This window comes from Hesperophylax consimilis, chromosome 1 (genome assembly GCF_061612785.1).
Source record: "Hesperophylax consimilis isolate HC1 chromosome 1, BYU_Hcon_1.0, whole genome shotgun sequence".
In the NCBI taxonomy this organism is placed as follows: domain Eukaryota; kingdom Metazoa; phylum Arthropoda; class Insecta; order Trichoptera; family Limnephilidae; genus Hesperophylax; species Hesperophylax consimilis.
Window position 1 is genome coordinate 32,371,778 of NC_142836.1, and position 144,179 is coordinate 32,515,956.

At 34.5% G+C, this 144,179-nt stretch overlaps 3 protein-coding genes across 6 annotated transcripts; 1 reads left to right on the forward strand and 2 right to left on the reverse strand.

The window, feature by feature from the left end:
- The first annotated feature begins 4,237 nt into the window (after positions 1-4,237).
- ArgRS (arginine--tRNA ligase-like protein) lies at positions 4,238-6,518 on the forward strand. The gene has a single exon (XM_089637941.1). The coding sequence runs from the start codon at positions 4,353-4,355 to the stop codon at positions 6,354-6,356; it is 2,004 nt and encodes a 667-aa protein (XP_089494067.1). The 5' UTR covers positions 4,238-4,352; the 3' UTR covers positions 6,357-6,518.
- A 1,899-nt stretch (positions 6,519-8,417) lies between these two features.
- Positions 8,418-36,621, reverse strand: LOC149426673 (monocyte to macrophage differentiation factor). 2 transcript variants are annotated; one of them, XM_089632775.1, is made up of 5 exons: positions 36,592-36,621; positions 29,408-29,538; positions 18,858-19,048; positions 17,567-17,819; positions 8,418-14,560 (listed from the first exon to the last, which is right to left on the reverse strand). In XM_089632775.1, exons 2-5 carry the CDS (start codon positions 29,534-29,536, stop codon positions 14,336-14,338), a joined length of 798 nt encoding a protein of 265 aa, XP_089488901.1. In that variant the 5' UTR covers positions 29,537-29,538; positions 36,592-36,621; the 3' UTR covers positions 8,418-14,335. The 2 variants fall into 2 exon arrangements, with proteins under 2 accessions (XP_089488901.1, XP_089488895.1); XM_089632769.1 differs by lacking the exon at positions 36,592-36,621 and adding an exon at positions 29,624-29,809.
- Positions 36,622-39,328: 2,707 nt separating this feature from the next.
- LOC149426674 (ATPase family AAA domain-containing protein 2B-like) lies at positions 39,329-86,985 on the reverse strand. 3 transcript variants are annotated; one of them, XM_089632802.1, is made up of 26 exons: positions 86,851-86,985; positions 83,730-83,814; positions 83,347-83,431; positions 83,085-83,242; positions 81,883-82,058; positions 74,932-75,203; positions 73,505-73,680; positions 72,638-72,757; positions 69,522-69,608; positions 69,126-69,210; positions 68,935-69,025; positions 66,921-67,199; positions 66,547-66,683; positions 64,931-65,142; positions 62,306-62,412; positions 61,590-61,774; positions 60,201-60,378; positions 58,568-58,765; positions 58,107-58,266; positions 56,253-56,419; positions 54,155-54,303; positions 50,188-50,375; positions 48,813-49,009; positions 46,955-47,220; positions 46,759-46,859; positions 39,329-45,216 (listed from the first exon to the last, which is right to left on the reverse strand). In XM_089632802.1, the coding sequence occupies exons 3-26, from the start codon at positions 83,403-83,405 to the stop codon at positions 44,999-45,001; spliced, it is 3,966 nt and encodes a 1,321-aa protein (XP_089488928.1). In that variant the 5' UTR covers positions 83,406-83,431; positions 83,730-83,814; positions 86,851-86,985; the 3' UTR covers positions 39,329-44,998. The 3 variants fall into 3 exon arrangements, with proteins under 3 accessions (XP_089488928.1, XP_089488919.1, XP_089488912.1); XM_089632793.1 differs by having other exon boundaries at positions 48,819-49,009; positions 86,497-86,984; XM_089632786.1 differs by having other exon boundaries at positions 86,497-86,984.
- Positions 86,986-144,179: the final 57,194 nt, after the last annotated feature.

A 144,179-nucleotide genomic window follows, 5' to 3' on the forward strand; every position in this document is an offset into this window, starting at 1 on the left:
TACGTACAAAAATCTCCAGTGCTCAACACATTTTATCGTCAATATCTTGGCGCTCCAGTTGTAATGTTTTATAATTTTATTTTTTAAGTAATAGTCAGTAAGTGGATAAACATATTTATATAAAATAGTGGGCCCGGGCATACATTGTTTTGCAACAGACATCATTTTATGGAGACTGCCTTTTAATCTGTTGACGCTGTTGTCGGATATTTTATGCATTTGACGTATCATTTGATGTCCATCATTTCAGCAGTTTGTGATTATTGTTCAGCACGATAGAAAACAAGTAAAAATGCGACCGGTACCGTTTTACACTCTTAAAACTGCCTTGAAGTAGGTATGTTTTTCACAGTTTGACAGATTTCCGTACGAATGCGATCCATAGAAAACACTTGCGATGTAAATTGTTCATTTTTGTAAGAAATAAATGAGTTATAAATGAGGTAAATAAAGATTGATTCTTAATGAATTTTAATTTATTGGACTATGCGATTTGGTGAACAGTATGTTTTGTCAATCCGTCTTTTGCCAATGTGAATACATAAAGCTTACACAATTTAAAAATGAATAACGACAATTTTTATTCAAATGTACGGATTTTTGGATGATAAAGCTGAAAATCGTTAAAAAAAGTACATATTTAAATCTCAACATCTGGGACATCGGGTCCGAAACTATTTTATGTTTCAAGCTGGAACCATGCTGGAACCAACCATACACATTTACAAAATTTCATTGGAATCCGTTGGACGGTTTCGGAGATTAGCGTGTACGAACACAGTGATACGTGATTTTTATATATCAAGAAGATTAAAAATGAATTAAAACACAAACGTTTTAATTTTATTCTGAGGTAAAATAAAATAAACAAACTTTATTTTACTACAACGACGTGGTGCGTGTAGTGTGCTGACGAAATTATTTGCTATCGGGTGAAATTACCCGTTTGCCTCGGCGCCGCGGCGGTCTAATAAATTATTATCTTTACGCACTTTTGTTTGTATAGAGTTTTCTATATTTAGAGTCTCTGGCTCTTAAAGCCCAGCTACACTACTCGCGAAGTTGATCGAAGTTGACCTAATACGATAGTGTGGGCACGAACTTCGCTTCGCTTCGGGCATCTTCGCTTCGCTTGGCCCGACTTCCGATTGTTGTCGGTAAATGCGCCCGAGTCAAAGGACTCGAAGTTCGAACACGAAGTGTCTGCCCACACTACTCGGTTCACTTCAGTTCGCTTCGAGACGTCGTGTTTGGTGGTTGTGCGTGCGCAGAGTCATAGTGACTATACGTAATAAAATATGGCTTCTACACTGTGGTCACAGGACCTAATTTTTTTGTTCCTAGAAACACTCCAATCCGAGGCGGTTATTTGGGACCCAATTGAAAGGGACCATAAAGATAACTAACTAACCATCACGCCGTTTCCCCGCAGGGGTAGGCAGAGAGGACGGACCGCCAAACAACTCGGTCTTGGCACACACTCCTTGCCTCATTCACATTCATACATCGTCTCATACATACTCTTCTATTATTCTGACTCTTGACATGGCCCGACTCGAGTATCTGATTCACTTGATCGTGCCATGTCTTCCTCGGGCGTCCCCGACTTCTGCTACCATTCACATTTGCATCATATATCCTCCTTTTTTATTTTTTTTTATAGTGAATACCTCACAAGAGTCCCAACTGCTCCCGTCTGGAGCCAGTGAGACTATGGCATCCCCAATTGGGGGATGTTGTGAGGCTGAAGGTAAGTGGGGAAGGGAAAGAGGAAGGTGGGGAAGTACCTGGCTATTCAGATCTAGTCACTAAACACGGCTAAAGCCATTTGGAGCAACGTTTCAATTCTGAATGGCGGTCTTACACCAGGGCGATACTGGTAGTATCTTCCACTCTGGAACGTGCCGCAAATATACTATATATTATTTTAATTAATTAATTGTGAAATAACACAAATTAATCAAATAAAATTTATTTGCGCACGCCGGGTTCGAACCCGCGACCTTCGGAATGGTAGTCCAATGCGTTACCACTGGACTATGCCGGCCGTCACACTCCTATCTTCGCTCATTCGCTCTACATGCCCAAACCATCTAAGCGTCCCTTTCTTAATCTTACTCATTACGCTTACATCAGCCTTGCACTCTTTGCGGATCTCCACATTCCTCACACGATCAAACATGGTTTTACCACACATACGCCTTTGAGGTGATTTTTCACAAAAACGGCGCTTTACAAATTATCCAATTATTATTATTATTATTATTATACGCCTCAATGATCTCATTTCAACAGCATTTAATCTACTTTCATCCTTTATTTGCCACTTGAACGTCCATGTTGCCTAGTGCACGGACTCCGAGAGACTGAGCCATAAATGAACCACTCACTAGATCAATATCTTCGGGTTTTTAGTACTGAGCCCATGGGTCCTAATGTTTGCCATAGATAAAAGTCTGTAACTGAAAAATATACGTCACTACTACACATACTCACCATCGACTAGGATAGAAACTATAAAAAAGGCGTAACCATAGACAATATAATTCTCATTCGGAGCCAACCCATTGGCTAGCCTAAAATCGGCCAATGACAGCGGCCTATAAACATGCATGAAGTTCGTATTGGAATGTGGAAAATATACGTCACAAGTCACCCATAGAGATTACCGTGTCTTTTTTTCTGACCCACCTTTTTCTCGGAGTTTGGACTGAGCTACTCGCGAAGTTGCACGAGTGTGTGGGCACGCACTTCGGACTTCGGCTAACTTCGTCGAGGACTTCGTCGAAGCGCCGAAGCGAGTAGTGTAGCTGGGCTTATAGAGTAATAATAATATATTATTACTCTAAGCTAGAGTCTCTGGCTCATAGAGTAATAATAATATATTATTACTCTAAGCTCTGGCTCTGTGACTCTCTGCAAGTAGTGATGGGCAGGATCGAAACATCAAAAGAATCGAGTGATCCGCTCCGGGCGCTGACTTGCCAATGAGCCAAGGCGCTGATAATAACCCAACACAGCGCTAGGTGCCATTTGGCTGGCCCCGAATAAACCTTACTATTTTAAAGCTGGCTGTTTGTTGCAAGGAACATAGATAAAAGTAATTCACCTTTAGTTTTAAAGATACTCCAGTTTTTTGCATGCCTACGGTCTTAGTCGGTCACATAATACTAGGAAGATTTCCTGAAACAAGCGACAATGGGCTATAAATAGCCCTGCAGGTATATCCAAGGGGTTAGGCGCATATCTTAATTTACGTCTTCGTAAAGATTCTTCTCTCGATGAAGCTCGAAGAGCAATCTTCACGCGTACATAATCAGCTGTATTTGATTCTAGAGACAAGAACAACGTTTATAATAATACGTAAATTGGACGATCGTAGTAGCTTGTGGTTTGTTAAAGTTAATTATACAATTACAGATAATAAGTATCATTCAAATCAATATTAATAAAACTTGATTACTACAAGAAACAACTATTTATGTCGGGGAAATGGTAATAATGGCATTAAAGTTCAACTTTTCTCAAACAATGTTAAGTTTGAAAGTTAAGAAATACGCATAAGCGGAATTCGGCAAATTTTCTAAATACTTATCGGGTGAAATACATAAAGGGTTGCCGTATCATCAACATTATTATACCATAACTACTATCATGTTAAATAATATAAGCCTATCTAAGCGTTGACCTAAAAAGCCCTTGTAAGAGCATTAGTGCATGAATGGCATTGAAACCGAATTCAGGGTGAGGGGAAATTTCCTGGTATGACTAACTTTTGAACTGATTTGTATGCAAAGTGGTGCATACTGCATAATACTATTATTATTACATGTTTGTGTTGTTAACGCAGTTATAATTACTCTTTTGGGTTATTTGATGAGTTGAGGAATGGGATACGTCATTAAAAAAATTAATAAGTTTGGGCATTTTTCATACATCTTTTCCCCCACTTCAAAATTCACATTGTTCTTGAATTGCTCCATCCAGTGCATGATTATATTAGCTCATTCTTTTTTGTTCCTACCTATTTCCATGCGCAATTTAGTATTAAAACTCGTCTACTATAAATGGAGCGGGATTGAGGTTGCTAAAAAAAATTTCCCCAGGGTGGAGAGATAAATTCTGAGTAAAAAGTTTTTTTCACTATTTTTTATGAATATTCTATATGGAACCGATTCCTCAGTGAATTCCAGTGAAAGCAAAGGAGCCGGTTTCAAGTAACCGGGATGGGAATGTCGACCATCTCTAATGAACTGTCATCTGTCAATAACACGCAACGGCAAACGAGAAAAGTTTCACGTTTTGAGTTTGCACACGTTTTAGTTTTGTACCATATTTATTAAAACTTTGACATGTCGGAAAAATCTATTGAAAACATTATGTCCAGCACCGAAAAAATGGAATTGGAAGCAAAAAGAATAGAAACTGAGTTTAATTTACTGAAGAGTGTAGAAGGTGATTCTAACCTGAACGACCCTCTGGTGGACAAGCTGACTGCTGAGAATATTAAACTGAAACATCGCTTGTCGGTGCTGCAGAATGCCTGCTCAGTGGAGTCCAAAAAAAGTAAGAAAGGTGAATCTGATTCTAGCGCGCCACCAAGTATTATGGGAGAGTTGGAAACTGTATTTCTAAAAGCAATTCGTAATGCTTACCCCGAATTACCAGATGCGCCGGTTGTTATATCGTTATCATCAAGTAACATGAAATTTGGCGATTATCAGTGTAATTCCGCAATGCCCATTTCCCAATTGCTGAAGGCGAAGGGAGGTAAAGCCAACCCTAGAGAAATAGCTGAAAAAATTGTGAAATGTGTGCCATCTTCTCCACTAATTGAAACGATGGATATTGCCGGAGCAGGATTCATTAATATCCATCTGAATCGTATATATGCGAGGGCTATTCTAAGTCAAATATTGAAAGAGGGGGTTTTACCACCTGCCAGTTTATCCCCAAAACAGAGAATTGTTGTTGATTTCTCTTCACCCAATATTGCTAAGGAAATGCATGTGGGTCATTTGCGTTCGACTATCATCGGGGAGAGTGTTTGCCGACTTCTGGAGTTTCTGGGACACGATGTGCTGCGAATCAACCACTTGGGAGATTGGGGCACCCAGTTCGGAATGCTCATAGCTCATTTGCAGGATATGTTTCCAGATTATAAAGCTCAATCCCCTCCCATAGCTGACTTGCAAATGTTTTATAGAGAGTCCAAGAAGTTGTTCGATGAAGATCCCGAATTTAAGAAACGAGCATATTCGTGCGTTGTAGAACTCCAAGCTTTGAATCCAGACTATGTCAAGGCATGGAAACAGATTTGTGATGTGTCCCTCGTGGAATTCCAAAAAGTTTACGATCGCTTACAAGTTTCAATTATTCCTCGAGGCGAATCATATTATCAGAGTCGAATGGAAGCTGTCGTCAAAGATCTAAAGGAGAAAAATTTGCTAGAAGAAGATGAAGGGCGGTGGATCATGTGGGGAGATGAAAAGATTCCCTTCACCATCATCAAGTCAGACGGAGGCTTCACCTATGACACCTCCGACATGGCATGCATCAAACAGCGAATCCAAGAAGAGAAGGGAGAAAGGCTCATCTATATAACTGATCTAGGACAAGCTACCCACTTCCAAATTCTTGTACAATGCGCTAAGAAAGCAGGTTACATTCAAGGTCAACAAGTTGACCACATTGGATTCGGACAGGTGTTGGGGGAAGATCGCAAGAAGTTTAAGACCCGCTCGGGTGAAACTATTAAACTTGTGAAGTTATTGGATGAGGGATTAAAACGGTCGTTGGATAAGTTGGTTGAGAAGGAAAGAGACAAGCACTTGACTCCGGAGGAACTGAAGCTGGCCCAGGAGGCTGTAGCCTATGGATGTATTAAATACGCTGATCTTTCTCACAACAGGACTAATGACTATGTGTTTTCCTTTGATAAAATGCTAGAAGACAAAGGCAACACCGCTGTATACCTTCTGTACGCCTACACCAGGATCAAGTCCATTGCTCGAAACGCCCTTCTGAGCGAGGAGCAGTTGGAGAAAGGGAGGAAAGAGTTGAAGCCATCATTGGAACACGAAAAGGAATGGAAGTTGGGCAAAGTTTTAATTCGTTTTGCAGAAACGATTCTTAAAATGGAAAAAGATTTATGTATCCATTCATTATGCGAATATTTATATGAAATCGCTTCAACATTTACCGAGTTCTACGATGTTTGCTATTGCGTGGAGAAAGATCAAACTGGAAAGATTATTAAAATTGATTTGGAGAGGGTTTTGCTCTGCGAAGTTACAGCACTAGTTATGGCTCGGTGCTTTGATATTCTTGGCCTAACTCCGGTATCGAAAATGTGAAAACATCTTCCCCATACGTATTTCTGCCAATGCAACAGTATTTTTAATGAGTGGACTTTATTGTGTGCAAACATTTCACATGATTGAATCATCCCTAAAATATTTCATGTTACTTTTGTAAAATTGATGCGGTAGAAAATAAAATTTTCCAGATACATATTGCATTATAACATTTCTTTATTTTTCTTTGGTTTAAAAACTTTTATATTTTTGAATTAAAAACAAGGAAGGCATGGTTCTACTGCTGGGAGCCTCTTTGAAACCTCTTACTTACTACGGAGCCGTCAACGGAATGACCATCCCTTAGTAATTTACATTATTTATCATAATAATGATAACCTAATATTTATAAGACAAGGTTTTGTGCATGGCATAAAGGATAACAAATAATTATAAGCAATAATTAGTCGCCTGAAATATCAATACAAATTGAAAATGTCTCCCGAGTAAAAATAAATGCCGTCAACGGGAATTGAACCAGCACCTTCTGATGTCCAGTCAGGTGCTCTGAACCACTGAGCTATGTCGGCTTATTTCCAACCCGCAAAATAATTCAATATGTACTAGTACCTCAATCAACAATTACTGCTTATCATATTTTTTTCACCTGTAAACAACCAACGAAAGGCTTTGTTAGTGCTAAATTTCCCACTAGATGGAGTCTAGACATTATATCTACATTTGTTGGTGAAATATTTTGACTTGTCAAATAATAAGCAGTAATTGTTAATTGAGGTCTAGTACATATTGAATTATTTGACGGGTTGGAAATAAGCCGACATAGCTCAGTGGTTCATAGCATCTGACCGGACATCCGAAGGTACGGGTTCAATTCCTGCTGGCGGCATTTATTTTTACTCGGGAGATATTTTCAGTTTGTATTGATATTTCAGGCGACAAATTATTGCTTATAATTAACTGTAGGTATAATAACATCTAAGTATGTACCTCTGAGAATGTGAAAGCGATAACCTTGGCCCAATATTCTAATCATTTATAATTTATCTCTTCATGTAGTGTTTCCTTGGTAGGTACACTAGATTTATTTTAATTAATTCCATGAGATGATCGTGCATTTATCTATTAAAATATTCCATATATGCAAATATAGTACCCACTGTCTCGATAATCCAACGCTCGATTATGCAACAACTACTATTATCCAAGACAGAAAACAAAAAGTTTAAAGGTTATTTATTAGATTCATAATATTATATTTGAATTTTTCCCATGTAGAATTAAAAAGTATATTTGTATTTCATTCCAGAGTGAAAGATCATTCACTTTTCATAATCTAAAGCGTCACGGCATTTCCCGATATGAGGATGCCATAGTCCTAACTGATTGGCTCTAACAACGCATCTCTAAGCCTGCTGTCCCACAGTCAGGAAGGAATCGACATAAAATGAGTGCTGTAAGAAACTGCCCAGAAAAGTAAAGTTCGCTTAAAGTAAGGTAACGGTTTGCAGCACAGCCATTGTGGAACTTTTCTGCATGGGGTCTATCGGTTTGTGTCGTTTCCTTACCCTAACCGACCCATGGGACGACTGGCTAAAAAACAAGAGAATACACCTATTCGTCCTCTTAAAGGTTGTGTGTAGTAAACTTTGCATGTCCTTCTGTAGATGGTTTGGGCATCTAGAGCAAATGATGCGAATGTGAATGCTAGAAGAAGTCGGGGACGCCTGAGGAAGACATCGCACAGAGTGTGTGCAAAGACCGAGTTAGCGTAAATTACAATGCGGAATTAGCATAATGGTTAGTAATTTTGTAACTGAAACGAAAAAAGGAATTCATTTCTAAGATACTAGTAATGTGTAGATTTTAAAACAACATGTACAATTTTTTAAAGTACGTTCTAAATGAAATGGCAAATACAATGTCAGGCTGAGTATGACAGATAGGTACGATTGGCTGTTTCAATCTAATAGTCAAAAGGTATTGTCAGTGGCGACACTGGTTTCCATTCAAAGCTACATGAAAGGCATTTCTAGCGTGTATTATCTATCCAGTGGGGAGTATAACAGAAAGACTTCTTATAATCATAATAAAAATAGCAAATAATTTTTGGAACTGGTAATTTATTCGGCTATTCTAGTAGAACAAACATTGTTTGAGAATTTTACTTGTGATTAGTAGATTTGTAGGTACGGTACATTCATATATTTCTTTAAAGGCTGTTACAGACGATGGACATAATACGGAAATATACATCAGTGTGGCCTCTCTCACGATATCGCTCGCTATAAAACCCCTTACAGTCGTCACAGATGAGTAATACAGGGTGTTAAGGGATGTACTTGACTTATTTTAACCAGTCACGACCTGTCATTATTTGGAGTAAAAAATGTATATGTCGTTTACTAGGCTGAGAGTGACCAGTGATGACATGTCGAAATTTTTTTTTTTTGATAAAAAAATAAAACATCAAAAGTCACCGGATTCCAAAATTTCATTTTTACTCCAAATAATGTCAGGAATCACTGGTTAAAGTAAGTCAGGTACGACTCTTTTGCCAACCCGTGTAGCATATACCTGTGTGGGCGTGGCCTGGATTATATTCCTTGATCTGCTAGCCGAGAGAATGTTATAACTTATCTTTTCAGCTTCTCCGTGCCTCTCTCTCCCCCTCAGTACATATATTGATTCGTTTAAATTCTGTGTGGTAGTGTGAACATTGAATCTACATATATTGGATGTACACGCCCACTTATATTTACGTATTATATTCGCCGTGTGTAACTACCTTAATAAAGTAACTTAGTCTTCTATAGTAAGAACTTTACATTCTGAAATTACTTCAAATAAGACCAGTTGATGTTACAATTAATACAAATAAACAATTTTGCTAGCAAAATCACATTTAGGGGATATGTATTTCACGACCTGTGAGTAAACAGTTATTCAACAGTAATCTCAATGGTAAAAACAGGCATTCACTTGATGGGTGGTTTATTTATGCTTGATGGGTAGCATTACTCAGCAGTTGTGTATTAGATTACATAATCGCTAATCAACAAGTAGCACTAGTCAATGAGTAGTGCTAATCGACAGTTTACTCAGAGGTGGTGAAATACCCTGAGCAGGTACACTATTACTTATTAACAACATTGTATTGGATTTTGAATCTAGTGGAAAGTCAGGTTTTGGTTCCATGATAACCCAACAAAATGACAATTCAACACACTTTTATAAAGTGATATAAAGTAATTAGAACCTATGTAAAAGAATTAATTTTTTTTATTTAATATTTGAAAAAATATTTTTTTACATAGATAAGTATACAGGATATAAACAAGATATAAAATGATAGAAATTAAAGTAGCCTTTCCTCACCAAAAAGAGACAATGCTCTTGTGTTCGGTGAGGGAATTCTAGTTCAATTATATATATGTTAGTATTAAGGTAAATAAATTATTAAGAAACAACACAACATTTAAACAATATAACCTATAAACTTATTTAACCTAATTTTTGTTTCATCACTTTTCATGACTATACCACTTTTTAATGGTGTGTTGAATTGTCAATGTATTGAGATAACCGATTATGATACATTATCATGCAAGTTCAATTAGTGAATCAATTATTGAATTTTTAATATTGATATGAAGATGAGGAACATAAATTTTTCTTCAAATTAATTTAATAAAAATTATACATACAGAATAATATAAAGTAAAATAATTGGTAAAGATATAGATTTAATAAGTGTTAGATCACTAGGGTTACAAGTCTTTCATTTACAAAGTCTTCATTTTACACCCATCTATATAACGAAAATAATATATTTCTTTGTTTAAACTTCATGTTGTATTGAAAAGTGGAAAATAACAAACACTACCAACAAATGGGAAAATGAATAAGTTGGTAAGAATGGCGGTTAACCCTTTTAGACCTGAATTAAAACTGGCAGTGGTACAACATATTTGATGCTTGATGACAATTGATAGCATTATTTAAAAAAAAATTGTGTTTTTTTCCATAGTTTACGAGTTATTGCTATCATTTGTAAGAAAATTAGGTCTAAGAGGGCATGTTTCACAGAAAATGACAAAACTGTATACCAAAAATACAACATTTTATAAAAAAATACTTTTAAAACTTGCATTAAAAAAAAAACAGTTTAGTCGGGTCACGTCAAGAGTCAGAATAATAGAAGAGTATGTATGAATGTGAATGAGGCAAGGGGTGTGTGCTAAGAACGAGTTATTTGGCGGTCTCTGCCTACCCCTGCGGCAACGGTGTGATGGTTAGTTAGTTCAGTTGAGATTTAACATAAAAATCAGTTTCAAAATATAAAAATGGCTGCCGCCTGAACTAGTAGCTGATAAACCAATTTTATAAATTGGGGGCATAGACAATAATACCACCAATTGGAAAATGAAAACTGCCAATTTTTATTTGCTATAGATAGTCACGATTTTTTTTTAAATCTATGTATTTTCAAATATACACATGGTCTGAAAGGGTTAAAATATTTTATTTCAATGTTTATTTTGAAGAATTTATATTGCTTGCTAGAAAAAGCACTGAACACAAATTTTTGCTCAAGCATGGGATAACAACATAATTACATAATATTATCAATTACCTAGGCAATGTTTAAATCGTTGCATCGCTACAAATCTCTTAAGTTCCTAAACAGTTAATATTTTAGGTTTTATAAAGAAATGCATGAAGATTGCAGAACCTTATGTTTATTTGTGATGTTGTATCAAGTACTTATATAAGAATTGTACTTGATACAACATCACAAATAAACATAAGGTTCTGCAATCTTTAAGTTATTTGTGATGTTGTATCAAGTACTGATATGACTACATAAATACTATTTACTGACATTTTTTCGAGATGGTTGTATTTTTTGTTCGTATTACATGATCTACTTTATGTAAATTCTCTTTTTTTAATGCGCACACTTTTTTTTTTTGCCTAAGTATTTTATGATTATGTATATATTTTAATTCACGTCCCAGAGTGAAGCTCGCTAGAAGTCCAAGAGTGAGTGTTGCCACCGTTGTAAATAATATATCAAAACAGAACATTTTATAAATAATCTGTTCTCTATACACCCTCATGTGATTTTGTCCTTGATGCTAAATATAGTGGAACATAATGAAGATCTACATTGCGTCTAAGCCGGTGGAGGAATCGTTGGCAAAAATTTGCAGAATTTCAATTTACGACATTTGAGTTTAGTCGTTAATATCTTTAAATTTTATGTGATTAATTTGTGTTATTTCACAATTTATTAATTTTAAATAATATTGTAGTATGTTTGTGGTACGTTCCAGTGTGGAAGATACTCTCAGTATCGCCCTGGTGTAAGACCACGATTCAGAATTGAAACATTGCTTGAAATGACTTTTGCCGTTTTTGGTGACCAGATCTGAATAGCCAGATACTTCCCATCCCCACTACCTTCAGCCTCACAACATACCCCGATTGGGGATGCCATAGTCTCACTGGCTCTAGACAGTTGGGACTCTTGTGCGGTTTCAAATAAAAAAAACTTCTCGAGTGCCGCCATTTCCAAATAGAACAATAAAAAAAAACATTTCTCTAAGCTGTTCTGTGGAAACTACTTTATATGGTAAGAAGGTACAATTTATAAGAACATCATTTTACAAAAAAAGAAAAATTATATTACAAAAATAGAATCAGCGGGCGGCGGTGAAAATTTTGTGTCGCACACCATGAATTAAGTATTTAGCATCAAGTACCAATCACCTGGCATATGGTAATGTTATTATTAATTTAAATAAATTATCTGATATCATCTAAACTTCCGATGTTGGTTTGAGTTTAAAAAATTATGTGATGTCATCTAAACATCCGATGTTGGTTTGAGTTTAAAAAATTATATGATATCATCTAAACTTCCGATGTTGGTTTGAGTTTAAAAAATTATGTGATGTCGTCTAAACATCCGATGTTGGTTTGAGTTTAAAAAATTATATGATATCATCTAAACTTCTGATGTTGGTTTGAGTTTAAAAAAAAACCAAAAATGATTTGGCACTATAAATACGGGTTTTCTTCTATAGGAGGAATAGCCTAGGAAATTTTATTTCTTTTTTTGTAGGATAGAGATGAGTGGCTTTTTAAATTAAAAAAAAAGAGACACCATTAGGTACTATTATGACATAGGCCCCCTAGGAAAACTATTTTCCCCAGGGCCTCCTGTGTGGAGCTACTGTAAAAACAATTAAAAAAAAAAAATTTTACTTTACAACTGAATAAAATGATTACTCTGTATCTGTGTATGGGAATTGAATCTACTTTGTCATATAAAACATGCATCTAATGACATGAGTCCAAAAATCTTGAAATTCCCTTAATAACGTGCTACATTCATATAATGAATTCTATCACATTTTAATGTGATAAACTTGAAAAGGTTCTGTAATAATACGGGTAAAAAAAACAACATTTTACGAAAGTACTTTAGGTCATGGAAAACATAAAAAATAATTTTAAATTACATAGGTATGTATATCATTTACAAAAATTGCATTGAAAGATTTCTTTCTTTCTAGTAAAGAGGTGAATATGTAGTTTAAAAATGACTTAATACATTATAGAAAAATACCACAGGATCTAGAATATTACACATAGAAATTAAATTATAATAAAGGACATCAATTGACAGATAATTGGAGAAATTTCATAATAATAATAATATCTCATTAATAGTCAAACATTCATATTATTGGTTGAATAATATCATATACATACTTATAAATACAATTAAAACTAAAAAATAATTTTACACACTCTAATTTCCTAAAACTGAAATGTTGAGTATTATTATTTCTTCTGCACAACAATAAATATTAATGGTTTGTATGATACATTTAACTTTTACAAGCAGAAAATACTACAATTTGATATATTTGATTTTATTACAAAAATAATAATTATGCAAGGTATGTATAAAAAATAGCTACTAAATTTAATTGTCATTGTCATTGAAATTTCCAAATACATTACACAAATTAAGTCTCAACGCAATTACTGTCTACCCTGGACATTCTTCATACATCATGATTGTGTCCAAAGTCATATGTCCAACCACATCAGTTCTAATTAAATCCAATCGCCTATAACATAGAATAAAGAATAACACGAGAAGTGCCCTGTGGGTGTGTTTTGTTATCCAAATATATACCCAATTTGGGCCTATATTTCGATACAAAACTGTGTTTCACCATGATTACGAAATTCAAAGGGAATGGCGTTATACATACGTTATACATACAGACCGATGCACAATGGTCTAGAACCAAAAGGTACTAAGTCAGTGGCACATTTGTTTCTATTCAAATTTATGCAGAAGGTACTTCTAGTTTTCTTTATTCTATACCTATAAAACATTCATGGGATCGAATTTAACATAATGAAAAAAGAGAGGGTTCAGGATCGCAGGGGTTTATCTCCTGCTAATTTTGCAAAAAAGATAGTCCCCCATGATCCTAAGCCCTCAAAAATAACTTATAATTAAAATTGAAGTGCTGATTAATTCAGACTGTGCTTTGGGTGGAGAGCTCCGTAACACTAAACTATTAAACATAATTTGAACTAATATTTGAAAATTAGATTAATATTTATTTAAGACTGGGATCAGAGGTGACCCATCCACCGAAAATTAATTGTTTCCGAATAAAAGATTTAAATTACAAAAATCAATCGGGGAATCACAACAAAAATTGCTCGAGTGAGAATGCTTTGGGTTTAAGCTCACAGTTAATAACACTTCTAAAATTAATACTTGAATGAAAATAAAGTTCTATAAATTATATTACAAAACGAAATGGTGAATATAAATATAGAGGATGATGACAGATGAGTAAAATGATACACAAGTATTTAATTAAACTATTTACAAAAGATCTAAAATTCCCTTAAATGACCCCAACAAGAGGTTCAAATCATAAGATGGTTAGCAATAATATCATTTAGAGATTACTGGTGGTTTAGAGCATTAGTTCAAGAGGAGCCATATTGTCATCCATTATCTCTTGGCTGGCTGGATAAAGGTTGTTGAGTATGGCCATGTAATGCACCGTGGCCGCTATGGCCACAAACACGTGCCAGATGGCGTGCGCCAGGGGAATTACTCCGTCGGACTTGAAGAAAAACACCCCGATTATGTAAAACAGCCCGCCCAGCTTCAATTCCCCCATGCCTGCAAACTCGTGCTGAAATATTAAACACATTATCTGTAATAACTGTCATTTACACATCATTCAATGCAACTGTAGAAAATTATAATGCACAATCAATTTTATTATAATGTGTGTCAGAGGTTAAGATGATTAGGTATCATTCTGCATAAATAACCCAACTAACGATGTTAAAGAACTATGATATTCAATGCATCTTTGAGTACATACATTTGATATGTTTTAATTTCACCTTATCAATGCAGGAAGTTTCAATTGAGGGACATCACTGTACACATTTATTTTAATGATATTCATTAAGAAAATTACAGTATAAATAATATGAGTGCTAAAGATATTTAAGTCATGGAATAAGAATTTCAACCATGTTTATATTATAATCGACAGTGAGTGGAGAGTGAACAAAATAAATATCCTTTAAATTAATAACGTCGCCAAATGAGCAATCACGTTTTCAGCAATAGGAAACTAGAGTAAAAAATCTTATGCCTTAAAAAATATATACTCATGTAGATCAACAAACACTGATTCTGAATATTTAAGTTTTTTTTATGTTAATATATGCAGAGTTGATAAATCGTCATTTAAAAACTGATCAAAACTGAACGCCTTGCGATTGGTATACCGGTTGTTACACCGCTACCTCACGGGTCGGTCGGCCGCTTGAAAAGAATTCATGTTTTTTTGGAAATCTTGCTAAATATTTAAATAGGGATTTGTTGATTTCATTCTGAACGGAGTGGGGTTGACCTTACTGTTAACCGACAAAACCGACGTCAGATTTCGATTATTTTGAAATCGTTTATGAAATTGACAGTGGTAAAAAAATTTCTTCTATTTAAGTTAGAAGATGAAAATTCATAATTTTTATTTATTTTAAATTGACTGGAATTCCTTGTTGCAAAAGACGACAACCACAAGCACAAATTGGTAATTTAGGTTTTGTCATAAATTGCCTGGAGCATACAGTCTATGGGTTGTAAGCTGTGGATGTCTCAAGAAAAGAAGAAGAAAAACAAATACTTATGGAAAAAGTGGTAATGTTCTTGGGTTTTCTTGGGTTAGGCAAAGCTTTGTATAATCTATGAAATTCACATTGCTGAAAGTATATCATAGATATCTTTACCAAATCCATCCCATCGTAATGTAATAATACCTGTAGGTATATTATACACGGTGTCCGGAAACTAGCGGTACAAACGGTAAATTGATGAATCTACCTCACATAGATAACTCAAATTAATTAAAAAAATTTCAATCTGAGTATGAATTTTTAATGTTTTCATCTATTTTCTGCAAATAGAGGGTTAAAAAAAAACCTTTGGAGCCAGTTCTATGCTATTTACAACTGATGTAACTCCATAGCGACTGAATCTATTTAATTTGACCACAAAGGATTCCATCTTTGGACTCGATTTACTCAAGAACGAAAGCTCAAAACAGAAAAATTATGCCACAAAATCGACTCCAAATGTGATTTAGATTAACCGCTTTCCCCGCTTGTATCATGAGTTTCCGGACACTGTGAATATCAAATTTCATATTATGAAAAATATTTATACAATTGAGAGATATTACATTTATGTACAACTATTTTTGAGGTGACAATAAAAACTATTGTGTCAATGCAGTCGAACTGTTAAGATCTCAGTTATCTATATATTACACACGCTCTTGTAACAATTGAAGTGGGATTTTTTGACATTTCCAGATAAGCAATGATTACGATTTTAGTAAACAAACGAAAGGTTATTGATGATAAAGATAAATCTTGAAAACATTCTCTATCATAATGAAATTAAAATTTTGTCAAAGTTTAACATTTATACAATAATTCTGAATTAACATATTATAAAATATGGATCATATTTGGGATAGCGGCATACCAGGCACTCTGTTGAAAATTGAATACTTGCAATATCAGGTGAATTATTATTATTACCCAATATCAGGTAAATTGAATTTATATAAAGAAGATGCATTGTTTCATATGCGTTATAATATGAACTAGTTCCTTTAAGTGGCCTGTTTTAAGGGGAACAAATCCGTTTCTAAACAATGGGTACATTTTTTTTCCAGAAGAACAAATATAATTTGTTTACTGTTGGCATAGTGGGCTATTATAGTCTGAACAATGAAACTGCTCCGCAAAAAGCTTTAAATAATAGAAACAAAGGTAGAAATGGAAGCATACTGACTGTCACTGAGCTATGACCAAACTCCATGGAGTATCAAGGCAGCGGAGTTAATAGAAGTTAAAGGTGAAAACACAGATACATACAGTAATTAACCACGGGGTTATTCTGAGAGTTTGTCGTAGAGTTACTTTAAATGATCTGTAAAAATGACACTACATATAATATTCCCAGTTGACATTAATTTTCTAATGGATTTATTGTTTTTTTAAGTATCCCAAAATGTAACATTAATTTTGAAAACAAATGAAAGTATCTTTCAGATTTTAGTATTGTAAACGAACATACACAAAATTAAAAATATAAATTTTTTTATTTTAAACAATGAAATTTTTATTATTATTGTTTTTTCTTGTAAATGTAAAAATAAATAATAAAATATTCACAAACTTCGATAAATCTTTGGCAAACACGCAAGCGATGACTTTTTGTAAAATATTACAATTATTTGCATAGATTATATATTTATATAGTGCCTATGGTAAACTTTATTATGAAAATGCACAGCGTGGTTGCCGCTTTCTAACACTGCTTAAATCATATTTATCACAGTAAAACAAAAGGAGATAGGATAACTTTTATGAGTCCATCTCAGTTTGTGCCGTTAAGTACACAAAAATACTCTACTGCTATCGATGTATCGTGTACTAAAAGGCACAAAAATACCCAAGTTGTTAACAAAATCCGCCTGCATCTGAACTATTTATCACAAATTAACAATACATTTCATAATTCATACTGGTTCGCGGCTCATCTCCCTTGTTTCTATTATCTGAGACACAACATACAAAATAATAAGTCATAAGTAACAATGCATAATACTTACATCTGACATAATGATTGCAATCGAAGGGCCGATGCCTGTGATGAGATAAAATATAGTCTCAAGTCTTTTGAATCTTTCATGGAACATTTGTTGGTATGCTATGCCCAGCGTCGCCAGCAGCCAGATTATCCATCGCATTTCTTCCAGCAGCGATCCTTTGGGGGAGCCAATGGTCAGCCAGGGGAAGTAAGAACCCGCGATGAACACGTAAATCATTGCCCGATCGCAGCGATGGAGCACGTGCCTCATGTGGCTGAAAAATAGATATGCACTGTCTTGTTGAAAGTAAACGTTGTCCAGATCAATACCATCCAATTCCGGCCATAAAAAATCATTAATCATCTCTCGATAGCGCAATCTATTCACCGTAACTGTTGCTCCAGCCTCATTTTCGAAAAAGTAAGGTCCAATGACTCCGCCGGACCTTAAACCGCACCAAACAGTCACACGTTGAGGATAGAGAGGCTTTTCAACAATAACTTTTGGGTTTTCCGAGCCCCAGATGCGACAATTTTGCTTGTTGACGAAGCCACCGAGGTGGAAATGGGCCTCATCACTCAAGATGATTTGCATTTGATTCAATCAAGTGAATTTTAATAATTTCAATGCGTTGTTGAAGCGTGTATCGTTCCATTTTTATTAATGGCGTAGTTTCTACTTGTCAAATGTCAAAAAATGACAGCTTCAAAAGTAACATTTACCGAAATAGCGGGCTATTCAAAATAACACCTCTTATTAGAAAACCCTGTATTATCTTTGGAATGCCAGAATGAAGGACAAACCAGAGATTAAGTGCAATTTTAAGTAAATGCAATGAATCCATTTGTAAAACATCTCTCAAGGAGATTATATGTATTACCTTGGCCCTGTACTCAAGAAGTTAATTTTATTTTCAGTTATTTCAAAAGTACAAATAAAATAACATTATGTGGAATACATATTCATATCTTGTTCTAGAGTGGAAGATACTCTCAGCGTTGCGAAACCACCATTCAGAATCGAAACCTTTCTTGAAATGGCTTTAGCTATGTTCAATGCAAAGGTCTGAATAGCCCTTCCAACCTTCCTTTTACCGTTTCCCACAGAACAGCGTCATAAAATTCCTCAAACGGGGATGACAGATTTTCACTGGTCAATAGATCTCATAAGCGACTGCCACGGCAACTTGACAATTAGTTTTTTTTCATCACTTCATGACTTTATTATCACTTTTAAAAAGGGTTCTGTTTTGTCATGGAACCGACAGTCACGTAGATAAGGTTAATTAATGCAGTGAAAGATGTAAGCTGACCAGTTGCTCCGGCAGTAGAAGACGGAGTGGAAGGTGGTGGAGACGGCAAACAGCATGCTGAGTGCGGCGCCATACACGCCGGCTGCCATGATCTGCGAGAAGCTCCCGCTGCGGCGGAGCAGCTCACACGCCGCCAGCACGCTGGGCATCATGCACACCCCGTGCGTCACCATGTTGGCTATATGCTCGATCTGCGTACACCAACACTAAACATTATTATTACAACTCGCTATATCTACGTAATAAGTTTTTATTTCACTAATTTATATACAAGTACATCCGTGAGGAACAACAAATGTTTCGTTTCAAAAGGCTTCGCTGGGGAGGAAACTTAACAAGAATGGAAGAAACTAACCACCAAAAAGGCTTCGCTTTAACTTAATTAATGCGGCTGTCACATATGTGATCCATTCGGAGCTATTATCATGTGCGGATATCACTTACGTGATTCATAAAATTTCACTAAAACACAAACTGTGTCAAAATGTGGCTTGTGGTGGGATAGATTAAATTGAAACGGCCAGTGTTGTGAAGGTTAATAAACCTTTAAGACAGTGGAGTGGTGGGAAGGCTAAGATTGTGTGTTTATGCATTACCTATATATGAGAGAGTATACGTACTACCCATTCCTGTATCCATCTTTGTTCTTAACCTTTCCTCATCTGTGGTGTGTATTTACTACACATTGCTTCTAACTTTAATAACTCTATAAATATAATAAATTCTCGGTTCAGATTTTAGGTATTCCTCCGTTATACATTTATGCACTGAATTAAAAAATAATATTTTACATAGTTTTCAAATTCAATTAAAAATCGGGAACAAATACACCAATACAATCAACGATGTGACACTGCTATGCGAAGAGTGTGCGAGGAAATGACACGCTGTTGATGTCCCGCTTTAGTTTGCTATGCGGGAACATGAGAAATCCACACGCCCGCAGTTGTATTTTGATTTAGACCATCGATAACAACGACCGCATAGCTGTGTGTGTGCTGTCCAGCGCCTGTTGTGCCAGCCGGCCGCTAGTCGGTCGCGGACCGTCATTAGATGTGGACCCCTCGCACGTTTTTTTAGCATTTGCCGATGGTTTTTTTATGTTTTCAGCAATTAAATTACAATTATTATCACTTTTGATAAAAAATATAATAAACATAAGCGATTAGTTATGAATATTCATATTTTTCCAATATTAAATTGCTTATTTAGAGATGTGTATTGACAACACAGCACCGGAACGCGTGGATTTTTTTAGCACAGTAAGGGAAAAGTTAACAGGAATGCTCGATTTTGACGAAAAATATTTTAAGTAAACATTTTTTTAAAACTAATCTCTGGAACTATACTCAATCCACTTATATTTAAAGAGGTTAACTCATATGTGCCTAACAAGTATACTCGTGGGAGATCCCATGCACTTTTTTATACTCCGAAAGCGAGAATTTCTGCCTATCAGAACTCGCTGATCAATGCTACTCAACTGCTTAACGATTCTGCATTGACCATCGACATTTTTAACATCACTTATACACAGGTAGGCAACTATCTTTTGACGCATGTCACAAAATAGTAAAACTGCCTCCATGACCTTTAATTGCATGTATGTCAAATTTGTAATCTTCTCTGTAATATAATGGTGCATAGCCCCTTTACGGACAAATAAATATTGGATGGTGTGGAAGCAAACACCCCAGCCAGCCTTAATTAAGGCCTTTAAATTTTTATATACGCACTAGTGGAAACCCGTGAAAAATCACAGAATGTTATAATTGTAGGATTTGTGAAGATTTTTTTTTTATGTTACACCTTACAAGTGCGCCTCCGTCTATACAGTATAAAGCATTGTGAGAGAGGTTAAGGTAGGGATTTATTAATCTGGGTCTTGAAGAGGCCTGGATTATATGAAGGAGGAAAAACAGGTGCTGGTAGCTCATTCCACATATGAGCCGTCGGACACAAAAACGAGTCGAAGATGCGGAAAGTTCTCACGAAACCAATATCAACTGTGAACGGGTGTTCCGCTCGTATACGTAAAGTTTCACGCACTTGCATCGGGGATCAATGCTGATGGCTCCATTAAAATACCTGTAGAACAGACTTAGCATGCCCACGTTGCGTCTGTGAATTAGAGATGGCAATCAGTCTATTAACAATGGATTGTCAATCAGACGGACCGCCCTCCTTTGCACAGAATCAAGTATTGTGGGGCTCCAGCCCAGAGGTGGCTCCCAAATTCAGTTATTGGGCGTACTTGTGATTTGCATAGCATTAGCTGCTGGTAATTATTGAAGAATCTGCGAGACGCCCGAGTACTTGAGCCGGCCTGATATACCTACTTATTTCAAGCATTTCAATGGAATATTTATTTAGGAGAGTCCTTCCATCAAACTTGAAAGTATTTATAAAATATTTGCCTAAGGATTATTGCCTATCAAAAACAAATATTGTCAATTTTCTTAATAATAATTTTTTGCTGACAAATAATTAGAGAGACAGCCAGAATTACCTCTTGAACGACCACTGTTAGAAAATTTGGTAAAATTTCGATCGCGCTGGCCTCGCTTATTATGAATATTTTTTAGATAAAACCTTTAGATTCACCTTAATTACTGTACGACACAACTTTTAACCTTCGGGGAGGTGGAAAATATTGCAATAAAAATTTCAATTACGTAAAATTAAAATTAGCTTTCGTATTGTGAAACGAGACCGTCCATTTTCAAACTTTACTGTCAAACGTCATTTTGTTTTGTTGGTATTTCTGTTACTATGGGGCGAAACGAACGGCTAGAAGTGGCTAGAAACATAATCGCGCGGGCGTTTTTTTTAATATTAAAAAATTCCGTCAAATTAGTATTTACCTAATATGCATGCATTGTGTGCGTTGTGATTGAATTTTATTAGCTGGATTTTATTTTTTTACGTTCAAATTTTATTTAAGTAAACTATTTCTGCGATGTTGAGCGGCTACGCTAAGTTTTTGTAACATGGTTTATGATGAAAAAGAAAATGCCCCTTTATACCGCCTGCTCGCGTCAATGCAAGAAAAACATCCCAGTTTTCAATTAGTTTAGCGGCTACGCTAGGTTTGTGTAACATGGTTTTTGAGATATATATATATATATATCTATATAAAATATATATCTATATATATATATAAAACTACAACAAACCTAGCGTAGCCGCTAAACTATTTTAAAACTGGGATGTTTTTCTTGCCTTGACGCGAGCAGGCGGTATAAAAGGGACACTTTTTTTGAATCACAAACCATGTTACACAAACCTAGCGTAGCCGCTAAACTAATTGAAAACTGGGATGTTTTTCTTGCCTTGACGCGAGCAGGCGCTATAAAAGGGGCACTTTTTTTTGTATTACAAACTTAGCGTAGCCGCTCAACATCGCAGATATAGTTTACTTAAATAAAATTTGAACGTAAAAAAATAAAATCCAGCTAATAAATTTCAATCACAACGCACATAATGCATGCATATTAGGTAAATACTAATTTGACGGAATTTTTTAACATTAAAAAAACGCCCGCGCGATTGTCTCTAGCTACTTCTAGCCGTTCGTTTTGTCCTATAGTAACAGAAATACCAACAAAACAAAATGACATTTGACAATAAACAAATAAAAGTTTGAAAATGGACGGTCTCGTTTCACAAAACGAAAGCTGATTTTAGTTTTACGTAATTGAAATTTTTATTGCAACATTTTCCACCTCCCCGAAGGTTAAAAGTTTTGTCGTACAGTAATTAAGGTGAATCTAAAGGTTTTATCTAAAAAATATTCATAATAAGCGAGGCCAGCGCGATCGAAATTTTACCGAAAATTTAAAAGTCATTACAGATTCAGATTGAGATCAGTCAATTGTTAACAAATTTTCTTAATAATAATTTTTTGCTGACAAATAATTAGAGAGACAACCAGAATTATCTCTTGAACGACCACTGTTAGAAAATTTAAAAGTCATTACAGATTCAGATAGAGATCAGTCAATTGTTAACAAATTTTCTTAATAATAATTTTTTGCTGACAAATAATTAGAGAGACAACCAGAATTATCTCTTGAACGACCACTGTTAGAAAATTTAAAAGTCATTACAGATTCAGATTGAGATCAGTCAATTTTTAACAGATTTAGATCTGTCTAACATAACAAAAGAAATACACATTTCAAATAAAGAATTATTAATTAATAATTTTGGTACCTACTTTATCGCTTATCTGATATGATTTATATTCATCAGTTCAAATGTTTAAAATTAAAAGTTCATTGAACTTGAATAATTTTACGTATTACGTAGGATTATAATTTCAAATCACGCATACACTTATGCAATGACATTAGAATTCTAAGCGCCCGAAGACACTGGACTATGGCATCCCCATATGTATGTTGTGAGGCTGAAGGGAAAGATATGGGGAAGAAGATGGTCGAGAAGTATCCTTGGTATTTAAATCTGGTCACCAGATATGGCTAAAACTATTTCAAGCAATGTTTCGATTCTGAATATTTCACCAGGGCGACACTGAAAGTATGTTACGACGGTATCTTTATGATAGCCTCCATGGTCGAGGGGTAAGCCTCTCGACTAGCAAGGCGAAGGTCACGGGTTCGAATCCCGGCGGGTGCAAGTAAATTAAATTTGATTAATGTGTTATTTCACAATCTATTCATTCAGAATATAATTCGACGGTAAACACTACCTTTGGACAAAGACACCATAAATACCACGCTATTAAAGCATTCAACAGTCTTCCACTTGAAACAAAAATTGAGGAAAATAAAAATAAATTCAAACACAAAATAAAAAAAATGGATTAAAGAACAAAAAGACAATATTACCAAAATTCTATAACATAAAAGAATAAAACATATACACGCAACACAAAAAAATATATAAAACACGCAACACGCACAAACACATAAATCATTATAAATGCCGATTTACATTCTCTTTTAATATTTTTCTTTTAGTGTGATAATTATATTTTAATTTTTAATCTTTATTTTTAGTTTAAATTTATCTTTATTTCAATGTTGTTTTTCTTTCTTTTTTTTTAAATGTATAAATTCTTACATTATAAAATGGGGGCCTCAGCACGGGTAAACAACCCAGTGAGGCCAAGATTACTGAATTAAAATATGAAATATTGTAAAATAATGTATCAACAATAAAAAATAAAAATAAAAAGAATCGCCCTAGTGTAAGACCACTATTCAGAATTGAAACGTTGCTTGAAATGGCTTCAGCTGTGTTTGGTGACCAGATCTGAATAGTCAGGTACTCCCACAATAATAATAATAATAATAATAATTGGATAATTTGTATAGCGCCGTTTTTGTGAAAAATCACCTCAAGGGCGCTGTACAATTTATTTCCTTGGATCTACATTTGTTATTTAGACCAACTGTGCCAGCACGAGGTTCGTCATCCGTTCAGGCATGTGTTTGCCGCCAATATAGCGCTGACATGCGTCTGCTGCCAATAAATAGCGCTGACACAACATCCTCACATAGACAACAAACCTTGGCAGCACGCACCGCTGTAACGCTCGACGAAGACAGAAGATGGAGACTCTGCTGCAAGAATAGAATAGGTAGCGAAGGAACTGTACCAGCTGCTGCAGCGAGAGAGACTACCCCGTCCACCAACTGTGCCAGCACGAGGCTCGTCATCCGTTCAGGCATGTGTCCGCCGCTAATATAGCGCTGAAATGTGTCTGCTGCCAATAAAGAGCGCCGACACAACATCCTCACATAGATAACAGACCTTGGCAGCACCGCTGTGCAAAATCACCTCATCCTAGTCTACCTTAGTCACTCCAGTCACCCCCCAGCCATTCATGCCACCTAGTGAATCCTCTCGACCCTTTCAGACTCCTTCCTAGCTCCAATACCTAAATAAAATCCAGCAAAAAAAAAAAAAAAAAAAAAAATACAATTCTTTCTATTGTCGTGATCCGACGATTCACACCTCTGTCTCAGACCCTTAGGGCTCGCTTATCGCAGGCTATAAGTAAAATCTTGAACCAAAGTCAAAGTGAAGTTTATGTGTGTCATCTGTAACAAAATACATAAACAAAAACAGAAAATAAAAACAAAAACAAAAACTTTAAACAAAATATGTCTTATCTGTCCTCCAGGCGACATCCTCGGTTGGAGAGGTTCCGTAAATCCCGACACCACTTGACACTTGAGGGGTCAGGTATAAAATCTTCGACTGCATTGAGAGTCTAATAATACTGTTCTAGCTTCACTTTCAAAATATAATCGGTTTAAAATGCTATAATAATTGCAAATTCCGGCTAAACGGTAGAAGTTACGCGCATTTCGTGAAATAAGAAGGTAAGCACTATATAAAACACGGATGCTGAACATTTTTCAACGATCTCTTAACAAGGGAAACCTTCTGAAAGGATTAAACAAACCGGAGCGGTTAAAACACGTCCGCTCTCTGTGCAAAACTGGTATCTTCCTCTTCACCATCTCCTTCCTCTCTCCACTACCTTTCAGCCTTACAAAATACCTCAGATGAGGATGCCATAGTCTCATATTTATTTTGTGGATGTTCAGGCATAAATATTTAATTTTTTTTCGATCATTTTATAAATAACTTAATTTGCCACATTATACAATAAAATCATAACCGAAAATGGTTCGTAAGTAGGAGATTTTGAACTTTAAAGCAGTTTTCATAGGCCTTATACATTATTTTTTCTGGGCTTATAAAAAGACTTATCTCAAAAATACTCGATTTATTTTAGGCCAAGATGTATTCTACTCGCAGTATTTAATCAAAGCATCTGAAACATTTCTAGGCGATCAAATTTTCAAACCAAAAACACATGATTTTGCATTACTACGTATAGCATCGCCTTAAATTGTATATCAATCATGATATTACCTGTTTTGATTAATACAAATATAAACATACATATTATCATACTTTCGTTATTGAAGTGAAAGTTCTTATTAAGGACACAACCACTTGTGTTAACAGTGTTTTATGTTTTTTATATTTTTTTCATTCAAAAGGCTATAAAAGATAAACGGCGGGATGTTTAAAACATCAAGCATACGCATTGGAAAGCTAGATTTGTTTTATTAATATACTAATTTTAATTAACAACACCAGATAATAATATTATGTACAAATCCACACTCTCTCTATTGCTTCTTATTTGCATTTGAGAATTTTTGGGCAGTTATGGTTTAAGATTTTCCAAAATATTTGTCAGAATGTTTTGTTCCGTACCTCACTGCCATATACATCAGGGTTGGTATCAGCAGTCCATTGTGGACTGCTAGCCTCGCTTATTTAGACAACTTTTTATTAGCATATTAGAGAGGCAAGGAACTGGCAGAGGAAGAATGAAAGTAGACGGAATGCTGTATAAATCAGATTACTGAGGCATACGTATGGACATCCGGAAAGAATGCACTGCTGAAGAAAGTGCAGCGAACAAGATAAAAAACAGTGAACAAGGTTTGAACATGTGGAGCGGATGCACGGAAAAGTGTGAGGAGTATATAGACACAAGGAAGATACGGCATACCCAAGTAAATCAAATTCTTGAGTCTGGTTGTGACAAGAGTTAGAATAATAGAAGAGTATGTAAGAGACGAAAGAAGCAAGGAATGTGTGTCGAGACAGAGTTGTGAGGCGAACTGCAGAAATGGCATAATGGTTTGTTAGTTTTCATTTTTGTTCAAAGCACAGTGAGGGTAATGAGTTTGAAACAATGAATCCTATCTCTGATAACAGGTGAGTTCGTTCTTTGTCTTGATAAGTTGATTTCAATAATGACAATGATTTTATAAACTAATTTTATTATTAATTAATTAATTATATTTTATTATAGTAACTAATAGGATTCTTTGTGGTGGTTGCACTGAGTGAATTTTTATCAATATGTACTGAATGTAAATGTTATCAGGACTCAAAAAAATGTGTTTTGATATCAGTGCAAATGGAGCGAACAAAATAAAATGTTGAGATGAAAATTGATGTAAACCCTGAATAAAAAGGTTCTGCAAAAAAATGTACTTAAATATTTTTAGCTTGTCTTTTTATTTAATAGTTAGCAGAGGAATTAAACTTATTTCTACTCATTTCACAACATTCTTGTGTTCAACAGCTCAACTATGGAATGATTTATCACCCCCTGTGTTTCCTCCCTCCCATACTTCTTCATTTCTTTAAAACGACCCTCCTTACGGCATCCCCAAAGATGATTTAGGCCCTCATTCCTCAGTTGCCATTTAAGGTTATGTCCAGTATTGTACGTACATTATTACAGTAATTAAATAAAATAATTATTTCTAAGACCACTTGAGCGATTTTTGGCAAATTATTTATTATATGTTTTGAGCGATCGCTTGTCCTAATGTACTAAATTTATAGAACCTAAAAATATGGGATAGGCAGCGAAATCTATGTGGATTCATTGGCTTTAAACCGCAGTAAGCAGTTCGTATGTTTATGTATTAATTAAATAGTATGGTAAATGTACATATATACAACTAATCGCTCAAGTGGATAATAATGTCACATTTAAAGATGCACAAATCACAGTGAAACAAGTGTAAAATAGCTACCCACCGTTTATAATCATAGTAATATACACCAAATTGTTCAATTTGTGGATGAAATATTTTGAATACAATATTTAATTAAATAATAATTACAGGAAAATTTTAAAAAGGACATTCATTAAAAAAGGAAACATTGGAATCTATTCATGAATTTCATTGTATATTAAACCGCATTAGCGAGTTCAGACGTTCAATTTTAGTTGATCAACTCTCTTTTGAATGGTACTTGAAAGCATATTGACAAGTGTGAACCTTTCTTGGTTTACAAAGTTAATCAAGTTTTTTCAAACAATTTTTGTTGTTCAATAAAAGTTGATCAACTAAAACTGAAAGGTCAGATTGCGGCGTGCGACAATACAGTAATCTGCCTGATAACTACATTGTAATTATCAGCAAGCTTTATTATCCATCATCAATCATTACTAATCTTTGCCATCAACAGTTGCTCATATAAAGGCGGATACTGTGATTTAAGTGTATCACAGTATATTAATTACTTTAATCCTATATTTGACATTATGAACACCTGCAATCTACAAATAAATACTAATTAACTATGATTTTGATAAAAGTAAGCTAATATTTTGAATCTGATACTGGAAGAACAAGTACCTACCAGTGGCGGTCCGTGACTTCTCAGTGTTGTAAGATTAAAAAATACAACATTAATGATGATGTTGTCGGGGATTTTTTTTTTTTTAAATTTCAATTTTTTCTAGGGAAATGGATCCCCAAACCGAAAAAAATTCATACAATTTTTTTTTAAATTTATAATGATAATAAAAATGCATAAATATTTTCAGCTACAACATCATTTTCAACTTTCGTCGTCCCACTGGCTTGGTAACGGTACGAAATCAACAAAAACCGGAGACCTGTGCAGAAAAATCCCACAATGGCTGCTCTGCAAACCGTAGTCTACTTTTCTGCGCACGGTCTCCAGTTTTTGTCGATTTTGTACCGTTACCAAGCCAGTGGGACGACTGGCTTAGGAAAACACACAGAAAACACACAAAAAACCTACAGCTCACAGAAAAGTCACAAACCGCCACTGGTAATCTACAAACCTTTGTTCTTTATCTTTAAAATCGAGAGAATGTATTTAAATGATTAAACAGATTTCAATGTCACTATTTATTCAATTTGAACATATTTGTATAGTGCCCTTGAGGTGATTTTGCACAAAAACACCTCAAGATTTTATACAAATCATCCAAATATTATCACTATAAGATTGTTGATGAAGTAAATTTATCGTCTATACATCTGTTGGCTGGCAATATTTTGAATCAAAGTTGTTTGAAAAAATGATTAGATTTGTCTGCCAAAGATAAAAATGCCGTCTAGCAAGTAAAATGGATAAAGCAGATTATCTATGTCAACTGGTTGGCGATGTTATAAAACAAAAACACATGTTAAAAAGGATATTATTCTGTAAACAAAGTAAGAACGTTTGATGAGTAATATGTTACTGATTGGTGATTCCCTGGCGAATTATGAATCAAAGCAATGTGCTAAACAGGATTATTCAGCCAATAAGTAATAATGACAAGTCCTTATATCTGTTGGTTGTTTTCTAATCTAGTTATTATAATAGTCACCCACTTATGGAACAACCAAATTACCTGCTTGACTTGGCAAGTAGGTCAGGAATCCTTGACAATATCATAATTATTGTTGTTCAACAGTGATTAACATCGTCTATAATTATTATTGTATGCGGAAAAATTACGAAAAAAAATCTACAAATAGTTGATAACAGGATGATTATGAAATATTTTTTTTTAATGAAAATAGATCATTAAAATAGATAAGTTATATAAAATGGCACGTATTTATAATTACGTAGTGAGCAGCATTATTTTCAAGGTAAAAATGTACCGATTTAAAAATAAATACATACAGAATGTAAATATAATTATTGGATAATGAGTAGGTACTCGCCTCGGTAGGAACATACGCCTGGTTATGGGACGGTTTGCTGTTCATCAGCCTGACGTCCTTCAGCTGGTCCCAGGAGATGCGGTACCTCATTAGCATTCGGCATTTTTCAATTTTCGATTCCAATCTCATACCTACAAAAATATGTAACTTTCTATTCAAGTGGAATATGACAAACTGGGACAGGATTAAGGTAGAAAGTACGTAATATAATATTACAGATATCTGCACGCTGGTTGCGCCAGTCAATCCGGTTCATTAATTGAGTTAAAGAGAAACCATACAATTAAATCTAGCCGAGCTTTGAACGATTACGCACGCTCTGCAGAAAGATGATTTGACACTAGAATTTGACACTTCGCGATTTTCACTAGCTTTTCTTCCGTGCCCAACGCGACCGTTGCGGACGCACAACGCACTGGCAAGCTTAGCTTATATGGCGAGCGAACTCCGCGAACGTCAAACAGACGAACAAATTAGCCAACGGCTGTGGCTCGCCAACCAACATTAAACGGATGTCTTACCTACGTCACTAATTAAAGAGTAGAGCGGGGATAACAATGCTGTAGTTCTTGTAAGACAATGTTTCAACGATTATCAAAAATCGAGATTATTTTTGCCCTTTATACTAACCCAACTCAATCTTATTTTCCAACGTCATAATCTGATAAATATACGCCTAGAAACTAATTATACACAAACAAATCTTTATATAATTATTATCGATCCTCTGTATCAACGGTATCGTGGAGGGAAGTAAGACTTCATAATTAGGTAATTTACAGTTTTAATCTAGCTTGGAAATGTTTAAATGAGGTAATATTCACTGCTTTTGTTGTTTTAATAACAAAGTAATACACAGAGTAAGGATAGACAGAGCCATAAATATACCACTCTGACAGCTCTGCTAGGCCAGTGCAATTAGCGCAAAAAGGAGGTCGCGATCGTAATTATTCCGGTAGTCCCAATTTTTTTATATGTTTTAAAAACTGATCCCCTGATGTAAAATCTGAGTTTCCGACCTTGGCACACCTGTGTTCGCGCCGCCATTTTGAAAAAACCGGCCGAAATCGCGCCAAAATCTAGTTTTTCCCGAATATCTCATTTCCAATGCAAATTTCGGCTAGTAAGTATTTTAACAAATATAATAGAACATAAAATTACCTACAATTTTTGTGTGAACAATTTTCTTCTATCTCTAATAGGTACCGAGGTAGAAAGTCATAAAGGAGCGTATATTTAAAAAAAAAAAAACAAGTTTTTTGCGCGACTAGTTTGATTTTTCGTAAACACCTCGTTTCCAGTGGAATTTTTTATTGATACCAATTAGGTAAAGCATAAAATTTCCAAAAAGATGTGCAATTTTTATGTTTATATAGTTTTTTTACCGATATAAAGTATGAACAAATTTAGGTAGGTACGCACAGAAAATCTATCACGTTATTAGATTTTTGTTTCCATTTTTAAATACATACATCTACAAATTTACTAGAGGGCACATCGGTATGGTGGGGGCTACCCCCCCCTTCTTCTCCTCCCCCTATTTCCCTTCAGTTGCCGCGTGTCACGTCTTGAGCCTGGAGCGGAGCTTGGAGTATTTCATCTGCTGATGTCATTCATGGGATGCATCAGGTATATCATGGCTGGAAGCGGTTTGATAGAGCTATTAGCAACCATTTATGCATAAAATAACATTGATAAAATCCTTTCAGGTCATGCATACTCAAGGGCTGTTAGAGGTAATATGTTGGTACGCCGAGCTTTAGCGTGCTTGATGTTTAACACCGTTCAGTTTGGTGATGAAGAACGTAAAGCTATGGAGCACATACTTTCAAATCAAGATAAGAATGTGGTAATCAATGCTCAGGACAATCTGGATTTTCAGGCAGTTCGATCTAAACTGATAGATATAATGAAAAATTTAAAAGAAAAACGTCCTACTTCCCAGGGTTCAGTACTTTGAGATGACTGCACTAATTGAGCTGTATATTGAAGTAGAACGTACTGAAAATTGGGAGCTCCATCTTGCAACGGTCCAAAAAATGATACCTTTCTTTCACGCAGACGCTCACTTCAACTACGCCAAAAGTGCACATCTGTATCTTCAAGATATGTTGACATTGAAATAGAAGATGGATTCAATCGAGTATGAAAGATTAACAAAAGATGGCTACTTTACGATTAGACGGTCTTATAAATTTTGGTCAGCGATTTGGTCTGACATGACCATCGAACACTGATGAGATCAATGAAAACATCTGGAGGTTTGATCAAGGACGGGGAATCACAGACAGTTCTATCCTTCGTTGGACTGCTGGATTCGTTTATCTGCATAACATTTGTGAGGGTATCGAGTCATTCTGTGAGATTGAATCAGGAACGTCAGAGCAACATGTAGAGATGGCCTACAAGTATTAAGAGGGATGATCAAGACGTTCAACCTCTCATTGATTGGTTTGCTTGCCATGAACCATTTCCTAAAACAAACGTGATTATGTCTATTAGCAGTGGCACGATTGGGATAGCAAAGTCACTTGTCACATGGATGAAAAGATGGGGAAATTTGCTATATCTAAAGTTATCAACCAGAACTTTGGAAACCTACACTTAAAACGTAATGATGCGATAGTTTCTCTTGCGGCGGTGACCAGCAGTGTCAAAAATCAGGGTATGACTATGGCAATAGATTTATTAATGCTATTCCATCGTATGTGTATTGCTAAAAAAGTCTGAAAGTGAATTTAAAGAATATTTCCAATTTGAACTCTCTCCTGTCCCATTGTTTCTTTTCTCAGAGGAAGGCATGGCTCTACCAAATAATACATAACTGGGAAGCAGTAAAATACACGTAATTGATGGACAATATTTACTGCACAAAGTTGTATGGGGTTGTGCTCAACCTTTTTCAGTGATTTGAGAATGCTGTAGAAGCCTTCGTTGATGACGATGACGAGGAATATGATGACCTAGTCGCCACAAATTTGGGTGATGAGACAGATAAAGAAGCTATTCAGGGCCAGGAGTAAGAAACTATAGTCAAGGTCTCGTACTTCTGTCTAATCTGATCTACCATTAATTTTCGATTTTTGATCGCGAATCGCTAATTGCACTGGACTATGAGGGCTAGGGGAACAAACCAAGTGGCGCAGAGTAGGGAGAGTGGCATGGGCTTGCCCCCTCAGGGATTTGTCAATAAAGGAATCTGACAGTATACAGGCACCTCATATTGTAATATCACCATTTATTTAGTGCGTGAAAATAAACACTGCTTACGAATTACTAGCTCTTTTAACAATGGCTGGTTCCGTATAAAACTTAACTACATATCCCAAATCGGGTAAAGAAAAGTTCGGACTTGTTTCCAAAATGTAATATTTTGTTTGTTATATATTTTACCCGCTGCACTCAATTTTAGCGTCGTCACGCCAGGCGATTTGTTCAAGAACGAACATTCAGATCCTGCGCAGAAAAGTCCCACAATGGACTGCGTTGCAAACCGTCACCTTACTTTAGCGAACTTGACTTTTCTGCGCAGGGTCTGGTTATTTTAATGTGTGCTCTTCGGCGTTCATCGTACAACTGATCATAGATTACTTGAACCCTCATGATGCCAAAATATGGACATGTGGTTTGTCTCCAACTCGCCTAAATGATACCCGGTTTTCATGTTAGGGCAGGTCTTCCTCTTCTAAAGTCAGTGGATCCATATCAAGAAGTAAGGGTTTGAATTGAAATATCTAAAACCACCCATCTAGGTTAAAATAAAGACAATTTTCTGTCCCCGTGACCTAACTAAATTTGAATCAGAATGGTTTGTGGTTATTGCGTTATCTCTTCTTGTACGGAACAGAACCTGTACACTGAAGCAACACTTTGAAATGTTGATTTATAGGCGCATCCTCAAAATTCCTTCGAAATTGATATTTATTATCAGTCTATACTCATCTCCACTGTATTTAGATTTTGTCTCTTTATATATTGTTCCTATCATATATATACTTACTTATAGCATAATGATTCTATTTTTCTTATAATTAGTGTAACTCTCTCACGAAGCACAAGAACCAGTTTCTTCATTGGTGAGATTGCGAACATAAATATATTTTGTAATGTAAATATATTTTTTTATGTACTCATATTATATCCTGTACCTCACTTTATATAAACATATTAAAAAAAAAAAAAAAAAAAATCCGATAGCGTGACTAAAATGCAGAGGTTCATCATCGAATGGCCAAATTTGCAAAGTTGTACTAGGTTTAAAAATAATAACATTCAAATAGCTAGGAAATATCGTGACTAGCAAACAAATACAAGATTGCCCAACTGATAAACCGGGAGAAGACTGATGAAAGACATAGTAGAGGAAGACACCGAACCTCGTGGATTCGAACTTTCGATTCGAGTAACTAGTATGAGCGCAGTTCCGCTCAACCGTAACGGGCTGCATGGTGAACAGAGATGTGCAAAATGGGTACCCAAAACCATTTGAAATGCAAAATGGAAATGGGTCAAAACTTTTCCATTTGAAAATGCAAAATGCAAAATAGTTTTTAGAAAAGCATTTCAAATGCAAAATGCAAAATACCTATTTTCAAAATGCATTGAAAATGCAAAATGGTTTCTCCGGTCAAACAATCAAAATAATTATAGAATTTTCAAACAATTTTGTCATTTAATAATGGACATCACTGTAGAACAAACATATTACATGATGGTAAATCCAAAAACACCACGACTACAGATTATGAAACCACAAAAAATTTGCGCGGGACTAATGTTGTCAACGTAAAAACTTAGAAACTGCTATTTAACATTTAATATTACAGCGTCATGGCCCCATGTTCAGTATTTGAATCAGTATTTTTTTGTAATGGTATCACTCAATTGCCAGGGCTCCTACCAGGGAGCAACTTGACAAATGGAAATTATCTCTCATAGCGAGGTTGAGGACCGGCTGATATTTGGGGCTTATGAAAAACAGATGAGTGGAGATAGTAGGAAGAATGTTGCAAAAAAGCATTTAAAATGGAAAATGCATTGAAAAAAGCATTTAAAATGCATAATGCAAAATGGTTTTTAGAAAAGCATTTTTTTTTTATTTTTTTTTTTTATTTATTCTTTAATATATTTGTTAAACAATGGTATAGTATATTGTCCTCCACGCTAGGAGTTCACCTGTGTTGTGGAATACGCATTTTGCATTTTGCATTTCCATTTGAAATGGATTTATTTGAAATAAAGCACATCTCTGATGGTGAAGATTGCCCCGATGATAGCCAACTTGTGATAGGAGAGGGCACCAGAAGAAGAATGTATCCTAATTAATCTCTAACGTTCAAAATAACTTTTGTGGCGAGTATAAAATATAAAAGGATTTACAGACAATTAATCAATAAGAAAACTCACTGACGGGGCAGTGAAATCCTAGTTTTGTTAATTTTAAGGATCCTCGGTTAGAGAATGTTGCTGAAGAGGGAAGGAGATAAAGAAGGGATAGTGAAGATGAGATTACCTAATTGTTGGGAAGCACTGAGAGCGCAATTTATTTATTAGTGCTCTCCAAATCGAGGATCTTCTTTGCCGCAGAGTTAGTCAAGATATGAGTTATCGAAATCTTTCCGAGTGATAAAATATGAAGTCAATTAACCTTTGCGATAACACACATAAAAACATGCTTTGTTTATTGTAAATAAATAATTTATCACAAGTCATTTATCCTTCGCAAATTGTTTACCACAAAATATCCGATCTCACTCTTAGGAAACTTTTTTGCGAGTTCAATTGCATTTTTTTTGTTGTTGCATAAATACATAATGATATGGAAGTATTTTTTTGTAAACTTACCTATTTTTGAAGTGAAACTTCTTTACGCGCGTCATGCAATTTCGAGGACCGGAGTAAAACCGACTCATGACCGAAACGAAAATGCGGGTACCCCCACCACCGATTAAAGTTCATTTGATCTAGTCAAAGTTTTGAAGTAACATATAAATGCTTCTTAGCTCATCCCGACAACTGGCGTTGGTGGTGTAATGGTCAGCATAGTTGCCTTCCAAGCAGTTGATCCGAGTTCGATTCTCGGCCATCGCACATTATTTTTTTGTTTTTAACGCCTTTTTCATTCAATATCTTATTTTTTAGTAGGTCAGAACATTTTTTAAAAGAAAATAATATTGCAAAATAATAAAAACACTTATCTCACTGTGATAAAACATTACTCCGCTAGAGCGCGCTTTGCGTTATTGTGTTGGATTAAAATTATTATCTAATCCGTATATTATGATAATTGTATTACATTTATTTAATTAATTTATTTATTTTGATAATATGTAATAATTTACAGAAAAAAAAATTAAAACTATCTCCCTCTGATAAAATATCCGTTCGCTAGAGCGCACTACGCGATCTTGTGTGGGATTCTATTTCTATACATTGTACATTATTTTTAAAAATATATTATATTTTGGGTGTGATGTAGGTAACATTATAAAACATAACAAGCTCTCATATTTTCAGAACCTACATAATATAATCAATTTATGCGGCTTTGCTTACAGTTGGTGCTCAGCGTGGTTGGCTTTCAATCAGTTAAGCGAGGTTCGATTCTCGGCTGTGGCATTTTTGAAGTGAAACCTTGTTGAGGTGGGGGAGCCGCTCACGAACGTTCTCTCTCTTCTCTTCTTTCCTCTCTCTCAGACACCAGCGAACTGCGCCACGCCAAGCATCAGCTGAAACTAGAAGTTTCACTTCTGTCTTGCGTAGGCTTGACACACCCACTTTTTTTCTTGAAGCCTGTATTATAAATAATTATTGTAATGTATGAAAAAGAAATAATTATTATATTAAAAACATACGGTCGCTCTACAAATTCTATGAGAATTGGTTTTGCAATGAGACCTTCTTTCATTGTTGCTTATATTTAATGCTTGATCTACTATTTCCGCAGCAAATTCAATAAGGAAATTGTAAACATATTAAACGCAAGTAGCGTGACATTCATCTGTAAAGAAATTAAAATGATTGGATGCAAATCAATTGCAGTTCGATAACCTTGCAAAGTATTATTTATTGAAAAGGTTATTGTTTTCCAATGACGGCATGTGAGTTTAGAAACTTATTACTTATTAGCATTTAAGTTGAGAATGGGTTCTTCATACTTTCGTGACTACTTATAGTATACTTACTCAGTATATTCCAAGCATTCAGCACCAAGCTAGTACAATAAAAGCGTGAAAACGCATTGCGTATCTGAAGTCAATAAATTAAAGGTAGTAAACGCTGAACATGTTAATCCATCAGTTCGTAAAATAAACATAGACAATACTGATAACACTAAGAATACGTGACGGTGGATAAAGTGATTCATGAAAGAGTTTGTTTTTTTTACCAATAGCACAGTATTTAACATGTGTTAAAATCTCATGAATATTTAGCAGTAAGTTAAAAATGTCATTAAGAAGGTCAAAGTTCCTAATTAACAATCATTTGGTCATGAATGTCGATTTTGATCATTGGAAATTAAACATTTGGCAGACTCCATTTATACTGGCAAATAAGTATTAATAATAATATATTCATTTAAGTTTCAATCTGAGATTCTTTTTGTTTCCAAAAACATTACAAGCAAGGGTATTTAGGATATTAATAGAAAGTTTAAAAATATATCCCTAAACAATACAAAATTATCCAGTTATGGCATTGAATTTCATGTTGATTTGACTTTATTGATAAATGAGTTTGTGATTCCATCAAGTTGGTTTACACATTCTTATTACGGGTTGTTTCACGGAATTTGAACAATTTATCAAACTTCAAAGTTGAAATTCAAGTTCTGTGAAAGTTTTGTTGTTTTTTCATCATCGGCCAGTTGTTTCAGTAATTGGATAGTAACAGAACTTGAATAGGACGTTCACAGAACTTGAATATTAACCTTGAAATTTGATGAATTCATCAAATTCTGTGAAACAACCAGTCCTTAGTCATAATCCATGGCTAACATTGCATATTTGTGTTGGTTATAGAGTAAATCATTATCTAAAAAAGACAAAATAAGATAAATATACAGAAAATAGGGAAATACTTAATAGGCACATTTAATTTTAAAAACGCTTTGTATCAGTTAAATAATAATGATAAGTGATTATTTCAGTTTCCAGAAATAGAAAATAATCCATTTTAGTAACTATTTCATTAAAAAAACGAATAGTTTGACTGTTCTCTTCACGCCATGTCACATTATAAAAATTGTTTTTTTCAGGCTAGCTTCATCAATTATTTTTTTAACTAAACCCAAACTAAGAACCAATTAAGGATCATATTTTGGGTAAAATAAAAGAAGAAAAAAAACTAACCTTAAAACTTTCACATCAATAACAATGGCCGCCAAGTGAACAATCGATTTTAATTTTGACAAAATAACTATTAAAATGCATTATTTCCCCAAACTGAAATACTTACTTCTCATTATCATATTTATCTAACAACTACAGTGTTTTTTTAAGGGCGTATTAACCCTTAAATGCACACTGTTGCAAAACGGCAACATACCGTTCAAACCACCTTTAACTCTTTGGTGTATACTTAATGCATGCCGTTTTAGAATTATCAAGTTCACGGTAATATATTTTATCGAGTGGCATCACCTTTTTTTTTCTTTCGCGAATGTCAAATGTCACTTTTTCTTTCACAAAGTGAAGATTCTCGAAAATTGGTTGGAGGTTAGAATTACAGTTTTGTTTTGCTGTTATTATTTTGATTTTCTTAGGTAAGTAGATACAATAATACAATACTTATATGTAATAACTCGTATTTTTCCGGTACACTTATTAGTTTTGAGAATTTTTTTTAGGTTTTTTATTTTTTTTCATAAGTAAATTGTTCATATTATTTTTTATTAAATACATGGTGTTGTAAATCTGCAACAATTTTTTTTTAATCAAATATCATTAAAAAATTACAAAAAAAAATCTTTATATTTCCTTGCATATGCATGTAAATATCTACAAAATATTTTTTTTTCCAGAAAAATAAATAAATCATGCATTTAAGGGTTAAGTGTCTCTATGATGGTTCCATGATAACTCAACACACCTTTGAAAAGTGATTAAAAAACTTACCTAGTTTTTGTTTAATCACTTTTAATGACTTTGTATCACTTTTTCAGGGTGCGTTGAGTTGTCCGGTTACTATTATTTAGGACACCTTAATATTCAGTTTGCCACCACTCGTGTCTCGTTTTTACCCAATCTCCCCCAAACAATATACGAAATATCTTCAACCAAAAGTTTATGCAAATTATATTTTTTGTACTGATGACTTTAATAAGATCTTTTGAATATAATATAAAATTACGTAGGTACCTACCATTCCAAATAACAGGTAGTAGTTGGTGGCTTAAAGGTCGCTACTATCATCTCATGAAATTTTTACCTACTATAAAAAGATGAACGCACTGGAAAATATGGAAATGATTGATTACATATCATATAATCTCCATATGTAATTTTTGCTGTAGTCCAGGATTACGTTTGCCCCTGCTGATGAAATGTGACTCCGCACAATCTATTACTATTATATGCTAATCTTGGATATATGCACAGACCTTGATGACCAATGACTCTTGTGATTCATGTAGATAATATATTATCATTTTTGGGGTCCTCCATTAGTCCATATCAGCCTACTCGACATGTTGGTACATATTGCTTGATAACGAGCGTGAAATTTTTTGTAGAAGTAGAAATACAAAACTTCACAAAAAAGGGAAAACCGTCTTAGCAAATGTAAATTTGTGGTACAAAGGTAAATGTTTTAATGTTGGGATACAAAGAAAAGCAATAAAAAAGAATACAACTATTTTGAATAATGTATTTACATAATCTATTAACACACCAATGTGTATATCATCAAAATCTTCATCTCTGTAACTGTAAGAAGACGGTAATGAGGCGTACACACACGATTGAGTTATACAAAATAACACATTCAATTATAATGAAAATTATTTAATTGTTTATCACATACATGCATTATTTTTAGTTCTCAATGAATATAATAATTATTTTCAGTCTCTGACAAGAATAATGTAGGGATAATTTCAATTGCAGTAAACTTAATTAATTATCCAGCGCCCGTAGTAAATCCAAAGTTATGAGAAAGAAAGTTGTGTCAAGGTATCATGACGCATTGGAAAGGCAATCATTAGCTGGATACAAAGGTACAAACTAATAATTATAACAAGTATAAGTGTTTCATTTCAAGGCTTGGAAATTGCTCAAGACACAAAAAACTATAATGGAATAAGATTATTTTGAATGCATCGTACACATTTTTTGCAGCGAGCTAAAAACCAAAACATATGAATGAAAATCTGTGAAACACACCGTGTCCCAGTTTAGCACATATTGGTATAGTGAAATTCACTTAAGAAGTTTTCTTTTTCTTGTTTAAAAAATGTTAAAAAACTTAAAAGAAAGTTTCACTACGCAGTAAGCAATATATTACATGGGTAATATTTTATTTAACTTAAAATGCGCTGTTGCCAAGACATTCAAATTAGTAGACTTGCCATAACATAAAATGTAGGTATCATTTCAACCAAATGGACTGCACTGGACTTTGCCACCAGGAGGATTCGAGAATGCTTTGAATAAACTATGATATCAGGAATACATTGACCACCGAAGAGCGCAAATTGAAAAGTTGGCTAAAGCAAGGCAAAGGTTTGCAGCGCTGTCCATTGTGGGACTTTTCTGCGCAGGATGTGAATTTTCTTTCTTAAACGAATTGCCTGGCGAAATGATAAATGAGATATGTAGTTAAGTTTTTACGCAACCAGCAATTTGCGAAAGGTTTACATGATGACCAGCGATTACAACAGCTAGCTAATCAGCCATCAAAATCGCCCGTAATGTCTGTCGTCTGGAGCAGTTGCTCGAAACCATTGTAAAAAGGACTAGTAATTCGTAAGTAGTTTTTATTTTCCAGGACCGAATGCTGATATTACATTGCGAGTTGCCTGAATACTGTCAGAATCAATTATTGACAAATCGTCGCAATTCGGGCAGTCACGCAGCCTCCCGTGCTCCACACAAGTCAGTTTGTTCCCCTTTCCCCGATTGGCTAGTCTATTAATTTTGATGTCTATGGCTCTTGCTGTAGGCTTGATAATATTATATTTTTTTTGTAGAGGAACGAAATGTTAGTGGTGAATTATGCATCAAAGTAAAAAAAATTGAATAAAATAAGAATAGTGAAAGTTTAGAACATACATTTTTTAATGTAACACGGCTTTCGAAAATCCATGTCATAAGTCTAAAGCCATGCCCTTCAAAATTCTTGAATACAACACTACAATAATTTCAGTACATTCGAGAATGGTTACAATACACAGTATACAATGATTTACTTATTATTTAATCACAACATTCGATTAACACCTTATAAGTGGAAAAAACTTTTATTTATCATAAATTTTTCCATAACAATACCAAATGCAAAGACAATTAAAAAAAATAAATGTCTTTGTATTAAAATGAAATGAATTATACATATTTGGGTAAAATTTTACGTTTACCCCATTTGCGTTTATTTTCGGATAAAAGAATTAAAAATTCTAAGAATAGTCCCACAATATTTGCAATATTACCATGGACTTAATAATATGTCATGGCAGCCATTAGATCGCAAAGGCACATGTTTATATCTCTTTAAACAACTGGCTTCACTTTTAATCGCGTAAAAACAGTTATTTATTTCTTTAACCGCATTCTGGGTGAATGATTTCGCAATAATCTTTCTATTTTAGGTCATTGATTTCCCCAGCGAACACGCATTTGTGTGTTTTTCCATGATCACCCAGAAAGCGGTTAACCCTCTGAGACCGCAACTTCTTTCAAAGAATTTTTCATCAAAAGTGACTGAAATTAAAACATGAGATTTTAAAGTTAATAAATAGCTGCATGCCTTGTGGGTTTTACATTAAGGACGGGTTATTTCAGAGAATTTGAACAATTCATCAAATTCAACTTTCATTTTCGGGTTTTGTGAAGGTCCTATTCAAGTTCTTTTATTATATCATTACAGGCTAGTTGCTAGACAGAACTGAAACAATAACAGAACTTGAAAAAACTTTCACAGAACTTGAAAATTAACTCAAATTCTCCGAAACAACCTGTCCTTAATATATCTCTTACATTATCACTCTGCGGTGCTTTTCTATAAAAAAAATACTACAATGCAACAAATACTGTCAGATTTTAATTTGAGTTAAATGTAATATTATGGTAAATCATATTTATTATTGCCATGTGGCGATATGATTTTAATAGGAATTTTTTCCAATTTTGGTTACAAGTATGCAGCATTCTGTATTTGAAAATAACTTGAGTAACATTGAAACAAAAAAAAATAAGGATTCGTAATCACTTAAATTGTTGTATTTTTTATTAAATTATATTTACACAGAAGAACTTAGGACGGGTTGTTTCGGAAAATTTGAACAATTCATCAAATTTCAATGTTCATTTTCGGGTTCTGTGAAAGTCCTATTCAAGTTCTGTTATTTATATTATTAGAGGCTGGTTTCTTGACAGAACTGAAAAAAAAACAAAACTTGAAAAAATCTTTCACAGAACTTGAAAATTAACATTGAAATTTGATGAATTGTTCAAATTCTCCGAAACAACTCGTCCTTAGTGTATTCTGAGAAAGAATCATTTTTTTGTAAACCCACCAAAAAAGACACATTGTAATTTTTTTAGCAGTCGACAATTTTACTAATAATTAGTTCAATTATTGGACTTATCAGGGGATAATGACCGCTTTGAGGGTTATTTAGTCTAACCGTAATCCTTAATAATTACACATATCGGATAGGGTTAATAGAAGACTAACAAATGCAAAATAATGGGATAATTATTATTATCGCCACACAGAAAGAACCATATTGAAAGTTCGAGAATTTTTTTTGAATCCATACAACATTTTCTCAACAATTTGTTGCTATCATCAGATAAATTTATGTAGGTCTCAGAGGGTTAATACAAGTTCTAGGAAGCTTATATGAAATTAATTGATTACAAAACAAAATCAGCATTTGTTTAAAAAAAAAGATAATTATTCATAAGATATCTAGTAGTATAACATATTTAGCACGGTTTTTGCAATAAATACTATTATTTACATCTGAATAATATTGAGAGCAATAAACCATAAAATTAGAGACAAACGGCGACCTTGGGACAATCCATCTTGAAGGGGTTAATCCATCTCCATCATCGCACAAATAATGCTTTGGAAGGATAATGAGAAAGCCGGATGGAGGTACAATAAAAACTATTTTCTACACAATATATTATCTACATTATTATTTATTTATGTGTGAACCTGTATAAAAACTATTCCTGAAAAATAATAGCATTCGTAATCTCAGGCCAGTATCGATGAAACCTCTTCAAATGTTGGATAGAAAATAAGGGGATACGTGGTATTATTCTAGATTAAATGAATTAATGATGAGAATTGGCTTTGAAACAAAATGTTGTGGGATTAAATTTCGACAAATTATAAAGAAAATTACTAAATTGTTGGGGGTAATAATTGATATATCACATAACAAATAATAATGAAATCAAAGTACATATAATCTATTTGGAAATTTTGTACACAGAATCAAAACCTTGCTTGAAATGAATGTTTATTCACGAGACCGTCCTCTTTTATCCTACAGCTTCGTAAAATATTCTAATTCATGGTGCAATAGTTCCATTGGCTTCGGACAGTGAACGATTTGCATGAATCGGTATAAATTGATTGTTTCCATACTTTATTTAAGTTCAGTGTGAATATTTATTTACTTGAGATATGATTTTTTGATAGGAAACTGATTAATGAGGTAGATTAATTACTTATTCGTAAAAAGCATTTACTTTGTGGCTTGCCATTATTACAATAATAAACACTTTAATTAGTTTTAAACCACTTTATTTTGAATAAAGTGATTTTATAAAAGAAAATGGCTTAAAACAAATTTGTGCACGCATTTATATTGAGATTAATGACTTTTTATTAAGATATATTTATTAGGGGTTATTGTGGTCAGCAAAAGAGAGTGGTAAGAACAACACAAGTACCTTTAGGCAAAACTCAGTTTTACAACAAAGAATATTGTTTTTTTTTTTTTAAATGCATAAGAGGCAACAAATAAACAAAGTATTTGAGAATTAAGGCATCTATATACAAAAGGCTGACACAGTGAATTTGAACAGATTTTCCATAAAACAAATGTTAAGCTAACACAGGAGAATCAATAAATCCCTGCTTAAGTACAACTACTCTAGGTAAACTAGGTCAACAGGCAATAAAATAACTACTTACCAGTTCTCATATCAACAGTTAACAATATCAGAAATTAGAATATTTAAGTGTTGTCTTTCATTCTTAAATATGATTACTTTTTTGATATCACTAAGAAAACATGAATTTTAAGCAGATAAGTTGTTTTTAATCAAGATTATTACATCATGATACAATTTTTGCTAAACTGGAAGAATAACTTTGGTAATATTATATTACACAACACATTACATTGAGCCAGGCTTAAACAAGCAAGTGAACAAACAATTTACACAATTTTAAAAGCAAGACCAGGTTGTCTTGGTTTTGTAAATAAAAATCAGTACATAAATGAAATGATTACAACATAAGGTCTAGAAGTTTAATTAGAAAAGTAACTGTAAATAAATATTTGACTTTAAGATTCAACTGATAATAGTATGAAAGGTTATTTTGTCAGTATTTTAAACTAATTAAATTTTTCTGTTGCGAATGGAGAATATTCGGTTATGTATTTGAAAAAAAAAAATGGTAACCATTTAAGGGTGCGTATAAACAGGACAAAATTTCCACGAGCCATGATTTATGGGAAAGGAATAAAGCGACAGCAAGCGGCGTTTCGCGCCGTTTGCAGTTGCTTGTGTTTTGTGAAGCGGTGTGACTCGCGGAAATTTTGTCCTGTTTATACGTGGCATAACACTAACGTAAAAAAAGAATTTTACTACTAAGCTTACAAGCCTAAAATCTCAAGGCTATAAAATTTCACTAAATAAATAAAACCTTAACTAAAAACACGAAACCTAAAAACGTAATTAACGTAAGTTTAAATATGAACTATTAATTAAAGACAGATTAAGATTAAAAATGAAAGGACAATTAAGAAGTAAGACATAATAATAATGATTAACTCATATAGTTCATACTACATATTGTAATAGAGTAAGAAAACATTAAAGGCGGGATGGTTCGAAAGTTTGCTTCAGTCAATTTGCAGTGATTTCTTACTTCTAACAGGAATTTTAAAGAAAACAAAATGATTAGTTGTAAGTGAAGTCAAAGAGGAATAAACTAGTAATCAATACGTACATTAAACAGTTCAACTGTTGCTGTCATTCACATTTCACAAAGTTATTGTTCCCTGTAAAGTGAAATGTGAAACAGCATACGAAAAAAAGACATAGATTCACTTACAAAGGTATAAACAAATAAAAAATGGCATTTGTATTAAAATTTCAGTCCAAAGTACATACATTACATTTATTGGTGCGACATGACGCTAATGAACTTATCCGCAGTCGCCTTCAGTTCGGTCGGCAGATTTGACCTGTCGTATATTGTGCTGTACTTATTGATCACTCGTTCCAGTTGACAGTATAACTCTAGCAATGGCTTCAGTCGGATGTCTTTGAGACCCTTCAGGCACTTGGCAAATACCGAATCTAATTCTGCTCTGTTGATTACCACCTTCATATTTTCTGAAATAATTGATAAAATATTATTTTAATAAAAATACAGTAGAATTGCGTTAATTCGAACCTCGATAATTTTTGCCAAAAAAAGCCTTCAGAATTTTTTACACACAAAATGTTTTTTAGTTAGAAATTTGTTAATTCGTAATCAAATGCTTATTTTGGTTCGTTTTTGCAAAAAATTAGATTTTTGCAAAAATAAATAATACATATGTAACCTGCTAATAATTTGGAAATCTCCTACTACCACCACAGTAAGCGGAAACTGTTGCTTGTGTTGTGATGGACGACTGAGACAGCCGAGGAATTGAACTCACGACGCCTAGGTGGGACCTAGACGCGATACCAACTCTGCCACTGGTTACCTTAATTTAATTTACTCTACATTAATAGTTGTTTATAAGTTGTGTAAAATTTAAAACACTTTTATTAATAATAAACATCATGTCCCGTGTTCGATCAATGAAGAACATAGTCTTGCCCTTTCGATTTACACAGAAACATGCCAAATTATTGCAAATTTATATCAATATTTGAATTTGAAGGGTTGTGAAAATTCTATTTAACCCATTGGCCTCAAACGACGCCGTCCCGGCGTGTGTACGGCGATGTGTCTTAAAATCAAACGACGCCGTCCCGACGGGTCTGATGTCTGTCGGCTTAAAAATGAAAAAGGGATACATTATTGACATCTGTGTTTAAAATTTTAAATGCCAATCGCTCTGTAGATAATTAAGCATTCATTTCGTAGTAATTGGCAGGACTCCGTTGGTACAGTTTTTTCCTGATATTTACGATTGAAATTTTGTTATATTTCAACGTCATTGAATTTTTTCAAAATGGCGTGTGGTTCGGGAATTGACAAGCTTGTTCGTACAATGCGTGGTGTGCGGCTAACATCAGCCCAAATTGAAAAAATATATATTATGGTAATAAGTATGATTAATGTAAAACTTTTCTTAATCCAATTATAAAAAAAAGAAAAAAAAAATAGTTCTTATAAAAAAAATATTTTTATATCCTCGTTTAATCATATTATTATTATTTTTTTTTAAAACTGCATATATTTTTTAAATACTTTAATTCAATGCACAAGTAAATTAAAAAAAATTGTTTCGTTTGCATGTTTAGTTTAAAAGTTGTGTAACATTTAGTACACCACTGCAGATTCAAAACTTTGGTACAAAATTAATTCGGATGTGAAGGACAATTTTTTAGCTAAACAATTCGGAGGCCAATGGGTTAAAGAAATATTTCGTATTTTCAACGAATTTACTTCCAATATCTGAATTTGAAAGGTCAAAAGTGATGGTAATTTCAATATATAATTCGTAATTTTGTTAATGGAAATTCGGTTTTTGTGTCCTGTTGATTTCTAATAGATGAATTTCTACAGCAATTGATTTGATAACCTTCAAAAGCTATTCCAATAAAATTGAATCAACAATAAGCGTATGGTGTATCAGCTGAAAGCCATATTTCGCAGCCAGAGAAATCCGCAGCCCATTGGAAAAATATCTGTATAATAGCCAAGTGTTTTGTTCTTACCGCAGATGAAATGTTCAACACTAGAAGATTTCTTTCTATGTGGAGTGGATGTTAGCATACTAGAACCCCTGCGATCCTTGTGGCGACCAGGAGAAAGACGACTGTAAAAAAAAAACAACAATATCAGAACATCGAATAGGAAGAATGTACATATGCATGAATGTAGTTGGATTCTCAAAAAAACGTCGCTACATACCTATCTAAGACTTTAGTACTGGACATCTCCACTGTGTTTTCATCAAACAGCATTTCCATGTCCTCTAGGTGTAGTTTCTTGACGGATCCAGAGCCAAAGTCGTTCTTGGCGGCAGAACTGTTGGGGGAGCGGGGCTCCTCTGGCATGGGGCAGGACGGGTCGCGGGCCTTCACGGGGCTACCCGATGCCTCCTCCAGGATGGGTGATGGACAGAGTGGCTTGTTTTCCTTGGACTCCTCATCAGTGATGATGGGGTTGTTTGAATCCTGTATCCAAAAGAAAATGTTCTGATAAAATAGATGAATGTTATATTGTTAGCATAACATGTGAGCGGAAATTTAGCTTGAAAGCCGGAAAACTGAATTCTTTGAATTATTTCCGAGTCACAATATTGTAAGCGTAAGTTGTGGATGAAGCCAATATGATTGAAAACACACCTGGCCCCATCAATATAAGGAATGGTCACCCTTTTCAATGCCGACGCAGCGTAACGTGAATGTGTGTGTAAGAGGGACGTAAAATTTTAAAACATATATTTGTTTACGTAAATCTGGTAAGAAAAGAAAAGTTTTTATGTTTTAATATTAGATTCCTGGAAAAGTTATTTTACATTTTTCAATTAAACTAATTAACTTTTACGATTAATGTCTAAAACATATTTTTGTTTACGTAAATCTGGTAAGAAAAGAAAAGTTTTTATGTTTTAATATTAGATATGTGGAAAAGTTATTTAACGTTTTTGAATTAAACTAATTAACTTTTACGATAAACGTTACAATTCTATTCCGTGACAGACTATTTTCGGGAAAGTTGCATTTTTGAGGTAAATTCAAGTTTATCAATTTATTTCTACATTAACCACCAGTTAACCACATTTGCTCGTATTGCATTATTCATTGTTTTATTTTGAATCGTCAGATTACAGAGTACATAAATAAATTGCAGCATTGAAAATTCAAGCCGTTTCTAGGGAACAATTAGCAAATATCTGACCCGTCGCATAAGGTTAGGTTTGGAAAATAAATAATATGTGTGATCATAATGAAAAATGACTATAATTTTTTTTTATTAAAATGAAATCAAATAATTTAACCAGCACATAATATTACCAAAATAGTTATGCATAATTAACGAAATTTAAGAATTCACTAATATTGTAACAATAACACTTTACTTTGGGGCGCGCACTTGTCTGAAGTTTGCAAATGAGAAACAAACCAAAGTGAAAAAAAATAGCAAATAAATTACAATGACAGAATAGGTTCTCTAAATATAAAACATGCATAATATATTTGGTAACCTGTCGACGCATGATTGCAATTTACAAGCGAAATATTACTATCTCGTTCAAACGCTATGTAAGAAATATATCACTAGAGCCCTTTCTCCACGATGGTTCGAATGATTCCAACGCTATTATTCCACAGCACGGTTGCCGCCATTTTTTCGGCACATTTTGTCATTTTAACGGTTTGGCTATTTTCGTTGGGCTTCATACAAAATGGCAGCCGCATGTTTCACTCCATCGCCCGAATCTACCTTGGTTCTGCCGGTGTAGCTCTTGCACGGGAAGTTGCGCTTACATAGTTTGTACGTTTTGATAGATAATTCATTTTATTTTTAACATTTTTAGATTAGATTGTGTCTAATTTAATAAATAAAAATATTAAGAAGGATAACGATGGCGGTTCGGTGCACGAGTAAACATTAGGACGAGCCGCCCCTGGTTATAACAGATGCAGAATTTGAAGAATGAAGGGTATAATTAATGAAGGGTATGTTCAACTGCAACGCAAGATGAATGATGATGAAAAATAAAAATAAAATAATATAAAAGGAATGGAAAATCCAAACCAACCTTTACCGAAACCGAGGGCTTGTACTTCTTGGCGATGCCCTTAGACCAGAGCGAGCACTTCTTGCGCTTCTTCCTCTTGCGGGGGTTCCCTCCCGGGGTGTCTCCGTCCCCCTCAGCCCCATCTGGACACAGGGTCTCATCACCACCTGGCGGGGAGATGGTGAGGAAGGAGGTCGCAGACACGGCACCATGGTCCACTGGATACGAAAATACACTTACTCATTATTTACATAAAAAGATTTCCAAGCGACATACTCACGGATGGTACACGCTTAATTTTCAAAAGGAAAAAAAAAATCAGGGAATAAAAATGACATGAATGCCATTGGGTATTTGGGAATGTTTCCTGATTCTCAAACATGGCTCCCCAGGTATCTGAGCCTTCTTCCCAAGCAGAATTTTGGCCCGGTAGGATCCTTCAACCACCTCGTATTTTCTACAGCTATTGATTCTATCCACTACAAAACAGATGCACATGTGAAAGGTGAGACCAGATTGTGTGAGAGATGGGAGTTTTCTGTTGGTAGTCCTATTACGTCAGTGCGGTCCGCGATCTGGGGGTTAAGAAATTCAAGGGAAGATAATATATTTATGTACCTATTTTATCAAATTTCATCCCTCTTTCCATACAAACTCGCATTATTTTTTTCACATAAACAACACTATATTTCGCCATTGTACAATATTAGGTATACCTAACAAAGAATAAATTCGACAAAGCAATAAATGTAAAAGTTGAAAGTCGAAAAAACTAGAGAAAGCTCAACACAATATTGCATAACCAGAGACTTGAGACAAATAAAACAAAATCTGTATTACTAGTAGATTTAAAAGTGCCATTAAAAGCAAACGGTTGGAGAAATGCAGGAACAAGAAAATAAAAATGTACAACAATTTACTACAATTACTATAAAGTAAAATAACATTTAACTTGCATCTAGTGCAAGTTCAGCCGCCGGCACAGGCGGTGACTGTTGGGAAGTAAGAGCTTCTCAGATGCACTCATAGAGGGCAGTGCATAGAGCTTGCGTGGAAGTCCGCAAGAAGGCAGCTAGTAGGCAGTAGTCGCCAGGACCAGTTAGAATGCTCAAACAAACTTGGTGTTTTCAGATCTCATTTAGCCAGCTTCTAGTTAGGTCGACTATCGAGTCACCATTGTAATACGCAAAGTATTAATAAATCCCTTATTTAAACACAAGAACCTATTATTTAAAATCTCCTTCCACGACGAGTTGGAGACCTGTTTGAGGGAGCACACATTGACCGGTATGGCTCGGCCAAACTCGTCAATCTCCAACCAGACAATCTCAAATCAGCCGTCAAGCATAACAGTCATGTTTTTATGCAATATATAATTTTATAAAAATAATTGTACCGGTAAGATTAGCCGTGTATATGAAATTGGGCAGATCCTTGTCGACGAGCAGGCCCTCGGTGACGCGGCGGGCGGCGATGGCTCGACACTCTTCCTCGAAGTCGCTGTCCATCTCGACTTCTACCAGCGCGTGCGCGTGGTCCCGCAGTGAGCACGCCTCATGGCGGATCTGCTTGTCGGACGATGTCCTGACCGGGCAAAAGACAATATAAAATATAGATAAATAGCACAGATGGAAACGTGCTAAACTAAAAATACATACAGTGAAACTCTCTTATAAGGTTTTCCAAAGGAAAGAAAAAACTTCTTAACGTTTAAACCGAGCGGTGCATTATGACACAATGTACCTGTTGATAGCTCGCGATGGATCGCATATGCGACAGCCGCATAGACTAGGTTAAGCGTGAAAACTTCTCATGTGGAAACTTCTTAAGAGGGTTTCACTGTATCACACTATAAAAACATGTACTGAAGGATTGCCGGTTTTGGTGAAGGCAAAATAAAAGTCAAAAGGAACACCATGCACCTGAAATTTTGTTAAAAAAATTCATTGTATGAAATGTAATAAAAATGAATTTATATTGGATAAATGAGTGATATTTCATCTCAAGTGCGCTTTACTGTAAATGATTTTTAAATTATACAATAGATTTACTTTGTATCTCTTTGGGGTCATTCATTCATAAATTGATTTTGCAAATTTTTCTAAAATTTTATGTATAGATTTAAAATGAACACACATTAAGTATTTAAATGTTTTTGCACATTGTATTGGATTGTACAATTTTTTTTATTGAAATGTGTGAAAATTGTTAAATAGGTATGTGTAATTAAAATATTTAATAAATAGTATTTTTGTAAACTCTATAGTAAACACATGCAGTGTAATCTATAATTCATATTCATACCTATTGCTCCCTTTTATTCTATCGACAGCATGAAGGACGGATGGTAAAAATGATGATTTTAGATGAGGTAGACATAGTGAAAAATAGCAACATGAACCTAACAAATATGGAAGACATAGTGAAAACTAGCAACATGAACCTAACAAATATGGAAGACATAGTGAAAAATAGCAACATGAACCTAACAAATATGGTAGACATAGTGAAAAATAACAACATGAACCTAACAAATATGGAAAATTATATACTTTTAAAACACATATAATAGGATTTAAATATTGAAGATTTTCCAATGGACCAACTATGGGATAGAGACACTACCAAAACTTGCTAAGAGTAAGGTTGTTCTCACAAGAAATATATGTAATTATTCTTTTCATGTAGACTATAACAAATTCATTAGCACACCCTACTAAATAATAAAGCTTCTGCAAAACAAAACAAAAAATAGTTTTTGGCACATAGCTAAAAAGTGGAGAGCCATAAAAGCAATAAACAAAATAATGATAATATTTTCTGATTTTTAATTTTTTACTAGCTGTACCCCGCCACGTGTTGTTGTGGCTCAGTCTCTCTGGGCAGATAGAGAAACAATAGCAGTGTTGTTTTTACGCCCAACACTGGCAGGCACTGTTTAAAAAAAAAACATGTTTTTACCTGTCACAGTTGGCACAACATATAAAAACACAGGCGTATTCAAATGCAACATTGTGTCAAAATTTTATAGAAATCGTTGATGAACTGTCTGAGATTTAAGATTTTGAACAAACCAACATTTACTTTTTTATTTATATAGATTCATTACATTCTTATTGTTGTACATAATTTTATTTCATCTCAGGTTTATTTCATATTATCTTTTAGTTGAATTTTATTCAATTGTTAAATGGGGCCTCCGCTAAGGCAAAGTACCCAGTGAGGCCCACATTATCTTATAATGTTTGAAAATATATAATATATGTATAAGTGGCTTAAGCGAACTAGCCTAAAAAATATTTTATATGATTATGAAACGCTAGGTAATTTTATGAATGCATACGTACCTATGTAGATGGGTGTCAAAATGTATCCAGTGAAGTTATTGACGAATATTAGATTTTAGATGAATATAAAAAAAAACATATTGCTATTTTTCAACACACAAAAATGATGAATGATACAGTACAGATGCAATAATATTGATAATACATAATGAAATATTTATGCTGTATAAGGGACCAAATCACAGATTTGTTGACTTTTATTTACTCGAGCGATAGCTACCCAAATTTGTGTAGCACCATCTTAAGCGATAGCTACCCAAATTTGTGTAGCACCATCTTGAGCGATAGCTACCCAAATTTGTGTAGCACCATCTTAAGCGATAGCTACCCAAATTTGTGTAGCACCATCTTGAGCGATAGCTACCCAAATTTGTGTAGCACCATCTTAAGCGATAGCTACCCAAATTTGTGTAGCACCATCTTGAGCGATAGCTACCCAAATTTGTGTAGCACCATCTTAAGCGATAGCTACCCAAATTTGTGTAGCACCATCTTGAGCGATAGCTACCCAAATTTGTGTAGCACCACCTTGAGCGACAGTTACAAAAAAATAGGTAGTTGATTTCATGAATTAAAATGAAATTATTTTGAAATTCCCGCAATAGGCTGATATTTTTAGCCGGTAGCTTAAGCTTCTATCGAATACCAAAAGTTGTAATAATGTTAATGTTAACACTTATGTTCTTCTCATAGTATATTCTAGATAATGTTTTATGTCTTTGTGTAAACGCCATTTAAAATTGTTTTCTAAAAAAATAACATTTGTTTACATGTTCAAAATTGTATTTTTAAATGTCTGTGAATATAAACATATCTACCAGACTAGCAGTTCCTGATTTTTTTCGTCTATGAAACCCTAAATGATCAAACTTTTTTGGCAGAACCCCAACTCCTATAAAGTTAATTAGCAATTGTGAACATACTAACCAATTTTATGTTATTTTACTAATTGTTTGCTTATGTGCCATGTTTGACTTGAAAAGAAAACTATAATTATTTTTTAAATATTTAAAGCGAAGAATGGAAATTTTGCATTGTTTTATTAATAAATATAGTTTTATTAAAAAATATACAGTTGAATTCGCTAATGCCTGTTGCGTGCTCGTGCTGCAGATTGGTACGAATAAGAGCCAGCAGTCGGCGTCAGTTGCCTGGTTTCTGCATTATGCCCATGCCCAGGCCCTAGCCTCAGAACCCCTGTGACTCTTCCATGGAACCCTAGGGTTTCGTGGAACACCTTTTGGGAACCATTGCACTACACCATATAGAAATAGTAATATTGAATATTGCCCCAAATAGGTACAAGTTAGGGCAATTTCGGTAACTAACATACAGAATTCATGTGTTTATAAATTTCACAATAATTTTTTATAAAACCTAAAAAATGGAATAAACATTGAAATATAAGTGGATTAATTGGCTTTAAATCACAGTGAGCAGTTTATGTTTTCGAATTAATATTTGAAGGTATGATTATGGAATGAGCGCGGCCAATTCCTAACGCCCTGAATACTAAATAACACAAGGTATTGTTTTTTTTTTATATACAATAATGCTCGAATGGTTATGTTACGTTGGAAAGATGTCCACATTAAAAAAATATATATTGTGTTCACACAAAGGTAATGGGTGACATACAAAGACTATGTATAAGAAATCAAAGACTTTTGCAGATTTGTTTTGGCTAAATGGTAAATTACCAGTCAAATGTTGTGAAAAATACAAATAACTTTGTTTACATCAATTTTATTTATATACACTTCTGCATGTTTCGTGAAAGATGTTCACATCATCAGGATTAAATGTACACATATATAATACATTTAATCCTGATGATGTGAACATCGTTCACGAAACATGTATAAGGTGTATATAAATAAAAGAGATGTAAACAAAGTTATTTGTATTTTTAATAAATAAATAATGACATCACAAAGTCATAAGCTGAATGAAGATTTTTTTCTTCGAAAAATTGTTGTGAATTGAAAAAGAGGGATATGAAAAAAAATTATTTACCTGTCCGGGTTGTATTCAAGTGCATTGGCACAGATGAGATCAATATCCAACAGGAAGTCGCGTGCACAATTATATCGGTGTAAATCCACTTTGGTCATCATTGTTTCTAGGTCCATGGGCTGTTTGATGATGTCCAGATAGTCAGTTACCTAAAGAAAAAACAACAGTTAAAAAGAAGCAATATACAGGGTGTCCGGAAACTCGTAGTACAAGCGGGAAACTGGTGAATCTACATCACATTTGGAGTCGATTTTGTAGTATATTTTTTTTTTATTTGAGCTTTCGTTATCGAGTAAATCGAGTTTGAAGTTGATTTTTTTTTTTTTTTTTTTTTTTTTTTTTTTAATCAAATTCTTATAAATTATTACTGAAGATCAAAGTACCCGACTAATTAAAACTATTTGAAAGCAAAACAAATGAAGAAACTCGGATTTGAAGCATTATTTTGAAATCACCCTTCATTTAACCCGGTGTAATCATAAAATATTTCTGCTCTGCAGGGTTAAAACATCTGTTATTCAACCCTAAACACCAGAAAAAACTTAAACCCTAAAATAGCCGAAAAATATATTTTTTTGTTTTTTTTTTTTTTTTTGAAAATGCTCAAATCAAAAAACTTTATGTTTTTTTGGGTTCCCCATGTGGTGTAGATTCTCCAGTTTCCCGCTTGTACTACGAGTTTCCGGACACCGTGTATAAAGCATTTCTGGACCAAGGAAATCTTACAAAATATACAAAACAAATCCTAAGAGGAACGGCTGCGTTGCTTTTTTAGTACAAAACTTAAATTTGGATTTGATTTATTCCTTAACTCTTTGCACGCGGCCGTATCAACTGTTGTTACGGCAAAAAGTCCATACTCATACGCGGCTGTATCAACAGTTGATACGGAAACTTTGACAGCCGATATTTCAGCGGTCTTTCGACATAAATTTATTTCCCGCTCGCTTGAACATTCGTAGAACTATCACGATGCTGACATTTACAAGAATTTCTCGAAAATAAAATTGTATTTCATTAAAAAACATCGATAATCAGAGCCTCTTTGCGCCTTCGAGTGCTATAGTTTACAATTTTGTCACGGATGGCGTTAGTTCAATTTTGTTATTATATTATGTGACATAAAATTTAAATGTTCAGTTTTAGAAAAAGTTTTCATAACTAAAAATGATAAGTGCTCATGGTGTCCCACTTGTGTCTATCAACGCAGTGGCCTAAGTACACACACGCCGAGTGAATAGCGGGACCACATTCAAAAGATACGGTACATGTTTTATGTTTTTGTTTTTATAAACATCTAAGAGTGTTGACACACGAGGATTTGGTATCATTTTGTGGAGAATAATCTGTTCTGTCTATATAATCCAATAAATCATGCCAGAATGCTTTAATTTGACATTTAATTGCGTACATAGGTATTTGAAAATATGTACCGCGTACGGGTATAGATAAAACGGAGCAAATTAACGCGGTTAAAAGGTTAATAATTTTTATTTTATATTTCTAATTTATTAAGTAAATAGAGCAAAATAATTTTATATGATCATTCTCATGTTGACAAAACCGTTCTTAGCCAAAGTTGTCTCTAAAATGGCCAATTTTTTATAATTTTAAATACAAATAAATAAAGAAGCACATATCCGTACACATACTAGATATTTTCTTACACCTGTTGATAAAAAAAATGAATTTGATTTATTTTTGGTTGGGTATTTTGGCCTCAAATTAAAATTTAAGTTTTGCATGAAAAAGGCCACGAAGCCGTTCCTCTTAAGAGGTAGTCTATTCTTGAGTCTGTTGTTATAAACATCATTTCTTACTTTTGCACTACATGAAAAATCTGTGTGTGAAAAGAAGGTTACGAGTCATGTGACAAATTTTAACAATATGATAACTCCACACTTGGCTCTGTTCATGATTTAAAAAATCTGAATAGTCATTTAAGAGATGACTTCAAACTTGAATTCTTGATTCATCTCCTTCCTTTCGCACACAGAAATAGTACAAAACTTCTAAGGCATGAAAACTTCATAAGAGGGTTTCACTGTATATTAATTTGGTCAAGTTTAATGAATTTATGAGAGAAGGTGAGTCTTACCTCATCCAAATCAACGGGCTTGGTGAATTTGTAGAAGCGTCTGTTGGCAGCGAGCTTGCGACAGACATCACGCAGGAAAATACGTAGTTCCCTCAGCAGGTGGGCCTCCCGCCTCGCTAGCTTCTTCTTGTCCTCCTCGGAGGGTTGTGGTGGAGGAACGGGAGGAGCTAAATGTTTCATTGTTATATACAAATGACTGCAATACATTTTATGTAATTACCAACAATGTAGGAAGTATAAACATAGCATTCAGAATCAATTCACCAATTTAGGCTAATCTGCTAAAGAAACTTTTGAAGTGGAACGAGTTCTGAGATTCAGAGTTATGTTAGGACATTATATTATCAACTACAGGAATAAGATATCAATATACATACTAGAAGAGGTTATTTGACGAGGGCATGGCCCTACCTAATTTTTGAAGATTATTTTTCTGATTTAATACAAATATAAAATTAATAATATTCAAGACAAAACCCGAAGTGATTAGTCAACAAGGGCATGTGAAATACCTATGTTTATAAGCAGAGTTTTTATAAATCATATAAGAGAGTAATTTTCTTTGTATTTTGAATGTCAAGTGTGAAAAATTTAATCAAATCAAAATAATATATCAAAATTATCAAGAAGTATCAAAATTCTGCTTTATGGGGTGGGAAAATGGGATAGGGGTGGTTTTTAGAAATATCACGTAGATCTTGAAATTTTGAAGGTCAATTTCGGAATAAAACTGTAGATTTGTAAAATAATCAACAGTCACTAACACACTTCTTTATACACATACACACATATATAAAAAATAAATTAAATTAATATATATAAAAAATAAATTAGATTAATATATATATAATTTAATACTTACAATATAAACAAACAACATAAAATATTTTAAAGGTAAAGTTATTGATTAGAGCAGGGGTTCCCAACCCCGTGCCCGCGGGTACCATGGTGCTCGCGAAACGATTCGTATTCCACTATTCGACAGTGAAATAATTTTTTCATAAACATTAATTAAAAATGTGAATTATTTTTATTTATTTGTTGGAGTTTTTATTTTTTTGAGTGCCTAGGTTTATTAAATACGTTCGTATGTTTGCGATATTGTATGTATGAGTGGTTCCTTTGCTGACAGTACTTGTCGCAACCTGTCTAGCGGCGAGCCAGACTGCACTCTTCACGCTAGCCGGGAACGGAGAGTTCTATTTGCACATCACTCTTTGTACACGCAGAAAACCCGAAGTGAATGAACGCCACGAACTGAGCAGATGAACGCCGAAGGCGCCAAAACACATGGCATATGACTCTGCCAGCTCTGTCTGTCAGTGAAAGCAATAAGTATGGCAACAAGCGATAGCCAAACTGACAGTAGTCACATGCTCGTACCGTCCCAATCGGTTCGGCGATCATCGGCTCACATCGGATACTCGGCGTGTACAAGGAGTGATGTGCAAATATTTACATTCCCCACCTGGAACCGCGTTGTTGTCATTTTGAATGCGATTGCTGCCCCGAGTTTGTCGATTAAAAATAGGTGGTGCCCGCCACCCTACCGATATTTTAGAATGTGCTTTAGAGTACAAAAAGGTTGGGAACCCGTGGATTAGAGGATGTATAATTTATGAAAAGTCGTAAAATTTTGCACTGAGAATGTCAACCATAACTATGCACCCACAATGATCTGCACATTTGTCGTCCTTGTCTCATTAATGTCCCATACAAATATTTTGTAAGAACGAGGGGCTCAGATATTTCTAAAGGGCTCAAATATGTACCTCTTTTTCCCATCTCCTGTAAGATAATTTCAATGTATTATGTGGATAAAAATAATGCATAGTTATGAGTGCGATAGGTTACCTTTAGGTAGTTCAGCAACGGGTAATTTCTCTTTGGGTACAGCAGGCACTTCTAAGGGTTTGGTTGTGAAGAGGGGACTAAGAAAACTGGAAACCTCAGCGGCATTCGGCTCCTTTACATGGTAGACACAGTCTTTGTAAGCAGGGAATAGCGATTGGAGCTGAAAGAAGAAAACTATATTAGATAGGTATAGCTAGATAAAGATCTGCGGTGTTATGCCAATGTGATATACAAGATAGCCAACCAATAGCTGGAAGCCCGTTTATAACATCCCAAATCCTTATGGTCGTCAGTTTTATGCCATGTTTGAGATTCCCGCACAGGCACGCAACTCGGCCTTAAGTGGTTAATGAAGTTTGGTTCTCTTCCATTTAATCCTCTTTCGCCTCAAAGCACTGATATATCGGTGCACCTAGACTGTGCTAAAATATGGTAAAGAAACAAAAGACGATGTTTAATACCTGATCTGGCAGTTCTTCATAGTCGCAATCAGAGGTGGCGATGAGGAAGCAGTTGGCGTTGGCTGAGACTTCCTGCCACTGATGCAGCAGGAGGGCGGCACCCCCCTCACCCAGCTGCCTCCACAACAGGTCAATGGCCGGGCAGTACACCACACAACCGCCACCCCCGCTGCCAGAGCGACGGACCTCCGCAAATATCTACATAAACAAGTAACAGAATATTTTATATTTCATTAACCACTTTGCCTCCAAATAAATAAACACCTATTTGGTCAATACCAAGACATGATCCCCTGCAAGCATAATGCAGTAACAGGGATCCTAACAGCTCATCTCACAATCCTAAACGACATGTACCATCCAATAGTTGGAAGTCCACTTATGTTATCCCAAATGCCATGTTTAAGATACTTGCAACGGTGCGTGGCCTGGTCTAAACCGGTTCAGTGCCAATCATATGTCATTTTAATGGTAACAAAGATCCTGGCAGTGAATATGTTAAGTGGTTTGTATGTTTTAAAGTTCGGTAAAGATGAAGATAATGTACTTTCTCAACCTTGTCTCCTTTTACGGCTTCACTTCCAATTTTTGCCACTAAAAAAAGCTCTGTTAAGTCACAGATGGCATCCTTGCCTCCTGATTCGTTAAATATTTCTTTTTAGCCGTGCCTATCTTTCAGTTACAACGAAAAATCGAATGAGGTGAGGACTGGAGAATACGGTGAAAGCGGAATCAATTCCAAAGCCAAATCACGCAAATTTTTCAATTTCAATGGCCGACCTATGGGCCTGTGTATTGTTGTGGTGCAAATATGGCTGATTTTCCTCCAATTCATCTTTCAAACGGTCCAACATTTGGGAAAAATCGCACCAATTCAAAAATAGTCAATCATAACCCTTGGGATTAAGTTCCAGACCCAGAAACCAGTTGACATGATCTTTTTGCAATTGCAAACACCTTGGCCTTCGCCGATTCTCCTGATGAATTCCACTGTTTTTTTACTACTTTTTCGACTCTTGGCTTATAGTGATAGTTCCAAGTCTCATCCACAAATAAGAATCATTGAAAAAATCCATTTATATTGCGATTAAACATCAATAAACACAGCTTTCAAATGTCCATTCGAATGCGTTTATCGTCAGCAATGGCGGCACCTTTCGCGCACAGAGCGTTTCATGCAGGATTTTATGGTCTCATTCAGCAAAGATGTGTGAGGCCTCAGCTATCTTGTGTACATGTACAACTCGACTTCAATCAACCTTTTTTTTTGTGACGGCCTATCCCACGTTTTTTTTCCATGTAACCATAATTGTTAATGAATTTACATGGGCATATAGAAATACAAGCTTCTATGCAGATTTATATTTTTTCTAAAAAAATTCCTAAACATCAACAGTTTTTGCATCTGAAGCAGAATTTTCTGCAGCGGTATAATGTTGCTTGATGTTTACGTTATTTATGGTGACCGGGTACTTCATCAAAATGACAATTTAACACACCTCCAAAAAGTGATATAAAGTCATGAAAAAAAAAACTAGGTTAAATAGATTACATAGGTAACTAATAAACCTAGTTTTTGTTTCATCGTGACGAAATATCTTGGAACCGTTATTAATATAATCTCAATTATTACCATTAGTATGGCCTGTTCCGGAGTGAGGCACACCCCCTGATGCAGGGCGGAGAGGCTGAGCTCCTTGAGTGAGCAGTGCTCCATGATGGATAGGATGGCGGGACCAATGTGGGAGATGGCACACTCCCCCAGGATCAGCAGAACCGATGATATGTGCTGGTTGTAGAGGTTTGTCACGCTGCAAAGACATAACACTTATTGGAAGTTGAAGGTTCCATTCAATATTTAAACACCCCTCCTTATTAATAAATGTGGTTTAAATATTACACAACTGATAACCAACCATTTTTATATAATTGTTTATTAGTTGTGTACAATTTTAAACATGTTTATTAGTAAGGCCCAGCGCTAAACCTCACTTAATCTCTCCTGACATAGTAGATCTCCATCCCATTTGAATTTTGTAAACGCAGTGTATTGGAAATTTAAGCCTCGATTAGGGAAATACAGGGTACAGCAAAACAAACAGATACCGTCCCTCACCATAATTTAATCGCGAGTTAGGTTTGTACATTTGAAGAAACTGGTTTCACTCTAAGACCTAGGGGTTTAGGAAGACCTAAAATAATAAGAACACCCGAAAACTTAATGAGAGTGAGAGAAGCTATCGATCGGTCGCCTAGGTGGTCTGCCCGGAAGCATGCTATTGCATTGGGCATTGCTGACCGCTCACTAAGGAGGTTTTGCATCAGACTTACATTCCACCCCTACAAGATTACAATTGTTCAAGAGTTGAAGCCTTCTGACTTTGAAAACCGCATGAATGGCTCCCAAGAAATGCTGAACCAGATCCATGCGAGGTCAAATTTTTTTGTACAAATTTGGGGATATTGAGCCTTATTTTTTGAGGAGAATGGACAAACTGTGACTGTCAACACTCAATGTTATGTTTCCATGTTGGAAAAATTTTTTGAACCTCAATTGGAAGAACTAACGGAGAAAACAGATCTGGTTTCAACAGAATGGTGCTACGGCCCATGCTCGAGTTTCAGTGGCGAAACTGCGACAGATGTTCCCTGCGCGCCCCGTCTCTCTGAGGGGTGACAAGGGGTGGCCCAAGCACTCACCTGATTGAGATTTTGCAACTCCTTCCTGTGGGGCTACCTGAAGGAAAATGTTTTTGAACATCGGCCTCATACCGGGAGGAAATCGTCGCTATCCCCGTCGCGATATGCCAAAATACAGCCGAAAACTTCAGAAATCGCGTTCATCATCAATGCATCGATGCTGGGGGCCATCATCTTTCTGATGTCATTAAAAAAAAAAAAATTCACCGTAAAGCCAAGTTTTGCAGTTTATTGTTTTTAAACCGTAAGGTTTCGGCCCTTCAAATTAAGATATTCTTAGGATTATAGGTAAAATAATATGTGAACTACTATAGGTACTAACCTAGTGTGTTTCTTATCAGCCATAGGAAACAGTGTGGTGGCCATTGAGAAGACCTTGTCAACCTTGGTGTTGAGGAGAGGGCCGAGATGAGGTGGGAGGGTACGCGCAGGGGGCGGAGCCACACGCGCCCCCGCCGCCACTAGCGTCCGCATGGCTCCCACCATGTCCTCCAGCAGGACCTCCACCTGGACACACAAATCAATGTCTTTAATAAAAATATTTTATCTATGCTTAATACTTAGGAATGTAAAAAGTGGCTCTTGGTAGTTACTACCCAGCAATACGGATTAAACGATATGGCTTCCTAGGATTTTAATGAGTATTTCTATTTTTGAAACTGACAATTCATGGTTGAATTCCATTATAATATATTATAATAAAACAAATATGAAATTTTTTCCACTTTAATTTTATTGACCATAACCGGTTTCAGCTCATTAAAGACCTTGACCACTCTGAAGATGGCTTTAACAAGCTGAAACCGGCTACGGTCAATAAAATTAAAGTGGAATAAATTTCATATTTGTTTTATTATAATATATTATTTTAATGAGTATTTCAAAGCTCCATAGATCTTGATGGAAATGACATTGTGAGCTTAAAATAGCTAGAAATTTCAGACAGAAAAAGTTAAGCGAATTCCAAGATGCCAGAGCTCATCGTTTGCAAGTGGCTATATGGTGTAATGTTAAGTGTATTATATTATAATATATTGCCTTTTGTGGATCGATGAGCAGAGCGTAGGGAGTCTTGTAGACTTGAGGATAAGTTCTTTCTAGAGCCCTCAGAACTGATTCAGAACACAGCGCCTTGAGATCAGAACCTGAAACAAAATCATAGAAAGACAACTTTAAAATACAGATAGTTTAGTTCGTAATTTGTTGAGACAAATTCTAAAAATTTTCAAATAATTATCACTTTACAAATCGACGCTTGGTATAACGGGGTTCCATCTGACACAGCAATGTCAGACGATAATGGGCTACATAGAGAGCTACTTTTGAATTGATTATCGCATAAAAACTCTTTACTGTTCGTTGGTTCGCCCTAATCTAGAATATGCCAGCGTTATTTAGTTTCCATTCTATGATGTTCACATTAATCATATTGAATCCGTACAGCATCGCTTCGCAAGGGTAATTACTTGGAGGTTAAGGCTGGAAAAAGGTGATTACTCATACAATGAACTTGAAGTAAAATTAAATCTAGAAAAAATTTAGAAAAATTTAAATTTAGAAAAACGTAGGAAGGACTTTGATCTCATCTGCATTTTCAAAATTATTAACAGTATGATTGACTCACCTACTTTGTTGCAACTCATCCCTTTCAATCTTCCCGTAGACTCAGAAATAATGATTTGCTTTTCCTCAATCAATACTCCACAAATTTTGGATACCATTTACCAATGTCCAGAATGTCAAGACTTGTCAACTCAAGTCAGGACCTTGAAATTTTTGGAGTAAGCCTTAGGATAGACTGTTTCACAGAATTTGTCCAAATCATCAAATTTCAAAGGTGATTTTCAAGTTCTGTTTTTATTTAAGTTTTGTCAAATAACTGGTCCGGAATGATTTAATAACAGAGCTTGAATAGAATCTTCACAAAACTTGAAAAACATTATTGAGGATTACAACCCATCCTTAATGATTTTTTTCAGTCATTACGGAAGTTATATTTTATATTGATGAGGCAAAATATGTGAACTCCATCAAAACCTTGTTCTTGTCTTGACTTGACATTATCTTTATTTTTTAGGTGCCCTATTTTGCTTATACAGTAGAACCCCGTTAATTCGAACCCCGATAATTCGAAAAAACGCGTAATTCGAAATTTTCGCAAAAAAAAATTCCGCTGAAAAATTTTTTCATACAAATTTTTTTTTAATTCGAAATTCGTTAATTCGTAATTCGAAATTTATTTTTGTCCGCGCGCGAAAATTTGTTCGTGTAATTCGAAAAAATTTGATTTTTGCGAAAATAAATCATAATATTTCGTAAATCTGAATCTAAAAGTCAGCCGTGGCGGTAAAACGCCGAAAAATGTATTTTTACGTGGTTATACATCGTCCTAATTAGTATTATTATTTTGTAAATCTGAATCGATTTACACTGCAATGTCGTATTTTTTCAAATTTATTTAGAATATCCGAGTTTAAAAGGCCGAGAAAATACATTTTCGCGGATATATGTCGTAGTTTTACGAGTTTATGCCAAATATCTGAATTTAAAGGGTCGGCCGCGTAATTTCGATTTACGCGTAAATATATCGTATTTCATCACCGTGACGGAAATTGGACGCGAAATTTCAATTTACGCGGAAATATATCGTATTTTTACTAACTTTACTTCGAATATCCGAGTTGAAAAAATACGGCGCGACGGAAATCGGCCGAAAAATTTCGATCCATGCCGAAATATGACATATTTTTACGAATTTACTTCAAATATCTGAACTTAAAAGGCCGGCCGCGACGAAAAACTGCCGACAAAATTCGATTTACGCGGAAATATATCATATTTTTACGAATTTATTTCGAATATCTGAATTTGAAGAGCCGGCCGCGACGGAATACGGCCGCGAATTCTCGTTTTACGCGGAAATATATCGTATTTTTACGAATTCAAATTCAGATATTTGAAATAAAGGGCCGGCCGCGACAGAAAATTACCGCGAAATCTCGATTTACGCGGAAATATATCGTCTTTTTACGAATATCTCAATTTAAAGGGTAGACCGCGACCGAAATCGCTAGCAAAATCTCGATTTAGGCGTAAATATATAGCATTTTTACGAATTTATTGCGAATATCTGAATTTAAAGGGCCGGCCGCTACGGTAATCGACCGCGAAAATAAAGAAATAATTGGTATTAATACGAATTTACAACTAAAATACCACCCGGATTTGAAGAGGCGGCCGAGAAAATCGATTTTCGAAGTATTTTTTTTTTTTTTTTTTTCATAAAATTTCGAATTACGTGGGAATTCGTTAATTCGAAATTTGATTTTTGATGTCCGCTGGATTTCGAATTAACGAGGTTCTACTGTAGCAGTAATTTTTAAATTTCCTGCATTGTAATATTTCTCCTTGCATTGAGTTCGTGTAATATGTGATGTGTTGAAATTGGACATAGTACGTTTGTAAATAAATAAATAAAATTGTTCCATTAGTTAATTTTCCTGCATTGTAATATTTCTCCTTGCATTGAGTTTGTGTAATATGTGATGTGTTGAAATTGGACATAGTACGTTTGTAAATAAATAAATGAAATTGTCCCATCAGATGGATGTGAATATTTGATAATCTTATAAAGAATTCCTCATGGAGAAATGATTATCATACCTCCATATCCCGTGCTAATATCAGCCACGTGGCGAATGACCTGTTCCCCGGGTGGGGGTTTCCAGTGACGGGTGTGCACCCTCAGGATGTCTGCTCTCTGCGGCGCGGCAGGGGCGGGAAAGTGCAGCTCCCTGTCAAGCCGGCCGGCGCGGCGCAGGGCCGGGTCTACGGCGTCCAGACGGTTGGTCGCTCCAATCACCACCACTGAACCCCTGCAGAAATGGTGATATGTAATAATATTTTAGTTATTTAGATATATGGCAAACATTGTTAAAAATTTATTATAAGGTAGACGTATATTAAATTAACATAGTTATAGTACATATTACGTACGTCAATATAATATCTTGATTTTCTGTGGAATAAGAAGACTTCTTAACGAAACCACTTAATAGTGTATAATACACCAATGTAATCTATGTATACAGGGTGTATCGGCAAGTACCCGACAAACTTTAACCAGCTATTCTTCAGCGCATTTGGAGTAAAAAATGTTATGGGCGTTTTGCTGTCCGGTAACATTTTTTTTCCATTAAAAACAAAAAATAAATAAAAAATCCACACTCCGTCACTGTCATTTGCATTGTTTCTCGTGTTCAACAGCTGTTATTAGCAAGTGTGCTAAAAAGTGTACTCGCTCTTTCGCACACACTAAATAATAATAGTATATAAAAATGAGGCGAATGGTGCCGTGCCATTTCGTTGTGATTGTAAAAGCGCGCCAACGTAGGTACGTACGTACATTATTCAACGAAACTCAAACAAAATATTGCCAGACGGGTTTTCAAACTTTGACAAAGGATAAAACAGTGATGACATGTGGTGAAAATATGAATAATACATTTTTTATTAAAAAAAAAATGTTACCGGACAGCAAAGTGCCCATAGCATTTTTTACTCCAAATGTGCTAAGGAATAGCTGGTTAAAGTTTGTTGGGTACGTGCCGATACACCCTGTATAGATATTAAATAAGAGTGGTCCAAGATGCAAGCCCTGGGGCATTCCTGAGATGATTATCATTAAGTGAGATGTGAGAACATTGATATACAGGGTGTATCGGCACTAACCCGACAAACTTTAACCAGCTATTCCTTAGCACATTTGGAGTAAAAAATGTTATGGGCACTTTGCTGTCCGGTAGCATTTTTTTTTCAATTAAAAACAAAAAAATTTAAAATTTCCACACTACATCACTGTCATTGGCATTGCGTTTCGTGTTAAACAGCAGTTATAAGCAAGTGTGTCAAAAAGCGTCTTCGCTCTTTCGCACACACTAAATAATAATAGTTAAAAATGAGACGAATGGTGCCGTGCTATTTCGTTGTGACTGTAAACGTGCGCCAATATAGGTACACACGTGCATTATTCAACGGAATTCGAATAAAATATTTGCCAGATGGGTTTTCAAACTTTATCAGAGGATAAAACAGTGGTGACATGTGGTGAAAATATGAATAATAAATTTTTTATTAAAAAAAAACGTTACCGGACAGCAAAGTGCACATAAGATTTTTTACTCCAAATATGCTAAGGAATAGCTGGTTAAAGTTTGTCGGGTACGTGCCGATACACCCTGTATAGTGAAACAATGTCAATACTAAAAAATGTATATTACCTATCACACATGCCATCCATCTCAGCCAGCAATGTTCCAACTACACTGGTATGAACCTGCTCCTGTCGGACACTCCTAACTGGAGCCAGGGCATCAATTTCATCAAAAAATATTATGCTCGGTTTCATTTTGGTGGCCTGGAAGTATGTAAAAATAAAGAAGTTTTGTAAATTTTATTTTAAAATTATTCAAGAGAACCAAGTCGTTATTGAAATAATTGCTGTAGATACTTTCAGATTCGCCTTGGTGAAAGACGAACAGAATAGAAACATTGCTTGAAATGGCTTTGGCCATATTCCTACCGGCTCTGAAGGGTTGGAAGCAGTTGGGAATTTTGTGCAATAATCAGATTAAAAAAAAAAATTTTTTTATACCTGTTGAAACAATAGTTTGATGTTGCGCTCACTCTCGCCGACGTACTTTTTCAGACAGTCGGCCCCCTTCCTCATGAAGAAGGAGACCTTCTGCCCGCCCTGCAGGGTGCATTCGTTAGCAAGGGCACGTGCAAGCAGGGTTTTGCCAGTGCCCGGGGGCCCATGGAAAAGAACCCCGCGCGGGGGCTGCGTGCCAAACTTCTCAAACAGCTGGGGGTACATCAGCGGGAAGAGGACCATTTCGCGGAGGCAACGGATGTGGCCCTCCAAACCGCCCACCTGTTAAAGATTACACGCTAAAGTTTACAAGAGAGCAGATGAAATGTAAAAAAATGTCAGATGTGAAACATCGAAATATATTTTTGTTTTATCGGGAAGCAGTGCATTTACTTGCGGTGATTTTTCATATTCACTAACACTGTTAATATCCCTTTCACTCATATTTAAAATTAATAAATGTACCAAGAAACGAAAATAGTGCTCAGCTCGAAACTACACTCTTGTTTTTAAATTCACTCTAATATAGAAAAATGCAGCAGTATAGTGAAGGAAACGAGAGCGCCGAGTTTTGATGGCGGAGCGAAACGAGCCGATGAGTGACGAGGCTGGCCGAATGAAGCGTCGTTCTGTCACGCTAAGAATCGACCTTCCCGCAGAGCTTTGGCAGCCGGGCGGAAAGAACCAAGGATTCTTGAATGAGGCGTCGCTCCACGCAACAGCGTCGTCCCATCTTGCCATGCTTGTTGTAAGAGGCGGTTTTACCCGCTAGGCTTGCCAAAAAATGTTTTACATCAAAAATATAAATCATTTCCAAGACTTCTTATATGCCTGCTTTACATCTTATAGACTAACTATTTTGTGAGGGCTTAATGTCAAATAACATTATCTACAAAAACAAACAAATAATTTTAGGCATTAAGTCAAATAACTATAAGCCCTAGAATTGTTTGTATGTTTTTTGTAGCTACAAAAGCTTTTGTAAAAAGCCCTCCATATCTTGGCAAGACTACCCGACCGCAAGAGGGTAGTATAAGGACTTGCCTGAAACTCGGTCTACGGCCATGGATTTTTGTTGTCGATTCAAAAGATGCAAAGCCCAAGAGTAAGCACAGTCACTACATAACCAACAACCAATAATAATCTAAGCAACGACCGGTCAGTGGTTGAGTGGGCATAGCGCTTGGGTCTCACCCGAGCGTCGCGTGTTCGATTCCTCGGCTGGCTAAGTCCTCCATCACAACACAAGCAACATTTTCGGCTTTCTGTGATGGTAGTAGGAGATTTTCAAACATTGTTGGGTTATTCGTAACCCGGGAATGTTTGTCTTTCTTTTAAAAAAAAAAAAAAAAAAAAAAAAAAAAAAAAAAAAAAAAAAAAAAAAAAAAAAAAAAAAAAAAACTACTGCGCGATACAAGAGTGAAGAGAGTAAAATAGGTTTAGAGCAGGATTCAGACCATTCAGAGTATACAGTAGAACCTCGTTAATTCGAAATCCAGCGGACATCAAAAATCAAATTTCGAATTAACGAATTCCCACGTAATTCGAAATTTTATGAACAAAAAAAAAAAAAAAACGGCGAAAATCGAGTTCCTCGGCCGCCCCTTCAAATTCGGGTGGTATCTTTGGAGTAAACTCGTATTAATTCCAAGTATTCCCGTGTAAATCGAAATTTCGCGGCCGATTTCCGTCGCGGCCGACCCTTTAAATTCAGATATTTATAATAAATTCATAAAAATACAATATATTTCCGCGTAAATCGAATTTTCTCGGCAGATTTTCGTCGCGGCTGGTCTTTTAAATTCAGATATTTGAAGTATATTCGTAAAAATATGTCGTATTTCCGCGTAAATTGAAATTTAGCGTTCGACTTCCGTCGCAGCCGACCCTTTGAATTAACGGGGTTCTACTGTATTTTGTTTTTCACATTGAATCAGCGTTATTTATTTATTTTATATTTAAAAGCCCGAAGGGTTTATACATTATTTAAAAATGAATACAGAAATGGCAAACTTACAGATGAAAATTGTACAGAACCATCTAGCTCAATAGGTTGAATTTCTTTCAGAGCTCGATCGGCATGCTCTGCAAAGTTTTTGCTCTTCTGCCTGTAAACGAAGAGGCAGAAAATTAGGAATGTAAATTGAGGGTATTGAGAGATATAAAAACACAAAGATAAGTCACCGAAATATGATTGTGATATCTCACCTGGCTTTTGTTTTATTCTTAACAGAAACATTAAGATCCTCTTCAGTATCAGAAGATGTGGAGCTGCTTGTAGCTGGACTCTGAGCTGTTGACGGGAAAATTATTTATTAAATCAGTACATTGTGTATTTAATTAATTATAAACTTTTAGGCTTTTACGTAGAGTTAGTGCAATGATACCGAGATATTACATATGTGTGCGTCAATCGCGGTTAAAAGACTAAATGACACATACTATATAAGTGTATTATAAATAATATACAAGCGGGTGTGATATTACACACAGAAAAAAAAAAGTTTTTAGATTGTAGATAACAAATAGCTACAATTAAAGAAAGAAATTAATATATTAATAAATTCTAAAGAATTAGAAAAAGTAAACAAACGTAAAACTCACATCGCACAATTATCTTTGGCTGCTTTCTTTCTCTAAGGCTGTAAGTTTTTCTGGCATAAGGCTGTTTTCTTATTGTATATTGATTACCTAAAAAAATAAGTCCTACATTAGTATTTTCCCAAAGTAGGAACAATGTCGAGTAATTTGTAAAATACCATGACAATAATTACAAAAAAAAAATAATTGTAAAATACTTTAATAATAATTCCAGAAAAATGTGTAAAATATTTAAAAATAAATCTATAAAAAATGTGTAAAATACCATAATGGTAATTCTACAAAAAGTGCGCAAAGTATCTTAACAATAATTCTAGAAAAAATACAACTTTAATAATTCTATAAATACAGGGTTTTCCAATAAGAGGTGTTATTTTGAATAGCCCGCTATTTCGGTAGATGTTACTTTTGAAGCTGTCATTTTTTGACATTTGACAAGTAGAAACTACGCCATTAATAAAAATGAAAAGATACACGCTTCAACAACGCATTGAAATTATTAAAATTCACTTGAGTGAATCAAATGCAAATCATCTTTAGTGATGAGGCCCATTTCCACCTCGGTGGCTTCGTCAACAAGCGAAATTGTCACATCTGGGGCTCGGAAAACCCAAGAGTTATTGTTGAAAAGCCTCTCTATCCTCAACGTGTGACTGTTTGGTGCGTTTTATGGTCCGGCGGAGTCATTGGACCATAGACTAAATAAGACTAGACACGGCATAACCATTGAAAAATGACCCCAACACAATTTTGGTTTGGTTCACGTGCACATTTATGAAAAGTCGCACGCATTGTGTCGCAATGCGAAATGGGCACTGTGCATTGTGTTTTACCTTTTGTTGGTCTAGAGTTAAGCTATTTTGCTTGTCAGCTATTTTTGCTGGTAAAATTCCTGACGTCACATGAATAACACACCCACAAGGAATCCACCAATTGGGTGATTCCTGTTAATTATTATCACGTGGGGAGCATACAAATATCACGCAACCAATGCGTGATAATTATTGATGTATTAGTCGTCTAGCGTTGACACGCGCGACAACTCAAGTGTGCGATATATTTGGTCCGTGCATTTTGCCAATCAGGGTTGTATTAAGTCGTTATTGCCTTTCGGGTAATATCTACTTCGCCTTTTCGATTTTTTGTAGAAGAATTGATAGAAATAAATTTGCGTCATTTAATGAATTCATTTATTTTATGGGTATTTTCGCTTTGGTTTCCCTACAAAGCGGAAAAAATGGAGAAATGGTTAGAAACAATCCGAATTCAATTATGTGACAATAACTGGGTACCATCAGCAGGAAACCGCGTTTGCTCTAAGAATTTTCAAACATATTTATCTAACTGAAAGCGGCCTCCGACGTGTATACTGCAAAGCTTTGCCTGTTTTTCCGGTAATTATAAAAGACTTAAGAAAGTTTATTATGGATTGATCAGGTTTTAATTGATAATGTCGTTGTTTTCAGGCTGATATTGGACAGTCGCTGTCCACCATGGCCACAGGTCCTGCGAATATAGATACCGCCATTGTTTTTCTCGAACAAGACTGGTTCTCAATCCTGCTGAAACTTCTTTTGTAATCGAATAGCCGGTTGTTCCTGTATCAGAATTGCAACAACCGATGTTCGTGAATGCCGTAAATAATACGTAAAATCCTATTTAACGGGCGTAAATAAATAAATAAGTATATATTGTAATCATGTAATCTCCACCCCCCTTACCCTTTACCCATACGCTCTCTGAAGCTCTGTCCTCATCATTGTTGCTTATTCAATTAGGTTGCTTCGTTCCTTTCCCATAAGTCGTGGTTCAGCTCGCTTGTGAACCCGCAATATTTGATGATTTATCTCTCTCTTTATGTTAATCTTACATTATGTTCAATGTAAAGTCGTTAGGTTAGTTTTCAATAATGCTATCTTGAAGAAGGTTGAGAAACTAGCTGACCAAAACTAGTTGACACAATGTCTTAATTCTAACAAAGTGGTCGAAAACAAAATAACTTTTAATTGAATGATAGTAGTATAATTATTAAATGATAGTGTTGTTCTAGACTCTATAATTTTATGTTACTGTTAAATGTTTTACTAATATTATTTTATATTCATCAGTTTTAATTATTTTGTATAATTTTCGACAGCTTACTAGATATCTTCTGTTTTAAAATGCATGCAAAAGCCCGACCGGGCATAAAACCAAATTAAATTAAATGATTTCAAATCGCAAAGTGATTGTTTTCTTCAATAATTATATACCATTCTATCTAAATACTATGGTAAATTTAAAAAAAACCTCTTCACAATAATAAAAATGTGAACGTTTTTGCTTTTGTAGGACCTGTATAGAATTCCAAAACAAAATATAAATTAAATTAAAATCATTTTTGTGTTATTTATCAATTCTTTCCTGATTCAGCCCTTATTCAGCACATAAAATTTGCTGTAAGTGTTAGTTTCTTTTTGGCTTTATGTCCATATTACAAAACCTCTGACAACAAATTCTCCGTGGTTTTGATTACGAGTTTGAACGCTTGTACAAGGAGTTTAAACAGAGTTGGGTTGTTAAGTTCATCTCCATATTTGTGACATACGCTATGTGGGGTCATTTTAAAAATGAATTTAGCTAGACAGGGCTAATCTAGTATAATACATCAATGCATTGGACCTTACTTTTTCGAAAATGAGGCTTGAGCAACATTTCCTTTAAAGGATTGCGCTATCGAGAGATGATTAATGATTTTTTATGGCCGGAATTGGATGGTATTGATCTGGACAACGTTTACTTTCAACAAGACGGCGCTACGTGCCACACAAGCAACGAAACCATTGATCTTTTACGATTGAATATCAAAATAACACCTCTTATTGGAAAACCCTGTACATGTGTAAAATGCTATAATAATTCTACAAAAATATGTGTAAAATACGAAAAAAAATATTAATAAAAACCAAAAATGTGTAAAATACAACAATTCTAGAAAAATCTGTAAGATGCTATTAAATGATGAGTAAAATATAAAAAAAATAACTGTAGAGAAAAAGTGTAAAATTCCATAACAATAATTCTGTAAAAACAACTACATATAATAATAATTCAAGAAAAAAAAGTGTAAAATGAAATACCTTCACAGTTCTGAGATTCGATGTAGGCATTTCTAGGTTTTCTGGTTCGATTAGATCTACGTAGCTGTCTCCTAACCTCTATCTCGCTTTCAGAATCAGAACTATTTTCTGTATCACTCGCTGAAAATAATAATCGGCATTATATACAAACATTTTACGAAAACAAAATCATATAAAGAGAATGGGAAGTTTTGGTTCCATCCCTCAATAACATATACACAAACAGATAGTTATTTCTAGGCAGAGCATACGTTACTATTAAGGCTTATCTCAAATGTCCGTTCGTTCAGAATTTTGTGCTCTCGAAAATTATTTTTATCCGACATTATTTAATGCTCATAGTTTAATTCTTAGTGCGTTACGAATTATCTCCGTTTTCTTGAAAGAGGCTCTTTCATCCCACAATGTTAGATGAAGATCACTTTCTAGAGATAATAACTGAAAGACCATAGCTGTAATAGTAACTAGTTCACATAGCGTTTGCGTCCCACCCAGGCGTAACATTTTCAGCTTACTGTGGTGGTAGTAGGAGATTTTAAAATATTGTCAGGTTATTCGTAACCCTGGAATGTTTGTCTTTCTTTTCAAATAAAAAAATAAAAAAAGTGTTTCAAATAAAATAAAACTATACTATTACTGTCGAGGGCTGGATCAAGGTCACCCATGCTTTTGCCCATTCTCCTTTCAAATAATTCAATTATATGTAAACGGTTGAAAAAGCATATCAGATTAGGAAGTCAAACAAAACATCACATATGAAACTCCTATAATTTGTTCCAATATCAGTGTTGCCACAGTTATGAAAAAAAAAATCACTTTCTTGAAGGACTGTGGGATATGTAATGAAAATGTGATAGACGTTCCTACCAGATTCCCTCTGACTGTGACTATTGTTCCCGGCATCCTTGCGGGGAGACCTCCGACTGCGGTGGCTGATATCTTCTTCCTCACGGGCCCCCGGCTCCACCCCGTCCCCGCTCCGGCCACGCCTCAACCTCAGGCTACGGCTGTTGGAGGCTTGAGCAACTGTTTCAGTCTCATTGCTGAACGGAAAAACACATAATTTACATTTATAAGAAAAATATGAGAATACATACTTCAAATAAAACAACAAACATGACTGATTGTTGTTTTCTAAATAATTGATTATAAGTTGTAAATTTATTTTAAGTAGCAGTCAGGCGACTGTACAATAACTTAAAGTTTTATCGGATTAAAGTCAAATATATGAATCCTATAATTTCTATACCCGCTATATCCGATTTTTTGACAAAATGATCTGAGTATGACATCTTGTTCACATTTTTGCGAGCAACAAGAGGAGCCTAAAATTGAGTTTCAAAACCCTCCTTATCATGACCAAAAACCATGTTAAAACTGCGAGTGAGAAACCAAATCCGCTATATCATACAGAAAGTCACTATCAAAACCCGCTATATCGGATTCAACGAATCACAAGCAGTTATTTTGCCAAAATACAATATGGCCACCGCTCTGACGCCTCGCTCGTGTGTCAAAATGATCTACGCGTGAGTTTCTAAACCCGCCATGTCGCCTCAGTTGACTTTCAAAATCACGAAGTGAGTATCAAAATCCGCTATATCCATTTTATTTATCGAAATTACTTAATTATTGCTAGACATATATAGAAAAATAAATGCTTTTCGAAATTTTATTACTCCAATTCATTATATAAAAAATTTTAATGCATTTACTTATGTACGCTAGAGATGTGACAGTTTTTTGCGGTTTTCTCCAAATCAATGAAAGTTGATATAGCGGGTATAGAAATTACACGACTCATATGTAAAAAAAAAAAAAAAAAAAAATACAAACCATTCTAGGTCTTAAAGTCAAATAATGTAACTACATACAAAGGCCTTTGACTTTAAGGCCTAGAATTATTTGTAGATAGCTAAACTAGCATCCTGGATGGGCGATTCTTAGGGCCAATTTTTTTCAGTCTTTGGGACAGAAAAAACAAAACTTCAAGCACGAAAACTTCTTATGTGGGAAGTTTTTAAGTTGGTTTCCCTGGATCTAGCTTTACTAGAGTTGAAAAATATGGCAAAAAATAAAAATAAAATATATAAAAATATGGTCATCTTCCATTTCCAAACTTGATAGCTATTGATGGGAATGACGTTGCGAGCCAAAAAACAACTAGAAATTTCAGACATAAAAAGTTGTGCAAATTTCATGACATACCGCTCACCGTTTGAGAGTTTTAGGTAGGACACACAAATAGATTTGAGCAAGATAATTTTTTTATAAAAATTGTATTAATATTTTACTTTTCATCAGTTTGTAACGCTGTATCAATATTTTTAGTGGTTTCATTTTGGACAGAATCATTTTTCTTAAGGCTGCATAATGTTTTATCGTCATCATCATTATCCGATTCCATATTGGTGTCTCCATTTTCACACGCATTCTCATCAGTTTTCGGTTCTATTTTAGGTAAAGTAGGTTTGTTGACTGGATTCATGATTTTCCTTCCGTTTTTGAAGCTGGTGGTACTAAATTCTTCTTCGATTATTTCCACCTGGCCATTCATCGGCTTCTTCTGAAAATATCAAAATAAATATATATTTCCACCTGGCCATTCATCGGCATCTAATGAAAACATCAAAATAAACAATAGTGCTCAATGTCTTAAATTTATTTATACGCGACCAAACAACTTTATTAAAAATTCAAATCGTGCCAGCCAACGACATGGCGCTTGTGAATATGCTGTGCCTCACTGCAAAACCAGGTTGGCCCAAAGGCATATTAGTTTTATTGCTCCAAAAATGTATAATTCTTTATGTACAACCTTTAAAAGGGACACGTGTGTAAACCTTCAATCTTTTAAAAAGTACACCAAATCTTGGCTAAAAAACACTGAACTAGATATTTTTTTCTTATAAGTTTTAGCAAAGCTATCTGTAACATTTATATCCATGTACAGATTATTTTTTATTATTTCACATACATAAAAAAACAGCGGATATATTTTATTGTTTGTAATGCTTTGTCTGCTAATTCACTTTTTAAGATGTCTTCTTTAAAAACTAGTATTTACCTTATTTTTTGTGTTATTATAAAACTTTTGCATATTTCATGATTTAGTTTCTTGTATTGCATCTCTACAGTAACTCTTTTAAAATAACTTAAATTTATATTTGATATTGTCTCCACTTAACCTTTTCTCTGCGGGAGACGCACGCCTGCGACGCACTGTACATGCCCTGTACGCGGGTGGCACATCTGTGCGACGCAAAGTTTCTTCGGCGTTATGGGTATGAAACATGCTTGAGCACGGTAAAACTTATACTCTTAAAAAATCTCACATCTTTACACTACTGACATCTTACGATATTTATCCATAATACGTATCCTAATCATCGATACAAAGATTTGAAGGGATCTTCCAACTCGGAGCGAAAAATGAATCAGTTTGAATTCTTCCCGCGTCTTTACACACGTTATTGCGCAGGCGCATTTTATAAGATTCTCAAACAGAGACGCTCGCCGTGTAGATTACATTGTTTTATCGAATTATTGTTTGCTTTTTCGTGGATATGAACTTTTTTAATTACAGTGTACATTCATCTGATTTATCATATTTTAAAATAAGTTCAGTTACATAAATTCATTCAAACTATTGAAGAAATATAAAATTTCGTCAGTGTTAGATTATTTTCAAATAAAGATACGTGGTTAAAACTTTTTTTTAGTGAAAAATCAAGTGTAAAGTTGTACAAGTTTGACGTTTTATCAATTTTTGAAAGTATTTTTATTGCCAAAATACAAAATGTCGGGTCGTGGTCTTAATGACGAAGAAATATTTGGTGCTACTTTAGAAATAGATTCAGATTTTGAAATTAGTGACAGTGACGTCGATAATAATTGCGAAGATGCTGAAATACATGAAAGCCATGATTCTGAACCCGAAATGAACATTGAAGAAGGAGAAGAAGTGGTTGAAAATCTGTGGACTGCCGGCCCTTTCGTACCCATTATTTATGAATTCGACGATTTCGCATCAGGTATCAATCCAGATACCAGGTTAACTGAAGACACGCCCGAACTTATGTTTTTTGAACATTTTTTGAATACAGAAATTATGACAAAAATTGTTGATGAAACAAATCAATTTTATCAATATAAAGTTAGGACGATGGATTTTACAGCAAAATCGAGAGTTACAAAATGGGTTGATACAACAGTCTCAGAAATGTACGTTTTTATTGCGTTAACATTTGCCATGACTAGGAACAAACACTTAGCTATCGAGGAACATTGGAGTACGAACCCCATAATCTTTTCACCAATATTTGGAAAGACAATGCCCAGAGACCGTTATCAGATAATATTACAGATGCTCCACTTTAGTGATAGTAATATTCAAACGCCTACTGATAGACTGCATAAAATACGTGTTCTTGTTGACCACACACGAAATATTTTTAAATCAACTATGATGCCCCATGAAAATCTATGTATTGACGAAAGCATCATCGTTTTCAAAGGCCGTCTATTATTCAAGCAATACATTCCATCTAAACGTCACCGATTTGGAATAAAAATGTTTGTGATGTGTGACGTCATGACGGGTTTCATTCTCGATTTTATAATTTATGTTGGTTCTGATACAGAAAAAAATGATACTCAAGGTATTGGTATTTCGGGAGGCGTTGTAACCACCCTTTTGTCAGATTATTTCGGAAAGGGTCATAATTTGTGGTGCGACAACTGGTACACTAGTCCAAATTTATTTAAATATTTACACGAAAAAAAAACTAATGCTTGTGGCACTGTTCGGAAAAACAGGAAAGGCATGGCACCTTTTGTTAAATTGAAGAAAGGGGAAATCCAATCAAAGCACCAATCACCGTTGTTAGCTTTGAAATGGCACGATAGGCGTGAAATCCACATGCTGACCACTCTTCATGATGGTTCTGTTGGACCATCGGGAAAAATAAATAGATCGACAGGAGAGCCCATTTTAAAACCACAATGTGTTCTAGACTATAACAAGAACATGGGTCTAGTAGACAAAGCTGATATGATGCTAAGCAACTTAAGTTGTATGAGGAAGTCACTCAAATGGTACAGGAAAGTTGCATTTCATATAATTGATTTGTATTTATTAAATGCTCACATAATATACCAAACTGTAACATCAAAAAAAGTCAGTTTGGCTGATTTCCAAATGGCTGTGATTGAGCAATTACTAGAGAAATATCACAAAACTTTGCCGAGTATTTTACGTCCCACAACATCAAGAGATTACCCGATGCGTTTATCATCGAAAATTGTTTCCAAACACATGCCCATTAAAGTTCCCCCTTCAGCAAAAAACACAAACCCTCGTCGAAGGTGTCGTGTCTGTGCCACTTCAACACTGAAGCCCAAAGTCAGAAAACTTACTAAATTTATGTGCTTAGAGTGCAATGTGCCGTTATGCGTTGAGAACTGTTTCAAAATTTATCACGATAAAAAAATATATTAAGTGATACATATTTACGGTGACATAATAACAGAAAAATTATTTCATTATTTTTGTAAATTTAAGTGTAGTTATTTTTTATTATATGAACCTTTTTAAGTGTGTCAATATTTCATGTATCCAGTCAAACGCGACATCGCACCCATAAATCAACCACTTACATCGCACCACAGTTGAAGAGCTCTACTCCGGTATGTTTATAAGCATGTGTATTGTTATCTTTGAAATATATGCAAGTCTCCCTAAATGTCAAATCAACAAATTACAATCCGTTTTCAACGCCGCGGCAAGGCTTATCACCGGAGTATCTAAATACTCCCACATTTCAGAGCATCTCAAAAATCTGCACTGGCTCAAATGTCCTGAAAGAATCCAGTTCAAGGTATGCTGGATGGTATTTAAGTCACTTAACGGAATGGCTCCGGCTTATTTATCAGAATTGTGTATTCCAGAAGATTCCAACTCCCGACAGTCAACCCTTAGGTCAGCAACGTCATCAGCTATCGGAAGGTTGAAGGAACCAAAGCGCACACCAGATACTAAGTTCGGTGAGCGTGCTTTTGCCGTGTCAGGACCTAAAGCCTGGAATGGACTGCCACATGATTTGAGAATGATCGCAGACTCGACAGAATTTAGGTCTAAACTTAAAACGCACCTTTTCAGACAGTCGTATCCATAATTTCAGAAACCTCCACTTTCACAGTTGACGGCAATTTACATTTAAATTAACAAAATGTAAAAAATACTAAAAATAAAATCAAATAAATAAAAATAATAATTAAAAATAAATAAATAAAAATGATAACAACTAACAATTTGTAGGCTTTTAGGACAGTTAAAATACATTTAAATTAAAATAAAAACTATAGCAGACTTAAGATCATGCGACGACCAGTGTTTTTTGATATAGTGTCCTCTGCGTGCAGTTCTATCTTTTATAAGCATAAACTTTTTAATATAAGTGTGTTTGTTGGAAGTGACTTGCCAGGTAAGTATGTTTTGGTATCATTTCTAAATAACAAATGTAGATCCTAGGAAATAAATTGTACAGCGCCCTTGAGGTGATTTTTCACAAAAACGGCGCTCTACAAATTATCCAATTATTATTATTATTATTATTATTATTATAAACATGGCCGCCCGGGTATACCGTATCAGATTACGAATATTATATACTTCGAATTTTTATCAAGTCTCATTGATGTTCGGATTGTTTATTTATACTTGAAAAGATAATTCAAGACATAAGCGACGTATTTTTTAAAACAAATTTTAAAATCCATGCGTGATTATTGTTTAAAGTCATAAATTAGATTGATGATAAATAGCCCCGCGTGTGAACGAAGTGATACAAATTAATGACGCATAGAAAAGGTTAAACCATATAAATAAGATAAAAATACTTATAATACCCACACTCAGGCTTCGCCTTCGTGGGATTTTTTTTTTTTTTAATTATGTACATTTATTTCGATATTTTTCATACATTTTTCAATATTTTATGTAACCATGTGTGTATAAAAAAAAAATTCAATAATAAAAAAAAATAAAAAAAAAACATAAATTTCCACCTGGCCATTCATCGGCTTATACTGAAAACATCAAAATAAATATATATTTCCACCTGGCCATTCATCGGCATCTAATGAAAACATCAAAATAAACATAAATTTCCACCTGGCCATTCATCGGCTTATACTGAAAACATCAAAATAAACATATATTTCCACCGGGCCATTCATCTGCTTCTATTGAAAACATCAAAATAAACAAACATTTCCACCTGGCCATTCATCGGCTTCTACTGAAAACATCAAAATAAACATATATTTCCACCTGGCCATTCATCTGCTTCTATTGAAAACATCAAAATAAACAAACATTTCCACCTGGCCATTCATCTGCTTCTATTGAAAACATCAAAATAAACAAACATTTCCACCTGGCCATTCATCGGCTTCTACTGAAAACATCAAAATAAACATATATTTCCACCGGGCCATTCATCTGCTTCTATTGAAAACATCAAAATAAACAAACATTTCCACCTGGCCATTCATCGGCTTCTACTGAAAACATCAAAATAAACATATATTTCCACCGGGCCATTCATCTGCTTCTATTGAAAACATCAAAATAAACAAACATTTCCACCTGGCCATTCATCTGCTTCTATTGAAAACATCAAAATAAACAAACATTTCCACCTGGCCATTCATCGGCTTCTACTGAAAACATCAAAATAAACATATATTTCCACCGGGCCATTCATCTGCTTCTATTGAAAACATCAAAATAAACAAACATTTCCACCTGGCCATTCATCGGCTTCTACTGAAAACATCAAAATAAACATATATTTCCACCGGGCCATTCATCTGCTTCTATTGAAAACATCAAAATAAACAAACATTTCCACCTGGCCATTCATCGGCTTCTACTGAAAACATCAAAATAAACATATATTTCCACCGGGCCATTCATCTGCTTCTATTGAAAACATCAAAATAAACAAACATTTCCACCTGGCCATTCATCTGCTTCTATTGAAAACATCAAAATAAACAAACATTTCCACCTGGCCATTCATCGGCTTCTACTGAAAACATCAAAATAAACATATATTTCCACCGGGCCATTCATCTGCTTCTATTGAAAACATCAAAATAAACATATATTTCCACCTGACAATTCATTGGCTTAAACTGAAAACATCAAAATAAACATAAATTTCCACCTGGCCATTCATCGGCTTATACTGAAAACATCAAAATAAACATATATTTCCACCTGGCCATTCATCTGCTTCTATTGAAAACATCAAAATAAACATACTTTTAAAAAACTACAATTATTTTTCAGAGTTTTGGTGAGACAGTCAACACGCTTATTCACAGTTGACAATAAAAAAAGAGACAATAGCCTACATTACATAGAAACATTTTGCTGAAGATCATCCCAAAACAGACTAGATATGGTGGTGATAACGATCCGTAAAAATATCCCGAAAACATAATTTACGAAAGGTAGATTCTTGTTAATATATATATTTTTTAAGACTTGACAATGAATATAAGAATCTGTGAGTGATTATTATCATAGTGCTGACATTTTGAAGGAAGTTTTAAAATTAAATTGAAACTTTTCACGCTGTCAGGTACATGTAATGTTAATATAATAGTTGTAATAGGTTTGTGATAGACGAAACTATCACAGACGTTTTATAAAATTAGAATCGGGAAGTGTGTAAGTGTTAAAAGCAAGTTAAAAATGTTCACAGGATGCATAGTTTACGTTAAGTTAAATTCAAAATGTTAAAATCGTGCAGAGTCTGACCTTGTTTATTGAGTGGTGAACGAGTTAATATTGTCGAAAATTTAGTACACAGAAATTGATAGCGCTGCAATTGTTTCAATGGTTTTAAATGGCAACACCAAGATGGCACATAAGAAAATGAAGGCAAGTTTAAAAATTAATTTAGTTGAAGGTTGAACCACAAAATTCTGTCTTTTTAAGAATATTCTTGCATATGCAAGAAAAGTTTATTATTTTGGGCGGCTGATTCAAAACTTTAAAGAAATATTTTTGGAAAAATAGAATATTTTTGATATTTTATTTAGCAAGGGTGCCGAGGGGTTGCTCATTACTGCTCTAGAAATATGTCATTATATTCTACCAAAGGGGCTAAATAAGAAAAAAATACAAATGGATGCATTGAAATAACGGAGAACATAATGATATATCTAACCAGAGGTCTCTTAGGCTGTAGTCTCTCATCTTCACTAGAAGTGACAGAGGTGGTGCTCATTTGCCCCATGTGACCAAACAGCCGGGGGTACCCCTTGACCTTCAGTTCGTTGGTTATCCAGCTCTCGTTGAATGTGTGATGGAGCAGCTTCCTCTGCCTTCCACTTCTACGGACATCTGGAATTAAAAAGACATCAGTAGTAAACATAATTTTATTTTACTTATTTATGTCATGTATATCAGTGGTCTCGAGCCGCCCAAGGCCCTGCTTGAAAATTAAAATTACGTAAAAAAACAAATCGAACACACCCAATAAAAAAAATGAAATAATTATTGACAAAAAATAATTATTCAGTTGAGAACCCCTTCACGCCAAATTTTCAAGAAGATTCACACATCTGTTTTTAAATTACAATATTATTATAATGTTTAATGTTCCTTAAAAGGTACCTAGACCTTTATGTAAGAATCCACTTTAAAATATTTTCCGATTTACATGATCTAACAAATTTCATGTTTTTTGATATGGTCTAGAACTCAATTGAAGCTATTAAATTTTGAACTTCGATGGGTTTGAGGTCATCAATATTGTCACTCTCTGTTGGATGTTATTCATATTTAATGCACTAAATTATGTTTAACCCTTTCACCAAGTTTCTACATACATAATAAGTTTCTAATAATAATTGGTGATAAATTTTTGGCTTCTCATGTTCATAAAGAAGGGCCTGAGGAAAATAATTTCCTTCACGGCCTATGTCGTCTTTGGGGATGCTGTGTGGAGGGCCTTTTAATGAAAGGCAGAAGAGGAAGTTCTGGGAAGGAAAAAGGCATAAGGGGTATACGGGTGGGTAGGAATCAGGCAGTCAGTGTATCCAGGAGTGACAGATGTATGAATAAATCTCTCCTACTGCGGTGCAAGGCGATGGGTTGAGAGTCCGGCTGGAGAGGTCAAAGGGTTTTCCTCAACCTGGCTACTCCTGATTTAGCCCACCACACAATTGGATGGCAGACGCATTCATCCTCAAGACATGAATAAATCTCACCCCTTGAATCCGGGCACTCCTGATAGTGATCAAACGCATTGAACCATTTAGGGTGAGCTATGGGCAGAGGTGTTGGTTATCTAATAATGGTTTCCGGGGCGAATTCAAATTGAAAAGAAAGCAAAATGAAAAGGAGAAATAATAATGTAATACTAACGATTCTCGGATGTCTCCTGAATTGGTTTATCACTATCTTCCATGTAGTTATTGGGCTGAAGCGGGCGGAGTTGACGATCCACCACGGTCGAGCGCTTGGGCCTGGCACCCCTTCGTATTCTCTGACCATCTTCAAAGAAAACTCGCATTGGACGGCGTCTAAAACAAAGAGATTAATCAAAAAGGTTACAATGATCATTCATTTTCAATTAGCCAATATGAAAAAAACATAAAAATCCACAAAAATACTGTTAATTTCTAACCTTCTCTTAAACTTTTCTGGTTCGGTATCCTCACTCTCCGGATAAATGATTCTAGGCATCTTTATTGTCTTGATTCTTCCACTGACTGTTAAGTTCATGAAAATAAAATATTACTGAGACATTAAAAAATGTATGGTATAATCTATTGAAATCCTTAAAAAAAATAAAAAAATTTAGGTGACTTCTCACAAGAGTTCTTCTGTCCGCACTTTGAAAAGCAGAAGAACTACATCGCCGCCTGGTTGGGTGACTCTGTGAGGTGGGTTAATTGTGCAGTGGGAAGGTTCTTGAAGAGGTCCAGATTAAATGATGAAGGAAATAATAATTCGGTGAATAGTAATTGAATATTATTAGTTTGTGAAATGATTTCCAAGGAGGCTTACACTTGGAGGTCCAGTGTTGTCTCTTCCTGGTCACCCTATAATGGCTGCGAAGCTCGCGTGGTGACCATCTATCCACGGGGACATCCTAAAAATTAGATATTCTATTAGCGCTTCATGTACTGTGTGCACTTTTATTCTCAATCAATAATATGCAGTAATACAGAATTCTCTCAGTAATTCGTCACTCGATTATCCAACAAATACTATAATCCTTGGTTATTATTACTAGAACAAGCTTTATTTGTATGTCAAATTGAGTAGTCTACAATGTGCCTAGACTCGAGCACCAAGCTTTGTACTCAGATGCGACGGGTTGGGTTTATCTTCCTCTTACACACTTAGATACTATACCGCTGTCTAGCTTGCTCTCGCTGACCATTTTACCAGCCACCGAGGTTTATTATTGTTGTTTTAGGACAATTTGATTAGTCCTTAGGGTATTTTAACCGTTGTACGTGTTTCTGTTTGTTTCATTCTGCCACGTTTTTTGTTTGAATAATTATATAAAATAGAGTCTTATCGCAAGTGTAAACACCTTAACTTTAAACCAAAAATGATAATTTACGTAAGAAAGACAGCAGTGTTTGTTTGTTTTCACAAAATACCTGTTGTAATTTTTAGCATATTTTGCATGTATGCACTATAATCCGCTGGTTTTACTAATTGGAAATAGGACACTTGCTAATTTTGGGATGGCGGAATAGTGAGAGAGTAGTCTACTGCATTAGCTTTTGATGGTTTATCAGACAGGAAAGGTGACATACGAAAGAGATATAGGTTCCAATTTGCATTGATTACGATATCAATATCAATAATATGTATGAAATACATATTTAATTTTGGTGTAATAATTTACGGTTTGAAATGGGTTTTGAGTTGCAACTATGAGAATTCTCAGAATAACTCCAATTCTTAAGGCAAAATTTCTTATATGGCGATGTATTCTTGGTAATCTTGTGAATTGGCAGCAACATCAATATTAAATGTAAAACAAATATTTACATACGCAAATAAGAAAACTATACCCTACTAAAATTAATTTTAACATTAACTGTGAAATGTAACTTGGCATGTAGGTACAACTGTTATTATATAAAATATATTAATTTGATTTATTATGTTGTTTAATGTTTGGGGTAATCGACACAAATAACTCTTGTCCATACTTCAACCAATTAGAGATTTACCTTTTGCGAACAAAACTGAATCCCCGGAGCAAGAATTTTTTTTTTAGTAATCATCTTTTGATAAAGAATATCATAGTTTTCTCAGAACCGAAAAATATTCAAAATAAAAAAGTATATATGTATACCTTTTCAATGAATTAGATGAAAAAAATGTTGTCTGGTTGAAAGGTTTGTAAACCATTGGAGATAATAACATTATTGTAATAACAGAAATGTAAAATTACGGCCATACTTCTCAGAAAGCATTTTTTTCTGGCCGTAATATGATAGCCATACTCGCCAAGAGGTTAAACATCTGCCTTGATGTTGGACACTGTAAGGTTGTCCGAAACGTTGTTGAAAGAAGCTTTCGGTTTATTACCCCAAAGATTAAACAACATAACATTATTGGCCACAAGAATCTTAATGGGGCTGACACCCTTGCCTATACTCTCATGCCTTGGCCTATTTCAACACACCTCAAATGGGTCAAGCCACGAGAATATAGCGCGGTCTGTCTCATACTATGTTAATTATTATATTAATAACTATATTCAAGCAGACTATTAATATGCTTATATATTGAATACATCAAAAGCTGAATTTTTAAAGTAAAATAGTTATGTGAATCTCTTCTAGTAATTTGTACGGACACCATGCTTGCGGTTAGTATGGTAGAATAAGTGAGTACCTGCTTCTTTTGTAAAATATTTTAAATAAAAAATAAAGTGCTCGCTTTTAGCCATAAACCAATTTGAAAATAGAATAATACAACAAAAAAATTGCTACAAGGAGAGGAGTGATAATTGGTTAAACTTTTGACTACATGGATGCACATTTACTTTTGTACTTGCACTCTTTATTTATTGAATGCTATTTATATTATTTAGTATCATGACAAAAAATATTATAAAGCAATTATCACATATTACCATTGTGTATACTCTAATGACAGATTATGCATTGGAATTTAAACCTTAAATAAAATAAAGAATTATGTACAGCAGATCAAATAACTATCCACAATGATATATTATACATACAGATGGTGAAAAATATATCCAGATATCTGCCACAGCTTATAAGTATGAAGGTATTTCCAAACACTTATACATAAACATTATCGTGATTACTATTTTTGTTAGATAGGTTTACAAACAGTCACACTATTATTATTTTAATAAGGCAAGTAATGTAACACAACGTACTGTATGGAAATAATATTGGAAACTATGATTTGTATGTTTTATGAGTAAATATCTTAGCAAAGGATCACCAATGTCTTTTCAAGTCTTATAACACAAAGGAATGCTTAATGTTATCAAAACAAGTGGACTTTGGAAAGGAGTACATTTGCAAACAATAATGAAGATTGAGGGATAAGATGGTGGTGTTCCAATCGACCCTAATTAAGAAATTATAAAATAAGGTAAGTAGGTATGTAAGAAAAGGTGAAGAAATCAAACGAGAAGCCAACACAATATGCAATAGTTAAACATGCATGTAAATAATAGGAAACTCCTTGAGTGCCCATCCCTTGTACAGGTATGCAACTACAAAACTAAATAACTGCTGTGAATGTACGATTTCAGAAATTTCACCTGTTCTTCCTCGTCTTTGGAAAGTGATCTTTTTATATACTTCCTATCATCAACCTCACCGTTGACACTTCGGCGTGTTTTAACCATATTATAATGATCCGAACTATATAACCACTCCTTACATAAAGGCCGATAAAATCCAAAAAAAATGATGGTAAAAGGACAAAATATACAAATAACTATTGTTAATAAAACAGCAGTCTTTTCCCCCGGTTAAAGCGTCATCTTAAGAACTTATAAGAACAACGCTTGCATTTTATTCGATGGATGACCGTTCTATCACGATACGAACGCCATGTTCTCAGAAACATGGGGTTTGAGTACACGCTAGTTTTTTTTCTAAATGAAACTCACCAAAATTAAACTTTAATTCTTACTAATTTAACGAATAAGTAAAAATAAACGAATTAAATCATAAAATGCTACAAAAACACTACAAGTAAAACCGTAAAACTACGACCACACAACTCCATTAGCGGACAACTGTCAAAATTTCCCACAACAAAAGGTAAATTCGGGCGACGCTAAATAAAAGCATGCAATAGCCCGAATACAGTACCTACTTTCAAGTTCAGAAACTGGGGAAGGTTGTTATAAAATATTTATATTTGGGAAAAATTTTAAACTCGTGCGTTTTCTTCTTTTGTAAATAATGTATGAAACATTTTATTTAGTCATTGATAAAAACCTTAATGGTAGGTAGGTAATGTATGATTAATAAAACATTAAAAAAATTGGCAGAATAGATAATATTGGTAAAATTAAGTTTACAACAATACATTTTATTTGCACCAAGATTTGAAAATGCGAAAGGAAAATAAAAGTTAGAACAATAAACTTTAAAAAATATACGTATGGATTATTTTTTCATTTTTTTCTGCATATCAAAATCCCCAATGGCCCGAAAGTTCAATTTTTCTTTAGCGTGCTAAGAAATATATGTTGTAATATGGTATGAATGAAGGGGTTGACATATTACGCTATACGCGTCAAAGCAATTTATATATCGCTTGCCATACAATCCCATACAGACCTGTCACACCTGTCAGATGATGTGTTATACGTGTGGGCGTGGCGAAGATGATGCACAGTGATCTGCCAGCCTAGCTGTGGTAGGCGACATATTACATTATACGCATCATAGATTGGCCTATTTCAGCATACACTACCGATGGGATTTTATGCTGAAATAGCCCAAGTCACGAAAATATAGCTATCCCCTATCTCCTGCCGTAAAAATGAAAATGTATTATATATTAATTTAATATATTATAATATATTCAATAATAAATTCGGAATATCAAAATTGACTTGGATTTATAACTTCAACATGAACACAAAATGCTACACGGAACACAATTAACACAGCTTTGCTGAATTTAACTTGAAAAAATTGTAATTATATTTTTCATGGTAAAATCTAATTTATTTGCTAGGATTTCACAAAACTCATGTTATATTTCATCAACTTAACCTGCCAACGTTTTTTGGCATCCTGAAAAACAACTTGTTTTTGATGTTTGTAACTATTACATTCGTAAACCACACACACGGTGTCAATATAAATATAGAAAACGCAAAACACCGCGCAAATATACAAAATAAATTCAATGTGCCGCTATTGAAAATAATGTCAAAGACAATATACTATACTAGTGCCTCTAGCGGCCAGAGATGTTGATATTGCCACTATGTCACTGAAGAATTTATTAATATTATAGGATATGTGGCACTGCCTACCTCACTTATTTAAAAATATATATAATTTATAATTGTAATATTTATAAAATTATTGCAAGAAATCAATCCACACTTTAAAAATACGCTCCAAGTAGAATGGCAGCGCCGCGCACGCCCTTACTGGCCGCTTTACTATAATGGTCGCTATAGACCAATCAATTTGGTTGAGCGGTTTAACGTAAAATTCAATTTGAATAGAGCTTATAGGTGATAATGTATTGGTATACTTAAGGCATCTGAATGGTTCTATGAAATGGGTTCAGAGAACTATTAAGTTAAAATTAAGTTCATGGGTGTATTTAATTAATTTAATCGGAGGAGAGGAAAAAAAGGTCCATGTTAACCAAATAAAAAAGTTGTTTAAAGTTAAAATCAAATTATGAAAATCCCGATGAATGGTATGACTTGGGAAGTCAAGAAAATAAAAAATGTTAGTGATCCTTCACCCACCACTAGTGGGAAAAATTATGTAATAACTAGGGCTGGCAGATTGGTGAAACCCCCTGTCAGATTTAGTCATAGTGATTATATTTAAGTTTTTTTTGGTCATTGTAAATTAGTTGAGCAAAAAAAAAATAATTAAAGGAGGAAAGGATGATATGTATTGCTATGTTGGCAGTTCTGATGCGTCACTTGGTAGATAATAAAAAATGTGTAAGTGTCAATAAACGTCATAGGTCCGAGTCAACAGTCTATTATTCTTTAATAATCCCCCATATAACAATAGGGAAGGAACACGGAAGTAGTCAGAATAAACTAGAAACATTTACATACAGCATGATGTGTATCTGTCTTTGCTAGGGGTTATTGAACTCTTGAAAGCCGCGAACCTGCAGGAAAACATCAAACCACATTTTTTTCTATAATTTTGTTGAAGGCGTTCGTGCAAGACAGTGCTTTGCTACCGGCGATTTCGAGATATATGAGTTTAAAATATTTGAAAAAAAAATACCGCTCGTACCATTTTGTTTTTTCCACCAGCAAAAAATGTGAAATATTATACGTAATATGTAGACATCGGATTATATGCACTAACAAAGTGCGAAAACATGCATGCAAATATGCACTGAAAAAGGCCGAAATATGCACTAAAAACTCTTGATTTGCCCAAAATATGCACAATGCAAAATCAAAAAAACCATTTATATTTTAATTAAAGACCGTACAAAAACAGCGAAATATTCTTAAAATTATGCATAGTTTTTGTGACAATATACAACTGTATTTTTCCAAATTTTCGAGCTCAAATCTGTGACGTTTGTCACCCAGTATTAATTTGTACGCCGAAAACGACCTCTCTACGTCAACTGACGTCATTGGACAAAATTTAAAATTTGGCGCCATTTCTGAAGATATCTGTTTAGTCAAGGTACCTGTGCCGTTGATGTAGGCATTAATGTTCTTCATATCTTTAAGACTCGGGTTTTTAAGCAAAATAGAGTCTAACTTTTTACGAATCTTTTCTGATATTGAATTAGGAAGGGCGTTGGCGAGTTCGATCATTGTTTCCAGTATTTCTATTGCTTCTATTAATTAGAGGAAGGTTTTTTGTTTCACATTTTTTTATGGTAGGTATCTGGTAACTTGTGGAAATGTGTTGAGATGAGGGCGATATTCTGTTTAATGGATGCGTCTTCAAATGCTAGCTTGCTTGAATGAATTGCAATGGCCTCAGAACTGTCAAATTGCCCAACTACTTGTTTTACGGCCTCAAAATTTTATACTGCATTTAGCCAAGTACCCCATCGAGCAATTATGGGTTCTGGCGGCAACGCTAGATTTGGCAATTGCTCAATGCATTTTCCATTTTCAATGCTTTTTTGCAACATTCTTCCTACTATCTCCACTCATCTTTTTTTCATAAGCCCAAAATATCAGTCGGTCCTCAACCTCGCTATGAGAGATAATTAACATTTGTCAAGTTGCTCCCTGGTAGGAGCCATGGTAATTGAGTGATACCATTACAAAAAATACTGATTCAAATACTGAACATGGGGCCATGACGCTGTAATATTAAATATTAGATAGCTGTTTCTATGTTTTTACGTTGGCAACATTAGTCCCGCGCAAATTTTTTGTGGTTTCATAATTTGTAGTCGTGGTGTTTTTGGATTTACCATCATGTAATATGTTTGTTCTACATTGATATCCATTATTAAATGACAAAATTGTTTAAAAATTCTATAATTATTTTAATTGTTTGACCTCAGAAACCATTTTGCATTTTCAATGCATTTTGAAAATAGGTAGTTTGCATTTTGCATTTGAAATGCTTTTCTAAAAACCATTTTGCATTTTCAAATGGAAATATTTTGACCCATTTCCATTTTGCATTTCAAATGGTTTTGGGTACCCATTTTGCACATCTCTGATGCGATATAACCTTACTGAATATCAGATGTTATTATTGTCATAGACCGTGAAGACAATATTATATTTCATCATAAACATTTACTTAGCGTTTTATTATTGCTAACAACAAGTTCCCATTCATCAGGGCTGGAATGTACTGAAACGATAAAAACTAATGAAATTGCATGAATCATGTATTTCATCAAAACAATATTCAGAAATCATAATATTACTGATGCAAATACGTGGAATTTGTCAGTCATTACAGTCTTAAGATGTACCTATTTTGTATCTGGGTTTCTTCATTAGTTTTCTACTGTTTTTCAGTTCGTAGGTATATATGCTATGTTTTGTGAAATTATTGGATAATTGTCAGTAAACAAATGTATAAAAAATGTATTGTAGGCCCTATGGATAAGTTGATACATATATTATTTTTCGAGTCCTTTGTCCGCAATGTGTACCATTTTCACAGCATCACCCAATATGCCGTATAAACTTATTTCTCATCGAGGCCTCCGGTGTGGAGTTTATGTTAAAAAATAAAATAGAAATCGGACCCTGGCGGGGCTCCCCACTCCGAGGTTGAGGCCTTTGTTTGGGGCCTCTCATGCCTAGGCGGAAGTTCGGCCCAGACCGAGACGATGCTTTACGTGCTTATCTGGTACTAAACTTGTCAAATTTATTATGAAAAATAATTTGTAGTTGTAAAAGTATTTTTTGTTTTGTTTTCCTGAATTGTTTAGAGGGGCAGCTGCCCCTCCAGCTCACCTATTTTAATTTCACGAACTATTTCATAGATTCTCTGAAGTAGATAATTGATTTCTTTCACTTTTCATAAAAAATATTTTTTGGGAAATCTATGTTATATGTTTGTACACACGAGTCGAAATAGTACATGGATTTCTACGTATGGACAATCTTTTAAGATTTTACATATTTATACCAGAGCAGGCGGCCAAAAGCGAAATTTAACACCAAGAGAGATTGACGCATCAGATGCACCAGGTAGAGCCAATACCAAGTTCGGGCTGTACGGAGGATGGGGGATAATTTTCACATGTTCACTCACATGAATAAGTGGCTTGGCGCCCTGAACTTTGATGACGATAAAGATCTTCGAAATGCTGTGACAGGTTGGCTACATTCCCAGGCGGCCGAGTTTTAGGGTGGAGACACATTACGCTATACGCATCAAGCCATGGCTTGGCCGAATTTCGGCATATCGTTCGCCATACACTACCAATGGGAATGTATTGCGAGCGATATGATGAAATATACCACAAGCCACGAGATAATAACGCGGTTATAGCCTGGACTGTAACAGGCATTATTCAGAAGTAATTTCAAATTGGTGAAACAAACATTGGTGGTTACTTTTTGAACAGCCCTCATTGCTACATGTAGGCATAGTTTATTGAATAATAAATTGCGTTTAATCCAAAGGTTCGTTACATAATATATTAGGTAGGTACCAAAAAATCTCGATTATTTCATTTACCATTATTACATATAAATAAAAGATTGGTACCCACGAATGAAAATACTCAGTCAAAGTTGGTAGGGGCATCAGCGGGCAATGGGGAGACTGGGGCACTGAGGAGAGAGAGAGATGGGGGCGGATTCCTACCTATCGAGTGCGTGCCGGAGTTTCTAATTACAACTTCTTGTTATTCATTCGCGAGAAAAGTGCTTATTCTACAGGACGCTTCTCTGATTTTTTGTTTTATTTTTATGTTTGTAAATAACTAGGTACTTATTCAAACTAATATAAATCAGGAGAAGAAGCTCGCTTATTATTAATTTGTCGAAATAAAACAGCCGCTGGAGGTCATTATTAACCAGTCACCAGTTATACGGTCATACCTACGGTTATACCTACGGTTATACCTACGGTTATACCTACGGTTATATCTACGGTTATACCTACGGTCATACCAAAGATATTAGAAGAACGAGATGTGCTATGAGCAGTTCGTACTGAGTGGAATTGTTTTGCCGAGTGTCGCCGGTTTTGTTCACCAATACTACTGCACACCTTCGCTTGCGCTAAGGTATCCGCACTAATACATAGAACAAATTTCTGTGCGTACACGTCCCGATACCGTTCAAAGTACCCTAATTAGGTAGTACTCCGGCTACGGTCCGGCGGCCAACATAGCATATCTCGTTCTTCTAATATCTTTGGGTCATACCTACGGTTATACCTACGGTTATACCTACGGTCGTCTCTAAATAGTATAAATCGCTGTAAGTCGCTGTCCGCGTCTGTCTGCTTATGCGCTTAGTTCTTCTAAACTTCGCAACGGATTTTGAAAGGGTTTTCACTACACTTAGAGAATTTCTTCCGGAAGGTTTATATATATATATATAATACATGCTCATTATATTTATAGAAAGTAGAAAAAAATTGAGCATCGTCGGGTACTAACCGGCAGCGTCTTTCATACATAACTACCTGATGTGTACCCGGCATTGCTCGTCTTTTCTGTACTTTCCAAAAGTATAATATGCATGTATTATTTACATAAAACCTTACGGAAGAAATTTTCCAAATGAAAATGAAAACCTTATTATTAAAATATGTTGCGTAGTTTAGAAGAACTAAGCGTACAGACATATGTGGATAGCGACTTTATTTAATATATTTAGAGATGATGTATTCTGAAAATGTTCCCCCGTCCTCCCAATATAAAATGGAAAAACCTCGTCACCTTGAATACTCGACTTCTGCTCCTCAGTCATTAAAATAGCGTAAGTTCACTACTGCTCCTCAGTCATTAAAATAGCGTAAGTTCACTACTGCTCCTCAGTCATTAAAATAGCGTAAGTTCACTACTGCTCCTCAGTCATTAAAATAGCGTAAGTTCACTACTGCTCCTCAGTCATTAAAATAGCGTAAGTTCACTACTGCTCCTCAGTCATTAAAATAGCGTAAGTTCACTACTGCTCCTCAGTCATTAAAATAGCGTAAGTTCACTACTGCTCCTCAGTCATTAAAATAGCGTAAGTTCACTACTGCTCCTCAGTCATTAAAATAGCGTAAGTTCACTACTGCTCCTCAGTCATTAGAATAGCGTAAGTTCACTACTGCTCCTCAGTCATTAGAATAGCGTAAGTTCACTACTGCTCCTCAGTCATTAAAATAGCGTAAGTTCACTACTGCTCCTCAGTCATTAGAATAGCGTAAGTTCACTACTGCTCCTCAGTCATTAGAATAGCGTAAGTTCACTACTGCTCCTCAGTCATTAGAATAGCGTAAGTTCACTACTGCTCCTCAGTCATTAGAATAGCGTAAGTTCACTACTGCTCCTCAGTCATTAGAATAGCGTAAGTTCACTACTGCTCCTCAGTCATTAAAATAGCGTAAGTTCACTACTGCTCCTCAGTCATTAGAATAGCGTAAGTTCACTACTGCTCCTCAGTCATTAGAATAGCGTAAGTTCACTACTGCTCCTCAGTCATTAGAATAGCGTAAGTTCACTACTGCTCCTCAGTCATTAAAATAGCGTAAGCTCACTACTGCTCCTCAGTCATTAAAATAGCGTAAGTTCGCTACTGCTCCTCAGTCATTAGAATAGCGTAAGTTCACTACTGCTCCTCAGTCATTAAAATAGCGTAAGTTCACTACTGCTCCTCAGTCATTAGAATAGCGTAAGTTCACTACTGCTCCTCAGTCATTAAAATAGCGTAAGTTCACTACTGCTCCTCAGTCATTAGAATAGCGTAAGTTCACTACTGCTCCTCAGTCATTAAAATAGCGTAAGTTCACTACTGCTCCTCAGTCATTAAAATAGCGTAAGTTCACTACTGCTCCTCAGTCATTAGAATAGCGTAAGTTCACTACTGCTCCTCAGTCATTAAAATAGCGTAAGTTCACTACTGCTCCTCAGTCATTAAAATAGCGTAAGTTCACTACTGCTCCTCAGTCATTAGAATAGCGTAAGTTCACTACTGCTCCTCAGTCATTAAAATAGCGTAAGCTCACTACTGCTCCTCAGTCATTAAAATAGCGTAAGTTCACTACTGCTCCTCAGTCATTAAAATAGCGTAAGTTCACTACTGCTCCTCAGTCATTAAAATAGCGTAAGTTCACTACTGCTCCTCAGTCATTAAAATAGCGTAAGTTCACTACTGCTCCTCAGTCATTAGAATAGCGTAAGTTCACTACTGCTCCTCAGTCATTAAAATAGCGTAAGCTCACTACTGCTCCTCAGTCATTAAAATAGCGTAAGTTCACTACTGCTCCTCAGTCATTAAAATAGCGTAAGTTCACTACTGCTCCTCAGTCATTAGAATAGCGTAAGTTCACTACTGCTCCTCAGTCATTAGAATAGCGTAAGTTCACTACTGCTCCTCAGTCATTAAAATAGCGTAAGTTCACTACTGCTCCTCAGTCATTAGAATAGCGTAAGTTCACTACTGCTCCTCAGTCATTAAAATAGCGTAAGTTCACTACTGCTCCTCAGTCATTAAAATAGCGTAAGTTCACTACTGCTCCTCAGTCATTAAAATAGCGTAAGTTCACTACTGCTCCTCAGTCATTAAAATAGCGTAAGTTCACTACTGCTCCTCAGTCATTAGAATAGCGTAAGTTCACTACTGCTCCTCAGTCATTAAAATAGCGTAAGCTCACTACTGCTCCTCAGTCATTAAAATAGCGTAAGTTCACTACTGCTCCTCAGTCATTAAAATAGCGTAAGTTCACTACTGCTCCTCAGTCATTAGAATAGCGTAAGTTCACTACTGCTCCTCAGTCATTAGAATAGCGTAAGTTCACTACTGCTCCTCAGTCATTAAAATAGCGTAAGTTCACTACTGCTCCTCAGTCATTAGAATAGCGTAAGTTCACTACTGCTCCTCAGTCATTAGAATAGCGTAAGTTCACTACTGCTCCTCAGTCATTAGAATAGCGTAAGTTCACTACTGCTCCTCAGTCATTAAAATAGCGTAAGCTCACTACTGCTCCTCAGTCATTAGAATAGCGTAAGTTCACTACTGCTCCTCAGTCATTAGAATAGCGTAAGTTCACTACTGCTCCTCAGTCATTAGAATAGCGTAAGTTCACTACTGCTCCTCAGTCATTAAAATAGCGTAAGCTCACTACTGCTCCTCAGTCATTAGAATAGCGTAAGTTCACTACTGCTCCTCAGTCATTAGAATAGCGTAAGTTCACTACTGCTCCTCAGTCATTAAAATAGCGTAAGTTCACTACTGCTCCTCAGTCATTAAAATAGCGTAAGTTCACTACTGCTCCTCAGTCATTAGAATAGCGTAAGTTCACTACTGCTCCTCAGTCATTAGAATAGCGTAAGTTCACTACTGCTCCTCAGTCATTAAAATAGCGTAAGTTCACTACTGCTCCTCAGTCATTAGAATAGCGTAAGTTCACTACTGCTCCTCAGTCATTAAAATAGCGTAAGCTCACTACTGCTCCTCAGTCATTAAAATAGCGTAAGTTCACTACTGCTCCTCAGTCATTAGAATAGCGTAAGTTCACTACTGCTCCTCAGTCATTAGAATAGCGTAAGTTCACTACTGCTCCTCAGTCATTAAAATAGCGTAAGCTCACTACTGCTCCTCAGTCATTAGAATAGCGTAAGTTCACTACTGCTCCTCAGTCATTAGAATAGCGTAAGTTCACTACTGCTCCTCAGTCATTAAAATAGCGTAAGTTCACTACTGCTCCTCAGTCATTAAAATAGCGTAAGTTCACTACTGCTCCTCAGTCATTAGAATAGCGTAAGTTCACTACTGCTCCTCAGTCATTAGAATAGCGTAAGTTCACTACTGCTCCTCAGTCATTAAAATAGCGTAAGTTCACTACTGCTCCTCAGTCATTAGAATAGCGTAAGTTCACTACTGCTCCTCAGTCATTAGAATAGCGTAAGTTCACTACTGCTCCTCAGTCATTAAAATAGCGTAAGCTCACTACTGCTCCTCAGTCATTAGAATAGCGTAAGTTCACTACTGCTCCTCAGTCATTAGAATAGCGTAAGTTCACTACTGCTCCTCAGTCATTAAAATAGCGTAAGTTCACTACTGCTCCTCAGTCATTAAAATAGCGTAAGTTCACTACTGCTCCTCAGTCATTAGAATAGCGTAAGTTCACTACTGCTCCTCAGTCATTAGAATAGCGTAAGTTCACTACTGCTCCTCAGTCATTAAAATAGCGTAAGTTCACTACTGCTCCTCAGTCATTAGAATAGCGTAAGTTCACTACTGTTCCTCAGTCATTAAAATAGCGTAAGTTCACTACTGCTCCTCAGTCATTAAAATAGCGTAAGTTCACTACTGCTCCTCAGTCATTAAAATAGCGTAAGTTCACTACTGCTCCTCAGTCATTAAAATAGCGTAAGTTCACTACTGCTCCTCAGTCATTAAAATAGCGTAAGTTCACTACTGCTCCTCAGTCATTAGAATAGCGTAAGTTCACTACTGCTCCTCAGTCATTAAAATAGCGTAAGTTCACTACTGCTCCTCAGTCATTAAAATAGCGTAAGTTCACTACTGCTCCTCAGTCATTAAAATAGCGTAAGTTCACTACTGCTCCTCAGTCATTAAAATAGCGTAAGTTCACTACTGCTCCTCAGTCATTAGAATAGCGTAAGTTCACTACTGCTCCTCAGTCATTAAAATAGCGTAAGTTCACTACTGCTCCTCAGTCATTAAAATAGCGTAAGTTCACTACTGCTCCTCAGTCATTAGAATAGCGTAAGTTCACTACTGCTCCTCAGTCATTAAAATAGCGTAAGTTCACTACTGCTCCTCAGTCATTAGAATAGCGTAAGTTCACTACTGCTCCTCAGTCATTAAAATAGCGTAAGTTCACTACTGCTCCTCAGTCATTAAAATAGCGTAAGTTCACTACTGCTCCTCAGTCATTAAAATAGCGTAAGTTCACTACTGCTCCTCAGTCATTAGAATAGCGTAAGTTCACTACTGCTCTTCAGTCATTAAAATCGCGTAAGCTCAATTAATTAAAGCATCTGAAACATTTCTAGGCGACCAAATTTTCAAACCAAAAATACATGATTTTGCATTACTACGTATGGCATCGCCTTAAATATGTTAGTTTCAGAATGTCTTTTAAAATGCGTCGAATCGTAGTTCTGGCTTCAAAAGTTTTTTAACCCCTCTAGAAAAATGGAAAAAAGATCGAAAAAAAAGAAGTCTTTCTGGTTTTTCTATGTGATGCAGATTCACCAGTGTAACGGTAACACCACAAATTATTTCGAAGCACCCTGTTTTTAAAAGTGTCTTACCAATACAGCAGCGTGTGCATAATTATCAGAGACGCGCCGCCGCTGTAAGGGAATAAGAAAATATATAAATGTATAGATGAATCTTTTCTTTTACGCGTCTTTCTTTCCCCGGCCGCCCCGGCCTACCCCTTCTGTCCCCCGGGCCCCGCGCGCCCCCTGCCACCCCACCCCTCGGCCCTGCCCAATGCCCCCCCGGCTGCTTTCTTCCACCATTTCTCATTCGTTGTACAATCCGATTAAGACAAGCGGGATCTGTCGTCCTTGCCTTGTGTACGTAGGAACCGTGCAAGGGCAGATGAGGATAGGCTTGGCTGTGTGAAAATGATCCTAAAAGTAGGTAGGTACTGCATGTAAAAATAGCATTTTGTTGTGAATATACTAAATTACATTTTTTGGACGATGAATGAATAAAAATATTTTTTAGGATGTAAAACGTCCACGTAATCGTACAGTGGTGATTTATTGAAAATCTCTTCAAATTATTAGAAACCTGTTAAAAACGGGACTGCAAGTCGCTTCCTTACAAAGTGTTAGTAATTTCGTGATACTTTCGGAATACGTGTTCATCTACCTGCGTTTGTCTTAATAGTATATCATGAACACGTGTTCGGACATCGTGATAAAACATTGGTATTTTACTCAAAGTTTACCCACCAATTCATTCGTTAATGGCCTAAAATCCCTTTCTTAACAGGAATACGAACAATTTGAATAGATTTTTAATAAGTTAGAAATATTTTTATCTGTTTATTTTTTCCGATGTTTCACGCCTATAAAAAGTTAGATATTTTGCTCCGTGAAAACGGACCTGATTTGAAGTGTCAAGGTTTAAATCAGATAACGTAAGAAATTTATATTTTCGGTCAAATTGCGCAAGAATTGTCTTGAATTGCAGGGTTATTGTCAACGTATAACCGTGTCTTGACGATGAGTTCGCTCGCTCGACTACCAAATTGGGCAAGATTATTGTGAATTGTAGGGTTATTGTCAACGTATAACCGTGTCTTGACGATGAGTTTGCTCGCTCGACTACCAAATTGGGCAAGATTATTGTGAATTGTAGGGTTATTGTCAACGTATAACCGTGTCTTGACGATGAGTTTGCTCGCTCGACTACCAAATTGGGCAAGATTATTGTGAATTGTAGGGTTATTGTCAACGTATAACCGTGTCTTGACGATGAGTTCGCTCGCTCGACTACCAAATTGGGCAAGATTATTGTGAATTGTAGGGTTATTGTCAACGTATAACCGTGTCTTGACGATGAGTTCGCCCATAGTTCACTCGACTACCAATACGAGAATATTACCGGGTCAAGTCTATTTCCTTCTCGCTCTGTTACGGATATGTGCCTTTCTGTTCGCAATCTAAATTGACGGCCAACATCTTGCCTTGCAAGACTGTTGACGACCAAGACAATACAATTGTTCGGCAATAGGCAATAGTAGGTAAGTTATCTTGATTGTTTACCTGCACCATAAAATATTGCTCTACGAACGTTATCTGTAACAGAATGACATTGAGGTATTAGTTAGATCTGTTTTTGAATATTTGATAAATTTATTGTATGACTTACGGTTGGTACCTACCTAAACAAATAAAACTTATACAATATCTCCGGGGGTAAAGTGCGCTAACTTTGGGATGTGATTCTACATGATGGTAGAAGTAAAAAGATAAATAACTTCCAATTTTCATTTTCCTCTACTAAAATATTTTTCCATAGAAGAATAATTATTTTCCTATAAATACCATTCCACTATTTAACCTAATAAACTACCTTCAATTATTTTAATTTCGAAAAAGCCGTAAATCTTTTTTACTTCTAAAATCATGCAGAATCACCCCTCCCGAAGTTCTCGTTCAATCTGTTACTTACGTAGTTATATTTTTCATTTTGATTTGTCATAATTATTTAACTACAGTTTGTCATTGATGTGAATATTCATATACTTCCTACACAACAAAAAAACATCTGCCTATTATAACTATTACCAATGTTTCGAAAATGCTGCGAAGCTTGTGGCCACCTGCTTACTTATCTTGTGAATTCACATCTATTTTAAAATGTGTTTTATAACTTATTTATATATATATACAGACGGAGAAAAATATTGCTAATTTATTAAAAATCTTTTAAAATAATATGTATGAGATGATATATGAATGTGAATAAGGCAAGGAGTCTATGCCAAGACTATGTTGTTTGGCGTTCCGTCCTCTCTGCCTACCCCTGTAGCCCTAGCGTTATTGTGGTTAATTAGTTAAATAAGAGAAAATTAGAAATTAACTATTGTTCACAGAACAACTAGTATGTATTCATAAGTTTAAATTATAGTTTAATACACTGGCGCAACTGGCGGCGTCGCAAGTGTACGTACATACCCAAAACTTATATATTTCTTTAAAAATTTAAGAAATGTGGTAAATAAAAAGGAAATAAAATGAAAAAAAAATATTACTATCTAAATTGACGGCCAACATCTTGCCTTGCAAGACTGTTGACGACCAAGACAATACAATTGTTCGGCAATAGGCAATAGTAGGTAAGTTATCTTGATTGTTTACCTGCACCATAAAATATTGCTCTACGAACGTTATCTGTAACAGAATGACATTGAGGTATTAGTTAGATCTGTTTTTGAATATTTGATAAATTTATTGTATGACTTACGGTTGGTACCTACCTAAACAAATAAAACTTATACAATATCTCCGGGGGTAAAGTGCGCTAACTTTGGGATGTGATTCTACATGATGGTAGAAGTAAAAAGATAAATAACTTCCAATTTTCATTTTCCTCTACTAAAATATTTTTCCATAGAAGAATAATTATTTTCCTATAAATACCATTCCACTATTTAACCTAATAAACTACCTTCAATTATTTTAATTTCGAAAAAGCCGTAAATCTTTTTTACTTCTAAAATCATGCAGAATCACCCCTCCCGAAGTTCTCGTTCAATCTGTTACTTACGTACTTATATTTTTCATTTTGATTTGTCATAATGATTTAACTACAGTTTGTCATTGATGTGAATATTCATATACTTCCTACACAACAAAAAAACATCTGCCTATTATAACTATTACCAATGTTTCGAAAATGCTGCGAAGCTTGTGGCCACCTGCTTACTTATCTTGTGAATTCACATCTATTTTAAAATGTGTTTTATAACTTATTTATATATATATACAGACGGAGAAAAATATTGCTAATTTATTAAAAATCTTTTAAAATAATATGTATGAGATGATATATGAATGTGAATAAGGCAAGGAGTCTATGCCAAGACTATGTTGTTTGGCGTTCCGTCCTCTCTGCCTACCCCTGTAGCCCTAGCGTTATTGTGGTTAATTAGTTAAATAAGAGAAAATTAGAAATTAACTATTGTTCACAGAACAACTAGTATGTATTCATAAGTTTAAATTATAGTTTAATACACTGGCGCAACTGGCGGCGTCGCAAGTGTACGTACATACCCAAAACTTATATATTTCTTTAAAAATTTAAGAAATGTGGTAAATAAAAAGGAAATAAAATGAAAAAAAAATATTACGCCTTATGTTATTCTCATATTGAATATGGAATTATAGGATGGGGATCTGCTGTATCTAAGTATATATCATAAAACCACATTCGGGCAAAGAAATTATATTTATTTTGCGACGAAACTCCACAACATCCTTCCCCCTGAAATAAAGCGAATAGAAAATTTATCATTAATGATTACAAATCAGGAATAAAAATTTGGCGGAAAGAGATTAATTAAAAAACTCACTCGATTCATGAAACAAAACATTAAAAACGACATAGAAAACTAATAAAACAGACATGAATAACTTTAGTCCCTCAGCTCAGGTCACCGTAGATATAAGTATTAACTATGTGTATAATGTATAATTATTATAATTATTATCTTTGTGTATAATGTATAATTAGATAATAATAATATAAAAGGGGCTATCATATATAAATAAACAAAAAATAGTGTTCATCTTTATTCTAAGCTAGTGCAGATTATATGTAGATAAATATTTAAAAAAGTTCGTTCGTTAATTTAATAGTTCCTCTTGTGTAAAACTAAGTGATACGGGGTAACCAGCTGAATGATAGTTGCTTAGTTTTATGTACTTACTAAAATCATATGGAAGATTGGAGACAAAATCACACTTAGAAGAGATGACATGTTGAATGGAGGGGAGGCAATTTTAAATAAGTCTAGATAGAAGAGATTAAATTTGTTTAGAGAGGGACAACCACAAATATCTAAAGCTCCGGCTTCTAGACCACAGAATGTACAATCTGAGGAGTCAAGCACGTGAATTTAAAAAATGTGAGAAGGAATGGAATAATGTCCAATCCTCATTCGAATAAGTGAGAACATTTATTTTTTTGTAGAAATGGAGGATTGAGCCATAGCACGCTCCCTTGGATTTACTAGCAATGTGCCAATACTATGATCAAACATTGCGGAATCTATCTTTGAGGATGGAAAAAATTCAGATAGGGGAATGTTGTTTACGAGGGTAACAATAGCAATAGCAATAGTTACGGTTTTAGCAGAGTCTTAAATGGAGGCTATCAGCAATCTAATAAGGCATACAAAGCTAATCAAGATGCTGATCAAGATGAAGAAGACTGGATTAAAGTTTTTGGAGGGAACTGAGAGAATCATAGAGAACCATTGAGATGAAATATTGCCATTAAACATATTATTGACAGTACGGGCCGGGAGTTAGTAATGGCTTTTAAGGATGCCAATCCCTTCTAAAAATTTTGGCGATAGGGTGATGTGGCTATATTTTGTAAAACAGTTTGAATGTTATGTAAAAAAGTAAATAAAAAAGGTTTTCCTTCTGACAAAAGAAATATTAATGACGCTTGAAATCCATCTCCAGTTCTTGCCCAGAAACATTGAAAGCATTATCCCTCCATCCATTGCTTCATTATCAATTAACATTTTAATTTCCACGTTTTGAGCCGATGGTTTCTACCGGCTTCGGCATTCGCAGCAATTTCCTGTAGCGTCCATAATTCATATTGATTAAGAAGACGGCCACACAACCCTTGCCAAGAAAGATTTAAAATTCGCAATGTTTTATATCGGGTGGTGGAGCGAGTGCGGGAACGGGAGAGGGTGGCGCCTACCCCCGAAAAAGAACGCGTAGTTATACTCAGTTTAGTGAATGAAGGTTAAATCTAATTAAAAAATAGGTACCTACCACTGATTCGTGTTATTATATTTTAAATATCTATTTGAATTTCACTTTTGTTTTCTTGAATGAAATAGAATCTTGAAAGAGGAAATTAACACACTTCCCGACATCCAGAAACGAGATCCCGAATCCGATCGAGCAGAAACTAGGGAGATACACTTGTTGTCGATGACAATATATTGTATGAACTTTTGGTGACTTTCACTAAACACAAAAATTTCTTTGAAATTGGGTGACACTACAGCAGTTAATATACGAAATAAAAGTTAGTTCTACTCATTTGGGGTTTGGCTCAGTTGTTAGCGAGGTTGATTCCTGTCCATGGGGAGAAAGATTCAATTTTCAGTCAAACCAAACATACATTTATCTTTTTCAAAGTTTTTAAAGATATTTTAAAAGTTCACAGCAGTTAAGTCCCTAGGGGGAATGTTCATTCCTCAGTAAAAACAATAAAACATTAAATAATGTAAAAATAGTTGTACCGTAGTAAAAAAACGTAGTGTTTTAGGGGTTCAATTTTTATTTGTTAAATCAAACATTCGGTTCGATAGCGAAAAAGATTACCAACTATTATATTTATTTTCTTATGTGAACGTTAATTTCTAATTTTTGTAATGCCGCTGGCTTAAGGTCAAAGCTTTGTCTTTTAAGCATGGAACTGGTGATTTTTCAGATGTGAACTTTGAGCTTTTGAGGTTTTGATTTTTTCAGCGATAAGCTTTAAGCTTTGAAATATTTAATTAAAGCTTTATATTTAAGATTTGACATATAAGCTTAGAGCTTTAAGTTCAGAACCTTAAGCTTAACGTTTTAATCTTTGACCTTATGCCTAAAGCTTTAGGCTTGTAACAAACCACACTATATTCTCATGGATTGGCCTATTCAGCATAGGTATGGAGCTTTAAGCGTCGAACTTTGAATTTTCGAACATAAGCTTTGAGCTTTACGTTTTCAAGTTTGAAGCTTGGAGCGTTCCAGAATTTGCTTAGGACGGGTTGTTTCGGAGAATCTGAACAATTCATCAAATTTCAACGTTCATTTTCAAGTTCTGAGAAAGATTTTTTCAAGTTCTGTTTTTATTTCAGTTTTGTCAAGCAACTAGCCTACAATGATATAAAAACAGAATTTGAATAAGTCTTTCACAGAACCCTAAAATGAACGTTGAAATTTGATGAATTGTTCAAATTCTCCGAAACAACCCGTCCTAAAGTCATTCGAAAGCAGATATGTTAGTGATGTGTATTTTAAATAAACTTATAGAAATAATAAAACAGCGCTCGGTGGTATGGAGCAGTTGGGGGCGGGAGGGCACCCCCTACCTGCTAACTTTCATCAGAGTTTAGCTCAGAAAGTACTTATTATTCTTACGTTATTCTTTCTACCCCTATATTTATAGAGACGCGTCTTAGCATGTCGCCACAACCCCCACGCTTTATTGATGAGTGGAATAATTTGTTTTGCTCTTGGCGGTTTTTTTGCCGCTGCGACTTTTGTCTGTATTTTTTATTACGGTTATCAGTTCCAAAGGAATATACGAGGTCTGTATAACGTTACAATTATACGCATTTGTAATAGCAAGTAATATGCTAAACCGCGTAATTTATCTTCCTCGTTGAGATAACCCGTATTCAGGAATTAATTTTAAGCAAGTTAGGTGTTACAGGAAATTTATTTTTTATTTATTTTGGTAGTTTTATTGTTGTTAGTAGTTAAATTGTTTTAGTGTTTATGACCGATTAAATAATTTCCCGATATTCTTTAATCCATTTTCATGAATCTTTTATAAAAAAAATGTTTTAAATTCCTCGATAATAATTAGTGAGCCTATGAACCTATTTTTTATTCAATTACTTTGTGCTTATAAAAATAAATTCTGTTTTTTATTTAATTACTTTTCTATGATTTCAGCAGTAATTTTCACTACAATAATAGCTCTTAGGAAAATAGGTTAAATAAACATTTTAATTAATTTTTTAATTTTTACCGACTAATTAAACAATGTAAATACAAAATATTATAGCAAATTCGGGCGTCCTGTGCTGAGGTGAACTAAAGTTATTTAGTTCTATTTTATTTGTCTTCTATGTCGTTTTTGAGTTTTTTCATTGTCCTTTTTCAGTCAAATTATTATTCTGAATTTGTACTCATTAAACTTTTCTATTCGTTTTATATCTGGGGGGATAATGTTGTTGGAGTTGCAAAATAAATGTAGTTTCTTTTTCCGAATGTGGTTTTATAACATGGATTTATTTTTTTTTTAAATCCAAGTTATAAAACATATATTGGCAACCTTTTCCAGGTCTGGGGCCAAATTATAATTCTGTCTCCGAGTCAAGGGCCAGACCAAATTACTAAACATAATAAAGTTAGAATATTAAATAAAACACGTTCCTACTTCTTATATATATTTTTTATCTATACAATAAAAGAAATATTATTAAAATTACATACTGAAAATTTTGTGTGGTGATTAGCCATGTAATTGGATTACGAGACTATCAATATTGGTGTCTGCTTGGAACTATTAATTTCTTTCTCTATTACTTCGCCGAGATGAATCAGGGCCGGACAAATTAGCTGGTCGGGCGCGCGCCGGCCCGTTTATGATCTAGTGTGATAAATACACGGTCCATTGATGGCATATTTGATAGTTGTATATTTGGTACATAAAGAGCTATTGAAAATTTCAACCAAAGACGTTCTCATTGGTACTTTATTTACTTTATTCAGGGTATGTATGTGCTCAGACATAGCGTATCCCCACCTTTTAATTGTATATTCTATTCGAGAATGGCATTAATGCATAGTAGGCTCTATTGTGTCAATTTTATTTTCAAAATATGTTAGATTTTTACAGAAATATATAAGGCTTGGGAGTTTTCCGTGATACCTTTGGTTTGTTAGTCCCATCTATTTCCATCAATTACTACTCCAAGGTATTTGTAAGTCTCATCTATTTCCATCAATTACTACTCCAAGGTATTTGTAAGTCCCATCTATTTCCATCAATTACTACTCCGAGGTATTTGTTAGTCCCATCTATTTCCATCAATTACTAATCCGAGGTATTTGTTAGTCCCATCTATTTCCATCAATTACTAATCCGAGGTATTTGTTAGTCCCATCTATTTCCATCAATTACTAATCCGAGGTATTTGTTAGTCCCATCTATTTCCATCAATTACTAATCCGAGGTATTTGTTAGTCCCATCTATTTCCATCAATTACTACTCCGAGGTATTTGTAAGTCCCATCTATTTTCATCAATTACTACTCGGAGGTATTATTTTTTTTTTTATTTTTTTTTTATTATTTTAATATAGATCATAGTTACATTAATACATACATTTTTTACAAAATATAATATTTGGGTACATAATTGTCATGTATGTATGTGCTTCGTCATTTTTTTATAACTGGGCAGTGACTTTAGTGTTATTTTAGTTCTAGTGATTTTATTGGTTGACCCCTTGAGTTCAATAAAACGTAAAAAATAATGGTCGTTATTCAAGAATGTAGGGAGGTAAGCGTAATTCTAAATATTTCATTGAGGGTATAAGTACATAATTACATACAGGCATTAATGTAAGAACATATTTATAAATAAAAATATAAATATAAACTAAAAGAAAAAAAGAATAGCATCATACGAGAATAAATGTAATGCAAAAAATGTATATTAAAAAAAATAATTCACGATCGCTTATATTATACGTTATTGGTATTTCAGATCAAAGATTGTAGGTACTAATTACTGCATTAAAATTAAAAAAAAACAATGAACCCCGATGAACTGCTTGGAAAGAGACTGTGCTGATCATTTCATCACCAACGACGACATAAATTTTCATGATAATAATTTACTGAATATATAAAAATTATCTTCACGTAAAATCACGGGATATTATAATATCAATTTTGAAAAAAAGAAAATAATAGTTTTTTGTTCATCTATTATATTATATGGCCTAGTTAAATGTCTGAATTATTCACACAATCAGTTCCAATTAAAAAAAAAAAAAACACTTATTAAAGTCAAAGCAAACCAGTGATCAAGAGTTACTGACAGACACACAACCGAAAACAGTAGATATTTATGAAAATTAAGTAGGTACCTATTTCAAGATGTAACGAAATGATTGCCCCATCGCACCACTCGGAATTCCCACCAATAAGTTAGGATCCTCTTTATAAATAAACATCAAAGTATCAAAGATTTGTGAAACTTTCAGCCATTATGAAGATCACCATTATGAGGAACGGTAAGATTTAATTAATAATTATCCTCTCTTGGCACACAACACACAGGAGCCATCTCTCGTCTCAGGCCCAAAGCTTCCATCCGCCACGTACAATATTAGCAGAATAATCAGTCTCATTTCCTTTTCATTCAATAAACATTCGAATCCATATCTCTGTCCTGGCACTCTCCCACCCCCCATCCCCACCCCCGCCCCACGCCCCACACGTTGCTACTCCACCTCTACCAGTCATCTAACCATACCCCCTCAATACTGTTGCCTTTTTACATTTTTTTTAATTAAGGGACTTTAATTAGTCAGTGTTTAATGAACGAGGCCAAAACTCGATATTGTCGGGAATCAACTAACTCAACAGTTCCGACACCCGGAGCCGGTAGGATTACAGCACATCCATCTTGAGTACAATTGTTATTTGAAAGGACACGTAAAGTGGGAAAAAATTTAAAGAAGTTAATTAATTTTTATTTTTTACCAAAATCAAAAACATTTTTTTTACATGTCACTCCAACCCTAACTGTCTAATAACTACCGATTTTATATGTTAGAAAATTCTTGAAAATTTATTTGAATTTTTTACTCTAAATAATGCCAAGAATCACATTCAATAATATTATTTTTCAATTTATAAAAAAACCGTTTATTTATAAAAGACAGTTTATTTATAAAAAACAGTTTATTTATAAACAAATTCTGCTGTATGTGTGACAGCTTTCGCTTTCTGAAGGCATCATAAAACTGTAGTTTTTATCAAACTGTCTTCAGAAAGCGGAACAGCTGTCATGCATAGTAATAATTAAACAGCAGAACTTGGTTTTAAATGAACTGTATTTTATAAATTGAATATAGAATATAGTGTTATAGTTATATAATTTTCTGAATAAATAACGAGCTTTCTTTCAACAATATGCCTAAATCGGGATGTCGTAGTATTGTTTCCGTGCAGTTTTGACTTCAATTCGGTATTAAAATGTACCTGTTTTTCTATTTCATCACGTCAGTCAAAAAATTCATCACTTTTACATCACAGAGGGTTAACTTCTTTCCCATTCCTTCATCATCCTTCTAGCATCTTCCTCCGCGCCCCTCCCCCGTAACTTCTTCCCGTAATCCTTGGGAATACATTTTGGCGCACTCGTGCGGCCCGTTAATTACATTATGCGCATTGCCATGTCATTCTTCGGCCGGGGGGAAGGGAGAGGGGGATGGAGGGGGCACTGGAAAGAGTAGGAAAGAACCTGAAAAAGGGGGTATTTTCGCGGAGGCAGATTAGGCCGCGGGTACACTTTCGTTTCACCGTCAAACGGTAGCCGCGTTAATGTAAGGTGTCGGACAAGCTGTACGTCACTATGTGTTTGCAATGTGGATACATCGATGGGCATATTTTTTTTTTCTTTGGATAAAACATGGAAAAAAAAATAAAAAACTCCTCGTCGCGTCAAAATTTAATGAATAATATCAATTCTATTATTGACGAAACAAATATCAAAAGTTTTGGATTTCCCCATTATCAAAAATTCTAACGGTAATTTGTACGCCCGTGTAACTCTGTTTCGTCGATCTCAAATTTTCTTTTAATTTAAGTATTATTTTCAAAATTAGAACTGATTTATGTAACATAATATTTATAATAAATTAATTTTAAATGAGTCATTTTAAAAATTGGAACTGATTGATCCATCCCTCCTGGACATGCGGACATCCAAATGTCTACTTTTTTCCCTATCCTTTCCAGAACTTCAACTCCTTAAAGACCCACAAGAGGCACAAGCATCCTCAAATATGACATACGCTCCGAGGGAAAAAAAACTTGAAATCTTCATTATTATTTACTATCTTACCTTTATTATTTCTTGGCACCAGGTTTGGATTGAAACATATTTCTCACTATGGAACAAGTTATTAGTTGTCATTATGGAACAATTTCTCACTATAGAACAAGTTATTAGTTGTCATTATGGAACAATTTCTCACTATGGAACAAGTTATTAGTTGTCATTATAGAACAATTTCTCATCATGGCAAAAATTACTTTGTATTCCAAAATAGTTGCATTGACCAATGTATATCAGATTGGAAAAGCTTTATGACAAAAACTTAATGAAAAACTGATTATCACTTTACGTTGATCTGAAATATTATGTTAATAATTTACGGGTAATAATATTACACATTTTACCACAAAAATATAAGTGATTGTCAACGACAAAGCAAATAACTAGCTTTGAAGCAAAAAAACAATATATTATGACTGAATTTTCGGTCAGTGCTTATGCTTATCATAGGACATGCAATAAAATTCATCCATTGACAGGTAAACTTTTTTTTAATTGTCCAGTGTGAACGCGGCATTAGAAGAAGAGGTTGGGTGAATTGTGGGCGGAGGTGTATAGAATAGATAGATGTATTATTTATGTACGTTACATTGTCGGGAAATGTTTTATTGTCTCTTTTAGCCGCCGCGGCGCTCCTCGGAGTGAGGCGCTGGGCGTCCCGACGCTCACAGCTCACAGCTCACAGCTCACAGCTCGCGCTTGGCGCTAAGAGGAAGACAGCTACGTGTTCTGAACGACTAATTAAAACTCCCTTAATTACTTGTATTCAAATACATCGATGTATTGAGGTACAATGATCACGATCGTTACAACTAGGAATAACTGACCTGGCAACATTAACACTGAGAAGAAGGAGTGATTTTTAATTATTTAGTTTTAATAAATTTTTTTCATTTTAATCACAGTAAAAGTTTTTTTACATGCTCTTCGACTACCACACTGGGCGCATGCCCGTATTATAGTGAACGAGATTTGTGTATGTACTCGTAATTATGTATATGTGATACCTGTTTATTGTTAAATATACTGATTTGTAAAATACAGCGTTGTTAGAATGGAAGTTGAATTTTTACGAAAATCTACTGGTTTCTCAGTTAAGTAAATTTTTACATTAGCTCCTCACATGAAGCCAGGGAAAATAATTTCCCTCAGGGCCATATCATCTTAAAGGATGACGTGTGGAGGGTCCTTTTAAGGCAAGGAAGGAGTGATCTGGAAAGGAAAAAAAGATGGGTGGACAGCAATCTGTGGGTCAGGGTGTCCAGTAGTGACGGACGTATGAATCCATTCCTTCAACTGCGGAGCAAGGCGATGGGTCGAGTGAGTCTGGTCTGTCAAAAGGCATCCCTCAACAAGTATCTCTCCATCCAGCCCGCCACGCAGCAGGTGGGCAGACGCATCCGCCACCCAGAACTAGACAAACCTCATTCCCGTGAACCTGGGCACTCCTACTAACTCGCCAAACGTAGCATACCACTTGAGGTGACCCATGGCAGAGGTGTTGATTAACTTATAAAATATAAACTAACATTATTGAAAACTGTTGATATCGCAAAATTAAAATAAATAAATAACTTTACTTGTTGAAAGAATGGAAATATGGATTTCAAATAGATTTTTTTAGAATTTGAAATCAGTAAAAAAAAGAATAATAAAGCAATTTAACTTATTTTAATAAAGTGAGGCATTATTTAAAACAGTATAAATAACCATTACTTACCAAGATATTCCTAGAATTAAACTTACACAACAAAATGAATATTTTAAAATTTAAGTTATTTGAATGAGTTTGAAGTCGGTGTTTTATTTTACAAATACACTTAAATTACAAACTAGGTTTTTGTAATTCTATGACAGGTATATACAAAATCTACAAGTCGAAAAATGATGTGCCGACTATTATTACCATATATTGTAATATTAAATACCTATGTAATTATTTTAAACTTGAATAATAAATTAATAATTAAGATATTAAATGAAAAAACACACTTTGTAGAACATTACTTTTTTATTGAATTAATACAAAAACAGCCAACAGGGTTTCTCTAATCAAAAGCTTCATCAGGGCTAACTAGTATTAACTGAGATATATAAAAAAATGTAACAATGATAATTTAGACTGTGGTTTTAACCTGTTTCGAATTCGAAATCCATTCACAATGTTTTGAACACACTTTGAAACTTGACACAAGTCCATTGGTGTTAGATATTATTTCAAAAACAAATGATAATGACTATTCATTAAACTTTTGTCTACAAATTTCAATTACTGAGATTCGATTTCTGCTGAACTAGAATTTACTGGGTTGGTTCTCACCCACGATTTTATAAGTTTAAAGTGATCTTTATAACAATAAAACTTATATGCACTAATGGAAAAAGAAATTATTTACATAAAAAATTAACAAAAATTCCACACAATATACACATGCTAAGATACTACAAAAGGTATAGAAGTATTTGCAAAAAAGTTATTACAGATATATAAAAGAAACCTACTATAAGAAAAAAATTGAATAATGAATTGATAATAAATTAAATAACCAGTTCTAAATCTACCAACGTTACATCAATTGACGAACTGAATATAAACAATGTCTCCAGGACATACGCTGATAATCCTGACCTAATTCTTGAATACGTTAATATTATTTTCATAAATATAGGATCGAATTTAGCAAAGAAAGCTACGCAATGTGATGAAGCAATACAAATAACCGAACCTCATAAGCAGGGATAAGCTTGAGTTTAAACAAATCACAACTGATGAAATCAAAAACACAATGTCTTCTCACTCTCTAATGCACTTATTCGAGGAAAAAATTAACTTATCGCTCGAATTAACAACGCGTGCAATTTTAGATTTTACCAGAAGAAATATTTGTTGACAATTTCGACATTAACACTATTTAGCCATTTGAAGAATTACCTGCACACTTTAAAGTATGTTTTAATTAAAAATTATAAAACAAACAAAAAAATTGAGTGGAAAAAAAATATTTTTAATAATTTTGCTCCCGAAACAAGTTTATTTATTTCAATTTTCAAAATCTGCACCATTAATTTATAATTTTCAAAATGAAAGACATAATAAATTTAAGAACAAACGATAACAAAAAAATATAAGCAATTATGCATTTTTAATACGCACACAAAAATTTTCTTCGACTTTCGTCGCGTAATTTCCCTTTGATTCGCCAGTGGGCGGCTAAAATTGATTCCGTTCTTTGCGAACATAAATACGTCACTCCCACCCCTTCCCCCCAACCTCCACCCACCCCAACCGCCCCCCTCGCTCAAGAAAACTCTTTACCCGAGGCAATATATTGGAGTACGGCAAGACGTCGTCCGACTGACAACTCATTAGCGGCCTTCCAATAGAAATACACGTTTAATGAATATTGGAATTTAAAACACGTCCACCCTCGTACTGCCAGCTCTCTCCCCTCCAGACCCCCTGCCACCCAACCCCCCCGACATTTCTTAGCGGAGCTCTCTGTCCCCTTCTGATGTTGTCCCCCTTTTTCTATCTTTCTTTACGTCCAATGTTTTAATGTGTATGTGCGTCTGCATCACACCAGCAGCTCAAAGGGTTACGTACCTGATAATTAGATTTTGTGAAAAAAAAAAAAAAATATTCACAAAGTTTTCGAGTTATAAACGCTTAATTTAAAAGGTGCGTAAAAGTTATAAAACCAAGCCCTTGCGTAGACAATTTAAAAACTCTCGAACAGTAAGCTCATGCAATTCTTTCTAAAATTTGCCCAATGAGCAAATTTGCTTTATCGCAACTATTTTACCAGTCAAAAGATAAGTTAAGACTCCCTTTCATATTTTTATACGCTCAATTGTTTGATAGCAATAAAAAAATCGATCTTTCTACAAAACGTATCTGCATAGTTGAACTTGCTAAATTATTTTTACTATTTGTTTATTTTATTATCAGAAATATACTTTTAAAAATCATTCTTATTACATTGCAAAAATTCTCTTTTGTTTGGCCGCCTGTAAACTAATAATTATCAGATGAACTAAGCAGGAATTAATGCACACAAATTGATGGAACTATTAATAAATTGATCTTTTTGTTTTACACTTGGGTCAGCCCGTATCTCTAGATTGATTACCATAGATACAATGGAAATCAAAACAAGACTTGGGTAAGCGTGCAAAAGGTAGACAAATCTTTGAATAACCTTATTTTGTTTGCTATTTTATCTATTTGATACCTTTACGCAATGATGTTACTTATATACGTAATGAATATATTTTTGATATCTAACTCAATAACAATGTCAAAAATGTTATTTGGCTTTCGATTAAAGTTTAAGTTATCTAAGTACCAACTGACTTAGTATTGAACTCATTACGGAAGTACCTTAAGAACACATAGTTAATAAAATTAAGATCACCATGTAATAATGTTCGTCTGAGTTGTGAATGTTATTTAACTCCTCAGTAACTGTCAACGATTATTTGTGATAACAGAAGAGACGTTTTCAGCTAAGTTCCGTTCAAACGCCTGGAGCTTTGGGTGTGTGGCGGCCCCGCTGAATTTATGATACGTGAATTTGCGTACGTGTGAATGTTTGTGTGTGTGTGTGTGAGCGGTACTTTTCCTCCTTCTTATTATTCTTCTTAACTAAGAGCCGTACTTTAAGACGTCCGTATTGATCGGCGCGCATTTTACACCGGCTGGATGTACTGTACACGTCCGTGTTGGTTTAGGGGTTGATGAGGGTCGGGGTGGCCAGTGGGAGGGGGAGGGGGAGGGGACGGAAACCTCGTTATAGAATTTTAATTTTCCCACCCGACACCGCTTGTGGTGTGTATATGTGCGTGTCCACACTGTCTTGGAGAACCGTCTGTGTGAGCGTGAGAGGTCCTCTCATTTTTCCTCAAGGGTTCACATGCATACTTTCACACACACACAATATGTATTATCATGAGTAGGTAGGTACTTCACACTCACACGTGCGTGCGTGAAGGATGAGGACTATGTCATTTTAAGGACCTTTATCAGGACTCAACTTTTAAGATGGGATCCTCTCACTTTGAAAACTTTCGGAGATTTTATTTTCTTAACAACTCTGCGAAATTAATATTTTTATAACGCATGTAAAGATATTTTTAAAGACGATTCTTGTTCAATTTTAACATACAAAAACATTATATATTCTAGTACTTCAAAAATATAAGATATTTCCATAGTTCGCCAAAATAATTTAATGGTAAGTTATTTTTTCTACGACGTCAATATTATTTAATGTCAAAAGAAAGAGAATAACAATTTTTATATAGCAAGTAATAATTAAGAGCTTCGCGTAATAACTACGAATTTGTATAAAATAATACAAAGTGCGAATTTATGTAAAAATTAATTCTTCATTATTTAGTTCGTTCCGAACGAATTCCAAATTAAAAATCCTTTTTCCACAAATCAAATCGTGCGTGATCTATATTGTTCCACTATTCCCCGATAAGTTATTGAGTCGGAAAGTTTCCCACTTTGGTCCCCGCACCGTGAAACAGACCTATTACACAAACGTACCACGTATATCGGAGCACGTTCCACCAACCCTGGCCTAAGTAAAAAAGTTTTTTGTGTAATTAAATAAGTTAAAATGTCACATACCCACCTGCTGGAGGAGGCTGCGTAGGAAGTTTCCTAAATTGTAGAAAAACATTTTCTGTAAGAGCTCTGGCATATGAATTACTTACATAAAAAGGTAATTTTGTGGATGTCTTCAACGTTATTCAGAATGAGATTTTTAAATGTGTTTTTGCGTACTTTTTGGGAATGAATGTGTTTGATACATAATACGAGTATAAGGGTTGGGTTTGGTTAAAGAAAAACATTATTTTAGTTTTAAAATATACACATTTTATTACATAATAATGCATTTCTGTAATCTGCTTTGTTACTTATTTTGAGTTGTGGTAAGGTGTATCTATTGCCTATTGTTTAATAATATTATTTTTTCATTTCTCATGGAAGATTATGACTTTCTAAAATTTTGCTTTGTTATTTATTTAAAAAAGTTTTTTATTCATGTTTTGTTTAGGAGTTATCTAATATCTACTATTTAGCCCGGGTTGTTTCGGAGAATATGAATAATTCATCAAATTTCAACGTTCATTTTCTAGTTCTGTGAAAAATTTTTTCAAGTTCTGTTTTTATTTCAGTTTTGTCAAGCAACTAGCCTATAATGATATAATAACAGACCTTGAATAGGACTTTCACAGAACCCGAAAATGAACGTTGAAATTTGATGAATTGTTCAAATTCTCCGAAACAACCCGTCCTTAATTGTGTTGCCTTTTGCTCTTTGTCGAGTACAAAAAGAATTATTTGAATAAATGTGCACTACTTGAAGTATTGATGTGACCACTTGTAACATTGTCAAATAAATACTTAGGTGAAATAGATTTAAAAAAATAACTAAAATGTTAAAGGAACTAATTGTTAACGGTGAAACAGATGCTGACCTTGAACGCGATGATATTAATACATAAAATAATAATAAAAAACCTTAATACTTTTCGAACCAAATTTTATACAATAAGAGCCGTGCAATGAAATTAGGCTACCAAAAAATAACAAAGTAAATATACAAAATTGTTTACTTTACGATTGATTCTAGCTGGGTTGTAGAAGTAATATTAATCAAAATAAATTGTAATAAATAATTACAATGTTATAGTTTATATATGATTATAATAATAAAATAGAAATTTGTAAACTTGGATGTACAAATGGCTAAAATAATAAAGAGATTTCAACCAACTTTTCAATTCTGAATTTTGGTCATACGCCAGAATGTAAAACTATGTAAGTTTAAAAAGAAAATCATGTAAAATAATACATCTGCAAATATGTCAATTATTCGTCCATGATACCAACTAACTAAATACCGTGCAGTCTCCCCGCAGGGGTAGGCAGAGATGATGGACCGCCACACAATTCTATCTTAATACACACCGCTTGCTTTATTGACATTCAAAAATATTCTTCTTTTATTACGATTCTTGAAATGACCTGACCAAAGTAATTCATTCACATAACTATGTCTTGTCTTCCTCGAGCATCCCCAATTTCTTCCCTCATTTGCTTTCTACCCATACAGACATATATTCTCCCAACCAACACTCCCTTGTACGTTCCTATAAAAATCCATTTAATTTTTTTTACATATTTCTTATTTGCCCTTGTCGAGAGTTGAACCTGAATCCCCTCGAGTCAAGGATCTTACCGCTCTGTCACGGAGGTCGTCGAAAGTGAAAATGTTCTAATAAGTAAGTTTTTCAATTGTACGGAAATGAATACGTAGGTGTTGAGTTGTGTTTACATACGTTTCCCCCTTGACTAAGGGGTAGGGTGGGTAGGTGGTTGATGGTAGGGGGTGTTGGGGAGTGGGTGTAATTGAAGGTAAGATATTACGCTGCGGGGTGAGGAGGTGACGTAAATCTGGCGACATATTGTGTTTGGTTAACTGGTTACAAATTCCAGCTTACGTAAGAAGAAAATACCACACATAAACTTCTTATATGAAATACCTTGCGAACTTTACAGCCGGTTCAGGGAATTTGTGAGAAATAAATTGAGATATACAAATGAATTATTTTGTGGTTAAATGTCTGCTTTAGAAACGTGTTATATTTTTACTTTAACCAATCAAACTATGCTTCATAAAACAAATCTGTCGAAAGAGCATAACATCTGTTTTCTGAAATCTGAGCTTTTGCGTCATGATATATTTATGCAGCCATTTCTCTCTTGAACATATAATATTGCATTTTCTCTTTCGAAATCTTTTCCGTTGAGCCATAAGCCTTTTAAATATTCTGTTGACTGTTAAAACATAAAATCAAATGATATGTTATTATTATTTATTGTTACTTAGTTTTCAATTGTTCACAAACAAAATGATATGTTATTGTTACTCAATTTTCAATTGTTCACAAAGAAAATGATTTATTATTATTATTTTTTGCTACTCAGTTTTCGATTGTTCACAAATAAAAGGAATTCGAATAGGTAAAGTGCCTACTCGTATTTTATTATCAATACATTTTTAATTCACCATTGTAACATATTTTAAAAACACTTTTCATTTATTACCTTGGTATGTGGTGTTACATACTTGTTACGTACCTATTCACTGATAAGTGCTTTAAGATTTCATTACAAAATACCTGTTATTATTGATATGAAATAGCTTCACCTAACCTCAATTTGGGAGTTTGAAGACGAGCATGTATTAGTTGTATTATACCATACCGTTCATAAATTGTCTTCATAAGTAAAAAGTTGTAATTTAATAAAGGTAGCTCATTTAACAGACAAATTTATTAATTTAAAACAAAATGTTTACTAGGCCTATATAATTAAGAAAAAACAATTCAGGCTACATGTACGGTAAACGGAAGAAAAACATGACAAAAATCGTTACGAGTATAGTTAATTTGGTTAGTTTAGTTTCCTGAGAGGTAGATTTGGTAGATACTTTTAGTATCGCCCCTTGTAAAAGACCACCATTCGGAATCAAAACATTGATATAAATGATTTTAGCTATGTTTCATTATATATCTCAATAGCCAGGTACTTCAACACATTTCTTTTCCTCATCTCCTTCCCCTCCCCGCTATCTTCAGACGCATAACATACGTCAATTGGGATGCTATAGTCTCACTAGCACGTTAGTAGGGAGTAGTTCAGACTCTTGCTAAGTATTCACATATAAAAAAATGCGCAAAGTTCCCTTCCTCATTATTTTTAATCTCCCAACATACCATAATTGAGAGCAGTTAGGACTCTTGTACGGTACTCACAAATCAGTTTAGGTTAAGTTAGGTTAGTTGTTCAGTTTCCCCTTTCTTCAATGTTCTGTTTTGTAATGGAACCTTAATAAAATTTATTTGACGTAATGACGTAAAACGTAATATTTTTTCATGAACACCGCACATATTGTATCATTCCCGTGGTATCGTTATCAGGCGGCGCAGTAGCGACAGGAACCGACTCCAGATCCGATTGGTTGTGTAAGAGGGGGATGGGGGTAGTTCCACCCCCCCGTCTCCAGCGGGACCCGAGACACAAGACACAACCCTTCCCAGATCCACCGGCGATATGTCCCGCGCCATGATATCCCCATTACGCTCTTCATGCACTCAGTACTACTGCAGGTGGGCTGCATGAAGGGTTTGCAGACGTGTCACATCATATTTTTCACTATTTGTACAATTTTCTTTCTCAAAAAGCATAGATAATTTGAGGAAGTCGCAGAATTGGTCCAACTCTTGATCGGGATCAATGGATCTGAAAAAGATGCAGTTTTAATAAATATTTTGAAAACAATTATAATAAAAATCTTTGTTTGAATACCACTTTATTGAGTATATATCTTAATATAAAACCAACCGGTTTCTGTTCCACCTGAAGCTTCCTCAGAGTTTCACAAAAACATACCGAAACCCTGAAACCCGGAGAAAGCATCAAGTGGAACCGAAACCGGTTGGTTTATACATGATAATATGTAATTTACCCAATGAAGTGGTGTACAAACAAAATAATTTCATTCCAATTACAATTATGTATACAAAGTAATTGCTACATGTGGAAGAGTTTTTGAAAAAAAAAATATATTAGTACCTATCGCCAAAGAGTCCCAACGGCTCCCAACCGTCTGGAATCAGTGAGACTATGGCATCCCTAATGGAGTATGTTGCGAGGCGAAAATTAGTGGAAGGGAAGGAGGTGGAGAAGTACCTGGCTATTTAGATCTGGTCATCAAATACAGCTAAAGGCTTTCAAGCAGCGTTTCGAATGAACGCTGTGAATAGTGACCCACGGAGACGATCGAATTAATAAAAATACTCTTGTCGGGCCATGTCTAGTTGTTCCACAGAACTTAAACATTTAACTAAAGTTAATTTTCAAGTTCGGTGAAAGTTCCATTAAAGTTTTGTGAAACATTTGGCCTATAATATAATAATAACAGAACTTGAATAAGACTTTCACAGAACTTGAAAAGGAAATTTTAATTGATTGAATTGTTCAAATTTTGAAAAAAACTTGCCCACAAAAGAATATGTATGAGACTGTTCATGATTTTTTTTTATATGAGTACCGCAAAAGAGTTTCAACTACTCCCAACCGTTTGGAGCTAGTGGGACTATGATATCCCTGATTGGGGGTATGTTGTGTGCCTGGAAGTAGTGGAGAAGGGAAGTAGGCTGACAGGGGAAAAACTGGCTAAAATTATATGAAACAAAGTTTCTATTCCTTCTAGTCCTTCACCAGCGCAATACTAAAAGTGTATACGACTCTGAAATTTATTAATTTAAAATAAATAAATTTTGAAATAAAACAAATCAATCATAAATGTTTTTTACACTTCAATTGAAGAGCTCCGTCCCCTAGGGTTACTGTGGCAGCATTATATTCTTAGCCAACGATGGATTAATGAAACAAATGACAACACATACAATACGAAATATAGCTATGATATGATTTATGATATGATATATATATGTGATGTATGGTAATAAGTTGAGTATTGAAGCGATAGATGGCGCTAGTCATAAAGCTTATTCCAGAGTCCGTCAGATGTCACTAGATTGTAACAGATGATTGTGAGTTTATAGTGACAGGGAACAAGCTTCTCGAACCAGAGAATCACCAACCCTCGGGTAATGAACAGTGTAGCTAAATTCAGACCTATTTATTGTAACGTAAATAAACACAATTATAAGTACAACCTTTTAATTTTTAACAAAGAGTTTCCAACACTTTAATCTGTAATGGAAGACAGATATAACACAGAATATTTACTTGCACACGCGGGAAATTTGAAGTCATATCCTCCGGATTGGTAGCCAACATCCTAACAACTTAACCACGATGGCCGTCATGATCGTAAACTTTTGTTTTAGGGTGGGGTGTGCAACAAAATTTTAATGTTTCTTAATGCATAACATGCCTAGAATCTTCAAAGAGCCGATTATATTGAGAATCTGAAAAAACTTTCTTGCTTTACTTTAGTTGGTTACGCTATAAATTCTCAGTAAGGCGAACTTTGTGGCTGAGTTGGCATTGCGTCTGGGCGTCGTGAGTTCATGTTCATTCACCACGACAAAAACAACATTTTCCGCTTACTGTCATGGTAGTAGAATATTTTCAAATATTGTCAGGTTTTTTTAAATTTAATAATATTCATTCGGTTATCAAATTTTTAATTTCAAATAAGGAATTATACAATTTGTTCAGAGAAACGTCACTCGATGACAATTTTATTCTATTTTCAAACTTTCTTCAGGCAGGTAGGTTTCATAATATTGAAAAGAACACTACGATTTCACATTTGAAAAAAGAATGTTTCCGAAATCATTAAAACGGTCACCATTTCTAACCAATTTACAAACAGGTGAAATGCAAAATGGTCGGGTTTTAAAAAACAACATTATAATTATTACTATCAAAAAAATGTATCTTATAATTTGTAGAGAGCTGAAATAGTACATTTAACCTCAGATTTGAGTTCTCAAGTGATGACGAAAGCATTGAAATAATGTTTATTTGATTGAAAACCCCTTGCTTGGGGAGTGATGATGAGAAGAAGCAAGGCAGGGAGTTGGAGGGTGGTGGCAAAGCATGTTGTTACGCAAACCGAGGCGTGAATAAGACGAAGAAATCTTTAGAGATGACGCCAGTTTAAATCTGTTTTTGTTTACGTGAGAATACAATTGCGAGTGTCTAACGCAATTGTATACCGCATACATCTCGGAGAAATGCTGTGGAAATGTCGCAGACTTCATAGGAGTAGTAATTATAACAAGCGGAATGGCAATGATACTCATATTTGTGTGTAATGTACTGTCAACGAGATTGTCACATGAGTGGATACATGAACTCGCAAACAAATGTCTATGCTGATTTAATTTCTAAAGGGTGAATTTATGTAAGAACGTCACGTGGTGAATGATGAACGATGAAGATGAACACAATTATATTTTGTGTGTGAATGTCTTGTTTAATAAGATCTTATGTTTCTTCAATTTAATTTATGTTGCGATATTTTATGAAAATAATATTATTTCATTGAGTTGTCAGCATTCATGGGTGAAAGAGAAAACCCTTTGAAAATTATATGAATTCAATATGTTGTCAAAATTATCCATTTGTACTTTATTCTATACAAATAATGAGGTTTTTCGAAGCGTTCCACATCGCCTATGTAATTTTTGGTTAAGTTGTTCAGGAAAGCTAGCAAACTAAGAAAAATGGTTAGATAATTTTAATAAGGTTTTTTTCGTAGGCATTTTTTTCTAATGATGATTCAGTGTTTTTACTAATGATGTTAGAATACCTTATCTAAAACGTTCGAACACCTCAACAAAGCTAATTTTATTTTTCTTTTTTCATTTCAACAATTTTTTTTCAATTATAACAAAATAATAAAAACCGAGATTTTTTTATTTCATTTGCTAAAAATATGTAGTCAAACAACAAATCACACGAAATAAATCATTTTCTAGGTTATTATTTTAAAATTTTTTTGGAAAAAATGTTTGTAAACATTTCTCCCAAGTGGCCTTATCGTATAAGACTCACTATCATATATGTAAACCTTAAGGCGATTCACTACGTAGTAATTTAAAATCATGTGTTTTTGGTTTGAAAATTTGGTCGCCTAGAAATGTTTCAGATGCTTTAATTAAATACTGCGAGTATAATACATCCTGGCCTTTGAAATAATAGAGTATTTTTTAGATAATTCTTTTTATAAGCCCAGAAAAAAATAATGTATAGGCATATGAAAACTGCTTTAAAGTTCAATATCTCCTACTTACGAACCCATTTTCGATTATAGTTTTATTGTATATTGTGGAAAATTAAGTTATTTATAAAATGATAGAATTTTTTTTTAAATATTTGTGCCTTAACATCCACAAAATAAAATAAAAGGCACTTTTTGGAGATGTTTTTTTCTTGTATAAATCAAAACAGGTGGATGGTGTGATGCTGGAATTTAAGCCTTATCGCCATCTACGTAAGGTGTGTTATTGATAGCGGCTCTCAAAATATTACACGACGTAGTGCATCACCTTAAACATTTGCAAACGTGTGCGCATATTTTTTTGCTATTTTTTACTTATGGGAACAGAAAAGAGTACATAACACGAACAGCTAGGAGTGCATAATATAAACAGCAAGGAGTGCACAACATTAACAGCAAGGAGCTTATAACGTTAACAATAAAGAGTGCATAATATAAACATCAAGGACTGCATAAAATGAAAGGTTTTACAATTTATTTGGTTTTATAGCCACATTATAATACTATCTAATTCTGAAAAAAATAATTTGATGTTCTCTATACAAAATTAAAAAAAAAAGACAAATCTATTTATGAGTTAAACAGGAAAAAATAACAATAAAGAAAATGCTGAATAATAAAGAAAAGGCTGAAGCTTATTAACTAACGTCCTACTTAATTAACTGTGTCGTTACAACACTCCAAAAAAAACGAGCAAAGTCAAGTTTTCGAAATGAAACTGTTTTTCTATTGTGAAGAAACCATCACGACAAACATTCACATTTTCATGCAAACTTTTGGTTCTCACATTGATTAATAAATAACACAATATAAAAGCATCTTAATGTTTAATGTACTGACACCTCCAATGCTCAGGTACGGGCTTATGCGTAAGCCCACACCACCCCCCTGGGATCGTATTGTTTTATCTTTCACCCTACCTTAACCGCCCCCGCCTTATGTTTGTTTGTATGTCGTTTTTCACTCGCGGAAAAACGTCGAAAAAACTGACTACTGACTTAAGGGGGGTATCCAACAAGCCGCGTGAAAAGTGAAAACATGTAACGTTTGATGAAATACACTGGGAATGAATATTAATGCTTCGTTCGTTGAATTATAATGTTCAATATTAGGATTTTTTAAATGTTGATTTTTTTCGTTCATTTGAATATTGCTGCCCGCCTTTAAGTTTTTATCAAATAAATACTGTTCACTCACAATGAAAATGGTAGTGTAAAAATATGTTGTTCCAGAAAATTCAGATTATTTTTTTATAATTTCTGTGGAATAAGAGTTCCAACCGCCCGGTAAAATTATATTTCGAACAATGTTTCCAACCTGAATGGTGATCTTGAACCCGGGCGATACTGATAGTAACTTCGTTCTATGTTAATTTTCTATATTAAATTCATTTTTATAAAAAAGAAAGACTAACATTCCCGGGTTACGAATAACCTGACAATATTTGAAAATCTCCTACTACCACCACAGTAAGCTGAAAATGTTGCTTGTGTTGTGATGGAGGACTTAGCCAGCCGAGGAATTGAACAAACTACGCCTGGGTGGGACCCAAACGCGATGTCAACTCGGCCACCGACCAATCTATATCTGAATAGTCAAGTACTTCTCATTTTTCCACTCTCTCATCTCCTTTCCCTCCACACTCCCTTCAGCCACACAACACTACCCAATTGGGGATGCCATAGTCCCACGGGTATGTGGGACTTTTTTCGATATTCACTTAGAAAAAAATAGCTGTCACGGGATGCCTGGCAGATGTGAATCATCGAAATTGATTTTTATTTAAGGAAATGAAAAGCAAAGTAAGCAAGTGTAAACAAATGATGTACGTTATCAAAGTAGAAGCAATATACCGCACAGAGTTTTGGCGGCCGGGCGGAAAGAGCTGACGAGTCACGAGGCTGACCAAGTGACCCTAGACAGGCCGAAGTCAGAAAAAAAAATATATCACACGCCCGGACTAACGAAAGACTTGCATGAAGTTCATTACTACAAATTATGAAGGTTCTAACGCGGCTTTAAAAATTGAATTGAATTTCATATTTTAAACTGGTAATTAAAAGTTTCGCATTTATTCGTTTATTTATTGAATGCACAACGTTATGGCATAAACAAACCAGTACTACAAACAAGCTTTTATAAGAAATCCTTCTCCAAACTAGAGCACACAAAACCAAACCAGGCAACTTATTTCCTGCCCTTTCTGTTTCGCGTCTCACTATGTCAATACCGACACACGTCGACATTGGAAAAGTCTTCCAATCTCAATGTGTTTTAAAATGGCGTGGAATGAGCCGCCCCCCCCACACCCCCCTCCTCCCGATCTGTCACTGAAGATTCTTTAATTAATCTCAAGGAGCTTGAACAACCCCCTGCCTACTTTCTAGGTACCCCACGCACTGGGTATTATTCTACCGCAGTGGGTACCACACGGAAATGCCAACAGAACATTGTCTCATACAGAATGCCTAGCCAGAAAAGGAGGAACTTTTCTGAAGCGTACAATTGTAAACTTTCAAAGATTTTATGATTTTGACGTATGTCACTTTCATATTTTATTTATTATTAACTATTATTTTTAGTAACAAATAAGACTAGTAGTTCTGTAGACAGTAGACCTCGCATCGAAAAAAGCAGGTTTCTTATTTTCTCTTATTTAATAAATGAAAAACAAAATTTCCTCTGCAATCATGAGGTTTATAAGTAGGTACCGAATATATTTTAAGTAAACCATATATTTTATGTAATGTTTATTTTTCAAATAAGCAATTATACATTTTTTTCGAAGAAACGTCACTATCACAGTCATAATTATTTTTTTAAACACTCTTCAGGTAGGTAGGTACCACAATGTTAAAAAGCTCAGTCAAAGTTAGCCATCTTTTCAAAGTAAGGCTTGCCTGAATAATAAAGTGGATGCAGCCGATTTTCGAAACCGGAAACGTGCAAACAAATTTACAAACAGATGCAATGTCAAATGGTCGAATTAAAAAAGTTCTTCGCTACGCTCAGTAAATAATTTATTACCGATTATAAATTAATTATTAATTCGAAAATAAATTGCTAGCATAAATCATTTTTTAAACTTTTAATTGTACTTCGGAAAAAAATTGCAGTGAAATGGAAAAATAAATGATCTTTCTGAAAAAAAAGGAACACACCAAAACACTTTTCGAATCTTCAAATGCGATTAACGTTTACACTTATTGTCACTTGAAAACAATAAGAAAAAAATGCTGGTTCTCAGTTTCAAGGACATCGCTGTCAGAAGTGAATACATATGCATCAACACACACAATCCTATGTTCATGTTGATCGCATCAACTCATATAATTATTATACTGGCTAGAGCTTTGATAACGCGTAGAACGGAAAAACGGGTTCGAACCCGTTAAAAATCACAGGATATTATAACTGTACGATTTGTGAAACAAAAAGAAGTTACAAAATATTTGCCTCCGGATCATTGCCTTTCAAAAACAAATATATTTTTTTTCTTGACAAATTAGAGAAACGTAAGAAATTTATTTTTTGAATGAATACCATTAGTAAACTTGTGAAAAATAAAGATACCTGTTATAAATTAAAAAAAGAAAATCAAGTTGCCAACATTGAATTTATTTTAAAACTAGCTTTACCCCGCCACGCGTTGCTGTCGCTCAGTCTATCTGTGCAGATGGAGAAACAAGGGCGCGTGTTGCTTTCACGTCCAGCAGATGGCGCTGTTTAAAAAGAATAGCATGTTTGTAGAACAGATGGTACCGTTTTTCAAAAAAGCATATTTTTACCTGTCAATATATATATTTAATACACGTATATAAAAACACACCCGTATTCTAATGCACCGTTGCGCGTTGTGTCAAAATTTGAAAGCAATCGGTGAATATTTTTCGGACATTTAACATTTAGAAAAAAACGAACATTTAAACTTGTATTTATATTTAGATAAAATAATGTTGCTACATACTTTATCGTTTGTCTGACATGATATAAACTTATCAGTTCCAATTTAAAAAATTAAATGTTAATTGAACGTGAATAATTTTACGCATTACGCAGAAATACATAGGAATAATTCACATCACTCCACGCACGCACCGATGTACCGACAACCGAAATTGGAATAATTAATAATGATTATTATATTACCTCTATCGTTCTGATTCCAGAAGCAGGGCTGCGACACATGGCATAAATTTAAACATACAATATATGTAGTAATTTTAAATGCGTGAATGGTGTCGTAGCCCTGCTTCCGGATCTCAGTAACGTCAGATATCACCACGCACCGTGTGTGGGGTACCCTCCGGGGCGTCCCACAGTACCACCACTTCACCCATTCCCACCCCCTCCTATCGGCGGGTTAGGTGGTGTGTACCACACACACACATCCCCGCCACCACGTCGTGTGCAGACGCGATCCCGTGTGGCGGGAGAAATATTACATTGAATCTTGGAATTAAGAAAATTTCAAGATTTTTTTCACAAATTCTGTGAGAGATTATTCTCCCTTATTATTTCTGGGAAATTTATGGAGTGGAATTTATCAACCGTTAGTTATGATTATGGATGAATAAAGATTCGCTTGTTTATAGAAGCAACAAATTTTTTAAATTGTTTAAATATTTAAGTACGTAAACATATTTTGCTGAGGGGGTATTTCAACATCCTCTTGATAGATTATCATTAGGACAACTCTTCGAACCTATGAATAGTGGTTGGAGATAGGATAGGTTAGCCGAATTTTTATTTTTTTATGTGAATACCGCATAAGAGTCCCAACTGCTACCAACTGTCTGGAGCCAGTGGGACTATTGCATCCCCAATTGTTGTGAAGCTGAAGGAAGTGGGGAGGGGGAGGAGGTGAGGAAGAGGAAGGTGGGGGAGTACCTGGCTATTCAGATACTGAGAGTATGTTAAATTAATGAATTGCGAAATAACACAATTCAGTAAATTAAATTTTCTTGAACATGCCAGGATTTGGGATTCTGTCTATAACTTCGGTTCAATGAACTGTCATTTTCAAAATGGGAACTGATTGGGGAACGAATTATGACGATAAAGTATATATCAAAATGATTTTATTTATTTTCATTATTTTTTAATGTGTATTTCTTTTGTTGAAATTTTTGAAAGTTGTCGTAATTTTATATTTTAATGGTGTTTTTTTTTAAGGGTCAACTTGGTATAGTCGCTAAAATTGACAATGTTAGTTTTTGAAAAGCAATGATACTGAGGCATATATTTTTTTTATAAATACTTTCAGCCTTATAAATCATGCAATTATAATATCCCATGATTTTTCAATGGTTTGCGATATTATTAAACAATTAGTAACTAAATAATGCTCGTAAGATAAAAAAAACCACTCTTCTGATCCTATCGTTACCTATCGTTGGTCTTTGAGCCAGCAAAATCTGTTAAGTGACACCGCTCCAAAATATTATAATTTGTTGAATAAATTTTACAAAACAATTGCTACATCCTTCAGTCATTTCTTCAACATGATTATAATATTTACATTAAAATAATTGAAAGACGTAAGTACATTTATGACATCCTTAACGATTTTTATGCATGTCACTTAACACCCAACAGAAATTATATTAAAAGTTTTGTGAAAAAAGAAATTATATCAAATTATGCTAGTATCATTAATATTTTTTTGGAAAATCTCATTTTCTTAGATTTTTTTCTGCTCTAGAAATAATCGCTAACTAGGATGACTTATCGACAAAAAATAAGTGGAACACACTCGAGCTTAACCAAATTTACGGCGCTCATCGTCGAGCGGAAGCCCCCCTCCCACCCCATCCCTCATCCCTTATGTAGGGGCACGTTTCCACCATGGCACGGATCATTGAAAATGAATTGTGCCCAAGAATAAGAAATTGTAGAAACAGTAGAATTTTCTTCGGAGGGTATTTAGCATACAAGCTGCGTTCGTATTAGTGTGATTTCTCGCGGGACCCCCCCACCCAGCACACACGGAGGTGTGAGTGAATTCATCAAGGCCTCTGTCTGTGTGGGGGAGGTTTTATGTTTTATTTTCCACACACATGAAAAGCTTCGTGTATTGAGCTTCTTTTTTGCCACTTGTTTACTAACTTAATATGTCTCTTGGAGGGAAGCGAAGCTTTGTTACTTCTGTGTATATCAGTTTTACTTTTGTAGGAACCCGTACTTTTGTTACGTCTGTGAAAGCGAATTTCTTTGTCACATACTGCGCATACAGATTACTCATTCGCGTTAGCAAAGAAATTGATGGAAAGAAAATGAATTGGAGGGAAATTAATGGGATACTTTGATACGGTAGATTTTCTTTTTTGTATACTTCTTTCAAAGACACATTGTAATGGGAAAGCTTCCATTCATCTATTGCTGTCTGAAACATGGACTGATTTTTGGTTTGATAGTAGGTATGTCAAGAGCATATATTCTAAATATTTAGAAATTAGTCACTTTGCGGTGTAACTCTACAAGTTTGATTAGTGTGTATCATTGAGGAAATTTACGTGTTGTGTGAAAAAAACTGTGATGGCAGAAAAAAGAGAGGAGAGCAATGATAAATACAAGTAAAACAAATTTTTTATTGAAATACGTAAAATGAAACTTTGTAATCACCACCATTGAATCAAAAAGGATCGACATGTTTCAAAACCAATGGTTTCTGCGTCAGGATAAACGAATGTGTATTTATGTTCATTTATTAATATTTTTTGTATTAGTTCCACAAAGGAGGCTCTTAAGAAAAAGTTTCCGAATGTCATCTTTGGGGATGCTGTGTGGAGGGTCTTTTTAGGGAATGGAGGTTCTGGTAAGGAAAAATTTATGAGGCTATGGTTTGAAACTAATCTATACTTCTTATTAACATTTTTGTTTCTGGTACATAAGTACGATAAGGTCCAAGAATTGAGTCTTATTAATAGAAAATATTATACATATTTATAAACACCAAGAAATTAACTAAACGAAACATGAAACAGAACAAGACACAAAATAAAGGTAATTAATACAAAGTCGCAACTGACTATCGAACTTACTCTTACGGGTCAACGCCTCAATTCACTCGGCCATTGTGAACTAATTTTATTACGTAATTTTTTTCGATCACATATTTCAAAATCAAAATTAACAATATTATCCACAACACCTTTTCTCAAATTATTAATATGATTATTTTATAATACAATTATTTGATTATTATTATTCTTCTTCAAAAAATTTATTGTTTTTTAATTTTTGTCAGCTAGAAGCACCATTATTTTTCATCTTAATTCATGGTATGGAGAGTGAACGGCAAATACTTATATAGAATCGAAAAAAAATACTACCATTTTGTGGAAGACAGAGGGTAAATTGAAATATCCATTTTTGTTATACGTGCCACGGTGACAATTTGTTTAAATATTTAGTGCGATCAAAAAAAAAATCAATGAAACAATAATTTTAAAATGTACAAGAGGTTGGTTGATGTCCGTTGGGAGTAACGGTCATCCATACCGGAACACAGTGGCGTGCATAACGATCTGTTTCCGATCACGTATTACTATTGGACCAGAAATTTTCCAGACGGTCATAGGCGTCACTGAATCGTTACTCAACTCAAATAAGTTTCATGTCTAATGCAGACGTTTAGTTTTGTCCTTCGATGAAACGCCTGCGCTTATCTTTGCATTTAATAATGAACTATCAAAACAATATTTTTTGTTAACAAGTTTATAATAAGAAAACAAATTTAACCCATCTGGAGCCAGTGGTAGTATTATATACATATATAAGAGAACAATATTAGATCCACTAGAGAAAAGGAAAGTAGAATAGAGAAAGGTTAAGAAAATCAGTGAACTTTACACGCAACGCATTTCAACGTTAAAAACAAACTAATTCTTCAGGATAACCAATCCTTTCCATTAACAACCCGTCTTATAACCCTGGTCTATCCCCCAAGGCCAAGTTATAGGGCCATTAGTCCATCGGTTTATGTTAATAACTTTAAAACAATAAAATACGATGAAATCTAACGGGAAATTCTAAATCTGGATTAATGGGAACTTTTTAAGATGGATCAAATCATATGTCAAAAACAGAAGTTAAACAGTTCATGTTAAAGGTTTCTCCTCAGTTTCTGTAATATGTCATCGGGGATTCCACAAGGATCACATCGGGACCTAGCTTGTTTATTTTATGTATCAATTAAATTAAATTAAATTATAAAATAGTCACAGCCGAGAATTGCAAGATCATATTAATAGGCTACAATTCTATTGTGCGAACAACCAACTGTTCCTTAACCAGGAGAAATGTAACACAACGTCTTTCACCAAAAGCATTAACCCCCTAATATGCCCATGCCCAGTCTCACAACAAAATATGCCTAATTGGTAGCTATTTAGTTCCACCGGCTCAATGGAATATTTTATGAGATATGTAACAAACAAAACCAGTTGGTGGTCGCGATCGCGGGCAAGCCAAGTCCTTCACCATTTCACGAGCAATAATTTTGACTTATAATGAAGGTTATAGGATGATTCAATAAATATATATATATGAATATATATATACATAAAGATAATTGTAATCAGGAAACTCAACAAAATACAGATATACCAATGGATTAATAAATGAATTAACAATCGGTAAAATTAAAAATTGAATCTTTGACTCATACTTTTCAACAATAAGCATAATAATCACACATTTCAAAAGTATAAACATTGTTTTTTCTCATTTCAGTACGCCCCTGAATGCAGCGGATGTTAGTTACAATGGCTTAGCATTTCAGTTGTTTTTCACACTTCATCTTCCCGTAAGAAAACCACTTGTACGTGGGCACAGGAGCAGAGCAGAGGTGGCGAGTGAGAGACAAGATAAACAAGAATGAAAATATCTTGAATATGATACAGTTATAAAATGTTATATTATTTAAAAATTTTATAACTAATAACGAATTTGTGAAAGATCTTCGACTAAAAACGGTACCTCAGACAATTTTTTTGCCAGAGGCAAACACGTATAATAATATAATAATAAATGTATATCTTTATGTGACAATTTACTGATTTAAAATAATTTTGTACAGTTATAGCGGTTTTTGTATTTTGTTGATAAAATTTGATAAACATAATCTCGCTTTTTTAATTACAGATAAAAAAAAACTTCCCTTTAATTAAAATCTTGTGTACCTAAATGACGCATGGAACGGCATAAACACACGTGAAACTGCTTTCTGTTTCATTATTTTTAAATTTTTGGTATAAGCCCAGAAACCTTTGCACCGGAAAATTGCTGAAGTCACGATACGCCCCTGTTGACAATTACTGAAAGAAAATAATACATATATAGTACTGCCCATGAGGCATTTGGTAGGAATGACTTTTCAAGTTGAAACAAACTTACTTGTCGTTGATATCATTATTTAAAATAAATAAATTCTGAAGTCTTTGCCTACAATGTTTTTCTTAAGGAAATACACATAATATTTTGTTCAACATGTAACAAAAAATTAATCTCACTTTCCGAATTAGGTGTAATAATAGGTACAGAAAATTAGGTGTAATAATAGGTACTTTAAAAAACATCCACTCCAGCGATTTGTGGCAAATTATTTCAAATTTGCAAACCGTTCTGAGCAATCGCTTGTGCCCATAGACATATGAATATTAATAGACCTGCCCTAAGTGATTAAAAGCGTATTATCCCCACTCCCCATACCGGTTCCATTGGAGCCGGCTGTGCTCGCGTATGGCCTCAAGTGAAATTTGAAAACGTGACGTCATCATTCTTGTGCGAACTATGGTCGAGGCATCATCGGTTCATTTTACGAAATAACACGGCAAAATGTTGACCTAATGCTATGAAAACTTGTAAAAATAGATGTGAAAAAGAGAATAAACCCAATTGTCGTATTACATTCCATATATAAGCATTATTTTACATTATTTTAAGCATATTCACATTGTATAATATGGATCAGTTGTAGAAACATGTCTGGACGCGAAACACAAAGCTGGTTGGTTGCTGGGAAGTAAATTATGAACATTTATAAAAGTGTCTTAACTAAATACTTAAACGAAATATTCGACTCTGAAAATAGAACCGAATTTTTTTGCCGAATTTGGACTTCGCAAATTTGTTCATAACGTGGCGAGTAATTTGCGCTCCCATGTAAAAATGTCTATTCATTCAAAAGCAGATTTTACTTTTAAGAAGTAAATGGTGATATTATAATGCGAGATGCCTATTTACTGTCAGATTGATTTATTGACGAATCACAGTCAGCTTCACCCCCTTCGTTCTTCAACAGTTGATTTTACCCCTCGCCATTATCTTCTCGTCTATTAATTCCTATGTCTGTGCTTGTGCCTAATTTATAGAACCTAAAAATATGGGATGAACGGCGAAATCTATGAGGATTCATTCGATTTAAGCCGCAGTAAGCAGTTCATACGTTTCCACATTAATATTTTGAGGAATGATATGAATAAAATAATATGGTCAATGTATATAATCAAATATCCCATGAATTGATTATTTAGAGATAATCTAGATTGATTTTCATGAACGAGTATGTCCTTCCACTTAAAAATCTCTTCTTCTTTAATGTTATGTAACAATTTTTTACACCAACCTTTATTATACTTACCACTGACAGAGCGGGTTGTAGTAATCATAAAAATATGTTATTTTTAATGTAAAACAAATGTTTACAAAACAAGATTTTTTTGCATGGCACAAAGAATAACAAATGACTGTAATCAATAAATATTAGTCTGAAACACCCATACAAATTGATATAAACGGGTTCATTTTCCGTCGGCGGCCTTAATATTATTCTCGGAAGATTTTTAAAATTTGGATGGGTGTTTCATACTAATTGATTATAATAATTTGTTATAAAAATACGTAATTATAAATGTAAATATGTGTTAGTCGTAAGTCTTCAGTTTTAATCCATAGTTGTCACAGTCAAATAATAGCAGTGTTGTATTTTCCCACTTGTTCATAAACATGTATAGTTTTAATCACTAATTATAAGTAACTACGTAAGTCACTAGCTATTAATCTTAGTTGTAAGTCATTAGTAATAAATATTGACCGTAAGAAGTTATTAGTTCCAGGCCTGAGTGATAGGATATACGTTAAATGTGTAATACTAATGTTTGGATACTGATCTAACTGATAAAAATATATAAATCCTTATTATAATATTACTATATAATAACTGATTATTATAGGGGAAAATATATTTAAATGAAGCAGCTCTAAAATGAATATTGACAGTATCAGAAACTTGTGAATGGAACATCCGGGAATATTATGAGGCTGAAAGGTTGGGAAGGGGAAGGAGACGGGGAAGATAAAGATTTGGAAGTGCCTGGCTGTGCAAGAGTGGCAAAACCAATTTTATTCCTGGCGCTATAAAAAATGCAAATAATTATAATCATGATAATTAGACTAGTTGAGGCTTTCGTTAGGAGTACTACATCAGTACATTCTGGTGTTGTGGGAACCAGCTGAGTTATTGGGAAGGTCTAGTCCACCTTTCGCCATGACAAATTGGCGATTGGACACGGAAAGTCGCTGCCAGGAAGCAGGTTTATTGCTCCAGATGGTTTTACCGTCTTATATTGTTATTGGTTAAGCATGCCCATTATTTATAACACAATACACGGTGTGTTAAAGATTAAAAAATTTATTAAAAATCTCGGAATTATATCGTAATAGCAAAAAACACCGAGTTTCACAGCTAAAAGTAGAGCTTTCTATACACAGCTTTGACAAATTGTCGATAGATGGCGGTGCTGGTAACCTTATCTGGAAACGCTTTTTTAAAAGAAATTTAATTTTTATGATTAAAAAGGCATTTTTTAACGAAAATGCGAACAATATTATTTTAGACTACTAAATTTAAATAATTTTAAATTAGCCTATCCGATTTTAAGTACCTACATGTATAGGAGTTATATTTTATTGTTTTTGTAAGTAGCCTATCTATTTTGGTATCCAGGATTATTTTTAAAATATTTATATTCATCTTCCGTAGGTGCCATTGCCCTTTAGACAGTAATCTAGTACTACTGTGCGGAACTGCACGCGTAACAGCCACGAATGGCGGCATCTTCATCTGCTTCGACTGCTCATCATTTGTGTAATGTTTAAATTATATTTTCTCTAATGGTCATACATTATGTGTCATAGTTTTCTTCTTTTTATAGGATGTACATGGTACAGTTTCTCAATTCCTGGTCATTCGTAGATGAATTCTAAATGGGTTTTATATACAGTATGTATTTTAAAAATTTAGTATTTTTAAAAATTTGTTTATTTATGTTATGTTTATATTGTATTATTATCTGTCAACATGCTGCCATTTGCTATATTTGTTTATAAGAAAAAATGTTAGTTATGTATGGCCAAGATCACCCTTAATGGATGAAAGTATAAATAAACCACTCACGGTGAAAGCATTGTGAAAGCCAAAATAAATAATTATAAAAATCCACTCACTAGATTGATATCTTCGGGCTTTTTGTATTAAACAAATTGGTCATAAATAACCATAGATATGCCAATATATAGACAGTACAATTCTCATTCAGAGCCTACTTATTATACTATACACCAATAAAAAACTCTGAAAGTTTATTCCATGGACTTTGAGAGTTTTTCATTAGTGGATATAGTTATGGAAAAATATGACTTCACAATATTCACGGTTCAAATTTCGATCGAAGTTATATCCCCCAATCTGTTAATTCAAACAAACAAATACACATTTCGAAAGAAGAATAATTATTTTTCTATAAACAAGTAAAATAATTATATTTAGGTACCTACATACTTAATCGCTTGTATTGATAGCAAATTTGAGTTTGTTCGGAAAGAATATTTTGCAATACGCACATCATCATAGACAACCGACAATAGTATGTTTGATGCCTATGTAAAGATTATTTTACACCACGCACAACATCATAGACAGTCGACAATAGTATGTTTGATGCCTATGTAAAGATTATTTTGCACCACGCACAACATCATAGAAAATCGACAATAGTATGTTTGATGCCCATGTAAAAATTATTTTGTACCACGCACAACATCATATATCACCGACACTAGTATGTTTGATGCCTATGTAAAGAATTTTTAATTTTGATTTTGTTTATACATTTATTATTTCTTCACAGGAAGATTGTTTACATTTTAAATGTTAACCTCACTAGGACTACTAGCATATGTTGAGGTTAAATATATTCATAAAATTATAAAAATAACACAAAAATATATTGAATGATCAATATTGTTACTTTAATGTTTTTTACAAATGAATTCATTGAAATGTAGGAAACATGTAGGGTGGCTATGTATATTTGATATACAATGCTTTTAATTTAAGAATGACAGAGATGAAAATTACAATTCGTAAAAAATAATGTTTTTTCAGTATGATACATCCATTTTTATTAAACGATATTTTTTGAAAACATACAAATATTTTTTTGTTTCTTTGACTGAGGATTGAACCTCAGAATGAATTGGTTAGGATTTAAATTTATTTCAAATATTAACTGCTGTAATGTCATCCGATTTCAGAGCAGTGCGTACATGTCCGTGTGTGTATGTGTGATTGTCACCAAAAGTTGATAGCATACATAGTCATCAATGACGAGTCTATCTGCCAAGTTTCAGCTCGATCGGATGTCGGGTAGTTGTCTTTATTCCACTTCATTCGTACGTTCATTCAAGAAAACAAAAGGGAAATCCAAATAGATCTACGTATTTAAAAAATGAATGGCGATAGTCGCAACTCACAACACAAACAATACAATTTAAATGTAACGATCACATGGAATACAATAAACGCGTTCTGTACGAATGTATGAAAATAATGGGAATTATGAAATGAGAAAGGTATGTCTTTCCCTTATGTTCCGTCTGATAAATTGCACTGGTTTGAAATAGCAATCTTCATTTGAAACCATCACGATTCCATATTAACGAGGAACGGTTAAGGAAATGACCGGACCTATTTACAACACGCGTGATAAATTTCACCATTTGAAAATTAAAGTCGAGCTTCATTTACTCTGCGAACTGCATTATACGTGTATTATGTAATTGCACTAGGTACTTGGATTAACTATTTCACTGTACAGTAAATCAAATAATAAAGATGTTATCAAATTTTGACTCATAAAAATAACCATAATTAAAATATTAAAAAACACAACCTTTTAATATTGAACTATTATAATATTCCATTATTTAATATTTCAATGCAGTTTTCCGTTCAAAAGCTGATATTTTTTCATTTTTATTTATTTAAGGAAAAACACTATGATACGGACATCAATTAACGAGACAATATAACACATTTTCGCACAGATTAACTTTACTAGCAGATAAGTAAACCTTTATAAAATAATATTTTTTAAATATAAATTAAAAGAATATATATATCCACTATTTTCCAGTTATGCAGTAAAAGCGGCGGATTATGGGGCATACAATATACATACAACGGCTGGAGCGAGTAAAATTTTGGCGCCCCTTGTTACAAATAGTAGACGCCTAGGTAGGTGATCACAGTAATCAGTAATATTCGGATAATTTGTATTTTCATGTGGCGCTGTTTTTATGAAAAATAATCACAAGGGCGATGTGTTTTGTATTAGCAGTGATTTGGCAATTGGGCGCCCGGAGCGGACTGCTCCAATTGCGCCCGCATAGGGCCGGTCCTGTATACATACATAAATGAAAACAAAAAAAAACACCGTTATCGATCTTTCGTATATTTTCATTTCTGTTCTTCCTGTTCTTCTATTCCAAATATATGTATGACATTTGCCAGTTGAAACTACATGGTGAAATATTTCTATACGCAGATGACGCTGCAAAATTTTTTTCGGAAAAAACTTAGAAACTGTATTAGAACAATCTCAAAAGGATCATACTAAACAATTGGCTAATAAAGATTATATTAACAATAAATATTAATAAAACCGGCTACATGATCCTAAGCTCACCTAAAATAATAATACCGTCGCATGAACCTTTACAAATAGACGAAAGGGACCTGCTCATTCTAGACAGCAAAAAATACCTTGGCTTACATATTGATAAACATCTGACATTTAAACAACACATAGAAAAAATAAAAACCAAAAATCATCCCACTATTTGGTGTATTTGGTAGAATCTCCTACCAACAGAGGTAAAGAGGGGCTTATACTTTAGTTTAATCCAGTCCTATTATTTAATAGAAATATGGGAAACACATATATTACATACCTAAATGATTTACAAACAATACAGAAAAAAGTTATTAAAAAACTCTTCAATTATAACCCGGACACTCCCACAAAAAAACTATATCAGGAAATGAAATTCTTGAAAATAAGAAAATTGTACGAATGCAACATATGCCTCCTAATCTACAAAATCCAAAATGGACTTATACACACAAACACAACATTTAAACAAACGTCACAAATACACGAAAATTATACTAGGCAACATAACAAATTGTGCACAAATACTGTAAGGACTGAAAGTGGCAAAAGAGGCATTGGCCACGAGAGTGTACAAATATACAATCTACTTACAGATAACCTTAAAACGGAGAGTGTAAATATATTTAAAAAAAAACTTTTTAATCTTAAGTTATCAAAACAAAATTGGAAAACTACTTGTATGTACTTATTTAAGTCAAGAAAGTGAAATGTAAAATTTATTTTAACTTAATAAATAAATTAATGAATTTCCGTACCAAATACCGTAATTAAGATTTTTTTTGAAAATTATCTCAAGGGCGATGTGATAGGACTGTCAAGTGTTAAGTATTAGCAGTGCCTTGGCAATTCGACGCCTGGAGCGGACTGCTCCAATTGCGGGCCCAGCTGGCCCTGTATACATACATGCAAAATTTGTCAAAAATGAAAATACCTCTTTCGTAAAAACAAACAAACACAGTTATCGGTCTGTTGTATATTTTCATTCCCATTATTCCTTTTCTTATAATTAATTTCCGTACCAAATATCCTAATTAAGAAGTTTTCTCAAATTTTCCGATTTTATATCCGGGTTAAATCTTCCTCATAGGAAAAACTAAACCCTTCCACACACTTTTCCACAAATGATCATCTAGTCAATCGACATTATGCTAGTGCATTATATAAGCAAAATAAATACAAAACAATACAAGAACAAGAAAAACAACTCACCAGAGATCAAATGGGAAAATAATTCAACGACTCCAGATATTTTCATATCAGAGGGTTCGCCTCGGTAGAACTTCGAACAGGGCCTATAAATCCTACTGATCCCTCGACATAAATATTTAAAAAAATCTTTCGTTATCCTACATGTATTTAAAATGACTGATTTTTGCATTTTTATATATAAATTTTTTGATAGATCGAATACGCCTAAATTTTTAATGAGAGAGCTAGGTATAATGCCAGTAGCCGAAATAACGTATGGTAGTATTTTTATAGTCTGAGAATGCCAAATTCTTTTTATATCATTTCCTAAATTTAATTCTTTTTATCTCATTTCCTAAATCTTTTTATAATCTATATTTATGATGTCATTATAATTATAATAGTTTTTAAAATAAACCCATTACAATAAATCGAGAAAATTAATTTTCCCCTAAAATGATATCCGCGAAACTAAATTAAATCAACTTTGATGTGGAATAGCTTTTTATTTGGCAGTTGCTTGAATTTTATGTTGAATTATGAAGCAAACGAATATTGTATTATTTTTTTGTAAGTGGTTGCGCATAGGTAGTAGATAGGTAGGCAAGTTTCATAAGCCTTTGTCGCCATTGTTTCCATCATGGTGCGATGAAGCATGCATTATGAGCCTGGAGATGTGGAAATAGAGCAGGGGCTCTCAACTTTCCATTTTAAACTTCATTTTTTTATTTCCTTTATAGCTGGGGCTTTTGGTTGGTGTCTATTTATTTAAATTTGTTGTTGAGTAAAACGAAAACAGTCACTAAGGCCATCTTTATTGGATACGAAATAATATAAATACGCATTACTTTTTTAAGTTGTGCAAAATTAATTACAAAATTAATTTTGATTTTATTTTATTTACTTATTATACTTAAATAAATGTAATTATTTTGCTTTATAACTCCACAATCAAAACCTATATACCATTACATAAAAATAACAATAATACGCACAGTTTTTTCAAAAAATTATTTATTCGATTCTTCATTTTTTCTTTTACCACTTTTAGACTTTACTGTATTAGTGTATAATTTATTTTGTTGTCTTGTAGAGTGTTCTTATACTTGTGACGTTTTTATAAATGTTGTGTTCGTGTGTTTAAGTCAATTTTTTATATTTTGCATACTAAAAGGCATATGTTATATTAATTAGTTAATTTCTTGGTAAAGTTTTTTTCATGAGGATATCCAGATTGTAATTGAAGTTTTTTATAACTTTTCTGCATTATTTGTAAATCATTTAAGTATGTAACGTGTGTTTCCCCATATTTGTATTAGACAATTTAGGTGGGACTGGAATAATCTAAAGTATAAGCCCCACTTTACTTCTGTTAGTAGATGAAGAGCTATTCTACCAAATACACTAAAAAGTTGAATGATTAGTTCTTTTTGTTTTTTCAATGTGCTATTTAAAGGTTATATGTAGTATTATAGTATATATTATGTAGTGTTAATCTGCCAAATAACAGACAGATCGTGAATCGTGATCACATTAACCAGCGCTTCTGTATCTTAAATTAATTTTCTATAAAAAATTATTTATTCGTTTAGAACATCAGTTATTACAGTTTTGTTTTCTTTTTTAGCAGTCTTTGTGAAGTTTACTGTGAATTATAATTTTATTTCATAACATTGTTATAATGTGGACGTCATTAAGGTAAACCTTCAGCGGTGAAGGACACTAGCAAAAAGCAATTTTTAAGCTTATACTGCTGGAGTGAATGGTATGGGAGCTGGAAACTAAAGTGGCGCCATCTCGCCGAAGAGTTTAAGGCATTATCGAGCGCCGTTCACGTTTCGAAGACATTTCAATACTATAGTCCGCCGCGCTCTGCGCCTATAGATAATTGATATTCGGTGACGTTTCTCATCACGTGACTTGTGACCCTGATGTCTTGAAAAAAAACACTATATTGCCCACTAGGAATGGTCCTGTCGGTAAGAGCTCTTGCAACAGCCCTTTCTGCTGTATGGTTCCTAATTACCAGGCCCTCGCTTGGCAGCCCCTGCCTCGTAGGCTGCAGGGATTCAGGGATCATTAAGGCGGCACCAGCGACATGGATGTGGCGGCAGACCGCAAGATGTCATGAGTGGCCCTCCCGCACGCCGCATCAGACATCCATCACCATCACACCACCACACCAATCCAAGTAACTTCTTCCAAACAAACACGACCTGTACCTGTACAACACCATGCGGATACTGTATCTGTGAGTAGATTATAACTTAAGAGTTTTAACTAGCTAACTAAGAAAATAATAATCTAACTGTAGCTTATCTTTTGTTTCTTGTCGATTTGATGTACACTTCACTAGTAGTACTAACAGTAAAACCTCACGTCCAAAAAAGTTCGTTTTTATTTTTTCTTATTTAATCCCCCGCATACCCAATATATGCCGATTTATAACAAGTTTCTGGTTAACTCTTTAAGTTTTGTGTTTAAAAAATGTATGTTATTTTATAACATAATATCTACACATTTGTTATTCCGAAAAGTTAATTGTATAAAATTCTCTTGATAGAAAAAAATCGCAAAGTAAGCCCAGAGAATTATTAAAACCACATTTTGTTCTATTATTTAATATGTTACAGGCATAAAAAAATTCACAATATATCTTTAAATGCAACTTAAGCATTTCTAGAGAGATTTTTACTCTATTTCAAACGAGTCGTGTTTTATTAAATACTTTCATCATTTTCGTTTAATTATTATCGTTTTTTAATATTAGCGCGCTCCCTCTAACATTTGTATTTACATAATAATATCTCCCTTTCAAACCATCTTTAAACGCTTACTACAGAACCTTAATAAATAAAACCAAAATTTCTTGAGTCCAAAATCATAAGTTTTCTAAGTAGGTACTAAAATACACACCTACTTAATTATACACCACAAATATTTTAGGGAACATTTCAAATAAGTGAGGCGTGTTGAAACAAAGACAGCAATCTCCACCATTGGTGTAAAATGAGTTAGATATGGCGATACATAGAGAATGAAAAACACTATCGACTGCTGCAAAGGTTTCGGAGCATAAACGACAATATTCCATACATTTTTGAATTTTAATATTTAGTTCCACAACAAACATGGCGATTTCCTTCAGGTTACGGAACAAAAACAGCAGTTTTTGTTTGAGCCAATCAGAGACCCAGAAATATGATATTTAAACAGCTGGTGTGATACATAAGGTAAATGGGGCAATTCAACTATAAATATCTTGGCATAAATTTCCTTATACACTACCAGAAAGTATCGGAAATATAGATAATAATTTAAGTATTGGAAATTAAATTTCATTTAAAAAATACAATGAATATATAAAGTTCATTCTTAGACATATAAACAAATAAATAATTAACACAAGCATAGCTTTATTATAATGGTACATCTTATGTAATATTATGTGAAATTATGTACTATGTACACTGTAACATATTTTCTGTAAATGATCTAAAAAATTATGTTTTTAATAAACATGTTTGATAAATTAGAGTAATTTAGGCCATTTGCTGTATTTAACAGAAACATGGGAATGTAGGTACTTCAATTGGGAAATGATACAGTGGGTAGAATTTGAAATTCGACAGTACGTATATTTCGGTATTTTGTGTAGTATATGTAAAGATTTTACTAATATCTATTGCGCGATTTCGAGTTTAATAAAAAGTTATTTTGAAATAATGTTTAACTCGCGAAGCTTTCTTACATAAAATCATTTAATTATTTCCTTGGTTTTGTTATGGCTGCAGTGCTCTACTGACCTCTCTTCGTGTTGCTGGAGAGTTATGGATCTCTCCGCTTGTCAATATGTTACATAATTAACTATTTCTTAAATTCCACCCGAGTATTTAGAAACAAATATGACGATTCAATCAACTCAACCGAATAGATGACGAGAAGAGCGAATTTCGACGTTAATTGGGCATTCTCGATTAATTGCGGGTTAAGAAAGCAAAAGAGAAATCAATGGAAATCAATTAGAGTTTTAATTACATATAGCCAAATCATTCCCGATGAGCGTGAATAAAGCCTAATCAAACTGGAAACTCAATCAATTTTTAACTAGGAAGTAATTGATATTTTACTGGCCGTTTAAGGACGGAAACAATCCTATCTCTCAATTAATATGGCATTATGAACAGTGGGCACCGTTTGTTTTAGATTGAATCAGTATTGGGTGAACAATTTGGATGAACAATTGTTAAACTCCACTCTTTGGAAATAAGACAAAAGGAATAATCGATTTTAGTAAAACGGGAAAAACTAAAAAATATCAGTAACATATCTATTTCGAAGTACTTTGAAGGTACACCCACCCTGTCCCACCCCGGTATAGGTGACTTATGGTCACCCCTTCGGAGCTCTCGCATGAATCTAATTTTTTTGAATAAACGGCTCTACAATTTATATAAATGAAGCTAGGCCTTCAATGTCCCCGCATACGGTGTTATGAAGCGGTATGCAAGCGCTTACAAGTACTAAACTAAGGACAACACAGAAAAATAAACAACAAAACAATCAAGTTCAAGTGTCAGGCAGATAGTTAGTGGAGGGGACCCACACTCCAGTACCTGTAAACACATAAAAGTAAAGAAAACAATAGAGTGACGGGGGAGTTTGCCGAACCACGACTGGCTGTCCTGTTGAGAAATTGGTGGTGGTTGGGGCGACTGGTGCAGGTCAGGACTTCCACACCCCTTAGCCGACCACCCGGTGGTGCCCTGAAGATAAGTATTGGAAAAAGAGGGATAAAACCCTAAAGAACCTAGGGGAAAGAAGCGTCAGGAGGTCGGAGGCAGGGTGGAGGTTACCCCAGCCCGCACAGTCACCCCTCTGACCACCAACGCTCATCAGGGGTGGCGCAGGTGATTGGCGGAGTCCCCAGTAAGAAAGAATAATAAGAAGCTCCAGTCGTGCATGCGGGGACGAGGCCCGTTATCCAACCCCTAATGGGGAAAATAAACAAAACAAAACAGACAACGGAGTTCAGTTCTCGCCTGTAAACTCGTTGCTGTTACTAAAAAAAAGAAAAGAAAACCGGAAAAAATACATGCAAAAAGAAGAGAAAATAAGAGGAAAAATGAAAAACAATAATCAATCCAAAAAGTGCCAGATAAGGGCAACGGTAAATAAGTAAAAACAAAAGTAAAGGTGTAAAAATAAGATCTGCATGGTCTGTAGAGAGGACAGTAAGTATTGAATAAGAATAATAAGTAAGAGAGATAATTAGTAAACACAAATATATAAGAGTGCTTACAGTGTCTGTAAAAAGAAAAACAGTGTGTTATCCTTAGACAGGGAAAAAGAAACATATGAAAAGAAAACAGAAAATAAGAATTAAAATTAAGTTAGTTAAAAAAAAACAAAAAACAAAATATAAACGAATGGAAATCATCTGCAACAGCTGGTACAGTAAGAAAAAGAAATAAGATAAGAATAGTAAAATAAGAAAAACTGAATAGCATATACAATAATGAAAGAGTTGTAAAAGAATAAGTCATGGAGCAGGAGCAGTACACCGGGGGTTCCCAATTATTACACTAGTCAACGACTCTAAGCACAGGCCATCTCTCAACCCAGATCCTAGTAAACTTCCTCAAACATTCGAAATTCACACTGTTAGAAACAAGATCGGTGTTCCACACCGGTCTAATGGGGACATTCAGACCTTCTATCATTTCGTCTCTGGCATCCTTCAAAATCTCACAGTGCCACAGAATGTGCTCGGCCGACTGGTTATTATTGCCACAAGCGCAATTGGGGTGGGTGGACAGGGCAAGGCTGTGAAGCCTTCCCCTGAATTCCCCATGTCCTGAAAGGAGCTGCGTAACGTGATGGTCCAGTTTGAGGAAGGCCCCTTCCATTCTGAGTTTAACTGAAGGGAAGAAGGAGAAGGTCCATCTTCCCTTGTTCGACC

Bases quoted from the DNA above. Each gene is read 5' to 3' on its own strand.
- LOC149426674 (XM_089632786.1), bottom strand. From the start codon at position 86,583: ATGGTTAAAACACGCCGAAGTGTCAACGGTGAGGTTGATGATAGGAAG. The intron at 61,775-62,305 runs GCAATATATTAT...TTGTGTGTCCAG, and splicing joins TGCTCATCGATCCACAAAAG to GTGGAGGTCCTGCTGGAGGA. The intron at 47,221-48,812 runs GTTGGTTTGGAT...TTTTGGATACAG, and splicing joins AGCCCTCGGTTTCGGTAAAG to GATTCAAACAACCCCATCAT.
- ArgRS (XM_089637941.1), top strand. From the start codon at position 4,353: ATGTCGGAAAAATCTATTGAAAACATTATGTCCAGCACCGAAAAAATG.
- LOC149426673 (XM_089632769.1), bottom strand. From the start codon at position 29,663: ATGAACCGGATTGACTGGCGCAACCAGCGTGCAGATATCT. The intron at 17,820-18,857 runs GTCAGCTTACAT...TCTATTTTTCAG, and splicing joins TTCTACTGCCGGAGCAACTG to CCACATGAGGCACGTGCTCC. The intron at 14,561-17,566 runs GTAAGTATTATG...TTAATATTTCAG, and splicing joins TTGCAATCATTATGTCAGAT to CACGAGTTTGCAGGCATGGG.